Source organism: Caloenas nicobarica, chromosome 2 (genome assembly GCF_036013445.1).
Source record: "Caloenas nicobarica isolate bCalNic1 chromosome 2, bCalNic1.hap1, whole genome shotgun sequence".
NCBI lineage: Eukaryota > Metazoa > Chordata > Aves > Columbiformes > Columbidae > Caloenas > Caloenas nicobarica.
In genome coordinates this window covers 104,959,748-105,103,926 of record NC_088246.1, presented here as the reverse complement: position 1 = coordinate 105,103,926, position 144,179 = coordinate 104,959,748, and the positions used below count along the sequence as shown (strand labels likewise).

At 37.2% G+C, this 144,179-nt stretch overlaps 1 protein-coding gene across 1 annotated transcript; it reads right to left on the bottom strand.

Moving 5' to 3' along the window:
• Positions 1-114,096: 114,096 nt before the first annotated feature.
• CBLN2 (cerebellin 2 precursor) lies at positions 114,097-117,160 on the bottom strand. The gene is made up of 3 exons (XM_065629743.1): positions 116,798-117,160; positions 114,569-114,688; positions 114,097-114,294 (listed from the first exon to the last, which is right to left on the bottom strand). Exons 1-3 carry the CDS (start codon positions 117,158-117,160, stop codon positions 114,097-114,099), a joined length of 681 nt encoding a protein of 226 aa, XP_065485815.1.
• Between the last annotated feature and the right edge of the window lie 27,019 nt (positions 117,161-144,179).

The following is a 144,179-nucleotide window of genomic DNA, read 5'->3' as shown; positions in this document are numbered from 1 at the left end:
CACTTCCCATCTTGTATTTCCACAGGAAATAAAGTTTTTAGGTATGAACTACAATAGGTACTGGAAACAAAATCTTTTCCTTTCTTAGATAACTCTTTTCTTCTTAACAACTGCATAATGCCATGCTAATCTGTCTCGTGTCTGTTTCCATGAGGATGCTCTTTACTAGATTTTTATGACAGAAGTGCATAAAACCACCGGCATCTGGGTAGCATAATGCATATTTCATATGCATTCAGCTCTTTAAGAAATTAATATTTATAAAGATCATTGGATGAAATGTTCTATATGAAAACTGAAATGCTAAAATGTTGCTGATTTTGAACTTTCATCAAATGAATAAATGTGAGCAGAATTTAAAATTTTAAAAAGAAGTTATTTGATTGATAAAACTTTCATCCCAATACTGTTTTACAGGTTAAACACATTCAAAAAATACACACCAGCAAGCTTCCCTCAAAGGCAAAAAGGGGGGAGAAGATAAATACAGTTTGATAACCAAAGTGTGATTACTTTGGATTTCCTGAAGTATTTTTACTTCAAGGAAGAGCATTTAAAAGCAATTGATACAGATTAAAAAATAATATTAATAATTTTTAAAAATAAGAGTCATTGAAGACAAATTTGACACAGAAAACATGAAAATAACAGTTTCTGGACAAGCATAATGGTGCTTCCAAGTCAAAATCTTCTCTGATGTTCTTGTGTCTAACTGCACTATTAGAGATTCTATTACTACTCCTCCAAGTTTCTCAGTCTTTTTTGTTGTAAATAGCAACCAACTAAATCAAATAATTGACAAACTACAAAATACCTGGACATTTATTCTTTTGCTTTTTTCAAGCTAAGCAGAGGAGAAAAATCTCATAATCTTGAAAATTTCCCTTTTCCTGGGGGCATAGTAGTTAATTACTGTCTGGGGTTTTTTTGTTTGTTTTTAGGTTTTTTTATTGGTGGTTTTTGGCTAGTTGGTTCATTTGTTTTGTTTTGTTTCTTTATTTGTCAGAAATCCTTCTGTTTTCTTCTCTCAGGTATATATCTTTCCATATTGAGTCTGATGACAGCCCTTTATTATTGCTATGCAAATACCCTGAGTCATGTTTTTCCTCCACAGAAGAAATCTTGTGTCAGTCCCTACTACAGAATCTCAGAAAATCTGAGGATTATATCCCTGATATATACAATTATTCAGATCCATCCTAATGTTCCATGGAAAACTCATAATTCTCTACTTATTGCCAGAAACTATTACCGAAATTTTGCAGAAAGTCAGTTACATTTACAGAATAAATCTATCTATGACTCACACTGGGGTCCATGATTTGCAGCAATGGAATATTATTCATAAATGCTACCTATATATGAGAAATGTTGTTATCTACATTGCCATAATATAACAAAAGGAGCTAGACACCCTCTTCAACCTCTCTAAAACGTATAGTGACCCTCTCTATGTATATCATAGGTTTCTCTACCTGAATGGCAGAACTTCAATACTTAAGGACTCCCAGTCTGCAGAGATTTCATAAGACTAGGGCACCAGAGGGAAACATGAGCTGGGGCGGGTAGGATGCTTTGCAGAGAACTGCACAACAGTAAAACTATTCCCTCTGCTTTCCTACTTGTATGAAGTATTTAGATGCAAAGAATCAATATATAATAGTAAAGGTGCCATAAAGCTATAAATGTTTATGGCAACCAAAAAAAAAAAATCAACAAAGAGAGTTATAATTAAATTATCTCGCAGCTTAGAGGTTTACACAATGAAATTTGTAAAGTGGAATTTTTCTTCTTATAAGCCAAATAACTTCAGAGTTTCAAAGTACTGCTGTACTCAGTTCAGCTATTTCATAATTTACTACACTGAAAATGCAACAATAAAACCAGAGAAGTCTTGACAAATCTAATTAAGATAAATGTATAATCCATGTCACTCAGGGAGAGATAAGGATCCATTTCTTTCTTACTACAGCTACCATATGTTTTCAGTACCACTATATGTACATATGAGGGAAAAGGTCTTTAAACAATCAAGAGTTCATCTGACCATCTGAACATTTTGCAATCTTGCTTTCTAAAAATAGATGGAGTAACTGTTTGTATACAAACAAGCAAACAAAACTCCACCCTACACTGTTTACCTATTTTAATCCAGGTGCAAGAACTAAACTGGCTGATCAGAAATCAGGGTAACATGAGGCTGGTCGTGGGTTACAGCCCAAATGCCTGATGTAGATGTTTCACTCTTAAATAGCTGCTTTCAGACACACACAGTATGTGACAATTTCAGTCATCTGATCTCCAGGATCTAATTAAAAAAGGGAATTCTGGATGCCAAAAAATGAAGGAATAGGTGTTTTCCCACACAAAACTTCTTAGCTGTACTGACAAGAAAACACATATTGTATTTTTGATGTGGCACCTCCTTTAGAAAATTTCAGGCCACAAAAAAAAAAAAAAGAATGCCAGTGAGATATTTACTCAGGTAATTGTCTAAACCATGAGAGCAGTACTTAGTATAAACCAGATTAAAGCCATCTGTCTGGAAATTCTTCTCTTAATCCTGACTTTCATTCTAAGAGTACTCAGAATAACCTTAGCAAATAGAATTAGCTGTCAGATGTTATTACAGACGTAATCTTACCCATTAAACTTCTATTTTTGAATTTTTTGTGTGATATTTTTCAGAAAACTAAATCCATTATTTAAAAAAAAATAGGCCTATCTTAAAGGAGATATAATTTTCAAGAGCTACAGAACTATTTGCCATAGTATAAATCTTGAAGGAGAGAAAGGGCAGAGGTTATATCATGTGTCTTTCATTAAAGACTTCAGAATTATGCTGTAACAAACTATTTTAAATTGTGATTTCTTGTAACATAGGTTGCCGTGAGAGATATTCATTCAGTGGCAAAGACCCAAGCCAGATATGGCACCTGTAGACAAAAAAGCATCAATTGTACACTAAGCAAAATAAATGAATGCTACCTATTGTCATTTCAAGACAATGTCTTGAGATCTAGAAGACAGTTAAGAGAATCATTTTAAATATACAGTCTTTGTACTCTTCTATGTCTTTCTGAACTAACATTTCCCAATAACTTTTTTATCTCTAGATAAAAATTCTAACAAACACTCGATTTGCACTGAAATCTAACAGAAGGATTTTAATCAGAAATAAACAATAAAGCCTAGAAAACTAAAGGACAGCAAAGCTTACTGTGGTAGCTATGATATTGTCTGTTTCTAGTGCTCTTACTTTGCAGAAATAAGGAACACGTTAAGTCAATGAAAAGAAAAAAAAATATACTGCCTAATAGCTGTATTTAGAAAATATCAAAGCACAAAGTTGGGGACCTTTGGTTGAAGTTGTGTAAAGCTGCCTCTGTGGTGGATTTGTAGGTATAAAGTATAAAAGTCAAACACTCTTCCAGTTCAACACTTCCATGTTTCTTGGAGGCAGCAGACAAATTCCAGGAAGAAGGAAAGCAGCAAAACTGGACCAAGGTGGGAGATTTTGTGTACGTTGTAATTATGAAGCTCAAGAAGTAACACTCAAAGCTATGCTAAATGTGTTCTGGAAGCTGTTCACCACTCCTAAACTCTGATTTGCCAACAATATTCCCAGTTAGCCTATTATGCAGCAAATAAGCAATAAAACTAAGACTATGAACTCTTATAATGAAGTAGAAATTTTTCCCCACGGAAATGAAAGAAGAAATTATACAGAAGCAGTACATTAAAATATTCTTATGGATCATCTCTCTTTAGTACTCCTAATAAAAGTTTTTAGCCAGTGGAAGATTTCTATCATCACAGAAAATCAAAGTGACACTTAGGAAATTATTTCCACATCATCTGGAAAACTCTTAGTCTGATCACTTTGATCTGTCTTTTACTTTGGTCACCATTCCCAATCTTCATGCTTTCAGGGACCGTTATCTTACATTAAGCCTCACATATTGAAGACTGATTTTGGCAACATTTGTATTAAACTAATTCTTTGTCCATGTTTACCATTTGTAAAAAACCTAGGTGTTTGCAAATGTAAGAGATTGTGAGAGAGGCTTCAAGCCTTCTCACAGTAGCTGGATGAGAAACTACACACTCATAGTTAAATGTTCAAACCTGAACAGTTCGCATACTGCCAAACTGACCCATTTCCTGTAACATCTGGCTCTGTGTGGAGAGAGGTGAGGAATGTGCTCTGATGTATACCTTCCCACTCAGGTACTTCACCTTTGAATATTTTGTTTTATTTTATAGTAGGCTAAGAGAGGCAAGGAATCTGTGAGCTCATCTGCAATTCCACTGAGTGGTTGTGCTCACAACAGAAAACTCTGGCTTATATATTATAGTGTTCAGAGCAATAAAATAGGTATTTATTTTAGCTGCAAATCTTGCATGGGAAAACTGTGCTTGTGTTTAAAACTAGAACATGTTCTGTCTGTAGTTGAATAGAGAAATTCTAAAATGATGGTATGGTGTACATGTTTAACTCATCAATACACCAAGCATTTTGCCTAATATGTTGTTGTTCCAAGTGGGAGTTCTGAACATGGAAAAGAAAAAAAATTAGTTGGGCTATCATTATTACTACTTTGAAAACATATGTCAGCAGGACATACTTCCATTATTTTAAATTAAGAGATGCCTATTGCAAAATAACTACAGATGATTCACAGTGTTTAGAGAAAAAGCTACAAAACTTGAAAGCTTCCCTATATGTAACATGATCCTAAATATTTTCCAATGTTTTCACTTGGAAGATGTTTTTGTTAAAATCTTAGGTTTACTTCAGCATTAAGGTGTACTTTTTTCTCAGCGTTAACGTGTCATCTCAAGAGCACTACTGTATTAAAAATGCCATGTAACACAAATAGAGATAGAAAGCATTTTTATATTAAACATATTTATCCACATAATTACTTAACACCTCTACACTAGTAAGTCACTGCACCAACAAATAATTTAAACAAAAATGAATAAAAAAGCAGATACTGAGGTGACTTTAGTGTAACTGAAAATTTCACAGATAACTATCCTAGCACTAAAATTAACTTTGGAACAGGTTAAAAAGATAATATTATTACAACCTGAAGGAGAATTTTACATTTTCTTCTACTTTGAAAAAAGCTAACAGCTTATCTTTATCTATTTTGCAAACACAGTGAAATATGAGGGGGGTTTGTTGGTGTTTTTTGAGTTAATGTTGTTGTTTTTCTTCCTAAAATATGAAACTGGAAAAAAATAAGAGAATGAGAAAAGAGTGTGGGAATCTTGTACATTTTTTGTATATACAGTAAGATTCATAGAGCTATATTCTGGCTGGAATTGGGAGGGAAGGTGTTGGGTTTTTGTTTTTGTTTTTTACCTATTGCAGCAAACACAGACTTGTTAAGGGGAATCTTAAAGATTTTAACAGCTGTTGGGAATCATATCTTTTTTCAAACAAGGCAATAAACATATCGTATGTAGCTAATACTACACACAATAATTACTGCACTAGAATCCAATCCAAAAATTATTTCCTTCTCAAAAGGAGTTTAGCTTTTATTCTTTTCTTTTTTTCTTTTTTTTTTCCAAAGTTACCAGGAACTTATTCCATCTTGGAAATTACTTTACAAACCTTATGGTCAGAACTTCTACGATAACTGGCATACACATGGATGGACATTCATTCTCAATTATGTATATATGTGCTTCACATAAAAGTGTTAAAGAAAATATTTTGCCTTCTTTTCAAGCAGACTTTTATAGGACTCTATTTGCTTCATTTAGGCTCCTAAAAGCTGAGTGAAGGCCATGACTCCACCATTTCATACACAGACCATTGAGAAGGGAGGGATATGCAAAGACGTAGAATATCGTTTGTTCCTTGCATTTCCTAGCCATAGGTCTGTCCTGGCTAACCAGCTCTGCAGAGCTTGGGAACAGCAAACCCCATACAACAAAGGTCCCTGAGAGCTAGCGCCAGGAGGAAGGCCATCAAAAACCATGTTATGAAATGCTTAAAATGCTTCTAGTCAACATGATAGCCTTCTTTTCAGTGACCTTTCAAAGGTTTTGTCCTCATTTGTTTACTATATTTTAAATTAACATATGAAAATATAATCCTCTAAGTATATTTTTTCCCTAGCATTATTTCCTTGCCTCACTGTTGACCAAATATTGAACATAGAACAAATAGTTAAATATATAAACTCAGAGCTCAGAGAAGTGTATTTGTTTAACTGCTTCATTCTTTATTGTGTTTATTTCAACAGCTTTCATGAATTATTCAGTATGTTTTAGGGTAGCCTAGAAAAAATATTTTCTTTTAAGAGGCTTATTTCTCAGACGTCCTTTTAAGTGAGTTAGATGGCAACAAAGTTTTAGAAACTGTATCTGTAATACAGACTTTTTTTTAAAAAAAATAACTTTTTCAGAGGTAAGTAGTACTGTATTAATATGAAAAGACAATCAGAACTCTTGACCTAAACTCTTTCTTTTTTTAATTGTCTCAGCAGCATTCACTTCATTCAAAGATTATTTTCCTGTCTAAAACCAATTTCTGCTGAGAGACTGAGGGAACTCTGATGGTGAGTATAATACAGCACAATTGCTTCAATTTATGCCAAGTATTATATTGGCCAAAGAAAACCTATAGCAGTAAACAACCCATCTAAAAATGTATTAAAATTTACCTTGGAATGCAGCTGATATTTTTGTCACTTTTGTCCAGAAAATAAAGAGATATCCAAGAACTTCAAGTGTTGTATAACAACAATAGCACTTATCTCCAAACAGTAATTGAGTGTGTTGTACAAACAAAAGTAAAAACACACTTCTTAAGCATTTGCAATTTTTCTCCCATAAATCATAATAATATCAAAATTTTACATTGTTGCATAACAAATATACACTTTATCACTTATAATATTTTGCTTATTAATATTATGTATCTCAAATGATGTCATTCTAAAGTGTTAGAAGCAAGAATTAGAAGCAATTACCTCTACTGACAAAAGTAATTTTCATTTTAGAGCTTGTTTCCTGAAAGACAATTTTGGCATTGATTTGAGAAAAGACACAATACCATAAAAAGGTCGTCTTCATGCAAACACTAGTGAAGTTTTAGGTTATAATTGATTCCATTTTGATCTAGTCTATTTAAAACCCAGAAAAGTCTTGAGTTTGTTTCAGGTTTGGATTATCAAGCTTTCTTTGCTTATCTGTTACTTTATCTGAAAACTTAGGAGTCTCTCTGACAAATTACCAAACAGGGCTTTGAAACAGTGATTGAACTTCTCCTTGAAATATATAAAAGTACGGTGGAAAACACAAAAATGTGAGGATACCTTCCCTCTCCCTTTGCCTTTATTAATTTATTTATTAAGAATAGTACAGGTTGAATAGGCATTACTACCTCCTAGGGCTGCTTTCCACAAGCTGTCAGTGCAGATTCATTTTCTTATGTCAAAGGACAGGAAACTCACATTCAGAGGAAACCAAATGGGTAGGCATTCACTGTTGGCCCAGATCCAGGGTCTGAAGATCTTCCAGTCCACCCTTGGCTAAAATCAGAAAGAGCCAGGGCTCAGTGCGACATTGGGCAGCAAAGAGAATCTTTTCCAAGGATGAAGTAAATCCTTTGGCAAAGACAAGGACAAAATCCCGAACTCATGACTTGATTCTTACAAATGCAAAGGTGTGTGCATGATATTGATCTATGTTTATGAACTACTTTGAGAGAGCTCTTTTATTCAGATTTTTTTTTTTTTTTGCTTGATTGGTTAAGATGGTGCATGGGAAGTTTGTTACAACTGATGCTTATCTCAGTTCTTTACTTTTGGTAGTATCTCATAAATCCTCCCAAAGTAGCCTGTTTTCTAGATATTGTGGCATAGCTAGTCTCACCTCAAATGGAATATGACATGTTGTGCAGGAATATGTAAAACTGTATCACATCAACATACCAACAACAGAAAAAATTTATGCCTGATTCAAGTTTCAATTAAGCACATAGTTCTTCATAAACCTTACGGAAATAAGTTAACATTATTATCATATCCTTAGGCCTAATTTTTAAATAGCTGAACATAGGAATTTGTATCTTATGGATTAGCAATTGTTACCAGGTAATCATGAGAAATGTTAACAAAATCAGTACTGATTACAATGTTTACTTATTCCTAAGCCTAAGCCTACATTCAGTAGACATCTCTGCCTTAAAACTGTCAGGTTGACCATGAGTCAACAACATGCCCTTGTGGCCAAGAAGGCCAATGGTATCCTGGGGTGCACTAGGAAGAGTGTGGCCAGCAGGTCGAGGGAAATTATCCTTTCCCTCTACTCTGCCCTGGTGAAGCCACATCTGGAGAACTGTGTCCAGTTCTGGGCTCTCCAGTTTAAGAAGGACAAGAAATTACTGGAGGGAGTCCAGTGGCAGGCTATGAAGATGACTAGGGGGCTAGAGCACATTTCTTATGATGAGAGACTGAGAGAGCTGGGCCTGTTCAGCCTGGAGAAGAGAAGGCTGAGAGGGTATCTTATCAATGTTTATAAATAGCTCAAAGGTGAATGGCAAGAGGATGGTACCAGACTCCTCTCAGTGACGGCCAACGATAAAATGAAAGGCAATGGGCAGAGACTGAAGCACAGGAGGTTCCATCTGAATATGAGGAAAAATTCTTTACTTCAAGGGTGCCAGAGCACTGGAACAGGCTGCCCAGAGAGGCTGTGGAGTCTCCTCTGGAGACATTCAAAACCCACCTGGATGCATTCTTGTGCGATCTGCTCTAGGAGAACCTGCTTTAGCAGGTTGGTTGGACCAGATGGTCCCTTCCAACTCTAACCATTCTATGATTCTGTGATATGAAATTTTATTGCATACAAACCCTGGACAAATTATTTAACTGTACTGAAACTTCAGCAATAAAACACCCTCCCCTGCTCTAAGATTTTCAGAACCAAATGCAATAGGCTAGCATCTGTGGTAATCTTATTTAAGATTTGCAAGTTGCAAATATCTAGTTATGAATTCATGAGCTGAAAATGTGCAGTCATAAAATTTACCAGTCCCACAGCTCAACATTTACAACATGTGAATCTGAGAAAATTTTTGAATTTGTGTGGTAGTCTTGGGCAAATGATATCAACTGCCAACTTCATGTTATGTTGGACTTTTTATTTTAAAGCCACAGGTGTTGAGTTGAGTTACTTCAAGAAGGTGTATAATTTGGGGAAGGACATCAGAAAAGAAGGATGCAGAAGGGTGTTCAAAGGATTAAGGATGCAAAGGTAAGCTTAGGTGGTTGTATTTTTTTATTATCATGCCAAAACCTGATCAAATACTTTGAAGCCAAGTTCTATTTGTCTCTAATAGGTAGCGTCAAAAAATCCTACTCCTGGTAAGGTTGTTGACTTTAATAACCAGCAGATCTAATGGTTCAGGTAGATTACTAGTTGACTAAGTGCTAAGAGTGAAAGGGACATTGCTTCTTTCAGCGTAATACTCCCTTAAGTGAGTCAGTCCATCAGATTTTAACACACTACATGTACTGATTGATAAAAGTGCACTTTAAATTTTACCTTCTCTCCAGTGCTACTAAAATCACTAAATCCCTGTTGTCAAATACTTAATTCATCCTTTTTAATACTGAACCCCTGACATCACAGTAACATTCAATTTAATGCCTTAAGAGGAAAGTTTCCAAGACCAGACAAGATATAGTTCTTCAGAAAACCATGAACTATAGACTTCCTTCTTGGAAAAGCTGAAAAGGACAATATGCAGCAGTAAAGCCAATTTTGGCTTTGTTTTGTTTTCAGAGTAGCTGGCCATGCAATTGTAGAACCAGTTTTACAGCTTAGGACCTCACTGTTGTCTCTAGTTTTGTGTCTAAATTTTTATATTTTTATTTTAGAAATATCTTCTAGGTATTTTAACAATGAAACATAGAAAGTTAAAACATTATATATATTTTGATATCCAACCCTTAAAGCATTTAAATTTCTAAACTTATGCTCATAATGGTAATGTGATGCAGGAGGGGTATTTGAAACAACGTTTAAGTCAATTTTTTCCAGTTTCGTATATTTCTATCAGTAAATACAGATTTTGTGTACAAAACAGTATTTTGTATGAAGGTATAAAGTGCATATATGTCAGTGTTTTTCTAGAACTCAAGTCAGAGAGGTAACATGATAACAGAGAAATGTTTTTACAGACACTAGGCAATAAAAGTTTTAATGTTTGATAGATTCCTATTTTATATCCATGAGTGAAAATAGTTTTGAAGTTATAATACATGAAATACCTATCAAAGTAAAATATTTATATCTTCCCTTCAAATAGACATCAGTTCTTGTCAGTCTTTCAAGAATACTTACTGCTACCACTACAGTGCTCCTCATTACTAGTCAAACTCCTTGTCAATTGTGGTTTTTCATACTGTTTGTTCTTAGAGTAGCTAAATAAACCACATCCTTTTTTAGTGCTTCGTGATTGCTAATAACATTGGACAAAATACTTCCATTTCACAGTGTCTCCCACAGACACTCTCTCTAGTTTTGATTTAATGAATTTGCCTCAGTCTGCAGGTTTGTTCTGTTATTTGAACCTCAGGACTTAAAGCAACAATCATTTGAATGAAACAAATTTTCTCCTTTTTTCTACCCAAAGTATGCAAATTGATGAACAGATCTTTTTTTATTTCTCACCAGGGAACAACTGCTATGTTTACTTTCTCCTTCCCTTCTTCCACTCACTTAACTATTTCCCTTTTTATTAGCACCAGTTTATATAGTAAAATGATTTAATATGGGCACAGTTTTCAGTAAGAGGTCACGTATATTATGTAAAATTAATAAGGATCATGAAAAATACCTGTAAATAAATTAACATCAAGTGCAGAGATTTCAAGAGTTTTCAGGTTTTTTAAATGGGAGATTTGACAAGCAAGACCTGATATGGTAAACCAGGCAGAAGGCAGTTCTCAGGGCACCCAGAATATAGTGTGTCCTTGACACACAGCTCTTCAAGCCACTCTGAAGTCAGTAGTTTAGCTTTCCGCAATATCATTGTTCAAAAGAGATGTGAACTATATTAACCACAACTCTCATCTTTGTAAACTCTTAAATCTGTTCTTGTTGAAGAATTGAATTGTCAGAGCCAAGGTTCAGAAAAAAGCAGTTGTTCCCCAGTCTTCCTTCTTTCATTTTCACCATAAATCCCAGCTGAAAACAAGCATATTACAGAATGTAGATATTTCTAACTTGATATCATACCTTATGTAGAGAAGGCATAAATGCATCATTCAACTAAAACCTGATAAGATAAACAGGATACCATTTCTTAGACATCAAAAATACAAAAGTACAAACAAAATTGTGAGACAATGAGCTGAGAAGGATACTCAAACAGAGTGGATTTATTTTTTAAATCACAAAAGAATCTGGGAAGTATATGATTATGTATTCAGGAAAAAAGAATCTAAATCCTTTGGACAGCAGCCTAAGCCATATTCCACATAATATTTTTTAAATAAATATTTGGATAGAAATAAATGTTTGCTTGTTTTTAATAAAAAATAAAGTTATGTCTTCAAAAACATGTCTTGTTCTTCTGGATTTCAAATGCTTTTTCTCCTCTTTTGACCCAGCTTCCAAATAAGTACACTTCTACACTCATCCAGTACAACTAAATCTTGAATTGTGACTTTTCATCAGCTCCCCTCTAAAACTTTTTTTTTTAAGTAAATATCCTGTTACTTTATCTTTCTCTGAATAGGATCCCATTGGTCAGTGGCAGAAATTAAAAAAGGAAAAAAAATCCTTGATTTCTTTGTGACTTCTCCCTCCTTTGTCATCCCACATTTTCCCCCTCTCTTGTTTCACAGACACAATCTATTGATCTACTCTTATTTTACAAACCATCGACCCCTGCATCCCTTGAATTCCTTTGTACCATCTCTCACCTGTTTCAGTATTAGTCTCCTTTTCTTTTCACTCTCAAAGTGCAAATATGTCTTTGCCCCTTTTACCATTCCCTCCTCAAATCTTTAACTCTTCTTAGTCCTCCAAACTTTCCTTTTGTTTAAAGTTTTGCCAGGCACAGTCTTCCTAGACAGCACCCAAAACCTTCCTCCTGAGCTAGCCAAGATCTTCTTCCATTCAGTTTTCAATCTCTGCATTTACCACAGGGTAATATTCTTAGCTGACACCTGGCACAGGGAAAAACTGTTTGATGCACATGGTTTAAAACAAATCAGGATCGATTTATTGATTTTTTATTTATATATAATTAACCAGCAATCAGTGAGCTATACACACAGGACCAGTATTAGTGATATAACAGACAGACCTCAATAAGAAGAAACAAAATGTCTTAACATGTTTAAACTTCACAGATGTTAATCAGCACCCTTTCACGACTAATCCTGAAAAGGTCTTGCCATGCACACAGGCACATGTTGCTCACAGGGTTCTGTGCATGCCTCCCACCCACTGTGCCATGTGGGTTACAGACTTGTACCCCCCTTGCCTGCAGACCCTTCTGTGGTACATGTGGGTGCTGCAGCTCTACCTGATGGCTGTCTTCCCCAGTGATATCACTCTGGGGACAAAGACTGTCAGATACAGAGTGCCCCTGCTTCCTACTCACCACTCATTTTCTATGTCATGTCCTTTTTTCTTTTTTAAATCAGCCTGTGACATTACCCTTACTGATAACTTATTCCAAATCCCTGTATTCTTTGTCATAATGTCCCTGTGGTTTAAGCGAAACTGAGTGACTCACCATCATTTTTTGTATCTCGTCGTAGTGGACCGCTTTTCTATGACAGCCGAGAAAAAGCTAACATAGCTTTTGATGTGCTGAGATCACTCATGCTGATCAATACATTCCCACTATCTCCTTTCACTCCTCTTGTTGATATCCTGTCTGCTGCCTTTTATGTTATATTTGTAAGCTTTATGGGAGAAAAATGTTTTGCTGTGTTCATATCATGTAAAAACAGTATTATTTTGGTCTATGTTTTGAGGTTCAAGCCATACAGCAATATAAATTGCAATATTTCATTAAAAAAATTCCATTGAATGACTGTTTGTTCAGGGAGTGCTCCACTATATAAGGGAATTGTGTGCTCCCACAAAGCATCCTTCAAAAAAAATATTACCATTCTGAAAGTCACACAAAGTATCTGAACATGAATAGAATACTAAGCAATTATCACAGAACTGGTGTCCTTACTCATAGAAATATGAATCTCAGGTACAAATAGCATAAATCTCTCAGTTCTTTCAATCAACATTATGGGGAATAGTAACAGATGTTCTATAATTAAAAAAAAAATCTAAAAATATTATGTATCTCTGATATAGCAGAAAAGCATTAAAGGCTCAAGTTTTCTGTGATGTTTTGTCTATTTTAAATTTAGTTTTGCTTCATTAATCATTCTTCAGTATTTGAATCCAGGAATATCCCTGTTTTTCTTTTAAGAAAGAGCATTTTGTTTCTGTGAGGGAATGCTGTTACCTTGGTGCCTGAAAGACTAACCAGTGAACCACATAATAAAACCCTGCCAAACAGAATGACAGACACTTTGTTTACATAGCCACCACTCAGTTTGAAGAAGAGTCCTTACATGATGCTGTGTGTGCAATCGTCAGAGACCTGACATTTCATAATGCCAGCACACTTTACTGTCTTTCATCCCTTGGGTCTCCCCTTGCCTCAGTAGCTACAAACCCTTCTTACTTCTCCAGATACAAGGCATGTACCACTTGAGGCTGTTAGGGATATATCCAAGTGCACAGTAGTCTTTTTTTCCATGAAATTGGAGCCAGAGACATATTATGAGAGCTATAATCCCCTTAGTCCATTCAAATAGCTCTTTGCTTTGTCTCACAAATACTGTTTAAAGCTCTAAAATGAACCTCTGTATGTTTTTGTCTGGCTTATGGTGAAGATTCAGAGATACTTTCAGACAAAGAAATAGCAAAACAAGAATTGTTCACAGATTTTCCACTCCACTTTTAGTTGAAAACATGAGTTCATGTTTACAGTACCTTTTATAAAATTTTTTAAAAGCCCACATTTTGCTGAAATTTCAGTTTTTTGTCCTCTTAAGAAATATACACAGTCTAATGATGTGAAAACACTGAAATGCTGGGTGGAGGCAGTTTACTGATCTTCCTCTGATAACTGCTGGATTATTTGGGACAGTCACCTGCATAGGGGGATACCTCAAAAAATACAGTGAAGTCTAGGTCAAGGACTCCTCAGTATACTATTATAAACAGGCCTTAGGAGTGAGCTTGTGTCATGGAAAATCAACACAGAAGCTCTTTTGTTGTTGCAGTAAACATAGAGATGCAATGAGAAAGACTCACTTTACCTAAGAAGAGGCAGAGTTGTGGATTTAATTGTTTTGCTTACAAGCCTCAGCTACTGCCAACACGCTGCTTTGTGTATCTGGAGGTGGCTTCCAGAGGTCAACTTCACTACTTCATGCTCCAAACAAGCAATATCACACTTGAGTATAATTGTTAATCTATGGAATACCCTCATATCAAGCCATAGTTTTCTACAGACAAATGTAATACATGAAAAACTGTCAGTTTGTTTCTCTTTTTACAAAGAGATCCTGCTGTGCACCATACTGAAGTGTCAGTCAGCCATTAAAAGACACAACCAGCATTCAGAACAATAAAGTTTCAACAGAAAGGAAAACTTATCTTTGTTTCACTATGCTGAATAATATTACCTATTTGATATACACAATATAGTTGCACATAGGCACTAGATAGCATAGAAGATTAGGGACCTCGTTCTATCATGGTTACTCAAAACTTATTACATCTTATACATTGTAGACACCTTCTCTGGTGCCACTATATGCAAGTTCACTTCCCTGAACCAAAAACTTTAAAAGAACAATATGCAAGAACCACTTTTGTTTCACTTCGTTTTGTGTAAAAACTAACCTACTGCCACTCTTGGTGCATCAACCTGTGAGCAATCAGAATTGCACTCTGATTTTCTAAGCAGACTTGAAACTAGAAAAAACTTTTAACATATGGGTTTCTGTTATCCATTCACGTTACTCACTCCTGCACATGAAACACCAAAATTCCAAAATCCTCCATAACCCTTCCAGACACTGAGACTTGTGTGTACTTCACAGCACTACCATATAGAATAGATCATCTTAGGGCCAACACTCTTCAATGTCTTTAGAAATTACTTAGACTCAGGACTTGAGGGATTGCTTAGTAAGTTTGCTGATGACACAAAATTTGGGAATGCTGTCAACACTCTCAAGGGCAGAGAGGCCCTGCAGAGGCATCTGGACAAACTGGAGAACTGGGCAATCACCAACCACATGAAGTTCAACAAGAACAAGTGCAGGATTTTGCACCTGGGACACAGCAACCCTGGCTGTACATACGGACTGGGGGACGAAATGCTGGAAAGCAGCTCCATGGAGAAGGATCTGGGGCTTCTGGTTGACAGCAAGTTGAACATGAGCCAACAGTGTGCCCTGGTAGCTAAGAGGACCAACCGTGTCCTGGGGTTCATCACGCACAGCATTGCCAGCCGGGCAAGGGAGGTGATTGTCCCGCTCTGCTCTGCACTGGTGCAGCCTCACCTGGAGCACTGTGTGCAGTTCTGGGTGCCACAGTATAAAAAAGATATTAAACTACTAAGTTGCTAAGAGAGTGTCCAGAAGAGGGCTATGAAGTTGGTGAAGGGTTTAGAGAGGAAGCCGTATGAGGAGCAGTTAAAGCCACCTGGTTCGTTCATCCTGGAGGAGACCTCATTGTGATCTACAGCTTCCTCACAAGGGGAGAAGGAAGGGTAGATGCCAAAATCTTCTCTTTAGTGACAAATGACAGAACCTGAGAGAATGGCAGGAAGATGTGCCAAGGGAGGTTTAGGTTGGACATGAGGAAAAGGTTCTTCACCCAGAGGATGGTGAAGCACTGGAACAGGCTCCCCAGGGAGGTGTCACGGCCCCAAGCCTGACAGTATTCAAAAGGAAACTGGACAACACCCTCAGACACATGGTGTAAACTGTGGGGTTGTCATATGCAGGGACAGGAGTTGGACTCGATGATCCTTCTGGGTTCCTTATAACTCAGGACATTCTATGACATTCAAATTCAGCCTCTAGATTTTTGCCTTTAGCGTAGACCATCAAAAAAAAATTCTATCAGCAACAATCACTTTGCCAGCATAGATTTAAAAAACTATTTTTAGATATATGGAATTTGTATTCACAGTTGGGGAGAACTGCTTTCTAATTATAATGTCCTATTTAATTCACCCATTAAAAAAAAAAGTATATATCCTAACTGATTAGGTGAGACTGGGTTTCTTGTGTTCAGGCCTAAAAGGCACAGGTTTTTACCATCATTAACTAAGAGTTAAGTAACCTTGAGATTTTCAAAAGCTCTATGCAATGCAGAGTGACAATGTAATTAAAATGTTGTGATGTGTGATTTGTACAGACTGCACTGAGAGCTGTAACCAGATTAACTGCATGACTTGCACATACTGCCTACAATGAGTTATACTACTCTAAATAATTACAAAAATTAAGCTCTAACACAGACTGTCTACAAAATATATTGGCTCTGACCAGATTAAGTACTAGAATTAAGAGATTTACTTCAACTATACCCACAAAGGGAAAGTCCCTTGCAATATAAAATACAAGAAAAGCGAACACACTGTGCAAAGCACAATGCAGTCACAGCTTAGTCTCAGTGGGATGATCTGGCACACTCTACCTAGTGTAATATGGCATAATCTCATTTCTTTAAACAATGGCTGTGTCATACTTCTTAATTGTGATTTAGTACAAGCTAGTCTAATTGTACAAGATATGCCAAACAAATTCCTCATTTTCTTCTGGTCCCTCAATGTAGGGAACTCAGAAGACCAAGGGTCAATTGCTGTGTAGCATGGTTAAAGTCAATCTGCTCTGGACAGGTTTAGCCTTTACCAGAGTGGTTACTGCCTTTCCTCTCCCTTGTCTCGGGATCCAGGTGTGGTAGAGATGTAAAGCAAGGGTGAGGTTGTGGGGCATTCCTAAGAGCACCATAAGGACTAGGCAATTTCAACCCCAGCTGAAATGATTTTTAGATTTCAAACCAAGTGTCACAGAGGCATCACAAATATAAGTTTAGGTGGACTAGCACTCCGATAACATAAGATAAAGGCTCGGATATTAGGTTAGGAAATTATTTGGGGTGCAGCGAAATAAGAATGAGGATCCACAGCGTGCATATACGTACTCACAAGAAAAACAAACCAGAGCCCTCTCTGCCCCGTTTTGCCCATAATAAATAAAGAGTAGCCTACTGCAGCCAGGACTTACACTTGTCTGCCCCAGACGAGGAATTTACACTTGCCTACCAGGCAAGGACTTATTAAAGCATATATCCAGTAATTTATCACTCACCCACATGTGGAGGTGAGGCGCTCCCCATCCCGGGAGGTTACCTCAGATGGCTTCTCCGTCTAAGGGGAGGGACTCCAGCAGCATCGCAGACCCACAGCTCCAAGGAGACCACACAAAGGGAGTCGCCGGCGGGAACCCCATTTATAGTCTGATCAGATGTGGCTGTGGGCATTCCAGAAGCTTCTCGGCTTCTCTACACCCCGCCCCCTCAAGTGTGGGCCTTCAAGAAGCTTCTCAGCTTCTCTGGGCTGTGGGCGCTCTTGGCCCCTCCTCTGCTAACGACCCTGCCCACCGACTCTGGGTCTCCACAAAGCTCCATTAGCTGCCCCATTGAAGGCCCCAGTTCCGACAGGGGGATGTGCAACTGCCACACCAGCTCTCAGGGCATGTGGGGGAGGAAAGTGCAACTGCCAACACACCAAGGTACAAGAGTGGGCTAAAGCACCAACAGTTTTGCTTTTGCCTCAGGGATGCATGCTGAGTATGTACTTAATTTCATCCCTGTGCTAATTCCACACAAAAATAAGTTATTCAAAATCAGATATACATCCAGCAACAGCTCTGCCTGCCAATCTAAGTAAAGGAAATGTTAGAAAATGAAAGGTGGATGGAAAAGTGAAGAATAAATAAGAGCTTTTTGTGAAAATTAAAGCTGATTTTAGACATATTAAAATGAAGGGACATGACATGCATTAGTGAAAATCCCAGAGTATCACAGTGGTTTCATTAGAAAAGCAGGGAACCTGGTTACAAAATCTTCTACAAACCAGAAAGCAGATCAGGTTTCCTCACACATCTGTAGCAAGCGCTGCTGCAAGGTTAGGACTCAAATAGCCCTGCATCCACCTACCACCATAGGAATTCTCCTTCAACGTGGTAGTCTATTCAAACATAGCATGTAGAGACTTTCTAGTCTCACATAATTTTTAAATTATTATTATTTGTTTTAAAAGACAATCTGACATAAGTATTTTTTTCCTGTGAGGAAATTACACATGCATATACAAAATGGAAAATAGAATAAGTTAACTGAATATGGTAAAATGAGCATTCGGTTTTCTTTTCTTCTAATGTTAAGAGTGTGACGAAAAGTGGAAGAGACTAATAGGTTGGGAGAGAAGGAAATATAGTGCTGATGCTGGAGATGTTTATTCTGTTATCTACAAAAAGAAATAAAGGAGTCTAGGCCTTGGCAACAACAACAAAACAAAACAAAACAAAAAAAAAAAAAAGAGGAAAATAGAATAGACTTCTAGATATGGAAGCTGTATGAAACTCATTTAGCCTGCCTCTGTCACCAACCCCACACCATGGTGTAATAAAAAGCCTAAAACACAGGTATAAATCACAGAAAGGAAAACTGTCAACTGTGATATTGCTAAGATAAACATAAGCCAAGGTAAAACTGAATTATACCTAGACACTTAGACTAGAGCTTTTCCATATGTCAAAGAACAGCCTACATTAGGAAAAGGATGCTTTCAAAATGAGGAGGGAAAAAAAGTCAAATTAGGTTCAGGAAGAGTTCTGAGCTGCATAAAAACTAAGGCTACATACAAAGTATTTTCTTTGGTTTACAATTTTATATCTCTGTCATACTTGAGGACCCTACCATTTACATGCATACTTATCCCATGGAGTATCACATTTCTTCCTAAAGGCAGAAAATTTGAGATTGGTCTACTTCTTCAGCAATTCTTAGTTGCTAGTGTTTTGTTTCTTTATTTATGTGTTACTCTCTACTTTCCTTCTGTTTCTCTTTTCTTTTTCTGGTATACTCATTCCATTAGCCATGCAGTTAGTTTTTTGTTGTTGCCACAAGAAACAAAGGATTAGTTATAGGAGCAGAACTATAAAGAGGCTATGTTATGGGAGTCGCTTTTCCATAGTAAGAGTTCATTTGACCCACTCTGACTGTGTTTCAGGCAAAACTGATAAGTGGGAAGACTGAAGAATAAGGGTGGACTCAAAGCAAGCTTTACTGCATCATCAATATTTAGAAGCAGCAAAGACTGTAGGCCCCAATTACTCCAACTAATCTAATTTCCAAAGAGGAATGAACTTCTGGTGACAGAGTCTTGTTGTATCTTATGTGGTATCAGTTCTTTTCCTAATATCTTCACAAACCTCTAAGCTGGTTTATGTGTCTCAATTTCTTATCTGTTAAGTGAAGATAGTAACATTTGTGGTGCTTCATAGAGGTTTTAAAAGGCTAAATTCAAGAAAGTGTGAGCTTTTCAACTAATGTGATGACAAATAAATATAATAATCAGTTTTTATAGTAGGAATTCCACTACCTGCAAGAAGAAGCTTCAAAACTACTTGTACTAACAAGAAGAAATGTGAAAAGAAACCTACTAAGTTCATAACTCTATATAATGAACAATGCTCTTTAGTGGAACTTCAAATTCTAGTTATGTTTTTACTTTTTCTAATGGATATTTGCTGCTTCTGTTTCACTCAACTCAGGCAAGTCAGTCAATTTCTTTTTTGGAATCAAACAGTCGAAGGAAGAAGGAACAGAACATAATAACCTATCTTATAATTGAAGTAGGAGCAACCCTCAGATTTAGTAGGATTCAGCCTGAAACCCAGAATTAAGTCAATGTGCACAGAGAAAGCAAGGGAATGAAATGAAAGGATAGGTCAGAATTCAGGCCAGATTCTAGATGGTACACCTACTTTAAGGTGGCCAGACAAGAGCTCTACCTCAGTGCAGATCCATGCTAGCAAATCTATACAAGGTAAATCTAGTCAAGTTATCGAACTAGACTGGAAGAGCTTTAATGAGCTGAAAAGGGGCAAGAATCAGAAAAAAAGTGAGATGAAGAGCTATGTCAGCAGGCTGGAGCTTTAACGAAGTTTTTACATATACATATACATTTGTTTGGTGGCTGCTGAACAGCCCTGAGACGAGCTCTGAGAGCAGGTTCCCTGTGTGCACATTGTCCTTCACTACCCTAGCTATGGTGGGCAGCATGGATATAAAAATCTGTGGAAACTGAGAGAAGAAAAATTCTGAGACAAGAAGATCATACTGTAGTAAAAACTTTGTCTTAGAGCATATATAATATCCATACAAAAAACAGTTTTTCATCACCAATCAAGAGAAAATCAGGAGGCGTAATGAGGGTTTCACAAACAATATCTCTTCTCACGCATTGCGCACAAGTGATCCAATCTACAGCAAATGGATTTAGTGTCTTACTGTTTGTGGGTGTGTGAGTACGAGAGGATAAAATCAACTTTCCTAGAGATTTTGCATAATAAAATCCCCTTCCTCTTCCATAAGAGCTCATACTGACTTTTCTTAGATTGATTTCCTGCACACAAACCCTCATTTCTGGAAATGAAGTTTAAATTTAGATATACAAGTATTATTTTGCTGATTCTAAGAACAATGTTCCATTCCTAGAGAGCAGAAGTGCACAGTGATTCATGCCCTCTCAATAGATGACTGTCAAGGCAGTGACTGCTTAATAGTGATTTGATTTAAAACAATTGAAAGGTTAGAAATCCTTTGGAGAAATATTTGGGAAAGGATTTTGACATGTGATTTTGAATATGCAAATTTAATATAAAACATGGATGGATAATCCAGGTGTCGTAAAATAAAAAACACAAGTCATTGTGAATTACTGAAAAATATTGATAGTGATTTACTACAGCGACAGATATTTCCGATGATCTTGTCTGGCTCACTGTTTTCCTAATGGTGTTCTATCTTCTTAAGTAGAAAAGATTCCACAACAAAAGGGTTCAAGCTAAATGAATGGGACAAAAATAACATGTAAAGTGCTCAGGAAAGCTGCAGCGGTGCCCCAAAAGTGAGAGCGAGCCATATGCTTCCCATCCTATAGCAAACAAAACCCAGCCCATCTCAGTAGATGCTCTACCAGATGAACGTCACGGGTTTTCAGTGTCTTTGCATTCACTTGGCAGTTAATATAAATAAATAGACTATTTACCTACTACTACTACTACTGAGAGATTGTCTTCAGTTACAATGATTTCCACAGATTTCCCCCCACCTTCTTGATGACTGAGGGAAAGATATCTGAAACCTCCTGTGGTGGAGCAAGACTACATATTTGCATTGCAAAACATTATATTAGAGGGGGCTGCAAGAACTATTCATTAGCATTGAAATAAAAGTAACGTAAACCAATAAAATAGAAACTGTGTACTAATTAGCCATAGTAATTAAAGAAAAGAAAAAGAACAAAGACTTAAGTTAAATTAAGCAGGGAAAAACAGACTAGTATGAGTGGTGCCACAAAACACACTATAAAATTAAGATAAATAAATAACTACTATATCTAACGTAGAATCTTTTTCTTTTTGAAAAGTTTTAAAAACATGCAAAGGTCTTTGGTTATAAATGATCAAATCATCTGAATGATTGACAACACTAAACCTATTCAGTGCCAAGAAATATACACATTAGTTAGTGCCAGCAGTATATTAAAATACAATGTAATAAGTGTACAAGATAAAAATAAGTAAACTAAGTTTATGGGTAAATATTATGACACCACTGAACTTCAAAAAACTTCATCCTAATTTAAGTTTGTGTAAGAGCAGTTTCTGATTCAAATATAGTAATATAGTTATTTTTGAGATGTGAGAGCACTTTACAGGACCCACAGAAGTAAGCAGTCAGTGCTTAGAGGTTTTCATTTGATATGTCCTCTGAATGGCACCTGGTTCAAATATCACAAAAGAAAGAAAATAATTTAGTAATAAATTTAATCTGTAGGGGAGGAAGATCAGTGTATTCAAATACCAGGCCAAAACAGGTTGTTCTCTCTTGGTTCCCGAATGTTTTTATTCTGTTCTACTCCCCTTAACTTTCTCCCCTCTTTAAGAGACTAGAAGGATATGAATCCTAAAAACACCTTTAGAAATAAAATACTTCATAGTCTTAAATAATACACTGAAAAAAGTTGCAACACATAGTTTTAAATAGACATTTTCCAGGTTAAAAAGTAAATTGACATCCTCCCTCCTCTACCCTGCAAATATACACACTCAAATACACACTCTATACCTGAGAAAAGGGGAACCTCAATGTACTCTCCACTTCCAAGCTAGCAAAGATATTATCTGCTACTTGAAAGGAGAAATATTTTTGGTTTTCTGCACTGTGGGAGATGGTCCATGACGTTTTATATGACAACCTTAAATAACCAGTGAAGGCATGTTCTATCAACCAAGATTTGGAATGCAATCTGAAAGCCATGACAACAAAGTATGAAATGTAGGTTCAACTTCAATGGTTCCTTCAGAATCTTCATCAGTATTTAATATTTATATGGTAGATGCCTTGATAAGTATCTAGACAGTACTGTTCCATACTGTACACATATAATAACCCAGGGTTCTAAGTTTTCACAAACAGCTTTTTTCTTAAGGTGTATAGGGAGATAATTAGCCTGAAACAGTGTTATTTTCCACAACCCACCTTAAAGTCTTGTGTAGCAGGTATTCGAACCTGCCAGAATACCTGTAAAACAGATGGTCAAAAGCCACGGTCATTAATTTTTGCATTAGAGACATCCAGGTGGTAAAATTGCAGATAATTTGCTGAATTATTTTCCAAAGATCATTTATTCAGTGAAGGCAGAAATTTATCTCTATTTTAAATTTTTTAACCTGGTATAAGAGATTAATGACATATCATGTTGCATTACACTGCCTTCCACGTAATATACTGTTACTGTGTTAAGATAGCCAACAACTTCCATAGTGTACCAGGAAACAATGTAAACACCGCGCCAAAATGAATGCAAGAGTTAGTGTCCACATCCTTCCCTCTTATTCCACGGGACAGAGAGTTACCTTCCAACCTGGGGAGGTGTGCAAAAGGAATTAGGAGCAGCTATTATCATTCTGCCCACATTCAGGTGTACCTGCAGCCTGTCACACGTTTCTCATCTGGAGACATGACGATTCATTGGTGGCTGTTTATTTCGGCAATGATTGCTCTGATTTTCTAGTTCAATGGGGTTACAGACTCTGATTTGTAAAGCCACCCATCTCTCAGAAGAACTGAATGCAGTAAATTTCCTGGAGTCTTTCCCTTTGTTTCAGCAAGTATGAGTTTGCATTGTGTAGTATCTTTTTGAGTTTCTGTCTTCAATAAATCTAAAACTTAAATAGTGACATGGGAGAAACGGCCTCCACTAATGATGCACAGTAGAGTCTGGCTTATATCTGGTGTAAAAAGCTCAATTCCTTAAGTGCTCAATGATTTTATATTTCTTATATTGTACATGGTTGTGGGTCAAACTACAAATCTATGAGAGTGGAATATTAATCAAGCTGACCTCAATTTTAAATATCACAGAATCACAGAATCACAGAATGTTAGGGATTGGAAGGGACCTCGAAAGATCATCTAGTCCAATCCTCCTGCCAGGGCAGGAACACCTAGGTGAGGTTACACAGGAAGGCATCCAGGCGGGTTTTGAATGTCTCCAGAGAAGGAGACTCCACAACCTCCCTGGGCAGCCTGTTCCAGTGTTCCGTCACCCTCACTGAGAAGAAGTTTCTTCTCAAATTTAAGTGGAACCTCTTGTGTTCCAGCTTGAACCCATTACCCCTTGTCTTACTGTTGGTTGTCATCGAGAAGAGCCTGGCTCCATCCTTGTGACACCCACCCTTTATATATTTATAAACATTGATGAGGTCACCCCTCAGTCTCCTTTTCTCCAAGCTAAAGAGACCCAGCTCCCTCAGCCTTTCCTCATAAGGGAGATGCTCCACTCCCTTAATCATCTTTGTGGCCCTGCGCTGGACTCTCTCCAGCAGTTCCCTGTCCTTCTTGAACTGAGGGGCCCAGAACTGGACACAATATTCCAGATGAGGTCTCACCAGGGCAGAGTAGAGGGGAAGGAGAACCTCTCTCGACCTACTAACCACCCCCCTTCTAATACACTCCAGGATGCCATTGGCCTTCTTGGCCACAAGGGCACAGTGCTGGCTCATGGTCATCCTGCTGTCCACCAGGACCCCAGGTCCCTTTCCCCTACACTGCTCTCTAATAGGTCATTCCCCAACCTATACTGGAACCTGGGGTTGCTCCTACCCACATGCAAGACTCTACATTTTCCCTTGTTATATGTCACCAGTTATGACTGGTTTTGAAACTGCTTAGGAATATCTTTACATAAAAAATATGACCAGCTAAAGGTAGAGGTATAGACCAGCTTCCTCAACAGAAACTAATGAAATTGCATTTTTTCTTCTATGTAACACTCTTTTTCTTGTGTGTGAGAAATGGATGACAGCTGTCTGTACATACCATGAGACTGCTCTGCACAAGCAAAGGAATCATTTTAGTATTGAGCCTAATGAAATAATAATCACTGGGACAACAGGTATAATTACTGCCAGCTATTACTATGCTACCCCACTGGAGTGTATGATTCTATTTTGATTGTTCTTTTTCCTGTTTGGCAGATGGCAAATTGTCTTAATTATCCATGCACACTCTGAAAACTTTTTAACCTCAACGAGTTGCCTTCTTGAAGACCATCAAGCAGAAAACATGATCATCCAGCTAAGAATGATTATAAACTGCGCATTTATAATCACACAGTGGTTTACTACTGAAGAGGATATTTATCCTTTTACTATAGTAACAGTAATAGCTGCCTGTATTAATATAGGCAATCTGCTGAGAAGCCATTTTGTAATACATACCATGCCAACAACAAAAGAAAAATAAAACTTGCAGGTCTACATGACTTCCCCCCATCCAACACACTGTAAAATATTTTTTCCTTTTCTGAACAAATACAAGCTTTCCTCTTTTCTTTTTTTTTTTCCTCCTCCACCAACAGCAATAACTACAAACACATTCCCTTGTCCTTATTATATAAGGAGCATTGGAAATCACTGTTAAGAGTTACCATTTCTTCCTCAGACACTGCATTAACTTTGCAGTTCCTGAAATGGAAAATGTTTCACTACCCAGAGATTAATGAGGTCAATGTTTTCTGTGAAAACATTTCCTAATGCAGAGGATGTTTTCATAAACCACGACCCAAACTCTCCGTTTTCCTTCAACATTTTATTTCAGGTGCAATAGTGAACAATGGCCAATTTAGTTGACACCTAAAAATACTTTAATATCCTGTAAGACCCACAAGCCTACTACAGCACACATGAAAATTGAATTAAGAAAAAAAATTTGTTGATTGACACTGGTCAAAAAGTCTACATTTTCACAAGCATGGGAACTTTCTGACAGGAGAGGGGACAGCAAAACTTGTACATGAAACAGCAACACCACACAAAAAACCCGACATCTACAGCCCCTACTTAGAATTGAGACATTGATGGTTCAAGACACTGCAGGTGACTCTCTTTGACACAAACATAATTTGAACTTTAAGGCTATTATTGATCAGAAAATGTCCAGTGAAAATTTATTTAATAGGTGTTTGAAAGCTTCTTTGAGACACAGCACTGTTTTCTTCAATGAAGGCTTCTTCAAGTTCAGAAGACTGATCACTTCTAGTATGGGGTAAAAACAAATTCTGAAATCTCACAGATGCTGTAAAGTAGCATCATTACCTTTTAGACAGTTATATTTTAAATACTCTCTTTTTTATCTTCACTGTATCTAAGAAAACTCACGGCAATGCTATATGGAACTTCTGAACACATAACAGATAATAATTACATATGAATTATAGAAACTCTCTCAAGTGTAAAAAATACTTGAATATTAAAAGATTAAAAAAATTCAAAAAAGAAAATTTCACACCTCAGAAATGTAGCAATCACTTTTCAACAAGACCAAAATCAGTCATTACACAGGAGAAATGGAAGAGCAGTTTTAAAGTTATTTAAATGTTCAAATAGAACATCAGTGTTCAAAGACTTTCTCTAGTTATCTGACTAGAAATACTACGTATTTAATCTCCTGCCAATATATTTTTCCAGTCTTCATTTTCAGGACAGGGGTTTTTTGCTATACTGAACCTAGATTATCGTGAGGGGAAAAAGAAAAAATACTTCGCCTGTTCCTTGAAAATTTTTACAATTTCAGGAATGTCTACATTTCACATGGAAATATATGAAAATGTTTCAAATAAATTTTTACATAAAAATATGTGACTTCCTTTATTAAAACCAGTGACTTTGGGATTACAGCACTTATTCCAAATGAGTGAAGCAATCTTAAGTCTACAGCCATCCAGCTCACACCAGGGTCTTATCACCAGACCCTGACATCTGTCACCTGGGTGCCATTGCATGACATGATCAGTCTCTGGGTGAAAATAAGTGGAGAAGCCTGAGGTCTTTTTTTCTCAGTTTCAGAGAACAGAGATCTGTTTCAAGTGCATCAGACCACTTGCCAGCTGCTCATCTTAGTTACCCTCATCTGTTACCAAAACCCCACCTTGATTAATTCGAAAATTTTAATAAAGTATGTCACTTTTTTTTTTTTGTCAAACTCTCTTTGAAAAATTTTCTCCATGGAAGAGAACATTTTTGAAGAATTATTCTCAGTCCTGCTCTGAATATTTCCATGGTGAATTAAATGTAGTGAAAGATTAGCTATATTATCTACTGCTACTAAACAGGAAAAAAAAAAAAAATAGAAAAGGACACCATCAACCCCCATACGTGTACACTTATTCACATGGGAATAAGAAAAACTTCTATGTCTTGTCTCCTGAGAGACATATCCAGCTACAGCTCAGATATCTCCACTGAGAAATCTCGCACTCAGTTTTCCCTTTCTAAAATTTGGTATTAAAGTCAATGTTTCTTCTTGTTTCTTCTTGCTACAGAAAACATGATTATAAGTAATTAACAAGATGCTACATCAAACTCTCAAAAATAGCAAAGGAGAAGCAACTAAGTTTTCTTGGTTGCAAAAAAACCCCAAACCTGAACCCAAAACCAAAAAAAAACCCCCACCACCACAAGAAAAAAAAAAAAAAACACAACAACAAAAAAACCTAAACCAAACCAAAACCCCCAAAACAAAAACAAAAAAAACCCCACTGCAAACAAACGTGTGCTGAGACAAGAAACTTTTGTTACGATCTGTCGAACTTTCTCTACCACCAGCATTATGGCAGGTTTCTTTGTGGTGCTGTTCATTTTTGTTTGACACTGATGAATAAAGTCTATGACGTTCTCCACATGACTCCTCCTATTCTTTCCTCAAAACTGTGCTCCCAGGCCAATATACTCCAGAATAAAGAAATTGCCTTTCCACCACCTCTTTCAGTGATGCATTAATAAGAGATAGGGAGAAAAAGAGAGAAATAAAAGATTTAAGACAAAACACAAAAATAAAATACAATGACCCAACCATAAGTCGTAGTCATTTCTTAGTTGAAACAAGGAAGTTTAAAGCAGCTATGAACAGAGAAATCTGACATTTTTAAACCTGTTTTAGATCACCCACCATTTTCAAAATACCCCCAAAAGTGACAAAATACATCTATTTTAACTGACTAATTAATTTAACTGGAAATGAGTTGAAATATTTAATTTCCAACATAAAAAAGAAATTTTACATTTTCCTTCTCCAGAGTATGCTTTCATATTTCATTACTCAGACATATTACCATGTAAACCTTTCCAACAGAATCAAGAGCTGCTTCTCCTAACACAGCATGCACACAATATAGTCTGTTTTTCCAGACAATCTCAATTGATTATCAATGAGTTTGCATGTGATACAGTTCATGTTTTCCCCATCTCTTCTTGGCTACGTTATCGTATGTTCTCCTTCTTATTCTTCCTCTCTGTCACTTCTCCTCAGCCTGACACGTCAAATAGCATCCAGTAAAGAGTATGAAAGCTGGTTTAGGGCCTCCAGCACAAAAGTGACCTCTAGGCTCTTACTATCCACTCAAAAATCCTAACGATCTGTAACAGGAAGAGAAGTAGAAAGAAAAATTCAAGCATGATAACTGAAATAATTTTTCAGTGGAGGTCACAGATCTTGATGCAGTCCGGGATTAAAAAAAAAAACACAAACAAAAATCCTGTCATGATATCCATATTCCACTTTTTTCTTTGATAGTGAAAAAAACAGCAAAGTAAATGTTTTATAGACGTATCTAGGTTACTTCTACTCACAGTCCCTGGCTTCAGGGCACCTTTTTCTGTCTGTGTTTCATAAGAGATCTGGAAACTGAGAGCAGTCTCACAGCCTGCATGTGTTGCATCCTATGAGAAAAAACTACGTATAGCTCATTCACAAACACAAACACTGCCTTTGCCTCCAGCCCCTTCACAGTGTCAGTGCCCCCATTTCACCTTGTATCTGCGCACGGTGGGAGTTACCCCCTGCTCTACTACAGTCTGGGCAAGAGGAATGTACCTTTGCAGGAAGAAATCTTCTAAAGCACTAAGCAGTGCCTTCTAACTCTCTTGTATGCAATTTAACTCAAAAGCCATCACATTAACTGTCAGTGGTTTGGAAGGTGTTTTGGTTTTATTGTGTCTAACGTATTTCTAGGTTTCCCAATACACACACAATATATATAAATATTTGACATGCTAGTTGGAACTCTGCCCAAACACTTGCAAACGTGATTACACCACTTAACATCAATGTAAGGACTAGCATAGTAACATTGTAGCATACCCTAGCCTCTCTTTCTATTACTCTGAAATCTGAGCTGCTTCTCAAGGTAAGTGACCATAGCTCCCATTTGGATTCAGATTCAAGAATCTGCAATCCAAAATTAGAGGATAAAATCAGAGCAGGAAGACGACGTGGCTCCAGTGTCACACGAGTGAGTATAATGCATTTCACCCAGAGGTCTCCAGCACAACATAACACAGCCATGTGCAACCAAGAGCTGTCGCTGCCACAGCTGCTCTTTGATGGTGGGTGGGATGATGTTCTCAGACTAGTTCCTAGTGGACAGATACGTGTATCACTTGAAAAATAACAAAGACCTCACAACTGCTGCTAATTAGCTGCCATCTCAGCAGTTTCAGCAGCGAGACTGCAACTGCTGAGATTAAAATTTTTTCTAATCCCTAGAAATGCTCAATCCAGAGCAGGGAATAAAGTAAAAGGTTCATTGAAAGGGAACTTGCACTGGTGCTGTCTGTGCTGTCCATCTTCTGGGGATAATTAAGGCCTTAATTTTCTAAGGCTGTCACTCTTACATCTTCCATGAGCACTAACATTCACGTGATCTTTGTATTTTGTTTTGTTGAGAGAAGGAGCAGGAAGAAAAAAGAGAAAAAGAAACCTTTCAGAGTGAAATAAATAGAGTCATCCTATTTACATCTGAAAACTGAATGAATCCCAAATTGTCAGTGACTTGAGAAAAAAAAAAAGTAAGTTCCACTGCTTTTTCGTTTCCTGAGTACATGAAGAGGGAATAAATAGCACAGTAAACTTTACTTTCACCTTTATATACTTGTTCTCTGAGTCATTTTTCCAAAGCCAGTTTGGATACAGTTTCAAATGAGTTATATGAGACACAGAATAGTCATGGCTATTTCTTTTATTACCTGAAATTATGTAATTAAAGCAGAAAAGACTATTCTCTGAATGAAGTAATTCCTTTCGCAGTAGTGATATTTCTTCATGTTACTGAGATGGTAAAAGAGAGGTATAATTAATCCACTGTCCCTTTATCAAGACCAATAAACAGAGAGCAATAAAATATAATCTGATTGCACCATTATCTCAAATGAATTTTTTATCATCTGTTAGCAACTAAATCATACATTATTTTTCAACAGCTTTTTAATGAGATGAAAGATAATCAGGGCCTGCAATGAAGTGCTATAATACCCAATTTGAATAATCAGGCTGTTTTCTGTGAAGAAATGAGACCTTTGTGTGCCACTTTGCAAATGCACAAAATTTTTGTGACCTCCAAGACTTAAAAATAAGGTAACCTGCTCAGGAATGCACTCAAAGGTACTCAAATGTTGCACCCCAAATTTCACCTACATATTCACAATGTCAGGAGGAGTCATTCCACCAATTGCAGGTTGGACCTATATTAACATTAATCTGCAATCAGATATTCATCTCAGTGGTCAGTATTTGTAATGAGCTTCACACAGCAGTGAAGGTTAATCACAAACTTAGTGGTTATAAATTTGCATTAATGTGGAGTTCTAGTCAAGCACAAATGCTGCCAGACCTTCTTAGGGTTAGAAAAGCAGATTATATTCACTTGGTATCTCATTGTTTGTTCATTTTCTCCACTACACATTGAGCCCGAAGGCACATATTTTTATTACAGTATCTGGAACACTAAGCATATTGAATTAATAGCAAAATAATAATACCACTATTAAAACCATCAATATCAACACAGGATACTACAAAACTAATGCATTTCATTTTCCCATCTTTCCAGGATTTTTCAATTAGTTTTCTATTTTTAGAAGTCAAAAGACTTTAAAAAGTGACTCCTAATCTCATCTTTCTTGAAAGAAATCAACAGCTATTTAATCACCCTATAATGGTACTATGAAATTCAGTGACAAAGAGAAATGTAACATTTTCCACTTGTAAAGCAGTGTGTGTTCAAAGTGTTATAAAATCTAATCCTCATCTGGAATAAACCAGCATAATTTTGTTCACTTCCTCTAAACCAGTTCATTTCTGACATTACCAGGTAAATGCTGTTTATCTAGCTGACCAAACTCACATCAGATATTCAGCCTGCTTTTTCCATTCACATGACTGACTGATTAATGACACATATCTGAGCATTTTTGAATGCTAAACCAGTGCACACCCCCTTCAATAAGACTCTTGCTTACTAGTGCTAAACTTCTATAATAAATTAATATTGTAAGGAACAATAGCAAGTTAGGCATAAATGGCTTTTTCAAACTATTAAGCTCCAAAATAAAAAAAATATTTTATAATTGTAAAATAGGGTTTTTTACAGCTATACTTTCAAACACTGAAAGCATTACTCTTACGAACAGATAAGATTATTAAGTTTTAGCACTTGCACAGTGCTTGTTATGTTTGAAGCACTCTGCAAGGACTAAATAATCAGTCCTTATCACTGCTCAAACAGGTTGTGAAGTATCAGAACCACAGCTCAGTGACCACAGATATTTCAGCCTGCCCTGAAACTAAGAGCAGATAGTATTAACTAAATGCAACATCTCATTCCAAATAAATGCAAGAGGAGAAATTAAAACAAAATAAAAATATTTATGTCACAAACAAATGAAAGAGGCTCTTACACCTCTCATACCTCTTTGTGACATCTAGTTTTAGTCCTTTCTGAGTGGTAGAGTTTTAGGGAATCACTTCCAACCAAATTTGAGTGATTTTTTTACACATTATTCATACTACTGCACAGACGATGAGAACACAAAGGGAGAGCACTTCAAAAAAAGCTTTTTCTACTTGGAAAACTATTGACTTACTATTCTCTATTTTACTGTCAGAGATAAAGGCAGAGACAAATAATTTCAACTAATACAAACATGGTGGCTAGTACCAATAAACACCTAACACTTCAAAAATTTACTAAGTATCACTTTTTCTTCAGGACCACTTAGCATCCTATTCTGCTGTTGTCACTGCTGAGCACCTTACTAAGTGTTTTGCTTAATAGTACTGATACATTAGGTTTAATAAATAGTTATCAATCACGCATATTTTCTAAAATAGCCCTTCAGTTTTAAAATGGGTTTATACTTGATTTTCTGTTTGCCTTGAAATAACATGTAAATTCCAATGCTCTAAAGATACCATAAAATATTTTCCTGTGTCAGCTGCAATGCATCATTTTAGGTGATCCATGGTATCATGACATGAAAATGAGATCAACCACAAGAATGCTTACAATTTGCTTGAACTGTACATTTTGTTCATCTTCTGCAGAGCAGAAAATCACCTAGGAGTTATTTAAAATATTCTGGGTTTATTTTCTGTCTGTGTGTTTATAAAAAATTCTAGTTTTCAACCTCTTGAATATTGAAACGTTGAGAAATTACTCAATGTGATACTCATTGCATCAAATGGTTCAGTCTAATCTAACGTTTTGTGACATTTCTTGACATTATACAACAGTGTAGAACTTCATTATTTTTCATATAATCAAAGGTGACAGGTTTCTGTCCACAACAAAGTGTGATCTCAAATGAGACAAATATTTCATGAGCAAGTATTTAGTTGCCATTGGAAACAAGGAGTCTTTAGGAGAGATAGAACCACTTTCTTTGACTGTGTTCATGTACCTATATTTACCTCTTTCATTAAACTTCTGTAATACACATTCAAAAGGAAACAAATATCTACTTAGCAAAAAATGAAACAAGACCACTACATATTAAAAGATTGTCTAGCTTCCATCTTGTTACACTCATTATATAGGTGATCATATCTATAATGTTACAAGAACCCATGCAGGGATATTTGGTAAATGACTATGCTGTCACAGGTTTTTTCTACTTGTCATAACTTGGTTGCTGCCTTTTAACAAACTTAAATAAAACATAAAATGCATACAATATAGATGATAAACTACTAATTGGTTCATCTTACACTTCACACTGTGAAACTTTTGACAGGTCATTTGGAGACTGTAGTAATAAACTTGCTGTAGAATCAATTCAGAACAGGAAGAAACAAGCTGCCAAATATACAGTATACATCATTTACATTTAATCCACAGCCACAATCTCACTTTCATTTATTTCCTGACACATCAGGGTACCAGCATGGGGTAAAACTATGAGATGTTAAGAGAAATTCATTACTATGTGGCATTTGGGCCTGAAATAATTCACTTTTTCTATTAAGAACTTCATATGTTCAGGAACTCTACAAGGTTATATAAAGGCAGATTCCAAACACTGATAAATCATGTGTGTTTCTCATAACAAGTTGCTTGAGGACAGAGCAAGAAAATCCCTATACAGAATATAAATGCTTTGTGAATCAGCATCACTGAGAATATTTTAAAGAAATATCAGTGACATGCTTGGTTGTTCTGTTATAAAATCTTGTACCAAGGTGAAGATATACATATCTTTTCAAAATTCTCCACAACGAGTCTTTTCTGTCCCTTCTCTAGGTGCCCCTATAAATAATAGATTTCAACTACATCTTGAAAATACATCTTTGAAAATGCATGGGTAAGAAGATAACAGCTGTGTGGTTTCACCACAGCTAATTACTGACCTGCTGATTTTCTGCTGAATATATGCAGGTTATTTGACTACAAACGCACTTGGTTTGTAGTCAAACTAGAGGATTGTGACAAGTGAGTCAGTTGTAGAACATTAACATTGTGATAACAATGAGCTTCTAACATGTCTGAATCATTGTTTCAGCAAGTCTGCCTTCTGCAGAATTAAATGAGTGAGCGATGCTAAGGTGAGGATAAAAAGAGGGCCTGAGGATATAAAATTTAACTTAAAGACACTAACAGATTGTACCCTGCACAAATAGCATCAGTTTACCTGATTAAATGCTGACTTTAACTGATTCAACACAAATAGGGCTTGCACTCTGTTGGTTCAGGAGATATTTTCTCAGACATGGATCATTGAACCAGCAGACAATAATGTCTTCTTTAAAAGCCTGTTATAATCTATTTATGTAACTTTAGAGCAATTACAGACAAGTTCTGCCAACATGTCTACTCTCTATTCGCATTATATTCTAATGCCAAAAAACCAACGCAGTTCCCTAGGAGGAAATAAACACCGCATGTTTAGAGTATCATGTTTCCACAACTAAATCTTGTTTTCTTGTTTTTTAATAATGTTCTTAGAATGTGCATTCGAAGAACTGAATGCAAACAGAAGGGGACAAGGAAAAGAAGTAACACATTCCTGAAAATATTCAAGGCTAGGTTGGATGAGGTTCTGAGCAACCTGATCTAGTTGAAGATGTCCCTACTTATTGCAGGGGGGTTGGACTAGATGGCCTTTAAAGGTCCCTTCCAATCCAAACTATTCTATGATTCTATGACCTCTGGTAAATTATGATCCTAGTTTAACATCCCCCCCCCACTTCTTTGAGAATTAGAAGCCCCTCAGAAACAGAAGTTCAGAACTGGAATTTGCAAACCATTTTTCAAACAGCTCTTACTAACCAGAGTACATAATCTAATTAGCATAATTTTCATTATTATCTTGATATAAAAGCTAAAATAACTGTCATTTATTTGCTTTCATTTCTAAATTTGACCAGCGTTCTAGGATCACACCCGGTAACAGATTGATACCACACAGAATTTGCTTATTTGTTCCCCCAGTAAGGGCACACGAAGCACACCACAGCCAGAAGCTGCTAAGAAAATGTAAAAACCTGAATAATGAATGGGAAGCCAGGATTAATAAACAAGTTTTCTCCTCTTAATCATAGCAGTAGATATACTTTTCTGGAGCACCCTTTACAAATACCATTAAATGTCTGTTCCAAGTTTTTATCTCAAAACCTCCCCACTGCATATTCAGTATCTCCATACATAGAAAATATTTCCCAGGAAATGTTGAAAACCAGGTTATTTTTCTTTCTCTAGTTGAAGGCCGCCATTTATTAGGAGAAAACCCGTGACAAAGTTTTATCTTGAAAGATTTTATTGTTAGTTTGTTTTCTATTGCTATAGAGTCTTAAAAATTAGTTAGAGGGACAAAATATAGGCCACCCCAGAAAATACTCGAGTTATGACAAAGATTGACCCTGAAAATACTAGAATTTGAAAATTCTAGGAAGCAAGTATTTATATATGAACAAAATATGTATCAAGAAGTATGTCATGTTGACTTTTTTGCTGACTTCTTTTCTCATTTTTGTCCAAGGCCTGTCTTAAAAAATCCATTAATATTCATTTATGTTGCAGGGGTTTTTTAGGAGACTGTGGCTGTTTTAACGAAGTATTTGAAGCAATTAGTAGAAAGGGTGTCATGGCGGAGGTAGTTTTCTCTCAATGTGCTAGGAATCTGAGCAGTTTTCAGTTTGACCACAAGAATCAAACAAGATACCATCTTTGAAATCAAGTTCAATGTCTTTAATAGATTACATAAAACATTTAAATACATGTTTAACAGCTAATTTGTGTCCACATGCACCATAACATTCTGTTAGCCTCCTTGGAAGTATTTAACACTCACTGGGACCACTATGGGGTTCATGAAAATACAGGGCTCATTCACAAGCTGAAGAGCACAGCTATTGGTCATAGTTCATGGATCTCTACATAGCCTATAAGTGCAATTCTGTCCTCATTTTCACTACAACATTACATCCTTTTTTCAGAAGATTTGGCTCCTTTCCCAGATTTCTATTCTCAGATCTGCTGACGTGGAAAATATGGATTGGAGGCTAGATAATCTCTCCTTTCCAAAGCTATAAATCCCATTAGTGAAACTTCTTTGAAGAAATGAACTATTCACTCATTTGAGCTTAAGCTGAGAAGAGTAATTGATAGAACAGACACTACTACCCTTTGCAGTAAACCAGCAGTACTTGCAGGTGATTCACAAATACCACAAGCTGAGCTGCATTTTTCGATCTGCCAAGTAAGTCTGTTGACCTCAGACTAGTAACAAAGACATGGTACATTTTCTCATACAATTATTTTTTCAAAGAATCCTTGCAATAAATTAAACACCCTAGCACAGTTCACACTTTGAACCATCACTGAAGTAAGGGAATCTGGACTAGTTCCAGAACACCAGCAATGTTTTGCTCACTTGAGTTTAGTTTTAATGTAATTTAGAACATTGCATTTCTCAGTTCATTAGAAGTTGAATCAGCAGAAAAAATTCTGCCCTGATTTGTGACAAATTCGCCTACAAGTTCCAAACTTTTGGTTTTAAAAATAAGTTGGTTTTCTTTAACATGTAATTCCAACATAGCACCTCAAATTAAATTATTGTGCAGTTTAGGGGGTTGTGGGAGGGTTTTTGTTTTATTTTTTTTTCCCCTTCCTGGGACTTAGTGACCCAAGATGTTTTAAAATTCAGGGGAAACAAGTAAACAAACAACCCCATCTCAAGTAGAATAAAGGCTTAAGGTGTGGTAGACAAAAACAAGGAAAAGTTTGGAAGTGGAAGAGATTGCTGCTCCAGTTTATCTTCTGAAATATTCATATTTTCAGTTCTATGCATAAAAAATCCATAAAACTTTAGCAGTACCTGAAGTCATAATTGAAATAGGTTTTAAAGGATTACTTTAAGTGGAAATTTGCAAAGACAAATCACCCAAGATACAATGAATGAAAGTCAAACACAGGTTTACTTGCCATCATATAAACAGCGCTTGCAGGAGAACTAAATATAGTAGCACTTGGATAAAAGGTATATCTTATTTTTTTAATGGGTCCTTTTCTCTTAATAGATGACAAAGCCAAACAACATCACACAGTTTTGTCCCTACTGGCGTACTTACACTGCCTGCTCCAAATGATGACAATTTTTAAGAGTTTATAGTGACACTTCCAGAAATCACTGTTTTTCTGATTTTTTTCTTTTTTTTTGGCCTTACCATCCTAGATTACTGCCTTTTCCTTCCTAACGTAGTGCCATTGGACAACAAGAATTACTGATAATTGACATATCAGAGAGTGTCTATTGTGACATATCACTTCCTTCAGGCACACATCTTTCTCCACTATACTTATTCAGAAGAGAGCTACTGGAATTAGAATATGTTCAACATGGCTTCCTCATTCAGAACGTAAAATGTAAAGTATAAGTTATTTCAGCCACCTTCAGAAGAAAGTGAGCATATCTATTCAACACCTTCAAAACTTCACCAATATTTTTGAGTTTCTGATCCATACCTCTATCTGTATGTATGCCTTCCATTTTACCTTGTTTCTTAACACTTATTTCCATCAACAGAACACGTTTTACTGTGCAATGAAGAATTACTAAACCATCACATTCAGATGTTGGTCCATGTCTTATTCTTTCTGTCACTGCACCCAGAAAGTAAGTGTAAACAAATAGTTGTTGGGTAATGTCTAGAGATAGGGTGGTTAAAAGAAATATCATGATAAATCTATTCTAGAGGGGTGTATTGTTCTGTAGTAAAACCTATCCGTATTCTTATACTCATTTTAGTGGAAGGTTAGAAGAATCAATCAATTATTTCATTCAGCTTACACCTGATGTCTCAAGGTTGGTGGTACAAGTAGTTCCTTCACATCTTGGAAAAAGAAGAAAAATAAAAATTTCTTATAACATTCTAGGTTTTCACAACCCATAGCATTCATAACTTAGCATATATAGTTTCTTCTTTCAGGTTGGGGATACTCTTCCATATGTGCTCTTGCTCTATGGCTCTTGCTTCCTGTCTTATCGATGTTTAACATCAGAAGAACACTTAAATTCTTAAAAAACAGCACTGATTTTATTAGCAACTCATTAGTAGCTCATATCAATAGCCAATAAAATTGAGTTCAACTGGATCAAATTTAGTCAAAATATGCCTTTCTCAGAACTAAAATAGTTTGCATTCATGCATCAGCTTTAACAGTATTTTCACTAGGAAAATGGAGACATAGCAAACAGAAGGAAACTTTAAAACAGGGTGAGATTCTTTCTTAACATTACATCTAAAATGTTTTACTGTGGCTATGACATGGAATTAGATCTAATAGCCTAAACTTACCACCTAGGTAATTGCCTTGCCTGGCTAGACTGTAACTTCCATTCACAATCTATTGAAGATGTGTTATTTTATGGTGGGAATGCAGTTCCTTAAAGGTTAGTAATACTCCAGTGTTCTCCCAGAATTTTTTCTTGTGGAAAGAAAAAGTTCTTCGAAATTTGTATAAATGCTGGGAATAGACTCCTGGAGCACTTTAATGCAATGAACCTTTGGAAATGCTTTCAGGAAACACATTTCAGAAGCAAAGACACTAAAATAGAGTAAGAAATGATAAAAGCAAAATTAAAAAAATTAGTCACTGATGATAATGATACTAAATGGATTACTGTGCTGTATTGTGGTCACAAGATCACTGGTCTGATGTATGAAACCAACACTGAGAATCATGTTTTGCCCAGCTTACTCAAATGACATTCAAAACTGTTCCTGATGTAACAAAGACTTCTGCCAGATCTCCCAGGTCAGACAGACGACTAGCTATGTTTTTCCCAAACTGAAGACTGCAGTTTTCAAAAGACAGAAATTACCATACAATTCCATTTACCATTCCAAGTGCAGAAAAAAAATAATCAAAAGCTGCTGTTCAATGAAATTCTCTCTCTCAATTGATACATGGCACCTCCATAGCATATCTATTGAAGCATATCTATTAAAGAACAGTTAAAGCTCCCTCAGTAACAAACATTATATTGAAGGCACTGACCCGTGATTATCAGTGCTGAGGAAAAGGAGGGAAATCAGAGATGTCCAGATATGTCTAATAGTCAGTGAAATATTACTCATTTTTATAAGGTGATCCATATTTTTCTCATCTGCAGTACAGGCTTATTATAAAATATATACAAGAGATACACACAAAGAGAACTCAGCCTTAGCTCCCACACAGAGTTCCAAATAGAAGGTACTAGCCACATAGCCTTAGGTGAAAAAAACTTTAGTATGTCAAAATCTTAGCAATAGTGAGATAAGAGCAAAGGCATCCCAGTGTTCCCATGAACTCTGGAAACTTCTCCTTATAGCCAGAGTTAACAGGTTTTCCAGCAGAGTGCAAGATGTATTTTCACAAAAGCCTTCTGATTACTACAACCACTCTTTTAAAATTAATATTTATTTACTCCATAACAGGGAAATGAGAGTGAATATGAATCTCTATATAAATAAATATAAAATAGAAAAGGGTACTTAAGCTAATATGAAGAGCAGTTAATTTTGATTATTGCAAGTAATATCTTAATGATATAATTTATTTAGTTAACTGTCACGTATGTTATTTTTTGAACTGAAGATTTTTCAGATAAGAATCAGCATTTCCAGCATTTGTTTTCTAGCATTGTGTGAGTTTCACACTACTTTTCTGCAACAGTTTCATTGCTAAATAATTAAAAATGTAAAACAAAAAACAAAACCCAAAAACCAAACAAAACCAAAGTCAACACACAACATCGTTATGATTCTTAAATAAATTTGAAGATTTTTAGAACTTGGTGATGATGGGGAAATTTAAAATATATTCAGTTAATAAAAAGAATAGGTGAAGTTTAATTTTTAAGGTTGGTTACAGAAACCCTATAACAAGAAAAGATCAGCATGTCGTTCAGCAATGTAGACACTCATATCTTCGTCACCTTTTGAATCTTAAAAAACAAACAAACAATGAAAACAATAACAAAAATGAACACAAAACAAATCAGAAACTAACAAACAAAAAACAAAACAAAACAAAAACCATCACAGAGTACAAATAAAAATTTCATCTGTCAGGTTTTATATGAGGGGTCATATATGCCTAGATAAGACTTTGTCCATGCATATTCATTTTCTCTAGATAAAACTGTTCTTCCACTCTCTCTCCATTGATTTTCAGGCAGGCTTTGTTAATTTTATCTTCAGAAATAACAAAGTCCTCTCTTCACAAAGTACTCACATAATAATGGTGCCAACAACTTGCACTTTCCAGTATTTTTCCATTGAAAGTGAAGAGGTTTCTACAATGAATGAAAGGAGTTTTGGTCACCTTGCTTGTTCAATTCACTTCTATGAAAACCCAGTCAACATGCTCACTAATTGGAGATTTTGTCAGTGTAAGTTTGCTCAGCATTGAATTTTTTGCTATAATTCACATTAGAATTGTGTGAAAACAGAAAAAAAATGTCAACAAGCTATTGTACTAGTCCAGAGGCTGCTTAGCTGAAACAGTACACCTTGCATTATAAGCCATCCCTTCCACTGAGCTAACTAGACTTCTAGGCTGTTGACTACTCTACATGTTCATTTGTTGATATAAACCATATACTTGAGGTCTTCTCAAACATGACCTAGATTTCATCGTATTCCAAAAAGCAGATCACCCAAATAAACAATTTTGCAAGTGTATAATGCTTGATTTATTTTTTTCCCCAAATCCGATGGAGTTCTTCTTGAAGGAGATAATTTAAAGGCAGACAATTTCAGATTTCTTCAAACCATATGAACTATCAAAAATTACTTAGTAAGTTCCCTCACATAGATCAAGATGGCTAAAAGATATTCTCTTAAATTCTAATTGCATTAAAATTTCTGTTCAGGAGCATGAATCAAAGTACTTCACCTGTCAGTATTCATTATCTCCAGCCTTCTCCAGCACAAAATGAAACCTGTCAGATCTTGTTCATAAATACAAAGAAGATAAAGAGATATTAACAATTTTTTATTTCTTGATCTTTGTCAAACACTTCTGACTTCAGAAATCCTGTATACTTAACTCTGTTCAAATCTATGGAGGGCATTATAAAATGTTTAGACAACTCACTATGAGATCTGTTTTATCATCTTCTTTAGTCATAAGGAGAGAGATATTCCTCAGAAGTATAAAACACAGTTTCTTAACCTTAGAAGGTGCCATATTTAGATTGGAGACTGTCAGACATACAGTCTGGAAGGAATAAAAACCCTATGTATATAGTGTATGTATACCAGCTGATGAATATCTACTTGACACATTTCTTTCCTTCCTTCCTCAATCTTTTAGGCACTATGGCATTTACAGTCAAAGTATAATATCATGAGGAGAAAGCAGAAAAAGGTAAATTCTTATAAACCTGAAAAAAGAAAGCTATTTTGGTTCTACCCTTTCACCCCCCCACAGTAGTTACTATGCAGACCAGATTCCTGACAGTAAAATAAACCTGAAAGAATATCATGAAAACCCAACTGAGTTGTCAGACTCCTAGAAAAAAGTTGTATATATATTGTTGAATTATTATGAAACCTCCGCATTTCTGATAATACTATATATTTACAGAATACACCACAAACCATTATAAGACATTTTTGTTCTATAGACTACAAAATGTTATTTGCTCAGGATGAGGCGAGGTCTGCATGAAACTAAAAATCAAATAAATAAATAAATTGATAAATAATGTATCAACTACAGTTGCTTGCAGAAAAAAATTTAACCAAGGCTGCCTTCTGTGGAAACCAATCCACATGAAACACTAATTCCAGCAAAATGGAAATGATACTTTTTGTTTCAGAACAAAGTATTCTTCTTGGAAATTCAATACAACATTTAATCTTTGGCCCTTCAAGAAGGAAAATAATTTGTCTCAGTCTTCATAAACTGAGAAAAAGAAACTTTTTTCTTAGAAATATTTAGATTTCAACTGGTGTTATCAACATAGAGCAAGGTGGGAGAGCAGAATAGTTACATGGAATGGAATTCCATGAATATGCTTTGCTTTTGCTTTTTAATTTTTATTACAAAGCAAAGTAAATTAAGTAGTGAAACACATTCTAAACCTTGAGTTGAGGGTATCTTCATAACTTTTTTATATATTAACATAGAACTGTGTGTTTATACGTGCAATGCATATCTGTGAAGTTGGGGTCCCAGGAAATTTCATGTAAAATAAGATACTTTTTATGTTTCCACAGTTCTGGAGAACTTGCAAGACAGTATTCAGAAGAGTTATGAGTGACAACGAAACATCTAACCACAATTCCATTGGCTCACTTGCTTTTCCCACCAGACTTCTTAAAAATGCTGTAGATAATAGCCTTATCTGCAATGCAAGTCCTCCAATAGTTAGCATTCCATGCACAGAATGTAAAATCAATTTTTTACATTACAACCATCCATGCTCACCTAGCAAATATCCACAAGCCAAACAACTAATCAGCCAACTACTCACCAACCCTGTGCAGTACAGAGTCCCAGAGCCTGAGCAACTCATCCACCTCTTCCTTCTTTTCTTCCTCCTGAAGCAGAAGTCATGTCTCAGATGCATCATGATAATCTGCAAACAGGCACCAGACATCACCTGATCTCACATTTGAGTTCTTCTATAATAAAACACAGTGTGGCAGTTGTGCATCCCCCTTGAGGTCCAAGCCTTCAATAGGGCAGTTGATGGCTCTTTAGCACCTTTTGTGTCCTTCTGTGCCTGTGCCCACGTACTGTGCTGACAGTCGTGTCCTCCCCACTGGTGGCAGGGTGACTTCACCTTCGCCTAGTTGCGGGGCAGAAGGGGTGGAACCCTCAGTCGATTGACTTGGTCCTCAACAAAGGAGGTGCTCAGAGAAGCTGAGAAGCTTCTGAACCACGTTGTAATGCCCACAGCCAGATCTGACCAGGCTACAAAATGGGGTCCCCGCTGAAGACCCCATTTGAGTGGTCTTTTCAGAGCAGCGGGTCTGTGAACTGGAGCCCTCCCCTTAGACTGGGACACCATCCAAGGGGATTTCCTGGGATTGAGAGAGCCTCACCTCCTCCTCTGGCAAGTGGTTATTTACTGGATATATCCTTGAATGAGTCCTTGCCCAACCCAGGCAAGTGTGAGTCCTCGCCTAACCCAGGTGAGTGATTATTTCTTGTGGTTACCCTGGAGTGAGAGGCCTCTGGTTCTGTTTCTTGTGAGTGTATGCATGCACGTTGTGGATCCTCATTATTCTATGTTGTTGTACCCCAAAAATCTCCTCAACTGATATCTGAACCTGTATTGTATGTTGTCATAGTGCTAAATAATTGTATAAATCCTGTTTCTTGTTGGTTTATTGGCTACACTGTTCCAGCTAGAATAAAGTCTGTTTTGGAACTTGTCGTCTGCCTAAGATTGACTTTTGGGGTGCCTCCATGACACACAGGTAGACTGAGAACATCAGTTTCCAATTTGAGGGATATTTTCATATGCAACATGCATGTGTGCTTATATTAATCCTCAAACATAGATGTTTTATGCGGCATTTTGCAGCCCATGAATTTTCAGCTCATCAGAAGTTCTGGAATATTTGTTATAGCTCTGTGATTGACTAAGAATAGTGTCATAGTTGTTGCTGTGCTCTCACACTTAAAAATATGAGATAAATAAAACCAGATAAACTTACATAACATTTACAGATTGATATTAAAAAAACAGTTGTCAGAAGAGCAATAACTACTGAAAATAGATCAAGCTGTTTAAAGGACCGATATCAGAAGGAATCAGCAAAAGTTTGCTTTTTTGTTGCCTGTGCTCAAAGCAAAGAGTATTTGTTTTCCAGCTTAAAAATCTTGCTTAAATTATACAAAATAATTCAAATGCTAGAAAAGCTATTTACTTTAAGAAAAAAAAGAAAAAACCCGCAGAACTACTCAAGTTCAGTTGAACTGTGAAATATGAGACTATTAAAGTCTGAAGACATTTGTCTTTAAAACTGTATTTCTCTTCCGGATAACATGTAGCCTAACCTGCCAAAATTAAAGGTTTTTCAGATGTTAGTTCACTTGCTGTAATACAAGAAAAGGTCAGAAAGCAAACTGAAAAAAGAGTCTAGACAGATTTAACCTCAAGGCTTTACTTTATTCCAAGAGACAGCGTTATCAGTCATATTATTTCCTATAAAAATAAAAAGAACTAATAAACAGAAAAAATCATAAGAGTTAACATTCAAGGATGTGACAAGAGGCTACTATTCTGATTTCGTAAGGAGTTTTAAATCATCTGAAGCAAAATATCCTTCACCTTACTTGAACATTCAGATAGTATTTTCAGCTTATAAAATAGCCCGAGATCATTGAACTCATAATGAATGTCTGAGTTATTTAAACACACAGAGATAAGATGGGGCAAAACAATAAACAAAACCTCCAAAATTGTTCTTACAAAAAACCCCAAACAGACAAAAATCCTGAAAGCCCACTTGAAGTAATTTATTTGTTATAATTTATCCATATGTGATTTGTTGGATTAAGTTAATCATTGCTTTATTCCATAAAGTTAAACAGATATTTTCCACAATAATGATGAACGAATAACAGCTATGTTTGAAATTCTTCAAGTCTTCTTCGTAAAAGAATGAGTAGATTATATTGTTGGTAACATGATTATTACTAGCAGTGAAAATTTGGAAGAACATTAGGTTAATAAAAATAAGAAATTTTAAAAAATGTTTATTGCAGAATAAGATTGGAAGATCATTCAGTGTTATAGAACATTGTAATAACTAATTCTTGTCCAGTTTCATGTCCGGTTAAACTAGATCATTTCAAGCATCCTTAAAAAATAAGGAAAATTCTGCCATGGAGGTACCTACACACAGCATGTACTTGCCAACTGTTGAGATGAAAGTTGAGTCAGGACTGCCATAACATACCTCAGGATTCAGCTAAACAGGAAGGGTTGAGAAAAAAAAAAAATGGGCACACAGTCATACTAAATTACTGAGTAGAAGCCTTTCCCCAACACTCACCCTTCTTTTTGCTCACCAAAAATTCACTTGTAAAAAAATTGAAACTTTGATAATTTTCATAAGTAAGAATATTTTGATTCTAAAATTGACTATGAAATAGTTTTACCTTTGACATAAGAAACCTGAAAGTCCTAGAAAGACACAGCTTAATGCTTTCCAGTAATTTTATTTTTAGGAAGAAAACTGTTTTATTCTTATACTTCATAAACTTATTATGAGCAATAATGAAGGGCCCCAATAACCCTGAATCAATGACTTTTCTGTGTATTCAAGGGTCCCATACTAACTCGTACTTTTCAAAATCTAATACTGAAGGAAATAGTCCCCCAGATTGTGTGCTACTACATGTAAAATAAACCAATCAACCAACCAAAACCCCATCTAATTTCTCAATTTTCACCATTTATATTGAGATTAAAATATATATATATATGTATTGAACTGTTTAAATTGTATCCCACTCTTTTCTTAAAAATGTGTCATTTTGTTTGTTTTGGTTTTGGGGTTGGTTGGTTTGTTTGTTTGTCTGGTTGGTTGGTTTGGGGTTTGTTTGTTTGGGTTTTTTTGTTTTGTTGTGGTTTTTAAGTGTTAGATATACAGACAAACTTGTATTCTTCTCTGGAAAGCTGTTCCAGAACATTTTAATTGAATTCTGCACATTACCATCCTATCTCCCTAATGTGATTTAACTACTTACCCTCACATCACTTGTCTGTGACAAAGAAGAAAAATGGGCCAAGGAGGAAATATACAACTTGCTCATGATACCACAAAAGATGTTAAGCATATTGAATCAAGGTTTTCTCATACCAGCTCCAATCTCTTAAACATGCTATTTTGCTGAATAATTGAAATTCACTGTTTTGCATCATGCAAATACTTTTGAACTGAAGTAACCACTCATATTCCATGCCACATTACAATGAAGAATGATTTTTTTTAAAGGAAACAAATAATTTACTTTAAAAACTTCTATGCAATTTATGCTTCTTGGTATATTTTGAACTGCCAGTTGTGAAAATAGCCAGAGCAAACACTTCAGGAATTGACAAAACATCCATTTACACAACTTCACCTCTTAGTAATTCCCCTCTTCTGATAAATACCACCTGTTTCCAGCTCTCTTTTATACAACCAAATATGTGAGGCTCTACACTTGGCAACAGAAGATCTCCTTGCATGCCACCTGACACTAGCTTTCAGCTAATTAAATAATTTTTCTATGAATGCTCCATAAAAATCAATTATTTAATGTGAAAAAAAATGCTGAGAGCTAAATGAATCTTTTGAGACAGAGTACGGCCTACAGGGAGGGAAGCTGCTGCAGTGCAAATCTTAAAAGCAACAGAGGATGAGCCAGCTGTAAATCCTCCTGCAGGTCTACAGAAGCACGTTCTGCAGCAGAAGGCTGCCGTTGGGTAGATTAATGCAACGTATATTCTGCCCTGCAGCTGCCAGTTGCTCCTCAGCTCAGGCTGTTTCCCTGAGGGAAGTCAGTACTATTTTGAATGTCATCTCCAGTCCCCACCTGCATCGTAGGTCAGACAAGGGACTCTGAAAATGGAGAAAAAAAAAAATCACAGCAAACTCACAAATGGACCACAGCCCACTACAAAATGTCTCCTGGAACCATGAACAGGAACACCCACACAAACCTTACATATAGAAGAATATTTTGAATTTTATTTTTCAGTACTCAGTCTTTTACAGAATTAATAAAATGTAAGGGCTTCATTTGATATGGAATGGAGAAACAAGACAAGAGAACACAGAAAATATTAAGGTCAATTTGTCTAGCTATAACCAGAGATTAACCTATTGATTTCCTACTGGCCAGAATCTGCAAAAGTATTTTGCATTGTGCATTACAACTTAAGAGTTTATCATAACTTATTACAGTAATTATAGGAATGCGGTCATACCAATTAAAGACAATGCATGAGAAAGTCCAAGAGATCAACATAATCTCAGGCTCCATATCTATAAATACACGCTAAAGTCTGTGTTTCTACTGAATGACCTTCGAGAAAGGCTTATTTTTCTTCCTCTCTAAAAAGAAAAAAAGTGAAGGGGAAAAAAAAAGGCTGCCTTTCCTGTATTTAATATGGCTTACTGTTGCTTTGCATATGTTCTTTCTGTTGTTTCAGGATACTGTTGGCAGAGCAGCATACCTCAACACTGTTTTTATCACAGTGTGAAAAACACCAGATGTACAAAATTAAAGTTCAAGTTAATCAAAATATTGCTTGACAAAGCAAATAATTGAATTGCACTTTCAATGCACTGTGGTAGACAATAATTAACACGCAGCATCTTCAACATTTGGATACAACTTCCAATTTCCGTTTTAACATCATAGAATGCTGTCTACACATTTTTTAATGGTACCCCTGATAATAATATATTCTGTTTTTAATCATATTCCACGTTGCAGGAAATGAAGCTTGCAATTTTCCCAGGTGCTTACCAAATTACTACTGCAAGCTAATTCTCATCCCCCAAGTTAAGAGTTTCAACGCTGTGCACATTAACAGCCTGCTTATGTTCTTCCTGTACAACAGAAGGTAAGTTAATATGTGCTTCAATCATATCCAGTTTGTGCATTTATAGCACCCTGCGGGCAGCACTGAGAAGGCTGTAAATGTACTTATTCTGCTTCTTTAATGCTCTACTGTATTACGGGGGGGAGAGAGAGAATTGTATCATTTTTATCAAGAGAATCAATAAGGATCTTAACTTCATTGTATTGATTCAAGAGGGCTGATAAGGTACAGTGCTCTCTTTACTTGCTACAAAAAAGCTTGCCTGAGCTTGACTTTTACATATATATTTTCTTTTTCACATATGCGCATGAGCACACATATTATTAAGCCTGTATTTGTCATTTTTAATAAAATGCACATGAAGTGCCTTTTCATGTATTGCAGACACTTTATTTTAAATTAAAATGGAAGATATATTGCACAATTGCCTTTTCTAACTGCATCTATTGACCTAACTGAACAGTGTCTTAAAAGAAGACACTCTATTTTTTACTAGCTTGTTTATTTTATTGCAGGCCAGCCTGAGGTTTTGTGAAATAAGTGCATATATGCACTCCTACAATTTGTTTTTTTTTTTTCCTAATTATTTTCGATGTATCTTTCACCTACCACTAGATGATAAGAGAGTGCATACTCATAGTTTGTTTTATAGAAAGTATTTTTAATTGTAACCGCTTTCCTTCTTGTTCTTTATGGAAATTTTCCAGAAGCTTTGAGGAAAAAACAAAAAGTATGGAAAAAATATTTTTAAAATTGCCATAGCATTTTGCAAAAGAATATAATGGTCTTCTGCATTAGGGGACATGACAGCTGTATTTTCTGTAGCTAGGAAAAAAAAAAATCCTTGAGCTTATATGCAAATTTTTTAACTGACAAATTTTGAAAAATATTTCCTGTCAATTTTCATTCAAAAAGATTCTACTATGTAAAATTTCAAAATGAAAACCTTGAAAACAAGAATGAAATCAAGAGTATTTTCATGACTTGGAGAGTGTGTGAAGTTTGTGCGTGGCATTGAATTAGACAAAAAGGACATGGAATTGCTTTTGTGTGCTCATCCTTCATCTTGGAGCCTAAAGGTCTACAAAAATCAAATATGCATTTTTACTGCACCACCACATAAATTCATTATGATTATTTTTAAACAAGTTTTCTTTTTAACCTTCTTAAGTTTTTCTTCTTTTCTTCTCCATGACTACAGACATTCTGAAGCACTATTTAAGCAAACATATCTTGGACTTTATGATACAGCAACCTGATTATGTGCACCTTCAAGTCAACCAGAAACGAAACAACAGTTTGTCCCTCCACCAGGCTAGGGCAAGGGTAGAGAAGGAAAATTTCAAGACTTTCCTCTGCCATAGACCCAAGAAGCTCCTTTTCATAAGCTTCTGCTCTACCTTGTTGATAATTTCCAGGTCATCTTTACAGGAGATACTATAAATTACTGTACAATAGTGTATGGAAGAGTAGAGAAAAAGAGAAAGAAAAAGAGAAAGAAAAAGAGAAAGAAAAAAGAAAAAGAAAAAAGAAAAAAGAAGAAGAAAGAAAAAGAAAAAGAAAAAGAAAAAGAAAAAGAAAAAGAAAAAGAAAAAGAAAAAGAAAAAGAAAAAAAAAGAGGAAAAAAGGCATTGTGGTTACTCTGCTGCCGCATTCTTTCGGGAAGATTTATTAGTATCAACCATCAGTCTGGAAGATGCAGCTTAGTCAGTAGATCACAACGGAAAAGCTGGCAGCCTTTGTCAACTACATCTGCCTCCATACCCTTTTTTGGCATTTGCAATACCAATTGTCCCAGGAGACTCCAATCTGTGGGGAACAAAAACACCAGGTACAGGTCCTAGTAAATCCCATTAGTTCAGGAGCATCTGCAGTTATGCTTACCAGATGGCAGAGTTCTTACATTCACCATGCTCTGAATTCAGAAATATGGAAATTATTTTTTTTAAAAAGGAGAATGAAAAAGAAAAAAACCCCACACCCTTGGTTTTTAATGAATTAGTGAAATGTATTCAATTTTGCTGGCAACTTCTCACTAACATCTGGAGAAAGTAAGAGTCAGTTCCTAAACAGTTCAATAAAAGAGAAGGAGAAAGAAAATAAAATGATATGTAAAAGATTGCTTTACTACCTCCTGTAAGAGGTTGTATTTCAATGTTCAATAATAGGATTGAGTAATTCTCATCATTAATCTGCTGTGATGCTCTGCAGTTGCTCTTCGAGCAGGTCAGCTGTTAACAGCAGCAGCAACACAGCACTTAGAAAGAATATGGAAAACACATTATATTATACAATCTGTACAGGATATCTAGGAATGCTTATAGGACTTAAACATGCAGGATATTGGTCCTATGGTCATTTAGAATATGTTAGCTTAAAAATAAACAAACAAAAAGTCTATTTATTAAAGGTCATCCTCTAAAATAGCTCTTATATATACACTGTTCTGAATTCTCTTGGCATGTTTTCTTGTATGAAGACTGAAAAATTAAACTATAATTACATGCAATTTCTGCTTTGCTCTGATATAGTGGTGATAGGCACTAGAGCTGTTATCTAGGTTATAATAAAAGGATAGGTACCAGTGGGATGCATGTGTACAACTACCATAATAAAACTAATTGCATATGCGTGTATAAATACATACATATATATATACACAGAAGTATTTATACATATAGATAGACTAAGATACCATATATAGATATAACAGTATCTCAGTACATCTACCTACATAATATGTTTTCAATTTAAGAACTTCATTCATTCCCATCTCCAAAACCACTTTTTTTTTCTTATTTGTTTTTCACTACTTAAGGAAAAAAGGCCAGGCAAACAATAGGCTAACACTTTTAGATGGTTATCTTATGCTTGTGTTTATTATAAAAAGGAATACATGCCCCCCGTGCCCTTTCACTTTATCATTACTACATCGTTGGCATTGTGGGTCCCTGAGCCTGCCAAACCCTAGTGCTTCATTCTACATTTCTTTTCTCATAAAAAAGAACCCCAAAAGGCTAAGTGAACTAGATTTTTTTTTTTTTAAATTAGGAGAAAACTCAGAATGGGACTTTTCTTCTGGCAGTCTGGTGTCTTTCCTTCAGATCTGCAAAACCACAGTCACCTCTAAGCATCTAGAAAAATAGGTTTTGCAGTCTGTCTCCTTGAAGGCCGGGATACATGACTCTTCCTGCTTAGTCTCTGTTGCACTGCAGGCTTTCAGCTCACTCATGATTCCTCAGTGCCCTGTTCCACCACATGCTGTGGAGACTTGTCCTTCTGAGCTTCCCAGGAGCTCTCAGGAAACAAACACCTTCCCTTTCCCTCCTTGGAGCTCCACCAAACCAAGAGGACAGCAGCCTGGCTGGACCAAGCCAACAGGCCCCTTTTCTGCTGCTCTCTCCTGTACCCAAAGGACCATAATGCAATGACATACAACACAGGATGATAGAGTAGCATCCATCTCAGAGAGCAGTTTCTCAAAAACAGCTAAGTGATATATTTATCAATAGCTGGTTCTAACTTAGCAAGTGAAGGTACTGAACAGAAAATTCTAATATTCCCTTTCAAAAGCAACATTTGGCACAAAGTAATCAATTTACCACTGCAAGGTACCTAGGTGTTCATACACAAAAAAAAAAAACCAAACCCTCTTATGGAATATCTGGTCTTTAACGAATCTTCACTTCTTTATTATATCGCTGCTTAGAGTTTGACCTCACTGTTCTTGTTCAATCACTGTTTTCATTAACATGGGGATGATTTTCCTTTTTTCCCTAATTTTTCTTCAATTTTTAAAACAGACTTAATAAAAGAGACTGGTCAAAATTCAACATTTTAGCCATGTTTTAAGACATCCTAGTAGATCTTTTTAGTAGGGCCTGTTGCAATAGGACAAGGGGTAATGGTTTTAAACTAAAAGAGGGGAGATTCAGGCTAGATATGAGGAATTTTTTTACTGTGAGGGTGGTAAAACACTGGCACAGGTTTCCCAGAGAGGTGGCAGATGCCCCATCCCTGGAAACATTCAAGGCCAGGCTGGACGGGGCTCTGAGCAACCTGATCTAGTTGCAGATGTCCCTGCTCATTGCAGGGGGGTTGGACTAGGTGAGGTTTGAAGGTCCTTTCAACTCAAACTATTCTTTGATTCTTTCTCAACAGACTTCTGTGAAAAGTGAAGTCAGTGACACCGTGTCTTAAGAGAGTGAGAGACAGACACCAGCCACATCCTCTGTGGTGGAGGAAGGACTGAATACTGCATGTGGGAGCACACAACATCTTTTATCACCCGAGGAAGAGGTGGTTAGCAAATTTATCATAGCCAAGAGCAGCAGTGTCTCACTTCTCTGAAAAAGGTTAGCCAAAATTCTTTTTAACTGATTGTCTCTTGATTTCACATCTTTTGAAAGATCAAGGAGATCTTTTGAATCTCTTTAACTGCTACCACTGTCTCTGGTATTACAAGATTTCCAGCTTGGATGCATAATTATCCTTTACTAAATACTGCCCTTTTTTCTTCCATATCCTGAGTAAATATGAGGAGAGGAGGAGGGAGAGGAGAGGATGGGAGGGGACTGACTTCAAAATTGTGTTTTCTGTTTTCTCTGTAACAGTTATGCCAAATGATGACATGAAGAATGCAGAAGATCTTTGACAGCCACATGGCTATAATTTTGATGAATAACTGGAAGACTTACTTTACCAGCATGTCAGTTAAACTTTTAAGGACTGCTAGAATAATCTTCCCTTCTCTGCCTTTTCCTCTGTACTACAGATATTCAGGATAAGGAACAATGATGCATTTTAATGCTTTATGAATTACTTTGAAAGAAACAGAAAAAGTGGAGTAAAAGATAATTTTAAAATGGTCTGTTAAATTTATACTTCTAGGATATTTTTTTAATGATGATCATTAGCACTTTGTTAAGTTCATCATTTTTCCTTGTAACATTAAGGTTGTTAAGTATAACATAATTTTTCGCTGGAATATATGGTACAATGCCAAATCATAAGCCAAGCCAAATGGAACACACAGACAGAGAGAAGGGGAGACATACTAACAGAGGTATTTCTTTAATAATGGAAACCTAGCAAAAGAGGCATCAAATTTGTCAGCAGAACTGCAGATATGACTCTATCAATAATCCATGGCACTTTTGTATTTCCCAGCTGAGGCTATTATACAGCTTTGGATGACAGCCTGCTTCAACTTCATCATACAATCCGTGGGGACAGAAACTCATAACTGGCTTTCAACACAGATCTTTCATATAAAGGGTAATAACTGCAGCCAGTCAGTGTAGTAAGATTATCAGAGTGCAGCAATGAGCTGCAAAATGTGAGAAAGGCAGCCTGACAGAAACCTGACAAAATTACCTCAGCAGGATAACTCCTTCAAACATCAAGTGGAGAAGAAAGATCTCCCACAGAATCTTCCTCAACACTGTGCAGCTGATGCTTTTTAATTAAACTTATCTTGACCTATCTTCAAACATTAGAGAAAATGAATAATTAATCAGAAACTTGAGCTACTTCAAGGAAAGCAATAAAGACACTAGAAAAGGTTTTATCTATACTGATGAACATTACTGATATTCTTGCAAGTCCCTTCATTTCCAATAGAAGGTTTCAAATAAGACTTTCACTGTGACATAACATTATTATCTAATAATGTATTATCTAATAATGTTATTATCTAATAATGTGTCTAGGTAATGTACATAAAAGAAACTTAATTATTGAATTAAGTCTATTAAATCATCAAGGGACAAAAGTTTCAAAATGTTTTACATGGTTTATTTAGGATCCATCATCCTGTTTTCAGAAATTCAGCACAGACATTAGTCAGAGCCAGATAACTTCATCTCCAGTTCCTGAACTCCTTCAACGTTTACACATAACTTCATCTTGCATTTGTTTTGATATAGGCTGGATTTCAAATCCAAGTAGAGACTAAAAGGCCTGAGCTTGTACAAACTGTCCTACATGTTCAGAGCTATTTAAGAGCAAAGTTTGATTGTAGATATAGAGGTCTGAAAGAAACACTGCGAAACAATTTTACATTAAGCTTGGTAGAAAAATACATATGTGTGTGTGTGTGTTTCCTTTTAAAGAGATACCTCTGCAGTCTACTGTACTGGTTTTGGGTGGCACAGGGTTAATTTTCTTCATAGTATCTTGTATAGTGCTGTGGTTTGGATTTGCAATGATAACAGTGTTGATAATATAGGGATGTTTTTGTTATGGCTGGGCAGTGTTTACACAGAGTCAAGGCCTTTCCTGTTTCTCATGCTGCCCTGAGAGCAGATAGGCTGGGGGTGCATAAGAAGTTGGGAAGGGAACAAGCTGGGACAGCTGACCCCAAGTGACCAAAAGGCTGTTCCATACCATATGACACCATGCTCAGCAATGAAAGCTGCAGAGAAAGATGATGAGGGAGACCTTCAGAGTTATGGTGTTTGCCTTCCCAAGTAACTGTTATGTATGATGGAGACCCACTCTCCTGGAGATGGCTGCTGATGGGAAGTAGTGAATGAATCCCTTGTTTTGTTTTACCTGCATGTGTGGCTTTTGCTTTACCTATTATACTGTCTTTATCTCAACCCATGAGTTTTTTCACTTTTGCCCTTCCAATTCTCACTCCTATCCTGCGGCAGCGAGAATGAGTGAGTGGCTGCCTGGAGCTGAGCTTCCTACCCCGGTTAAAGCACAATGCCTACTAAAAGTCCCAACCCCATAACAGCTAGCAGTGATAGAAAAAGTTAAAGTAGGAATAGAGCCAAATACAGCTACAACTTGTTAAAAAATGCGAAAGTGTTACAAAAATGAGATCCTAATATCCACCTCCAAGTGTCAAGGAAGAACTTTAAATATCTATTGAAACCACATAGATACCAAAGATACTCATTAGACTTAGTTATGGAATATTTCGTCCTAAACCATATATATTTTTTGGTCTGTTTAAAAGTACAATTGATTCCTTTTTTTGCATAGGAAAAAAGAAAAGATCCAAAACGTATTTAATTTTTTGTCTGATCTGATTGACATGGGAAAGAAACCAACAACCATAATGAAGGTGTCCTTCAGATTCTTGCTTATAATTGTTACTATTGCTAGAATTTCAGATTATATGAAATAATAATTCACAAGTATATAATTAAATTGTAATTATTTACTTTTATTAATTTTATTCTTCCCCATAAAATATTATTATTTTACTTTTTAAAAAAATGTACATGCTTTCAAAAAATCACAATTCTATATTCAATATTTTATTTTCACTACAAAAATACTTTTAAGAGCTCAGAAAATAACTGACATTCCCCTTGATACCTTTTCAGTACCTCCCCATCAAGTTCTATGAAGCTAACCACATTTTAAAGGTGCTTGAGGGGAAAATATAACGTAAATATGTTGGGATTGGGAGTGTTCTTTTTTTTCTTCTTTTTTTTCTTCTTTTTTTTTTCTTTTTTATGCTTAGTTGCTAAAAATGTTGGATAACTGAATAACTATCATGGTTTTGTTACATTCAGAAACACTTTTTTTTTTTTTTTGTGGTGTATTGCATTTCTTAAAAAGTTACAGGCAAATGTGGTAATTTAACTATGGCAAACAAACCCCAGCATGGTAATAGTTACATATTAATAATGTAGGTTCTAAGAGGAAGGAGTCAGAAAAATTTAATCATGAGGCTTCATGATTAAATGCCATTATGCTGTTATGGAATATACCCAAGAGATACTGCTATTCCCTGTTCAATCTTCATGATATTTTGCAAGGAACAAGAGACAACTCAATGCTCTTGTATCACCAGGTAACTAGTATAGATCCTCAGTCTACTCGCTCAACATTTTTTGTGGCTTTCTGAGGGAAAAAAAAAATAGTTTTGAGAACACGTGTAAAAATATTACTTTTGCCGTGAGTCTGCATTGAGAAAAATCAAACAAGATATTTTATTTAGAGTAATTTTGACACATATCTGAGAATTTGCTGTTGTTAAATGGAGCAAGGTATTTTTATTTTATATAGGGTTTGGTTTTTTTTTTTTTCCGCTATCTTATGGGTCCTGATGTTTTCCTATCAGCTATTTCCTTATACCTTATACCTTATTTCTCCATTCTATGACCCGATGCACCATGTAAGTTGTAGTTTCATATGAAAGTCTTTGTGGACAGTGGGACATGAGGTTTCTATGTCTTCAGTTCTCCTAAATGAAGACACTAGAATGGCCAAAATGCAGGTGACCATTAAGCAAATTTGAACTCAAACAACTCTGTTCATAGCAAACAGAATATTCCACAGTTCATTAAATTGGTACATATCAAAAATTTTTTGTTTTGATCAAAATTTTGAAATTAAGGATGGGATTTATCTCAACAACTTTAGTTAGCTATAATGGATGCTACTCCAGAGAAAATCAGCCCAGACTTTATAGACAACACATAGGAGCAGACATTTCTAAACAACACATTAAATTTGGATATTTGGTTTAGGATTGCACCCTAAAAGTGCCTATTTCTTTCTCTTGACCATAAAAAGAGTCAGTAGTGATGACAGAAATCTTGAGGATCAGTTTAATTCTGCTGTGACATTTTCACATTTTGAAGCATTACTATATTTCCAACAGGATATTCACAGTTTCTACAGTTTGCCCCATCCTGCTAGAAAGAATGGAAATGTCAAAACATTCTGCAACACGAAATATCTTTATTTCACTTGTCACTACTTATTAATAAGAGAGGAACCTCAGACATCTCTATGTAGTGTCTGAGGTGTAAGGCACTATCACTTGAGTTTCAAGACCATAATGAGGCTTCTGGATAGAAAATCACTCGAAGTACATGACAGCTACTAAAGGAGTACCTATGTTCTGTGTTAAATTGCCAGGCATTCCCACTGAAGCCTCCTGCAATATAGTAATCCTTCATGCTTCAAGCAACAGACAATGGGCACAAGGCAGGCATAATTCACATCAAACCTTCAGCTACAGAAAATTATGTAAGATAACTTTTCAGCCCACTACAGCAGTGAATAAATAGTACCATTTTGTCTAATAAACCCTCCTGTGCCTCTTTCCTTACTGATATGACCTTTTCTTATCTGTTCACTTCATGCTTTACTTAGAACTAGATGCCACAGTCACATTTGAGAACGTTGTTTTGTTTCTGAATCAATCCTCCATGTACTAACAACTTGCGGAGTTATTTTGATGCAGTTCTTTGCCAGATCACAAAAATCTTTTTACATATTTATAGAGAAGATACAAAAATAAAATGATTTATTGGATTCAAATGTAGAAAATCAACAGTCTTAGCATATTCAAGTGTAGTATAATGAGCATTCTTCAAAAATTAGAGTAACTCACCTCTGTGCAATACCTGAAATCACGTAATTACTTACAGAGAGAATGAGAGAAAAAGCTATACACTTGTAGATTACTGCAGAGACTTCTGTTAAATGTTGCATATCTGTATTACTCCTCAGTCTCCACTGAAAGATAAATTCTATTCCATGGACATCTTAAAATTTGTTTCAGATCTGAGCCAGAGTGAAAAACAGGTTTATTAAAATTCTCCATTAGAGGAAAACCCTGGAATTCTTTCACTGAGGCAGGCCCATGGTTTTGGTGAATCCAAAATCTCCCAAACCCCCAAAATCCCAGGGTTTCTACTCCTGGCAACAACCTTCTCTCTAACTACTCCAAGGTTATGAATACTTGGATGTATGATATCAAGCAGCTTGATTTAGGACAGGAAGAACTCAGTACTCTTCCAAACAGATAAGGTAGAAGTAAACCAAATTTTCCCTGTTTCTAGAGGAATTTTAGTAGAATATATGGCATCATATTTTCTTTGTTGTTGGTTTTGGTTTTGGTTTTGTTTGTTTGACAAATCAAGCAAATTAAGTTAACATTACCCAGACTTCTTACACCAGCTCTTTCTCAAAAGCACCTCCCTATCTTGACTTCTGTCATGTAACTGGTATGTTTCATAATCTTTTAAGTTCAGCTTTACATGGTTTACGGAAAAAGTATATACAGAGACTTGTAAAATAGCACAAATTCATTCATAAGGCAATTAATCACAAAATCATAGAAATGTCCACTGCAAGAGACCTCTGGATGTAATTTTGTCCAATTAATAGGACAATGATCCACACTAAATCAATACTAAAAAGATCACTCTTCATTTAAATCCTTCCTCAGCATTACAGATGTGAAGCGTATAACTCATAAAATCTTAATAATGCAATTATCATGGACTTCCAGCTTTCCTTGTATCATACATATGTGGCATTCTCAAATCACTGTTTTTCTGGCAATATCTTCTCAGGAACAACATACAAGGGCCACCATCCATAGCAAACATTAATTCATTTATAAAAATGCAAACATTACAGAACTTAGCAATAAAAAATATATTAAAGACCATTTAATGTATGTTTATATCCAGTATAAATTCTTACTTATTAAAATAATACAAGATACATTAAAGATTTTGTTGTGCTGTATTTATGTTTATTGTAAAGGTATTCTGTATATCAGAAGGTGCAGTGGTTGCCATGGAAAGTAATTTTTAGTCTATTGCAGAGTAAATAATTCTATAAATCTCACATCATATCAAGTCAACAGGTATGATTTCCCTTTATTATTGGGGTGGGAGAGGAGAAGGGGATCATTTTTTTCCTCTCTAAGTTTTTTTTCTATGTAGCTTTTTTTTCTATGTAGTTTTCTTTTCTGTGTAGCTTTTCAGTTTGTCTAGCAGTGCCTCCTAGGGAAACAAGTAATTAAGAAGAGGGGAATCCAGATCTTGCAGGAGTCCTTGTCTGAATTACTGAATGCTTTGTGAACTTTACAGAAAATCATTTATTTCACAGAACCTCACTTCTTTCATTGGTAGAATACAAATGAAGGACTTGCTAAATGTATTTCTCAACAGGTTGAGAAGCTGAGCTAATTGTTTTTGTAAAATGATTTAAAATCCTGCAACTAAAGGCGCAGTATAGGCTCAAAGTACTACTGTTGTTCTAGGTATTATTACCATTTATTACTGTGCTGGGATCAGTGGAGTTCATTTCTATAGAAAATAAGGTTATCAAGTGAATTTAACACTGTCCGGAATCAGTGTATCACATATCACACATCAGTATTTCAATGTATTAATAGAAAGAAACATAGCTTTCATCCAGTATGCAATTTTGTACTTGCTAAAAATGCATAGGATGTTTACTTAGCACCCCAAGGTACTAGCTTTAGCAATATAATTGCCGGAATTGCAGTAAGAACTCCATCTTTATTGTGTCACATCTTTTTATGTTATTGTGCTATTATCTGTGCATCACTCTATGTATTATCTATGTTAAATAGAAATATCTAATTGGAAAACTGTGTTTCTTTTTTGCTTATTTTTCTTCAGAACCTAGACTTTCATATAATTACCCTTTGCAGTATATCTTCAGCAACATTCATGCAGAGCTGGGAAGTAGAAATCCCTATTCTACCAGTAGGACTGAAACACAGTGGACCTAACAGACTCATCTAAAACTGTGAAGGAAACCTGGGCCAAGGCCAGAAGAGGAATCAGAACTCCAGAGTCTACCTCTGCTGTTGAACTGGTTTTCATAGCAAGGTCTAACCACCATATGAACAGAGAGAGAAGCTGTCAGCTCTGCATGTTGAACACAGCCACATCCAGCAGTATTATTGTAGAGTTCACCATGGAGCCCATTCGAGACTTCTTGCAGTAAAGGCACATTTGAACTGTACTCAGAGGAAATGAGTTGCTATTGCTATAAGGAAGTGAGGAGTATAAGTGAAGCAGATCCTGATACCTGAAAGGGAAGGAGGAAAGAGGCCAGATGGTGAAGTCCCTGTAGAGCTGGTCCCACTGCATCTGCCCAGAATATGAAGGATACAGAGCAGAAAACACTGAGTGGTGCTGCTGGGAATGGATCCTTCACCAGCCTCAGTAGTATCTGTCTGTCTGCATCAAATCTGCTGTCTTTTCCTAGTGTTTTGACATAACAGAAGCAGGCAGCAGAGTCAAGGCCATTTTGCTGTCCCCAGGGTGCTGCTGCCTTGGAGAGCTATCTACCTTGACCATGATGAGAGTGAGATCAAGTTTAAAAACAGCAAAACTGCAACCAGGGCAAACTTTTGCAGTTATATCAGCATTTTTGTATGCAACATCTTCTCTATAAATTTGATGCTAAGAGGAACTATCAAGCAGCTGTGAATATCAGGAATGCCTCCATAAGAAATCATATAGAGGCGTCACCTACAACACAAACAAAAATAGCTAGTGGATATAAATCTGTATTTTTCCAAAAACACTGCCCTGTCTTAGCTCAAATGAGCATAGGAATGCCTCTAAATTCATCCTATTAGTGACACAGAAAAGTATTTTTAAGTTTGGATTGCATGGAGACTTATTCATTTCGACTGCTGTTGCAGAATTAGATCTCTTTCTTCTGTCCATTTTCATTTTTTTCCTACTCAGGCAAAATTTCTTTTAATGTCAGTGGGAGGTGCAAGTGCTCAGACTTTATGCAGATCGTCCATGTACTTAACTATCATAAGTAGTTTAACTACCTCACTTTTGGCATCAATGTTTCAAACAGCAGCAAAGCTAAAATGGCAGTTTTGCCATATCTCCAGTGGCTGCATTGAATCACATTGCTCAGTTCAGTGTTTCCAAAAATTATCATCTTCATTATACAGGATTTATGGACTTATTCAGAAATAATGAGGGAAAGGAAGATTACCATCATCGTTGTTCCTGCTCCAGCAGAGGGATTGGACTAGACGATCTTTCAAGGTCCCTTCCAATCCCTAACATTCTGTGATTCTGTGTGTTTCTGTGATTCTTTCTGATTTGCTATGTATTTATCCATATGCTAATTATGTAGAAAGCACATTTCATTTTCTGATGCCAGAAAAGTATTCCTTGTGTACTTAATCCAGGAACTTGGGCATTCTGGGAAAGTCGTATTTGTTTAGCCCTGAGGTTCTGAATGCTTTCGGTAAATAGCAAAGGAGCCCAAACACAGAGTTTGGTTTCAAGGAAATAAAAGAAAGAAAACGTTCACACAAGGAGCTGTTATATCTAAGCAGTTTCTATTCTTGCAAGTCTTCAGACTGACATCGATATTTCAGAGCTTGCCAAATGCATGGACCCCTCGAGCAAACCAACTATCACACAACAGCAAGGCTGCTACAGCTGACCTCCATCAATAATCTTCTTAAGGTGCCTCCAGTTTCTGGCTGTTTCTTGTCCTACTACATCCTCTGCACTTTTCAAGAATTGAAGTGTTTAGTATTAACCATGTTGTAAAGAATACACATTTGTGAAGAAAGCATTGACCTGAACCATTTGGCTTACCGAGGTTTATGTAACTTCATATAGTGTAACTTAAACTAAATCACTCAAAAGAATATGAATAAATCAAAGGGTATGTTAAGACTCCCTAGCTCCCTTCTTAAATTACATGTCACACCTAAAAGCATCCAATCATGAGATTCAAGGAAAGGTTTTTTTCATACCCACCCTAAGACCACAGAGGCCAGTAAAAATACTGTTTCATTTGACAGGTCATCTCAGACATAACTTCAGTTACTCAAAAATTCATGCAAAAAAGTCAAAATAAGTGAATTTCTTGATACATATTACAAAGTAATATAAAATGCAAAGCAGAATCATAACCATATTAGAAAATAGTTTTATATCTATCTCTGTAAACCAGTGAAATTTGACTGTGGCATGCACTCAGACATCCAGTATCCTGAAATCTTCTGCATCGTGCATACCAATTTTCGTGAAATTGTTCTACAGAGATGAAGGAAGAGATGAACGCTCTTTTACCTATCTTTTCCGCTATTTAACATACACAATTGTATTCAGTTTGCTGAACTAAAAGGTCCAGTATCATTTAATACAATATCTGCACTGATTTTTTTTTAACTCAACACTTTATATTGCAAATCGATATTAATTAATTGCAGTAAAATTCTCCACTCAACTTTCATACAGTTTCTTTATGAACAGCTGAAAAATTGTTCATGAAGGCATTAAATAATAAGAATCAGGTTCATATTAACAACAGAAAACACAGTGGAACTTGATATCTAATCTTTACTGTAGGCAACAGTTTTGTGGGAAAATAAACAAGGGGCAAGAAGGCCACAGCTGAAAGGAAGGAAGCATTTACTGAGATAGGCAGTATTTAGAGCATTTAAAGAGACTTTTTTTTTTTTTTCATTGCACTGGAAATGACATGCTTTGTATATGGTTTTTGTGGACTTCCCCGAAAAGTCCATAAAACAATATAGTTTAAATTATGGGTCATTATTGTTTGTTTTTGCACATAGATAACCTAAATATATAAAGCATGTTTGCACTAGTTTTTGCTCCAGAAAATCTGATCAATTACATTGATTTTGAGGACACAATATGTCAGTGTTAAACTACGATCTCCTTCTTAATGTACACTTACAATGCATGTTAAATAAACCCAGAACACAATACCCTGCATAGTTTCATTGCCTCAATTAATCAAACAGCCTAATATCTCTAATTAACATTGGTGTACTATCTGTTCTTAGAGTAGGGTAATACTCATTTTGAGCTGGCTCATAGGCTGCAGATAGGAGCTCAGGCTTAATGCTGATCCCACTAATAACTCCTACTTCTCTCCAAGAGAACAGTAATGCCAGTCAGCCACAGGTTTGAAAGCTCTACTTCAACTACAATTTCAAGTGTATATATACACACGTTATAAAGGAAAAAAAAAAAAAAAAAGGGAAAAAAGGTCATAGACAGACCATCCATCAAACACAATAACCATTATGTCCACATGTTAATGTGTACAACTAAGATGTATGAGACTGGGGTCTTCTTTGTAGTTACAAAGATCTGTAAAGCAAGAAAGATCTAATACAAAGTTATTTTGTTCCAGCAGTGGATCAAACACAGAGTCAATGACTTTGTGTCCAGCCAAAAATGTCCCAAATGTTCAGGGCTCTGTAACATATTGCTGTGAAATCCACTATTGAAATTACTCCCCATTCTTCAAGAAATCATTAATAGCCCCCATAAAAACCACGTTTTCCTTCTGCATGACCTCCTCTTATTCTTTCTTGTTCAGACATGTGAAGCCAGAGCACTCCTCCATATCTATCAAGTCCCATGAAGTCTTAAAACTTTGTTCATCATCTTGTATAGACACCACCTTCCATGGACATTTAGGGAATAGTTTTGTCTTCTTCAAGTGTTTCACTATTCCTACATTTTAATGTGCCACCAGAAAAAAACACACGGTTTTCACTGCATAGTTTAGATTGGACAATGAGGGTCTTTTCTTTTCTTTTCTTTTCTTTTCTTTTCTTTTCTTTTCTTTTCTTTTCTTTTCTTTTCTTTTCTTTTCTTTTCTTTACTTTTCTTTGCTTTGCTTTGCTTTGCTTTGCTTTGCTTTGCTTTTTCTTTTCTTTTCTTTTCTTTTCTATTTGTAATTGTGTATTGTCCTTGCTTAGCTCAAAAGGCGATTCCTACTCCTGTCCAGATTTAGACTCATGACATTCCCTCCCAGGGCCCTGTTCACAGTCCCGCACTTTCTAGTCTCATACCTTACTTTCATACTGTGAGCTGACTGTTGCTAGTTTGGCAGTAACGACTGCCATTTTCAATGTATTTTGGCTGATGAACAAAAAAAAAAAAAAATTCCTGAGACAGCAGCAGTAATACAATAGTTTGTTTGGAATTCAGAATGAATTTTCCTTAAACACCAGAAACACAAGATCTCACAAAATGTTCTTGTCTGTATGAAGCAAAAGGGCACAACAGAGAGAAGATTTTGTAAATCTCTTATATAATGTCATGGTACTTAAACTCTAAGACTAAACTATTAATGTTATTATAAAGAGAAATAAGGTGTTTAGCATTATTAAAAACTGATGGTGCAATTTTTTTACTGCTCATAACCACTTTTCTTTCTTTTGAGGTCTCAGTAACAAAGCAGGATATCTTGTTTTGTTAAGAGTTTGCTTTTATCTTTTTACTAAAAGATTTGTTTTCCAATCAAAATTATAAATGCATTAGCAAAGAGTCTGGTCAATATTCTTTGTATTGTGAATCAATCTCCTTCCGAAACACGAGCTGAGGTTTTTTTAAAACCCTTGGCAAGAGGAAGATCTAGAAGCAAGCCTTACGGAAAATACTATTTTTGTTTGCACTCTGTCTACAATTCATTCTTGAGACACAGCCAAGAGATGGGAAGAGAAACATCATCTCAGAGTAAGATGTAATATGCAAAACTACAAAGACTTCTCTAGGGATGTAATTCCTCTGGTCTGCTGGTTTATAGACTTGTGTACAGGACTGTCACTCTCCTAACTGAATTGATAGATTTTCCTTTTATGCCAGAACACTGAACAGGGATAAAAAGTCAAGGCAATACATATCTTTATTCCTTCAAATATGCTGTTCTCTCTTAACAAACATATTTGAAGAGAGTTCACCAAACACCCAGACATAATTGTGCTAAAGCAGACTCACCTGGGAATCCATCTATTTATCATGCACTACTTTTGTCACATTTGTTTAAAGCAACAAAATTACACACAATATGGTACCACTGTGATTTGCATCATTTTTTTTAAATCCACTACTAGTGCGCTTTTCCGAAAGCTGGCACAAGGGAGTCAACTTACTTCTAAATTTTGATGTTATTCCTCAATAGATGTGATAGTAGTAATTCCCCATTCTACAAAACTTCCTGTTCATGAATAGCTTGTTGTGTACTCCTTCCTTTTTCCTTCCCACTGCCCCATATTTACTAGAGCTTCAGTTGTTCTAGTTACTGATTTAGCCACCCAAGGCACAAAGCCTTAGTGCACAGATGAAAATGTGATAACTGAATTCTTCTTTCCACAAAAGCTACATAAACAACATATGAGAAAATAACCCAGATTTGCCCCTAATGCAGCTTTATCTGTCTATTTATCTGCTTCCAGGACTCCAACTGTGATGCTTCTATATAAATATTGTTAAAAGGCTTCAATCAAATGACTATCTGAATCACCAGGTATTTTTCATGACCTGTCTTCTATTTGCTTTGTATTTCCTTCTCATATGTACGCCACTTATTAGTTCTCCAAAACACATGGTCAAGTTTAGTTAGTTTATGGTATAAAACACATTCCACCCTGGAAAAACTCTGACAGATTCTTGAGAGAATTTCTACGTATTTATATTCTCACTTACCTCAGTACTACGGTTCAATCACTTTTAGCTGTGTTAGTTGCTGTCATACAAGCTCATTTCATCATCTCAGTAGTTACAATATTCATAGGAGACAGTACTGAACTGAACTGCAAATGCATCAAGACTTAAAAGTGCTTGTCGAGCTTTTCCTGGATTCTTACTAGTCTGACTGGCAATTGTTAGGTGAATGACTAGGCCAATGTCTTCCATGTTTTATGTTTCCTCCAGCTGAAGATTCTACATTCTTGTTCAATTGTCTTATCTTAGAACTGCATGACTGCTCTACCTAAACGTCAGTTTTCTATGTTTGTGACTTCTTTTGCAACAGAAAATTAAATTATACTGTTGGGTTTCATTAACATGAGACAAAGGAGTCCTGAGCTCAGTAGAAAGAATGCATTCCTTAAAGTCCTACTAATACATGATTGCTTTCTAATGTCCCTGGACAAGCTACACCACTTGTAGCTAAATAAAATTATAGTACAGTACATTTTGACTTGACAATAGGTCTGAACTTGAAAGCAACTGTAAAAGTGATATTCTGAGCCTTATTTCACTGTAATGACACTATACTTTCATTCTGGGAGACAATATAATTCATCACCAGCTTCTTGGCGCATCTGATGGTGTAATATATATGGATAACCATGTCCATAACATATCTTTGCCTAACAGCTTCCTCAGGAATGCAGAGACACCCTGAGATTATTAGAAACTTTGGAAGACATTTACCAAACAATTCAGTTTCCAACAACCTAGTTAATACTGACAAACATTGATATTAACCATTTTTTGCCTTGGGAATCAATTGATAACCTTTAGACTACACAGTGTAAGACATACTAGTAAGTACACCAAATGGATACATATCAGACTTCTATAAATGAGACCAACAAGGATCTGAGACTGTGGCTGTGATCTGCCACAGCCTCCACCATGTCAGGTCCACACCTGTGGTCATCAGCAAAGATGCTGTTTCTGTAATGACCTGGTAACATATTTTGAAGCTTGTAATGGCAGTTTCGGTTTCAGGTTGAATCCCAACTGACATTCTGCATTCCCTCTATATAGGGCTGATGTCCAGAAAATTGCAACGTGCTTCTTTTGTTGAGGTAGTCAAAACTGCAAAACCCTTCCCCAACATCTTATATTGGTAACATTTGTACCTTTACCACGTAATATCAGAAGAGACTTTAAACTCTATTTTGTGCTTCAAATACCATATCAAAGGAGAGTGCCTGGCTTTTCAGTGGTTACCACACTCTTTATTCACTGTAAGGAATAACTCACAGTCACACAGGAAGGACAACTTCTAATCCACTGACCTAGAAGTAATTACCATATTCCTCAAAACTTCTACTGATCCACCTCACCCAACTTCATGGAAGACTCAATGTCTCAACCTAAGTTCCAGAAATCTGCTACTTTGTAGCAACTGCAGGGTTTTTTTGTTCTGTTTTGTTTTTTTAAGTCAGAAATGTTGAAGTATTTGCCTATATTAACACCAATTTATAGATATTTTAAAAGCTCTTCATACTTCTAGCTAGACACTTCAATGGTAGGTAGAAAACATTACCCAAAAGAACTCACTTCATGGGTTCACTTTCATTGGTTTTGTTTCTATACACATTTCCTCTCTTGTGATCTAAAGAATGGTCATCTACCTGGAATCAAAGAATAATTTAGGTTGTAAAAGACAACTGGACTTCACCTAGTTGAACCACCTAGTAATCTAGTTAAAGCAGGGCTAATTTCACATCTAGATCTGCTTACTCAAAGTCTTCTCTAGTCAGTCTTTGAAAAGATACAAGGACAGAGAACTCACGCCCTCTCCCAAAAATCAGAGAGCTCACCACCCAAATTAGAAATTCAGTCTAAGAAATAAATTTGGCAAGAACATTGAGTAGTTATGCTCTGTTTAATTTTCTCAGTCAAAACCCTGTGATGATCCTGGATATATTTCCATGAAGAAAAAAATAAAATTTTGCAATAAACTAACAAAAGGTAGATTTCAGATGAGGAAGAAATGTTCATGCATCACTGAAAAGGAGCTCAATTCAATTACGTTAAAAGTTATTACGTAAACCACAACGTATCCTCTGCCATAGCAGATAATCCAAACCTACATGGGTGAAATGAAAACTGGGAAATATATTACCAAAATAAGGTATCATTTACCTCTGCCTGTAAAGCAAAGTCACACTATAAGGTACAACTGCTTTTAGTCATTCTTAGAAAAGATGTGAAAGCATGAGACTGGAAAGAGAAAAGGACCATGAAACATACAGTGAAGCAGTCAAAAGCTACAGTAAATTTATGGATAACTGCATAATTATTTAGCGTCGTTTTAAAGACCTTTTTTGTAATCATTTTAGGTTAAGATAAGAATATTACAGTCAACCTACTTTCTTCCACATCTTGTGTTGGTACTGAATCTGTCAACAAGACCACACAACTCCTCACTCTCCAACCCTCATCCAGAAATCTTCATTAGGCCAGTAACTATTAAAGCGATACTCACAGCTTTAGAGTCAAAAGGATATTCCTTTATCTGCAAAAATGAGTGACAGATAGAACCATCCAACTTATACTTATCAACCTCATCTGAAGTGTAGGGAGGGAAAGAAGATGACGTTTGTTCACTCTTTATACTATTTTATACTTTTTGCATCAGAACCACTCACTGGTGAACTCTGATACAGTGATCCTCATTGTATTGTAATTCCAATAAAAGCATCATTTGATTCAGTAGCTGACAGCATACAATTACATTTCTACCTATAAGCAACTTCTGCTTACAATAAAGTTTTAAAAGAAACACCACAGAAAAAAATAATCTAATTTTCTCTTCTAATTTCCTGACAGTATTAGAGGAAAGTATTTATAATGCAGCAATATAGTTCTGCAGAATTAGAAGGAAAAAAGAGCTGTTGCAGCTGAACTTTAAGATCATAAATTCAGCAAAAGCCTCTCCTTGAAAATAGCAAGAGGCATGAATGAAATAACAGATAAGAGTAGAATGAGTTGCAAATTGTTTTTGTAAATCTCTAAACATAACTTGAATAGGCATGCCATTTCATTCGTCAGAGTAAGTTATCTAATACCTTGTTTTCTAAATGGCCTGTAAAACAGATGTTTGACCACAACATCTAAAAATAATAGAAAGCAGTCGGTGACTGGCACAAAATAGTACTGATTTGAACAGTATTGTTTATTAGTTTGTCTTAAGCCATCTGCAAAGGAAACTCATCTTTATGATATATTTGTCTTGTAACATGGCTTCTTTTTGCAACAGGCATCTCTCTCCACTCTGGAGACCTAACAGGCTTGTTGTGTTTATGACATGCTGCCGTGAGGGCAAAACAAGAGATATGTGACATTTTTTACCTATGACTACAGTATCTGAGAAAATAGTTAACAGGGAAAGGTAAATAATACCTATAAAGCCTTGCTGGAAATCTTAATGATTAGTTTTGTTGCGTAACCTTTCACAGAGACCTTGCGCAATATACTAAGCTGGGCATTTTAATGTTTTTCATTTTCTCTATCCTACTTGATTTCTGAATTTTGTTAATCTCAGCCTCTTGGAAAAGCCACTGACCATTTTTAGTTTATAAAAACATCTACAAAGGATACCAGAAAAGGTGTAGATGCATTTTAATGTCCTTAGATGAAGGAGAATACTTCAAAATTATTTTACAGGTTAAGAATCAATAAAGCTATCTCACATTCAAAGGACAATGCAATTATCTGCATTACTTATTGGCTGAGCTAGACATCTTGCTGTATGTTTATTTTATTAAAATTTAAAAGCACAGAAAATAAATATTCCAAATGAATTAACTTTAAAGAACCTGAGATCAGAGTGAGAAAGAAAAATGAAATATATTTGAATTAAGGAAGAAAAATGTGGTTGATTTATTACAACAGAAAATAGCATGCTTAAACCTAGGCAATTAAAGAGTTATGTACTCGTGATGTACATATATGCTTATGATGTACACATAAGCAATACTCCTATTGTGTAGATCAAGGTTTTATTAGAATTTAGAACAGGCTGATGCTATTTGGATTGACTCTTACAACCATGTAAGAGTGGAATCAGTTTCATGGCGTTTGTAAGATTTAAATTATTTTATTTTATTGTTCTCTTTAAAGGGAGAAAAGCCTTTTAGAAAGGAAAAAGTATATATTATTTATAACACTGGAGTAGATTGAGGCGGAAACTGCATTTGAAAGAGCTATGTAACTGTTTAAAGATAATATTGACGAATGAAATAAAAATTTATTTTTGGCCCCTAATGATATTAATAAAGGTTGTGAAGCTACAAAAAAACTTGCTTGGATACCTATGTGGAATAAAAGGTACAGTATTTACTACCTGAACCAAACAGTGTTATATCTATCAATGAGGTATAAGCTATATAAAGAAGGAACTGCAAACAGCCTTACAGTAAACACAATACATTTGATTTATCAAGCATTTCATTTTCTCCATCAATCATAGAGAGTGACAAATAAAAAAATCTTTTTCAGGTATTGTTTTCTCTTTCCTGTACCCTTAGTGGTTTTAGATTATCTGGCAATTCGCCACACCCTATTTCTGAATATCATAAGCAGAAGGAAATATCTTCTGCCTCAAATGGTCAGGCTGGACATCAGGCATCACTCAATTTTCTGGGACCTCTGCCTCCCTAGCAAGGCTCTGATTACTAAGTAATGCTGGGCAGAGTTTACCTGGCACAACAGGTCATCTGCTAGAGAAGATGTGTTTAAAGGAGTTCTAAGAGAATGCGAAGAGGTTTCAGGAAGCCTGCTTCTTGCTGGCATGTCAGTCGGGCTCAAGAGCCTTCAAGGCAGGAGGCTTCTCCAGCCCAGGAAAAAGGGCTTCAGACCTACGCAGAGCTACTGCAGATCCTAACATCCAAAGCTCCCACCTCCCCTCGACAGTGGATTGTCCACATAACTGTGACAGTCACGTCTTCCCACTCTCCAAAGGGAGAGGAAACAGAATATCAAAAATTGATAAATTCAGTGATGGATTTAAAGTTAATGCTGACATCATCCAGTGGGTTATTCAAATTTTCATTGCTTATTCTAGAAGATTCCAGTAAGTGCTAACTATATGCTAACGTGTGTCTGAAAGACAGTCAAATTAAAAGACCTACCAGTTGATTCTGAGAGCCCTTTACAGAACTCCAAAATATTACTGCAATATTTCTTTGGCAAGAATTATTCAAAAACCAAGAGTTTGAGAGAACTTTAATATGTTAACAGTGAACAAAGGAAGGAGCTCTGAGAAGAGGAGTAAATGGTGATCACTTCTTTTTCAGTTAGATTAAATGCATTCCTTAATCCTGAGGAGTCAAAGATCAAAATAATGAAGCTTATGATGACCCTAACAAAAAGGAAACTTTAAAGACACCAAAGTCATGATGTAAACATCCCATACTTCTATTTGTAAATGATCCACAGCACAGTATAATCAATTTGCTTTGGAAATCTACACATAATGAATGTTTCTTGGTGCTGTGTTTATCACCTTTTCCCTCATCAACATGCCAGGAATTTATGCAGGGAACATTTAATAATGATAAAAGTGATTCTTTGTGTAATATTCCCATGCTACAAAGAGAGACCTCTTATACGACCCTTCTCTTCTCTCCCTTCTCTCATATTTCGTATTCTCTTTTATCTCCCTTCTATTTCTCCCTGTGATCAGCACTTTGTCTGTCAGATCCCAGTTAGAGGCTGCAGAAAAAGGGTTTTTTTTCTGAGTAGCAGACTGAAAATGACCAAGACCTTCCCTCAACAAAGCACACATTTAGATGCTGGAATCTAGTGAGTGTTATCCTTGTCAGATTTGTTTGTCAGATATTATCCTTGTCAAATGCATGCTCTCTCACAGATTTAATCCTCTGTAACCCATAAAATAATTTAGTCCATAAAATTTGAACTGATTTCTCCCTTATTTAAAGGAAGAAGGGAAACATGGGAGAGACTCTCTACTTCTAGATAATGTATTTTAGTAACGATTTCTTTCCCTGATATTCTTTCCCCGATATTTCTGTCTCCATCAGTTTTGAAAAAAAAAAACACAAAACAAAACAAGAAGATTCCTACATTGCTGGTTTTGTCCACTGATAGAGAGAAGCATGTATGGGCATGTACTGGGCTTGTCTGGGGTAGCGTTGACTTTCTTCATAGCAGATTGAATGGTGCTGGTTTAGATTTCTATGATAGATTTCTATGATGGAATGCAAATCAATAAAAAATGAGCATCTTAGTTGCTTAAATTTTGTTTAGTTTATGTTCTGAAAATGAGACTATAAAGTGACAGTTACATGTGAATTTATGTTATATCCTGAAGTCATTTTCATAACCAACAAGTATTTAAAAAGAACACAACTCAAAATGGCAAATGTGTTTATTATTTTATTAGTTTAATAAAGTGAATTAGCAGATGATATGCAGTCTTCCTGAGCAGTGTTCTATGAATATGTCAGTATGATTCTTGCTGTTCCAAATATCCTACTTTATGCACACAAAATTCACTTCTGTAAGCAATCACCACCACACACTTGACTTTGGCTTTTCTGATGAGCTCCCCTACTAGCATCTTCATCTCATGCATTAATAATGGAGATGGGAGTTTCCACAAAAACTCCTCTCTCCTGTATACCATGGACAATCAAACAAAAACTCTTCTAGGAACTGCATTCAGTGGATTCTTCGCAGCTGGAATTCTCTATGAAGATTTTTTTTAAACAGTTATTACTCAGTTTCAACACTATTTATATTGGAAACTCTACAAGAAGATGGAAATAGTAGATAAGTTGGATTGTATCTCTTTCAACAATGCTCAGTTTCTGGTATACAGCAGCTAACCACATAATTATTTTTCTCTTTTCAAGAAGATATTAAAGTACATTTATTTTGAAGTGATCATTAGTAACAATCATTTTTTTCTCCTCACATTCCTGTTCCAGTGCATTAATGATTATACAGATGTTAATTTGAATATATCAATAATATAGATATATCAATGTTGATTATATATATATATTAATACAGATATTAATTTCTCTACAGAAAGCTAAGCTACAACACAGTACAAATGCAGTTGTCTTCAAGAAACAAAAGAACAGAAAAATAAAAAAGTTGAGGAAAAAATTTATTCCTTGACATTGTGATCAGTACTTCCAGGTTTAATATTCATTTATAACAGACAGTTTTTCAAGAGTTTCAGTAAAAAAAAAAAAAAAAAAAAAAAAAAAAGGAGGAGGAAAAAAAAAGGCAATCCAAAAAACCATCTTGCTCACTCTTAAGGAGCAGCTTGTAGGTCTCCTGAGACAGTGATGATATGGTCATTGCATGCGATAAAAGCACTACATATGTATTTGATACAGTATAAATAAAAGATCACCTAACAGAGATGCTTTTGAATATAATCAACTATTTCTATACCCCACCATTCCCTACATATCAGAAATATGCCTGATAACATGATATCTGACAGCCTGGTGGGAAAATATTTGTAACCTGAGCAAATAAACATCAGAAAAAACAGTAATACTCTTACTACTATTCATTGTTTTCTTAATTTACCTCAGTTGCACAGTCAAAAATCAAGATGACTGAAGACTGCTGCATCTCACACAATTTTATGAGAAAAAACTTTTGCAGTATTTGCAGGACATTCTTTAAGTACTGCTGTAGGACACTCAGACAATAACACCCAGATATTTTCTGACAGTTTAGTTTTCCTTGTAATCCGCACTTCTCTGTGTAACCAAAAAACTAGTACCAGGTTTTCTTCCAGTGAGAGGAATAAGATTTGTCTAAATAAATTAAATACTAATGACTAGTCATTTTTCTTTTACATGTACTCACTTGACTGTTTCTCATCTTGATTGTGTTTCCATACTGAGGATGAGTCTTTTACATCTTGTTTAGGAGACCCAGAAAAACATTCACAACCCAGAGAACTGCTGTAGGCACCTTCACTACTCTTCCAGCCCTTGGCTTCCCACAGCTTCTCAAACACACTGCTCTTGTGCCTGTTTTGACTTAGTTGCTCAGTACCTCAGTACCTCTCTCACCACAATGCACCTTGGTTCACACTAAATTCCTGCACACTCACTCATCCACATGGACTATGTCTAGTTTGGCAGGTAGTCCAGTGTATTGAGAAGTGGGTCTGCAGAGGAAAACAGATGGCACTGAGGAATTAAAGTCTAGAACATGTACATTTCAGAGTATACGTGATTAGCTCTGGTCTGAGCCAATAGACCAAGTGCCCTTTAGCAGCTGGAGGGCATTACGTGAGCTTCTGAAATTCCTCTGAGAGATGATTTCATACAGAAGAATAGTTTCCAGGAAATGTAGACCATTCCCTAAAGCAAACCAAAGCATGGATGTTGTGAAGTTAGCTTCAAAATTTCAGTCCTCATATAAATACTAATGAAACCGTACCCACAGGATAAGCATTAATTTACACTTCAGCTCCACTTCAGGGTGAACCGTATAGACCTCTGGCTGAAGGTGAACCTTGAAATGGATCATAAGAGGAAGGTTTCCAGGACTCCGTCATTCTAATTATACCATGAAAACAAACTCTTTGTCAGGGAAGGGGAAAAACAAACAAAAGAACAAACCAAATCAAACAAAAACCCAATACAAAAAACCTGCACATAAACAAAAACACAAAACAAAATTGCCAAGCAAACCTCCTCACTTTTAACTGTGGCTCCTCTATGCTTTTCTAGCCTTGATATAAGAGACTGGAGCAAAGGACAAAAAGCTGCACTGCATATCTATGCGATGGATAATAATGAGCTATTTAAAATATTCAGATAGAAAGGAAGAGTTTGATTATGCCTTGTGTTCTCCATGTCTCTACATGTTAGTAATTCATTCATTTTCCATTGTCTTACTGTTTGGAAGGGTGGAAGAGGAGAAAGGAGCAATGATATGCTGCTATTACATTTGCTAAAGCATTAATTCACCCATTGTCACCATTTACACTCCTGTTTCTGAGATAAGTAAAGGCTCACAGGACCTCATTGCTAATAATGACTGAAGGAGGCACAGAATATCAGTTTTAACATGCTAGGAACAAGGCAGAGGGTACAATCTCTTGATTTTAAAACAAAAAAAACCCAGAGACAACAAAGAACTATTTTAAATCATAAACATTGTTAATATATATTTATGATATATATCAGCATATTATAAGTAAAGGTGGTTAATTTATCAGTAAACACTGTTAATATATAACACTGAATATTAGCTCATTCACATGAATAATTTCATAAACTCAGAAGAGTTACTTACCAAAATCAAGTTTTGCATATAAGAAGGCATTTGAAGAGTCTGGATTCCACAGAAGACCTAGGCTTATTATTCCCTTTCCCCTCAACTCTTATTTTCCTTTCCCTCTCTTCAAATTCTATTTCATTCCTTCAAATGTGTCAGGACTCTTCTGTTTAAAGGACCTAATTCTCACATTGTTTTATATACAGATTCAGACAGAGGACCAACATTATATATGCTGGAAGTGATCTAGGTCTGAAGAGGAATCATCTCCAAAAGAAACTTTTATACTTACACTATACAAAGAAAATTCAGTTAATGAAGGTATCAGTAGACAAAATTTTTCATTAAAACAGGTCAGAAATCCAATCGTCAGGTCTCATACAGGTCTGAAACTCCAAAATTTTAATGAAGCACATTGCCTTCGATAGCTCTAACAAAAAGGTACAATTGTTGCGGTTATACACAGCCTTCCATTTGTGTTTCATTGCATTTTTATTAATATATGGACAATTTATTCTGAGTAGTTCTTCTTATCCATTCTGTTCTATATGATAGATATCTCATTACAAAATTAGCTGGAGTCCCCTTTCAGTGAGGTGTCTCAGTTGATCTTTTTGAATATCCTTTGTCATGAGGTTTCTATCAGAGGAAATACCTGCCCTTTGTTTCCAAGAGATTGTTCACTAAGAGGAAAGAACTGATATATATTACTTCTCCTTGCTCATCTGAACACTACAGGGATATCAGTATGCAAATAGGATTAGCCTCCTAAATAATGGAATTTGAAGACCTAGTCTGATCACAATTCGCACAGTTCATTTTTATTTCTGACCTCAGAGGGAAAGAAACTTACTTTTATTTGGGGGGAAAAAAAAAGAAAAAAAGAAGTATGAAGGAGCTTTGTCACTTTAGTTTTATTTTTAAGAAACCTAAATGACCACAAGTAACAGAGTGGTGTTATAATGGCTTTGCCCAACTGCTACTGGCTAGGAAAGAAACAGTGATCCAACATACTGTTAAAACCAGAAATATAGCATTTAAGATTTAAGAGTGAAAGAATTATTGAGTTTGTCTTATTTATATTTCACAGAAGTGCTTACCAAAACATTATTTGAATGTATTACTTCCAATCAAGTTTTGCCTTCTAATATCAAACACCTTGCTGAGCAGACAATTTCAGATGTTAGGCAGAACTTGATGGTGTGTCATGCATTTACAGAATAATGAGTTAGTCACTTACCAATGACCAGCCTCATTCATGTTCATTTAATATTGAGATAGAAACAAATTTTCCAGATAAGTGGAAACTGCAACTGTCAGAGCTGAAAATCCTGAAACCAATACACATAAAGTGTTACCACAGCACTCCCTGACAAAAACATCCTTAAGCAGTGCAATATTTGTGCTCTTTCACGTCTATTAGAAGCTAAAGACCAAGCACAGCTAATTCTTATTGTTAAGAGAATGTTACCTCATCAATTGCTTCTAGGAGACTTTCATTTCAGTTACATTTTGTGTCCATCAAGACTCTTAAATTAAAAGTATCCAAATAATCTGTGGACACAGCCAAATTGAGACTAGCTACTCGTGAATATATTACTTAATAGTCATCCCCCTCCAACAACTACTTTCCTTTTGTTATTCAGCTTATGTATCTGTACTATAATCTATTGGACAGCAACATGCATTCAGGAATACACTAGTGGATCATTAGAGAATATTAAACACAAGAGTAACCAACCTCAGTAAATGAACTGGCCCAGATTTTTCTTGCATAGCTCAATTTGGATAAGCACTAAAAGTAGTTCAAGGAGAAAGAAACTGTAGTTTCCACAAAACTTCAGTAGATTAAATTGCTTCAGATGATTGAATATACATGAAAATTTTCAAGAAGGAGAAAATTAGGTGCTGTATGAGACACACTTTTTAATTTCTAAGTACAGCAAAACTTGATAACCTTGAGAAGTTGTCCCAAAGGGCATTAAGGTCACAGGTTAGAATATGCAAGTAAGCAATCAGAAAAGAGCTTCACAGATTGTAACTCATTGTAAGAAGTGTAGCATCAAAATTTACATAGTCTTGCTCAAACGAGCAGGATTTTTTTCCTGATTGCTGGAAGAAATGGTCCAATGAGATGTCATGAGGTCCCACAGAGGAAAATGTAAAGTCCTACATGTGGAATAGAGTAACCTCAGACAACCGTGTGAGCTCTGAGATAGGCAGAAAAGGATCTGGTTATCCCGGTCATCATCACAACCTTGAACAAAGGTCAACTGCAGCCTGGGTTGTAACAACAAAAGCATAACTTGCAGGTCCAGGAAAGAGATTTGTCTCCTCTGCCGTGCACCTGTGAGACCATACCCAAGTGCTGTGTTCAAATTTGGGCTCCTCACTACACAAAATGACAGTGGTGTGAGCCCAGTGGAGGAACACAATGAAGGCCAGAGGGCTGAAGCACACAGTGTATGAGGACAGGCTGAGGGAACTGAAAGTGTTCAGCCTTCAGAAGAGAAGGCTGAGGGGTGAGCTAAAGACCACTTTGACTATTTAAAGGGGAACTGTAGAGAAGGCAGAGGCACAGTCTTCTCAGGAAGCACAACAAAAAGATAAAACCTAGAACAGGAGGACTTTCTGACAAGTAAGAGACACAATGAATCAATGGCCCAGACTTCAAATAAAACACCACGCAGATGAACAGAATGGAAGGTGACAACTAATGCTCTCACAGCACATAGTGGGATTGGGGTGCTGCTGAGGTGAGGCTACTGAAACTCCTCAGAAAATATAGCCTTGGAGGAGAAATTATACAGACTGAAAACAAATAGCAGTGGGAGTGGGAACTGTGAGCACAGGTGTGGGCATATACGGAAAACACAAACCCTCCATCTTCAGAGGATTGCTGCTTGTAGCACACTGATTGAGTAGGGTTAGTTGCATGCGAGTAGCTTTTCAATAAGGCTTTCACAGGAGACTTCTGCTAAGCAGCTCTCAGGTATCCTATGCTTCCCTGTATTTCCTTTTCACAGCACTTGTGACAGTAAGATGAGGAGCTAGTGGTATGCTCTTCCAGAAGGGGGATTGTGTCTTCCTCCTGGAGGTTTTCATCCTGCACTTGGCTCTGTGATATGGCATCAGTTCAGTCTCAGGACAGCAAAGAATCACAGTTGTAATTGCTAAGATGGAAGAGAAGAATTCTTCCCTCTAGAGAGCTCAGAGTAGATTGCTTTTATAGAATTGCATTCAGGTTTTGTTTGTTTTTTAAATGGCTGTAATGATTCTCGTCAGTCATCATATAATGCAACATCAGGGGACAAAGGAAATTAATTTTCAGTGTCAGAAAAAGTGAATGAATTACAGACAGCTGTGAGATTTGTAAGGAGAAAGAGGCTGGCTCACGAATTATTTATGGAAGCTAGCATGCACTGATCCAACAGCCAGACTGCAGTTATGTAGGTGATGGGGAAAAAACCAAACTGAACTGTGGGGAAAACTGGCCAGATAAGATGCATGGAGTGATGCAACTATGTCATATTCAGCAGCCTCAGACAGCAGAGCCAGCCTCAGAATTGAAGAATCTGTTTGCAGCCCATCAGTAGGTAACAACCCACTGGGGCAAAGGAGAACAGGGGAAGAGGATCCTTCCATTTCAAAATCCTCAGTCTTCTATGGTGAGAGCTGTATAACTAGTATGTGCTTGAGAAAGCTGGTGTGGATATGGATACAATTACAAAAGTTGTTTCCTTCTTTTCGGTCCTCTTATTTCTGTGTTTGTGTTATTCTTTTGCTTGCACCTGTCTGTGTATGGTGAGTGTAGCACCAACAGATGTCTGAGCAGCTTCATGAAATGCTCTGTCTAAAGCACATAGGTAGTCACAGGTCTATTGCAGAGACCAATATGTGTTTGAGATGTTCTGTCACCTCACTGGCTCGTTGAATTTTCCTCTTCTGGTGTAAAAGTAGAGTGTATAGTTGAGTAAGAGATTGTCCCCTTCCAGATTTTGTAAACTCTGTGGAAGACGATGTGTCAAAAGGTCTTAAGCTCTCATTTCGACCTGTATATGCACTTTTGACACAAAATATCATTTTAAAACAAAGATTAAAAAAAAATCTATGGAATTAGCGGCACACATTTTGGAGGTAGAATCTTTTTGTCATTCTTGTATAACCACCACCACTTTGAACGATACGTCCAGAAACCAACAGTATGTCTAGTAAAACAGCTTTCAGTTCCTCAGAGGTTTTCATATGACCTAGTTCAGTGCACATGGTACAAGCAATTACATAAGGAAAACAATCTCCCATTGGAGCTAAGAGAAAAGAGGTCTCAGAAGATTATATTCTTGAGCTAAAGAATTCTCTCAAGAAGCCCGTCTCTCACTGTGACTAGACTTCCTATGTAAACCTCACAGGTCAGTTACCAATGAGAAGTCTCTGTGTCAACTGAAAACCAAGCAATAGATCATTTGTGGGAAAAGAAACATTTTTGCTTTGAAAAACATAGCTCTCTGAAGTTAAACATTTGTTCACTGTCCTCATATCTCTATCTAAATTTAGTTTAGCTTTTCAAGCAGAGTCTAGAATGTCACACACTAACGTGTGCAACCAATATTTTGCATTTATAGAAGCATGTAACACACATTCACTAAACTTGCCAGAAATCTGTAAAAAAAACCCACTCCTTCTTAGAAGGTTTACATATATGAGTAGATTGCTCATTAAGATTGCAAAATCAGATCATTGTGTTTACAGATACTCATGTTTCCAGATTGTGAACCAAAGTTTAGATCCAAATTGATTAAAATAAGTGGAGTTTCTACCAGTTTATTCCCACAAGTGAACAGAGCATCTGACTTAACTCAGCTTTTCTCACAGGCTTTGTTCATCTCTAACAAAAATATTTCCATGTCATCAATGACAAAATATTTGACTTCTCCAGGCAGAACTACATATTGGAAACACAAAAATGCCCATAATTTAAATTGATTCCAACGATGTAGATAGGATACTGTAGAAAAAATAATGTACCACCTTCTGAGAATTTTCTTAATGACATATAATTGCATATGGCTAGTCTTTTAAGGAAGGTATTATTAATTTGTTAGGTAATTTGGTTAGCTAATCAGTAGTAATAAAGTCTTGCAATAATCTCATGGATATACATATTATATAATTATGTTAAGCTCATCAGAACAATAGTTTTAAAGATCATTTTATGAGCAGTAGTGTGAAAACTGTTATTAAGGACAGCAATAAGACTAGTTCAATAGCAACAGATCTGTACTAAGGGAAAACGTCTACAGGACAGAGCACTAGGACTGCCAATAAGCTTGTGCTATTTGCTTCTGGGGACTTCTCTTCAGTGTACCTCACTAATGTCTCAGCCAACAGAACTGTCACCTCTTTGGGAGATTGGGATTGCAAGATTTAACAACACATTTTGTATGAGTGAACCCTCAGCCTCATAGGTCCTTCTCTGAACTGCACCAAATTTGGGCATAGGGGAAGTAAGAAGTTTCAGACAGCAATGTTGCCCCAAGGTGTTAAGGGATATAGATTTGCACCTAAAAAAAGCTGTGCAGTTCCAGCTTTTTGAAACAAAAATCAGCTGAAAACATAATGCTACTTTGTGTACAAATATTCCAGATAAAGCAAGAACTGTAAGGTTCACAAAGTGAAGTCCTTATCTAAAAGAGAAAACCATCCAAAAAATACTTTTGTGTCAATTTAGCTACAGATGATAATTTAGTTACTTAGAGTCTAGTTCACCATAAGCAAGGAGTAGACCAAAACAACGGCAAGGGTATGGTCAAACTGATAACAGAGGAGATGTAAGAAACTATTAAGATGAAGGAAGAGATGCAGTCAGTCACTGCCAATTTTCACTCAGGCACCAGCAACATCCTAAACTGCTCTGACCCATCTATGTGAGAGCTGTGTTGAATTATCTAGATGACAATGGAAATGAGTTAAAATGATAAGTTTTTGGTATGAGGACAAGTCCTAAAAAAAACATATTAGGTGCATAGAAAGAAGAAAATTACGCACTAGAAATATATCAGGTCCTTTCTTATTTCAGAAGCTACTCAGCCTCCTTTTTAAGCTATAACTCCCAGGTAACCCACCTCCCCCATCTCTTGCAACTAACTCAAAAAATAAACAAATAATTTAAAAAAAGTTGACACAGTTCTGTCAAGAGCATCCAAAAACCTGTCTACCACCTGAGATGTGCAGCCACAATCCAGTCTTTCTACTGATTTTACTGGCTGCTGGATCACTTACTTGATGTTTGTTTTGTGGGTTTGTTGGTTTGTTTGTTTTTCTTTTTTTTTTCCTTAAGAAATAAGGAAGATTTTAAAAGTAGTTCTTTTCAAATGTATTGGGAAATATTCACTTCCAAGTTCTTGTAATTATATTTGAATCCTACTTTCGATATCTAATGTGAAAGCAATACAGGAAAACATGCCAAAACAGCACGAAAAAGAAGGAAAATCTCAGTAGGATTAGAGAAATAATTAGTTTGTTAATATACATATAAACCCACAGTAGTTTCCTAGTCAAGTTGGAATTTAAAGCAATATTAATTCTTTTTGTCCTTTTCAGTCAATTATATTTTTATATTTCTCTAGAGATTGAGTTTTCATTTCCTTGTCCCATTCAGCATGAAGTCTGAAGAATCCAATTGTATCAAATATATGTATAAAGACTGCTTCTTCCATAAATCTGAATTCTAAATCTAGCAGTGCCTGATTAGAGAAAGACTCTAGTTTTCAGCATGGGGTGGTTTGGGTTGCCTTTTTTTTTAATATTAAAAGCCAAAATACAGTTTGCTAATATTTCGTGAACCTTCCAGTCTTGAAGAAACATGTGTTGTGCAATATCAGCATCATGGGAGATTGAAGAGAATATTGTATTAGACTGGAGGAAAAAGAAAAAGGAATACAAAACATTTCTTAAAATTTATAAAAATGCCAGACCCTGAAAGCCGTTTAGGGTTATAAACTGCAAGGTCCTTATAACTAGATTATTTTATGTTATAGAATGCCTAAATATGGGCTTTTTTAAACTGTTTTGCAGATACGGTAGTTAGACTGCCATGCATTAATAGAGAAATAATTAATTTTCTGATGTACATAATTTTATTCTTTATGTAATTTCATGGACTCCTGGTTTCAGTACATAAGTAAGTTCTATAGAAGAAAACTTTTTTTGTTTAATGCCTAATAAAATCTCATCCATGATGTGAATTTTATACAAATTTTACACACAAACACTTCATTTCTGTCACACGAGAATGTGAAGCCCAGAGTCAACACATATTGATTTGCCCCTGTAAGACAGAATTGCTGGTGGGAAAAAAAAATAAAAATAAAAAAGAGTGGATGCTTTTAAGAAATTTTACTGGAATATTCACCAAGACACAGAAGATGAAATTTTACATGTCATCTTTACCCCATGATTGTTGTAACTTAGCTGTGAAGCAGAATTGAAATGGGGCACTACTATGAAATGCTCTAAGCATCACCCGAAGGAAATGTGCACATGGTATTTAAATTACCATCGGTCATTTCCCTCCCCCTTCTTTTACACAAAAAGCATTTCAGGAACAGATACACTCTAGAAAATCATTATGGTAAAGTACATGTAATTAGACAGAACTTTTCAAAAAAGACAGATAGTTTGCCTTTATCTTCCTCAGAATAACATTTTATACTTCTATCTCTTCAGATTTTTTTTGCTTGTTTGTTTACTTGGGGTTCCTTTAATTAACTTCCAGGAATCTTCCACTAACATAAAACTTGCAACATGTTTTTCATGCAGTTTCAGTAAGGGTTATTTTTGTTTGGGTTTATTGCATTTTGTTTTGCTGGGGTAGGTTTTTTGGTTTGTGTTGGTTTTGAGTTTTTTAAGGGAGAGGGAATTGTGGGGTGTTGTCTCATGTTGTGGTTCGCTTTTTTGCTTGCTTCTTTGTTTTAAATGCAAAATTGTCCTCTGAAGCTTCAGGCCCAAACAGAAACTTACGAAGATCACTGACCTTTTGCATCAGTTTCTCAAGCACCAATAGTGTTAAGACACCAACCTGCTGTGAGCTTCATACCAGTCAAGAAATAGCAGTAACCTCAGGCTCTGATTTAGCAGTTTACTTACGTAAAAGCGTTTTACCTCTACGTTATCAAAGCTCTGGTCTTTCAGTAACATTTTGCACAACAGGATGGGCTTATTTAGTTTCTATTTATTCTTTGTTGCTTGTCTGTTCTTTATGCAAATATACTCACACAACTGGAGTGCTGCAATGGGTGGCTATCAACTCTTCAGAAGGGATAGGCAAGGAGAGAGAGGAGGTGTGGTAGGTAGCCCTGTATGTTAAGGAGTGTTTTGATTGTCTAGAGTTAATTACCATGATCATAGGGTTGAGCGTCCATGGGTAAGAATCAGGAGGAAGGCCAACAAGGCAGATATCATGGTGGGAGTCTGTTATAGACCACTCAACCACCATGAAGAGGTGGATGAAATATTCTATAAGCAGCTGGGAGAAGTTCGACATTGCCAGTCCTTATTCTCATGGGGGCTTTCAACTTACCAGATGTCTGCTGAAAAAACAATAGAGCAGAGAGGAAACAGTCTAGGAGATTCCTGGAGTGTATGGAAGACAATTTCCTGACACAGCTGGTCAGTGAGCCAACTATAGAAAGTACCCCACTGGACCTGTTGTTCACCAACAGGGGACGACTTGTGGGTGATGTGATGGTTGGAGGCCATCTTGGGCATAGACATCATGAAACAATAGAGTCTTTGATCCTTGGAGAAGTAAGGAGGTAGGTCAACAGAACTGCTACCTTGGACTTCCAGAGGGCAGACTTCGGCCTGTTTAGGAAGCTGGTTGGCCGAGTCCTTTGGGAAGCAGCTCTGAAGGGCAAATGAGTCCAGGAAGGCTGGACATTCTTCAAGAAGGAAATCTTAAAGGTGCAGAAGCAGGCCATCCCCATGTGCCTGAAGACAAACTGATGGGGAAGAAGACTGGCCTGGTTGGACAGAGAGCTTTGGCTGGAACTCAGGGAAAAAAAGGAAAGTTTACGAACTTTGGAAGAAGGGGCAGGCAACTCAGGAGGACTACAAGGATATCGTGAGATTATGTAGGGAGAAAATTAAAAGGGCCAAATCCCAACTAGAACTTAATCTGGCTACTGCTGTAAAAGACAATAGAAAATGTTTCTATAAACACATTAACAACAAAAAGAGGGCTAAGAAGAAACTGCATCCTGTATTGGATGCAGGGGGAAACCTAGTGACAGAGGAAGAGGTAAATGCTAAGGTACTAAATGCCTTCTTTGCCTCAGTCTCTAATAGTAAGACCAGTTGTTCTTTGTGTACCCGGTCCCCTGAGCTGGAGGACAAGGATGAGGAGCAGAATGAAGTCTCCATAATTCAAGGGGAAATGGTAAGTGACCTGCTACACCACTTAGTCACGCACGAGTATATGGGTCTGTCTGGGATCCACCCGAGGGTTCTGAGGGAGTGGGCAGAGGTGCTCACCAAGCCACTTTCAATTATTTATCAGCAGTCCTGGCTAACTATAGAGGTCCCAGTTGACTGGAGGTCAGAAAATGTGATGTCTATCTACAAAAAGGGCCAGAAGGATGATCCAAGGAATTACAGGCCTGCCAATTTGACCTTGGTGCCAGAGAATGTTATAGGGACAATCATCTGGAATGCCATGATGGAGTATATATAGGACAATCAGGTGATCAGGCCCAGTCAACAGGGGGTTATGAAAGGCATGTCCTGCTTGATCAACCTGATCTCCTTCTATGACAAGATGACCTGCTTCGTGAATGAGGGAAGGGCTGTAGATGTTGTCTACCTGGACTTTAGTAAAGCCTTTGACATAGTTTCCCACAACTTTTTCCTGGAGAAACTGGCCGCTTTCTTCCCACTCCCACCTGCCATCACGTATTAAGACACACGTAATCCCCTCCATCTCTTTTCAAGGCTGAAGAATCGCAGCTCTCAGCCTCTCATGCTATGTCTCATGCTCCAGGCACAATATTTGTGGTCCTTTATTGAATCCATTCCAGTATGTCCATGTCTCTCAGACCACAGAGTGTGGGACTGGACACAGCACTCCCGATATGGTCTCATGGGTCTAAGCAGAATGGAAGAATCAGCTCCCACAACCTACTGAAAATGTTTTTCCAAATATGGCTCAGGATGCAGTCAGCCTCTTTTGCTGCAAAGGCACATTGTTGTCTCACTGTCAATCCATTGTCCACCATGACCCCCAGGTCTTTTTCTGCATAACTGCTTTCCAGGCACTTGGCCACTAGCCTGTTCTAGTGCATTGGGTGTTCCTACTCTGGTCCAGGACTTTGCATTTCCCTTGGATTAACTTCATGAGATTCTCATTCACCCATGACTCCAGCCTGTTGAAATCCCTCTGAATAGGGGCACAACCACCTGGTCTATCAATCACTCCTCCCAGTGTCATATTGTCTACCTGATACTCATATAGGGCAAAGTGCAAGACATGGGCAATGAGGAAAAAAAGTCAGTGTAACATCTGAGAATCTACTTTTTTGAATGTTTTTAAGTAGTGCAACTTTCACTGGATAGAAACTTGTAATTGGAAATGCCAGCCTTACCTGCCTTCTTTACCTTGTAACAGAAGGCCTTTCAAAATGTTTGCAGTATAGTGCAACAAAAATTAACAACCTTATTCAGGGAAGAAAGCACTGTACGTATATACATATTGAGAAGAGCGGAATGGGTTCTACTTGCCTTCAATCCACAGCAACCACATGACTAAACAGCAGTGCCCACACACTTAAATTTCAGTAAAATTGCTAGTCACAAAATATAAGTCTAAAGCCTGTATCTGTGAAAAACCCACCTAATGGAATGATTTTCCTACTTTAGCACTGAAATAGATGCAAACACAGAAGGTAGTTGAACCGTGATACTGTCTCTGAGTTTCTGACCATTAATTTCCTCCCCAACCAAAAAAAATGCAGTTTCCTGCCTTTCCATCAAATCAGAAATTCACTTGTGGAGCTAAATTAATGGTAATCAGTTTACTAGCATAATCATCAGAGAGAATTCTCATTTAACAATGTCCCACACATGGATAAGGTCTGATTGTACAAACTCTACTAAAAGTAATTATTCTGTTTCACTGAAAAACAATAGCAAAAATTGCTGCTAACAATTCCATTGTCTGAAACATCATTTGGAAACAATCAAGGAAAAAGAAAAAGCAAAAGCAGAAAAATTGTGGAAGGAACAGTGACATTTATTAAGCATATACCAGCCATGGTGGGAGCAGAATACCGAGCAGAATTGCAACCCTGGACTTCAGCAGGGCCGACTTTGGCCTTTTCAAACAGTTGCTGGAGGGAATCCCGTGGGCAAGGCTGCTTGAAGGTAAAGGCGCCCAAGATAGTTGGTTAACATTCAGGGACTGCTTCTACCAAGCTCAAGATCAGTGCATCCCGACGCGCAGGAAGTCAAGGAAGGGAGCCAGGAGACCTGCGTGGTTAAACAGGGAACTGCTGGGCAAACTCAAGTGGAAGAGGAGGGTTTACAAATCATGGAAGGAGGGGCTGGCCACTTGGGAAGAATATAAGGCTGTTGTCAGAGGATGTAGGGAGGCAACTAGAAAAGCTAAGGCCTCCTTAGAGTTAAACCTGGCGAGAGGGGTCAAGGACAACAGGAAGAGGTTCTTCAAATACATGGCAGATAAAACTAACACCAGAGGCAATGTAGGCCCACTGACGAATGGGGTGGGTGCCCTGGTAACAGAGGATACAGAGAAGGCAGAATTACTGAATGCCTTCTTTGTCTCTGTCTACTCTGCCGGAGGCTGTCCTGAGGAGCCCTGTACCCCTGAGGCCCCAGAGGAAGGCAGGGCAATGGAGGAGTCTGCCTCAGTTGATGAGGACTGGGTTAGGGAGCAATTAAGCAATCTGGACATCCATAAATCCATGGGTCCAGATGGGATGCACCTGCGGGTGCTGAGGGAGCTGGCTGAAGTCATTGCTGGACCGCTCTCCATCATCTTTGCCAAGTCTTGGGAAACGGGAGAGGTGCCTGAGGACTGGAGAAAAGCAAATGTCACTCCGGTCTTCAAAAAGGGCAAGAAGGAGGACCCGGGCAACTATAGATCGGTCAGCCTCACCTCCATCCCTGGGAAAGTGATGGAACACCTTATCCTTGGTGCCATCTTAAGACATATCAAGGATAAGAGGGTCATCAGGGACAGTCAACATGGCTTCACCAAGGGGAAGTCGTGTTTGACCAACCTCATAGCCTTTTATGAAGACGTAACAAGGTGGATTGACGATGGCAGAGCAGTGGATGTGGTCTACCTTGACTTCAGCAAAGCATTTGACACCGTCTCCCACAGCATCCTCACGGCAAAACTGAGGAAGTGTGGACTGGATGATCGGGTAGTGAGGTGGACTGCAAACTGGCTGAAGGAGAGAAGCCAGAGAGTTGTGATCAATGGGGCGGAGTCTGGTTGGAGGCCTGTATCTAGTGGAGTGCCTCAAGGGTCAGTTCTGGGACCAATACTGTTCAATGTATTCATCAATGACTTGGATGAGGGAATTGAGTGTACTATCAGCAAGTTTGCTGATGACACCAAGCTGGGAGGAGTGGCTGACACGCCAGAAGGCTGTGCTGCCATCCAGCGAGATCTGGACAGGCTGGAGAGTTGGGCGGGGAAAAATTTAATGAAATATAACAAGGGGAAATGTAGAGTCTTGCATCTGGGCAGGAACAACCCCAGGTTCCAGTACAGGTTGGGGAATGACCTATTAGAGAGCAGTGTAGGGGAAAGAGACCTGGGGGTCCTGGTGGACAGCAGGATGACCATGAGCCAGCACTGTGCCCTTGTGGCCAAGAAGGCCAATGGCATCCTGGGGTGTATTAGAAGGGGGTGGTTAGTAGGTCCAGAGAGGTTCTCCTTCCCCTCTACTCTGCCCTGGTGAGACCTCATCTGGAATATTGTGTCCAGTTCTGGGCCCCTCAGTTCAAGAAGGACAGGGAACTGCTGGAGAGAGTCCAGCGCAGGGCCACAAAGATGATGAAGGGAGTGGAGCATCTCCCTTATGAGGAAAGGCTGAGGGAGCTGGGTCTCTTTAGCTTGGAGAAGAGGAGACTGAGGGGTGACCTCATTAATGTTTATAAATATATAAAGGGTGGGTGTCACGAGGATGGAGCTAGGCTCTTCTCGGTGACAACCAACAGTAAGACAAGGGGTAATGGGTTCAAGCTGGAACACAAGAGGTTCCACTTAAATGTGAGAAGAAACTTCTTCTCAGTGAGGGTGACAGAACACTGGAACAGGCTGCCCGGGGGGGTTGTGGATTCTCCTTCTCTGGAGACATTCAAAACCCGCCTGGACGCCTTCCTGTGTAACCTCACCTAAGTTTTCCTGCTCTGGCAGGGGGATTGGACTAGATGATCTTTTGAGGTCCCTTCCAATCCCTAACATTCTGTGATTCTGTGATTCTGTGATCAAGAAGCAGCTCTTTTTCTGATAGTATAAATGTTTTATTCCATGTAATCTCACAAGACTATTATAGAACAACTACACCTGAGTAGTCTGAGAAGATGCCATGCTTCAGAAATATGCTTATTTTAAGGAGAAAAAAAAAAAAAAGAGAAACATAAGTAGGAATGGTGCCACTTTATTTACCAGCAGAAATGGAAATAGCATTTCTGTGTTACCTGTTTAGTTCTCCGTGGAAAAAAAAAAAAATGGGGAAAAAATGCCAAAAGCCTATTTTTATTTAAGTCCAACCAATCTACAGAATTCTTTTTCCATTCTGGAAAAAAAAAAGTTTTCTGTTATAAAACAAGACAGATTTAGTTCTTTGTTTGTTGGGGTTTTTTTGTTTGGTTTGTTTTGTTGTCTTTTTGGTTTTGTGTTGTTTTGTTGCTGTTTTCATATGGAATGGCCCATTTCACCTGAAATACTTTAATATGTAATGAAGTAAAATTAAACATTTACCATACAGGGCAGCGGGGGGTGGGGAAGGAATCTTATTAAATGTTAAAGGAAAAGGAAGAACTACATTTACATATGGACTCAGTAGTGAAGATCACTCAAATGTGGCAAACAAGATTGAAGCAAACTTAACCAAAAGAGCTGGAGGTCCCAACTTGGTACCTGGTGATTGTTTTCCATGTTCATCATACTTCTGAAGAATTTCACCTTGGCTACTCATTTTATCAGTAACATATAAGCTAGTCTCCATCTTCATTACACATCCTAATCAGGATAGGAAAAACTCACTTTAAGCATTTTATATTAACAGCAGCATCCCAAATGGGAGAAAATGGAAAGACTTGTATGAAAGTAAGCAAATTCTTATAAAGGATACAAAATAACCTAGTTAAAAGCCTGGAATCAGAAGAGTTTATTTAATTCCAATGGGAAGCTTTAATAATAATCCTGATGATACCTTCAACTTTTTTAATTAAATGAATGCCTTGCGTGAACAATTCTGCTTTCAGCCTGTCCTCTTAAATATGCAAGTGTATGCTTTATGACTAATCCTCAGCTACGTACTTTTCTTTCTGATTTCTCAGAAAAAAATCCTCATTATGTGGTCCATAGCCTTTTTGTAAATTGAGCACAGTGACCAATATGTCAAAGTTTATTACATATTGCAGGCAATAACTGCAAACTTCAGCAACTAATAGCTGCTAGACAGTATGTTAAAGAAGAGGGAGCTCATAACAGACTTCAGCAAACATTGTTTATCTCAGGGGAATGGAAGTATAAATGTATTTGCCGAGACATAAACCCATAGATATATTTACTCTTTCTGCATGTCTGAATATTATAAACGTTCATAAAAACATTACAAACACTCTTCAAAATAACCAGAAGATATTTCAGGGAGACTTCTCTTTCTTATGTCTAACAGGATATCTGAACAGTTTCAAACCATTAGGTTAAATTAAAGATGGGTACCATCAGAAACCCCACACTATTTACAATTAATTTACTTATAAGTGTATGTCTTGTTTAGAATTTAAAAAAATCCCACCGCCTTTACTAGGATCTTAATAAATGTGACAACCAGTCTCAAACTTGTCATGAATTTTGTGGTAGGAAAACAGAATATGATCTGATCTTTTGAATGTAGCTCAATACTAATGATGTGCTAGGGTCAGATACACCTTAATATTCTTCATTTTTTAAGATACTTCCGTAATGATATTAGCTCATGCTACCCTAAATGTGTATGTCTTAGAAAGTATTCCATCTTCATATTGAACTGCTTGGAATATCCAAGATTCAATTCTGCATTTTATTTTATTCTGCTAAAACACCAACTCATAAAAGTGCATGTTTGTGCGTGCATATGTGCATGCAGAAACCCCATGTCTTACCAGCTATTGTATCAGGCAGATTCTTTTAGTCTGCCTTTCTCTATACTTTTGCTCTTTTTCTCCCTTTCCCAGTCAGCTTCTTTGATAACTTTGAAGACCATTTGTTTAATTCCAGGGCATAATGATGTGAGTAAGACATCATCATCATTGATTGAAGTCTATTAACATCCAGTATTTTCAACCCCACCAGTCCTTATCTGACAGTAATATTCTAAGTCTTTACTGAGATATTTAGAACACAACTGAGAGAAATCTTTGGATAGTAGCCTTACTATACATTGTTGTTTTGATAGATGTACTGTGTATCTTACTTCACAACTGATTAGAAAGCCTAGATTTGTTCCCCTGTGTTCTACATAATGATAATAATATAACTTACAGTTTAAATAGTAACTTTTGACATTTTAGGACACCCATAGGGTCAACTATTATATTAATATCATTTTAAGTTCACTATTTATGTTCCTATTCTAGGCTTTCTCCTGAAATATAACATAAACTTTTTAAAGTAGTTTGGATTTAGCCTCAGTTCACTGCACAATGACAGTACTAATGCCAACCTCTCATGACCATTCAAAGATTATAAAGTTCATATGCAACACAAGAAGACCTCCTAATGAATGTCGTTATAAAAATTTAAAGTACTATTCAGATATTCACTCAAATCATCACTGAAGAATAATTTTCTTAAAGAGTCTTTATTGTTCACCAGGTAATAATCTTGATTACACCAAGGTTCAGTCATGGCAACACAATAATATTACCCTGTAATTAGCTGAGCTTCTTTTTTTCTGATTTCTGTCTCAAAGAAAGATTCCCACAACATGATCAGGAGCATAAATAGAGGACGAGAGAGGGAAGTGGAAAAAAAAAAACCAAAAAACACACACACACACACACACACACAAAAAAAAAAAAAGGTTTGGGAGAACAAAATCTTCAAGCCTTTTTTCTTCCAAAGAGTTACAGCAAGTCTAGGAGTTACTTTTTATATTTTCATATATTTCATTTATGCTTAAAATAAAAACACACCTCAATTAGAAGTGCCCAGCTAAGATAAAGGCCAGCATACATGTCATTTTCTACTAGCAAAGTTCATTAGAAGTACCTTCCACATGCAAGAGGTCAGAGACAGCAAAAAGAAAGACATGCTTTCTCACAAGTAGAAACAATTTAGTAGAATCACAAGTTACTCTTTTGAGATTGTCTAATATGAAAGGCCATTCTCTCAAATACTGAAGTTTTAATTTGGATTTTTGAAGTAACGTATTATTTGTTTCTCCTATTTGCAATAGCCTTAAGTCCAAGTCTGGCACCTCCTTTTATTTTGGGCTGAATAATCTGGTTTGGCAGTCACAGCTTTTTGACAGTGCAAAGATGAAGCCTTTCATCTTCGAAGCTGTTTCACTGTTGCAAAGCTATACAGAGAGAGTAGGAAAGAAAAGGAACAAAAGAAAATTAAATTTTTAAAAAAAGGACAACATGGAAAATAGCAAGGAAAGATAGAAAAAGGAACAAAAAGCGGTAAACTGATGGGCTGGCATAATAACAGACTGAGGGGAGAAAGTTCTATACATTAGAGTTGTTAAGAAGACAGAAAAACATTCCTCTGATCATTGTGGGAACCCATCAGTCAGAGATCAGAAATGTTCCTTATACTGGCAGTCAAAGATTATGACTGCAAAATAGCAAGTGTTCAAGCAGGACCCTCAGCACAACAAAATCAAGGGAGATGCTCTGTTCAAAACAAACCGTAATGTTTAAAGGATTGACAAAGTCTGCAAACATGAACAGCTAGATTTGCGAATAAAGTATATGAAATTTTGTTTCAAGTAATATATTGCAATGAAAATATATTGCTGATTAATTCTGGAAGTACATTTTGAAAATTAATATCTTGTTCCTTAGATCTCCAAGGTTTTATTAAATGTCCCATGGAGCTCACAATAGTTTTTTGCTCTACTTTTAATTTAAGAGTTGAGATAATAAACCACATTAGTTTTAAAAAGTGAAATGTAGAGATAGCATTAAATGTTTTGCCTTTTTCTTTTTCCAAGACTTTATAGATTTTATAGACTGAAATTCAATTTGGTCAGCCACTGTATCCAGAAAAAAAACAGTTTCCTTCTATGTCTGAAAGAAAGTTTTCCAAGACTGGTATTTCGATAATTTTGGTTACTTCCACAGCTGCAATCTGAGCAAGGTAATACTGGATGTGAGATTAACTCATGCTAACTGATTCAGCATCTTCTAACTAACACAGGGTAAACAAGATTGAAGGGACTAAACCCTTTGAACATGAAATTCTTCACACCTCTACCAACCATGCTTTACAAAAGAAAAAATAATCAACTCAATAAAGGAAGAGGGCTATAAAAATCTAAATAATCAAAGGTGAGCAAAGTGAATTACACCAAGCTTTTGACAGGGACACCAAATGGAAAAGAAGATATCATGTCTCAAATAGAAACAACAGTTCAGCTGGGATATGTTTTACTTCTTTTGGAAACATTTTCAGATATCAGTACACCTAAACCATCTCTGTAATGAATAGCTGATAGCATATAAATGGAGACAGATTGGACAGATCAGTAAAAATAAGCATGAACTAGAACTACTATAGCATTTTGTCCATTTTTGAGAAGATGATAGTGAAATTGTTTTAGATTAAACTGTAAATGTAAACTCCCCTAGAGCTTCCTGGATAAGGCAAAAGAAACTCTTCATGATCTAATCCATCACCCTGTGTTCATAAATATCTATTGCAAAATTAGAATGTTAACTGTTAAAAAACATTAATCAGCAATAGGTTAATACCTTCTTTTCATCAGTATTTCTCAATTTAATTGTAAACTAAAAGTCTTATTAAGTATACCCAGCAGTAAACTGATAATACCAGCTAAATGCTCAACAGATGTCTCTAACTGGAAACATAAAATTTTAATAGTCACTTTCTTCAGTATTTAAAGACTATATTGTTATCAACATATTTTTTCATAAAAGAAGTCATGCACTCCTGTCAGTTATATTTATTACACTAAGGAACATTTTAATACAATAATGCAGATGTCTTCATTCCATAAACCCCAATGGTACTTAAAGCTAGGATTTTATTGCTTGTGCCTGGGGCCAAACAAAGCTATAAACCTGCTACGTTCTAATTCAGATCTTGCTGGTAGGGTTTGCATTTTTGTGCCATAAATTACAATACAATGTAATCAAATACATGTAGAAATGGTAGTCATGGAAACAGTGTTTTCAGTTCACAAAATTTTAAGATAAATTAAAGAAACACCTGATTTATGAACAATTATTTTTACTCTGGACTAATATATTTCCCCACTAAAGGTATATATGTTAATATTACTCCAGCAGTATAGGATATTAAATACCCTTGGATATGAAGTGTCACTCAGAGCTACTCACACTATTTTCCATTATGGTATCTGTTCTCTTTTAACAATGTGGCCCATCAGTTGCATCAGCTCTGTGCTTCAGACTAATACTGACCAAGCATTTCATGCAGTAGTGATATATCAAGACATTAAATTCATCACAACTGATGTCTCTCATGATATTGCTTTGTTTAAAATAAGGGCATATACGGCACAGTGGAAAGCCTTGCTTTTATCAGAAGACCAGGAAGCTCTGCAGTGCATTATGATACTTGAAGCTATAAAACTTTTTAAAACCTTAAGCAACAGAATTCCCAGAGGATTACATTAAAGCACACAAAGTTTTTACATCTCACAAGACTCTATTTTTCTTGAGAGTTCGGCTAAAGATGCATAGTATTTGGTAACACTCATGAGGGAAAAAGATACAGCTTGCTTTACTAACACTGTATTTCTAGAACTATTTTAGCAGGGATTTTTAAGTCATTTGAACACATTTTTTAAAAACCTTATTATTTAATATTTATCCTGTTAAAGCACCAAGGGGTCACAACTATGCTGGGCTTTCCTGCATTTGGTTCCACACAGTCACATAAAAAGTGACAGTCTGAGACAGTAGTTATTTTACATACACACATAATACTTGACTGGAATTATGTAATATTACCCTGACTTTTTCATGCTTGTAATAGACATATCAGTTCTTCTTCATGTAAACTATCAAGATGCCCAGACTTCCTTATAAACCCTCCTACTCATGTTTGCAGTTCCCAAAAGAAAATAAGCAGAGGGGTGGCAGTGTTGCGGGGAGGACCCCTCTGACCACTCTTCTGTTACCTACCTTCTGTGATTGGGAATGGACAAAAGGAAGAATGCAGAGGACAATTCCTATTTGAAGGCCATTCTGAAACTGAGTTTTCATGTAGAAAAAGGCAGCCAGGTGTCAAGAGGGGGCATAAATCAATGTTCATTCCTGAAGGCAAAAGCAGGTACCTTTGAGAAAAGGATCAGACTTGCAAGTGATCCCAGAGCGGAAACAACTGCTATTATTGAGAAACAGCTTAATTCAAGATAATCCATTTCCAAACACTAAACAATTTATTCATCAGTCAAAAGGGAATTTTAGTTAGATGCAGTATAGCAAGAGCAAAAATCATATTGTATGTGCCACCCGTCAGCTAGAAGTTCTGCCAACTCTTTAAAGAAAATGTGCAGCAATTCTATGCACACACACACACACAAGCCTGAAAATTACAGAACTAAAGAATACAAATCCCAAGAAATAAATGAATGAGTATGTGCAAAACTTCCTTTCTCCAGCTCTCCTAAATAGGTTAAACGAAGTTCATACAGCATAGCAGGATCAGAATAAGCAAAACCATGGTTTTCTTTAAAGCATATAAGAAGGCATAGCATCTTATGTTCAGAATAGATGTTCTTGCTTAAGGAATTTGGTGCAGAGGAGCCACAACACATAACCATTCCTGTGAAGAAAACACTCTCCCCTCATCACAAAATTGCACTATACCTTCAGTGCTCCTCTGGAAGCGCACTAGTAGGTCATGGTAAGAAGACAACACTGAAGTAATGCATGATGAATTTCTGCAGTGGCCTACACTAATCAATGTAATAGAAAAGGAGACAAGACATCCTTAATACATGGTCATAGATGAGCCAAATAACGTGTTGCAAGTAATTTGATACTACATGTAGAAAAGTGCAAACCTGTTTTTCAGTTCTCCTGTACCAACACTTAGATGCAAAAATAATGTGCAGCTAGAAAAAAAACCCAAACACTCTAGTACAATTAAAAAAAAAAAAAAATGGAGCAGGGATGGGGGGAGAAATTGAATTAATACTTTCATGCAGTTATAGATGTGACATTTCCTATGCCACCTTCAGATGCACAAATATTTCTTCATGGTTTCCATTTCACAGAAGAGTCACACATTCCCTTCTGTCTTCCTTCTCTGAATGGTATAGGTGCTATAATACTCAGCATAAGCTCCCCCTCATAGAACACTGAGATCGTGCCTAAGCATAAGAGAAAAAGTTTTCCACAGTGTACTTTGAGTCCTGGTCTTTCCTGTCAGCCAGATCAAATAATTGTCTGGATCATGTCACCTCTAGCTCATATACCCAGGTTTCTTTTTCAGAGCAGCCAGAGCACAAGGATTCAAGGAGATCTATGCCTAGTTTTCACTTCTGCATGTAGTTGAAATTCAGCTAATACTACTTATGCCAGAGCTAAGGACTTCAGTCATCAATCCCACAGTTCAGCTAATAAGTAAATAAAAAGCTGAATTTAACCTTCATCTCTAAATACTCCTTCAGACCTATGAGAGATGATGAGTGAAGAACGTTACACAGCAGCATGTTAGGAATGTTCTAACAATATTTTATAAGATAGAAAAGTAAAGACTTGTCTTTCTGTGATCTACTCTTCTCTTGGCAAGACCCAGCAGCTACCAAGTTTTCCTGGATTATGATGGCTTCTCAATTAAGTAATGGCCAGTAGACCATTTTGATTAGTCTGCCACTACTGTTCTTCACTTACAATTAATCTCTTTTACATCTACCTGTCTCTCACCACCATCAGTACTGTACATGAGGACACCAGGGATTACTTTCAGAACTGGAGGTAATTAGGCTGTGGTTTAAATTCCCATTTTATTTTCCTTAGCTAGAAGTGTGCCCAGCTCCGTACATTTTTCCAGTATATGCATGATTTTGTCACGTTACCATACCAAGATATTTCTTAGAGAAGGATTAAAATTGTGTTTATATTATATGCCCTCATATGAAATAGATTTTTTTTAATGTAGATTTAAACATAGTTTAGGCAGCTCAAGTCATAATTCAGGTAGATAAGCCTATGTCCTAAAGGAGAAAAAAATAGCTTAAAGAATTAGCATTAGCTTACTAGCATATGAAAACAGTTCTAAATAAGATGCCACTCCCAGCATTTTGAAAACATCATAAAAGTGTTGATTTTTTTTTTTTTTAAGATGAATCCATCGTGACAAGTATCATAATTCTTGCCTTCACCTGCTCCTAACTGCAGTATAGAAAACAGTTTGGTAGAAAAAGCCACACAATATCATCATTCTCATAACAGTTTTCTAAGACAACTTCTATTCAAGTTGGGTTTTTTTGTTTGTTTGTTGTTTTGGGTGTTTTTTTAGCTCGCTCTTTTCTTCTACTGACTATCAGGGAGTCATTTATTCAGACTTATAACCTTTTATCTGACTTTTTCTTTGGGCCTTTATCCCAGCTTCATTATTTAACTATTCACAGCTGCAGTCTAGCTAGCTGAGTACATCATTAGTGGCCAGTGGCTCAGAGCAGGCTCCTGTCTGTTGTCACAAATTATCATACGCATACTATCATCTTTGCTAGTGTGTGGTTATATTTAATAAATGCTGGTATTTTAGTAACAAACCCAGGTATTTTTGTATTCCTATGACTTTACTGCGTATGCCTTTCAGATATGAGAACTGTGCTACCTACAGTTTATCGATCAAGTGAAAAAAATGCAGCTGCTGACAACATCTTTTTGCTATATGACCTTTTTGATTTGACAGTAGTACATTCTGATGATTGACTGAACTGCAGCCAACAAGCAGGAAAATACTACTACAACCAAACTCAAGGATGTAGTCAAATGTAACAAAGACAGAAATTGGTGCAGATTCCCATATATTTTTACTGTGAATGTGTTTTCATGACTTCAGACTACAATATCATTATTGTTAACTAATGCATAGTATATAAGAGCAGTCATAATAAAATCATATTTATATGGCTTTTGACAATAGGTGTTAGGGAACTTAAGTCCTTACCATTTGTTGCACTAGTACATGCACTGTCCCTGTTTGTGCTATCTTCTAGCTACCCCTAGATTTTACTGCTAAAGAAAGGACTATATATTTCACAGCTTACACACGTTTACGCTAGCATCCTGGCATGGAATAAAGGGAGGACTGATTTCATAACAGAAATTGAAACTGCCATATTAACTGTTACCTCTTCCTATATTAAATAGTGTGCCCTGTTGTTTTCATATTCAGTTCAAATATTGTGTAATTCATGCAGGCTTCACAGAGACATGATGCACAGTTGAATTAGTGTTCGGATTTGGGTGTTTAAGAGACAAAGGGAGCAGTATGTGTGTCTTAATTCTGCTTTTCAGTTTTTCCCAAAGGCGTGTAAAACTGAAGAGAGTCTCTAACAGCCTAAATAAAGAGCAAAACTTTCTGAGAACTGTTACTGTTAGTGTTGAAGAACATTATCTTTCTAAACTATTTTATGCAGTATATCTCAACTTTATGATACGGAACACATGAGTTTAACTGAAGTCAAGCAATCAGTAAGCACAATGTCCTCTTTCACTATGTTAACTATCAGTTTTGGAACTTCCAAGGGCCCTACCTTTTTTTCTTGCAAGATTTTCTTTCCAGGATCTACCTACTGCACTGCATGGTCCAAACTTTGGCTGCCATAGCCTAGGAAGGAGTGAATCACATTTCTCTTCTGACCAAAACGTGGTCCACAGACATTTTTATTCACATCTGTCTATCCCAAAATGCCTTGCAAGACACAACAACAGAAACAATTTCTCTCCTGAAATTTACCTCTAGAAAGTCTCTGTAAAACTCATTTGATCCACACCAGCTGACCGCCACAAATGAGTGAGGGTGATTGACCCCCAGCTTCCTGCTATTCAAGGTACAATCCTTCCTGCTACAGTCTAGTTCATAAAATTATCAGAGTGGGCTACCGCTACCAGAAACAAAACAGCACAAATATTTAACTTAATAAAATCTAAGGCAGCCTATTACGTGTTAAACTTCAGGTCTTTTGATTTTACTGAATTATGTCAATAAAATTCACAAGTTTGCTCCTGTTGTCAAACGTTATCACACATAAAAGAGTGAACCAATCTCTGTATTTTCTTTTCTTTCTCATAGTAAAGTGGCTGCATTCTTATTCACTGTTAACTATTAGTGTAAAATTTCACCAGAAGGTAAATATCTCTCTTAACAATATTCTACATATTATCCTAAACATAAGAGTTAACTACAGAAATCACTTCCACCATCTACCACCAATCACCATATCAGGCACGAGATTTAGACTTGATGAGATAGACTAAAGTTCCATGAAGGCATATTCAATTTTTTCTTGTTTTGTGTTTTTCCTAAAATATGGTTTAGCAACAAGAAATAAAAATAATAAATAAACTCAAACCCTCCATGACTGTTGCAGATGTTACTTTAAAATAGACCATTCCACACAGGTGTAATTCATTCGCTGAAGATGTTCCAGCAGTGAAAACACGGAGATTAAGCATCCCATTTCCCCATCCTTGAGTTGTACTGTACTGGCTAGATAACAGGTTTCAGCAGCCTGCAGAGCTACTAGCTCCACATTGCCTGTATGAATTTACTTCAGAGAACAGAAGAGGCCAAAATAGTTTCAGCTGAGACTTCAGTTCCCACTCTCCACTCACTCCTGGCCAGCTCAGCAAGCAATATCATTCTATGATACAGTTATGGTTTTAAAATAAGGCAGCTGCTTTAGGCAAGGGATGTACCATAGATTTTGGTTAAAGTGGTTTTGGCATTTGATTTATAAAACCACCCTGACTAGCTGTCACCGTTTAATTGCAGGGTGACAATAAACCATGGCAGATGCTTTGTTACTCCCCTCCCTTTGTCTCCTCCCCTCAGCCCCACTCCTCGCCACTAAGGAAAGGCAATAGCAGGGCAAAGAGGGGCAAAGAGAGAGAGAGAGGACTGGCAAGTTGGAAAAAGTTAAAAATGTTTTACTAATGCTACTAATAAAATGGAGAAAATAATACAAAATATACAAAACCAATCTTGAAATTCCCAGCTCAGCACCGGTTCCCCACTGCAGGGCAGGCACCCAGAAGTCCTGGGTTGGACGCTGCAGTAGACTGGAACTGGATTCAAGGATGCGGGATCTGTCATTAGGCCTCAGATCACAGGGATGGCAGACAGGGTCCTCCCCAGATGCCGGCCATAGTAGAAGAGAATGAGACCCTCGTGATCTACCACCTTTATACGATGTATGACATGGATGGGATGGAATACTTAGTTGGTCAGTTTTAGTCATCTGTTCAGTTCAGTCCTCCTTGCAAATACACGACGTGCATTCTTATCAGTGACCTTGCATTCCATTGCTATGTCTACCAAAACATGTATCCAACTTCAGAAAAGTGCAGTTACTTAGAACTTAGCTGAAAGGAAAATTCACTAAAAGAGAAACTGGTCTTGTATTTAACAAAACCAGGACACTAGCTTGAGAGTGGTTGAGAGTAAATCCTCCTAAGCGAATAAAATGTTGCCCTTTCGAATATATAAAACAAAACACTGGGAAGGAAAGATCTTCGACTTTTCATTATTGTTCTTTAAGAATGCAGCTCAGATCAAAACGGATGCAGGTACCTGGGGGGGTTGTTAATTCAATGAACTACATAATTCTTTTGGTACATTTCATTAATAGGAAGATAGAAAAAAAAGTTTTTTAAAAAATTAATCTCAAAAAGGCAAGGCCATAAGAAAGAGGAAAAAATATCTTTCGAGATCATTTTTATTTCCTTCAAGGCCATGCTTAATTTAAAGATTTTTCTTTTGGTACCCTTTTGCTGATGGTCTAGTGAGGAAAAAGTAAAGAATGGGAACAAAACTGTGTTTGAAGATTTTCTGCACAGCCTACACACTTCTGTACCTATTTAGAAGAGACGTTTTGTCAGCAGCTAAATTATTCTTATGTCCTTCTCAGTACAGTTCAAGAGCGTATTTCTACATTTGTGTCTTTGTTTTCTCAACACAGCATTGCAGAAGTTCATTTACTTCAAGAATGGGTTAGAAGTCCTTTGAAATGGAGGTAGGAAAACCAAAGATACTATATTTTAGGAAAGCACTACTGCCTCTTAAACTTACATTGTGATGTCTTCCCAAAAGCCATGTTCCCAGGTTGCAAAATCTTCCATGGAATTTTGTGGCCAAGAGATGAGTAGGGTTGGTAAAACTAAAAGATTTTGAAGGCAGAACAAAAAATAATGCCAAAACTATCTGCTTGACAAATATGTTTTGACAAAGTATCCTTTGTTTGACTTGTCATCTTTTCTTTTTTTTTTTTTTAGTTCAGAAGTTCTTTGTGTTTTGACCTTGTTTTCATACATGTCTATAAGACACCTGCAACACACAGTGATACATAAATAACATATATTGAATCGCAATTGATAACCACCATCTCCCTCTGCTGCTAAATTGACGTTGACAAAATCAACATTAATGTGTATCAACTCATTCTCTCTGGCTTCAGGAGGCCCTTGAGAATAGAGTTAGGTAGGATCACTCTGGCCGATGGCTTCTGAGGAAATGGAGTTGCCATTAGGACAAGATGTTTAAGGGGGGCTGCAGAGAAGCTGTAACTGTACAATGATATCTACGCCTCAAAACATTTCAGGTCATCCATGAGCTAAGAGGGACATACTCTTGCCAGAAGGCAAATCTTACCCCCTCACTGCATGACGCAGAAAAAATTCAAGAGCTTAAAAAGCATCAGGTTTTGCTTCTCACTGAGTGTTAGTCTGCTGAAGCAGTAGGCAGCTGACCTATGTACAAGCAGATCTGAAATCACTGCTTATATTGAAGAGAACAAGAATTTGTTCCAGCCAATGGAAACTATTTTAGCAACTTTTTTTCATTTCACAAATAGGATTTAGAAGGTTATTTTTTCCTTTCGAGAGAATTCTAATATCTCTTAGGTTCAAAGTGACATCTCTTGTCTTAGAAAAAGTTAGCATATTCTTTGCAAGAGTTTTGTCTTCCATTGCTTTGTGGTTTGTACAGTTCTTTGCAGAATATGAGTATGAAGTGGATAGTAAATTACCTTGTTCTCATTATTTTAGTATATTTTCCATAATGCTGAAATCAAGCTCTTTACACTGATTTCAGTATGAGATTACGTAGTTCAGGAACTGTTTTCAGAGAGATGAATACTGAACCTTGCATGTAGTGAACGTAGTCAAGAAATGCAGTCAAAGGTAATGGTAAAATTTTCTTCTTCTCTTACTAACTCTACTATACTGGAAAAGTTATTTTTCCATGTCTCCATTTACTGATTATAAACAGTAAGTAGCCACACTCACGGTTCTGTGAAGTTTAGTTTCTGACAGTAAAGTCTCAGCTAAAACAATGTAGATTCTGAGCTAGTGTAAGCCAGTGCAAGTACTCTGCACAGACTGAAACACCCTGACAGTTTCATAAAAATAGCTACTGAGTCCTTGCTGTGGAGTTTGATTAATCTATGGATTTTCAGAATTAGCAGACTCCACAGTTCTATAGATCTGTCATAAACTGGATTCTGAGAACTGAACTCTTGAGACCCTGGGAGCAATAAAGGAATCTCTGTAGTACACCTGCAATTCTGGAGCATCTTGGAGGGTCCAAGGTCTTCTAGACCCTCTGAAACAGAACAGGAGTTTGGAGTGCCTTTGCCAATTTCGTTTCAACGTTTTCAGAACAAAGATTTCATTTACTCCCAAATATTCTTTTTCTAAACCACATTGTGTTTGAACATATTTCTCTTTCCTTTGGAAATGCTTTAACACCAACTAGAATATTTTTTTCAGATTTTGTCATTTTCTAATAAGCAGAATTTCTGGAAAACAAGCCACTATAAATGTCAAGGCTATTTTATTTTTAATCATAAAATATTTTCAATTTTCTGCCAAAAGAATTCACAAGTTATCTGACCTTTACTCATCTAAAAGAAGTGAATTCCACTTTCTTAATGCTGAAAAACATTAGCAATTTCTTTTTCATTTGGTTTGGTTTTTATTTTTTGATATATAATATTTTGCCCCATTGAATAGGATCAATACCAAATTCCCCTTTGCTGGGGTTGTGTTTAAAGAGAACGCACTGTCTCCATAGCCTCTCTGAGATACAGTGTCAGTACAGATGTCATCAGCCTCAAGATAACTGAGAGCTCCTAGCTGTTCATAGATTTAGTATTATTACCTTAAGTGTGTGATCTGGAATACATTACTCAGTGTTGCCTTTCGTGTAGCTGTGAGATTTCTCTCTAGCCTGCTTTCCCAATAGATAAACAATGATATACTGCCACCATACATTTTAATTGCCACAATAAACTACCCTTTCTGTCCACACAGGTACAGGACAACTTGAACCCAAGAGAAGGTTTCATTGTCTGTCAAAGCCCTAATGGTATGGCAAATTGCTACTGTTTATTCTGTACTCCTGAGCAGTTTTCCATGTGAACTAGCTAATGTGTGCCATTATGATCAATGATCTTTAAAGAGATTCCTGTCAAGGTGCCTTTTGAGAAATGATCCTGCTTATAAACAACTTCCAATTGAGACACAAATCTGTATTTTAGACCTTATCGGGAATCAGAAATTCCTAACCTGCATGTTAGATGATGGTAGAAAAATGTTCTTTGTCTTAATTTAAGGAATAGATTATGAAGTCACAATAACCCAGTAATGGAGTCCTTTATGATGCCCTATATAGGAAGTCCTCCATAATGTAAGGACACCACCGTGATTCTGATAAAGTTTAATGAATGTAAAATTCAAACACTTTCATACAGAAGCTGTGTATTCAAACCCTATAGCATCTCAGCTAGCAACACCATTTTACAGGAAGCAATTGAAAAGGATTATGTCATATCCAGTAGAGGAACTATTACTATTGGAGCTTTATGGTTACATGTTTCCTACAGCTTTAGTTTGTTCATGCATATCTCTGGAGCAAACTGACTGCACTTGTGGTATTTGAACTATTTTTCTACACTTTCTGAGCCTTTAGAAATAAATCTCCCCACAGTTTCAGCATTCCAAGAAAACTAGAGCCCAAATTTAAAGATGAGAATGCCCTGAAAGTCTTTTTACACTTAAATCCCAACAGGCAGGAATTTGCATATTAGTCAAACAACAGTTTTAATCCCAGCACTGCCATCTACTGAAGAGATCATTATAATATGTTTTTCTGGAAGATGCACTTTAATATACAGACAAATTATTATCTCAGTAACTGGATTACTGGATAAATGGAGTTCCTAACCTGTTAAAATTGTAAGCTATGCTATACAGCTGGCAAAATGATCAAATGACCTTAAAATATATTTAAATCCAATTATAGGAATGGTGACATTTCAGCAAGACTGAATGGACAAATACCAACTCACTGTGCCTAGGCTTGCCTTACTCCAATTGAAGTCAAATAAATCCCAGTTGAACTAAATGAGAATACAATCAGTTACTGTTTCAAGTTAGTAAGACCCTATACTAATCAATTAATTGCTTAAAAGACACCTGAAATTAATAAATTAATGTTCCAAACTCTGGAGGGATCGATGTAAATTGTAGAGGAGAAATATTCCACTGAAAAACAAGCAAACAAAACACTTTTCCCTAAATAAGAACATCTAATTAATAACTTAAGAATGAAAAATCTTGATCACCAAGGGACAACCTTGTCCCTGGGGTATCTGCCAGTTCCTGCATGGACAAATGCATTTTAACAACTAGATAACTTGCTATATACACCTTGTTTCCTTGCTGAATCAACTCTTGCATGAAGCAGCTCTTTACGCTTTTACTGAACAGATTAGGCCACAACCTATTGATTCCATTTATCTATGGAGTTTACTGCACCAGATGGTTTAACGATACTAAACATTTCCGAAGTTTCTTCTTGAGGACGCGAGCTGCCATTTTTGGTGAAAAATCATGGTAGGCCAAGTGCTGGCGACAGAGGTGGGAAAGTGGCTTCCTGATTATTTAGTGAGGATTGAAACAACCATTATACAAACAACAGATGAGATATTGGGCATTTTTCCTTAGCCTAACAGTGCATGTGTCAGGGCACCGAGGGGCCTGGTGGCTCCCAGGCACCAGAAAACTCCAAGCCTGAGGGTTCCCCACAGAGTATCAGGGCAGGACCTGTCCTATAGCCCCAGCCAGGAGCAGGTAGCTGGGGCCAATGGGATCAGCCCCAGCCCTGGGCAGCAGGCACCTCCCTGGGGATGGGAATGGACCAAAGCCTGGCCAAGACATGGGCTTGCAGGTAGAAAAAAAAAATAGAGGAATTAGAAGCTGCAGGGTAACAGAAACATGGTGGGACAGCTCACATGACTGGAACACTGCAGTGGGTGGATACAGGTTCTTTAAGAAGCACAGGTTGCAAGTGGGAAGAAGAGAGATTATGCTCTATGCAGAAGAGCATCTTGAATGCTTGGAGCTTTGCCATGAAATGGTCCACAAACCAGCTGACAGTTTACAGGTCAGGATCAAAGTGGGGAAAATGAGGAAGCTATTGTGATGGGTTTCTGCTACAGAACTCCCAATCAAGAGGCAAAATAAAATGCAGCCTTCTTTAAATGGCTGAAAGAAGCCTTGCAATAAGGAAGAAGATTAAAAATATTGATTGGTCATGGAATTAGGAAACTAAAACTCTGCTGCACTTGAAATTGGCAAGGAATGTGAATGGCAAAAATAAAGACCTCTGTAAGAATATCGACAGGAAGACAAGGGGATCTTGCGATGAGGATGTGGAAGGGATTGCAGCATTCAAAGATTTGTTTGCCAAGGTTTTTACTGATAAGGTATGCCCTTTGGCTTTCCAGGCCTCTGTAGCTAGTGGCAGAAGAGTCTGGGAGACTGAGGTACTGCTTATGGTATGAACACATTAGGTGAAGGTCAATTGAGGAAATAAATTGGTTATAGAGCAGTTCATGAGATCACATGGGGTACATCTGATGTTGATGAAGGAGCTTGGCCAAAGTCACCTTTCAAAAATTGGGGGACCGTGAGAGGTCTCTAGTGACTAGAGAACGAAAAGTGTCACATCAGTCTTCAAGAACAGTGAAAAAGAGGATCTGGAACATCAGAGGCTGGTCAGCATCACTTTAGTCTCCTGTAAGATTATGAAGAAAATCTGGATATGGAAGTCATTCATAGGCACATGAATGGCAAGAAGATGAATGGGAACAACCACAACGGATCTACAAAGAGAAAATTATGCCTGATCAGCCTGATTGCTCTCTCTGATGACTGGCTTGATGGACCAAGGATGCTGTTTACCTTGACTTTATCATGACTTTTGACATGGTCTCCCGTTTGTATCTTTGTAGACAAGCTGAAGAGATATGGACTAAATGCATAGACTATAAGATGGATGCAAAACTGGTTGGATCAGGAGACTCAAAGGGTAATGAGTAGCAGATTGAAATCCATTTGTTGGATGGTTACTAGAGGCTTTCCTCACGGGTGAGTACTAGGTCTGCTACCATTTAATATCTTCATTAGCTACCTGGATGACAGGGCAAAATGCACTCTCGACAAGTCTGCGGATGAAACTAAATTTAGAGGAAGAAATTGGTATGCTAAACAACAGGGCTGCTGTTCAGTGGGATTTTGACAGACTGGGCTGGCAGAAACTCATGAAGTTCAACAAAGGCAAGTAGAAAGTCCCAAACCTGGGATTAAATATCCACATGCAGCAGTATTGTCTGGGGCTGATGAAGTAGAAGTTTTGCAGAAAAAATAATTGAGATCCTGGAGTAGTGAGTTGAACATCAGTCAGAAGTACAGCCTTGTAGCAATAAGGGTTTGTTGTATAGTTGGATGTATTAGAGAGAGTGTAGCCAGCTCATCAAGATCCTCTCTATTTGGCACTTGTGACCACATCTGGAATATCTTTCCCAGTTTTTGTTTCCCAGTACAGGAAAGGCAGTGACACTGGGGAGTAAGTCCAGTAGAAGCACATCAAGATAGTAAGTTGCCCAAGAGCCTATGGAGGTTTTTTAATAGACCATGAAATTTATATTATTGCACAGTTATATATAGCTGGGAACTTCCATTCCAGTCCAGATTTATTCATCAGGTATCCTGTTTACAAGAAAGCATACACTGATTTGCAGTCTTTGGTCCAGCACCAGAATATTCTTGAGATACCGAGTCTGTACTTTACCATGCCAATTAAATGTTGACTGAAGTTGTCTTTCACTGCACCTGGCTGCCTTGGGCATGGATAGAGTACAGCAGTACAGCCTATAGCCAAAAGATATCCTGAGCCTGGCTCTTTCTAAGAATGTTGTAGACACTTTAAGCATTATTTACAGTAAATCTGACAATCAGTGGTGTGGTAAGAAAGCCTGCTGCTTATGGGTTTAACATGCTAATGTACACTAGCAAATCAACTTTAAATCATTTAGTTCAGACATAACCTATGAAGCTTTGAAAAACATTAGTGCACAGTTAAAAGCATGTGACAGGCTGACGCCCTTGAGAGGATCTGGACATGGAGCCAAATAAGCAAGGTTCTTTTTACTCCAAGTAAATTTAGATCATGCATTATAGCACACACGGGTTCCATTTTTGTTTTCAGGAGGTAAGTACTTCTTGACTTAGGGAAAGGGCAAAATACCTAAACGTTTATGCCACTTTTTATAATATGTTCAGTGTTCTGAAATGTATTAGCTGCACTTTGATCTCTGAGTCTCATACCTCTGTAAAGATTATTTTGTTTGCTCAGGAATAGCTTAGCTATTTGTTATATAGTACATCTTTCTATGCTTGAGTGGAATATACTGTGTAATACATCTGTATTGAGCCACTGCCCTTATGAACAGTTCAGTATGGTCACTAATCGCATGTGCATGTTTAATCTCACCTAAACTGCATACACATTTCCATGTGATTTTGTTAATTCCATCAAAGCTAGAACTCAGGGAAAGTGTTTTACATACAAACCTTTGTCACTTATAGCCATGCTTCACACACGTATATGCATATGTGTACCTGTATGCTTTTGAGGTTGGTATGTGTGCAAAGAATAGTAACCTTTCTGTTTGTTAGGAGGGTTTCTTCCCCTCTGATTCCTGCAGACTGTTCTCTCTTTCTCACAAGGTGTTCATGTTATAAGATCACTCAGATACTTGAAAATCTGGTTACTTGCTTTTGTCCAATGCTCTAACACCTATAAGAGAGGGTCTGTATTTTCTAAACAAGTTGTAAAAGAAAAAGGGGCGATTCTTAGTACCTCTGTTCATAAGGATATTCTAAACGGATTTAAGAAAATAGAGAGTTGCCAAGTCACTTGGTTATGCAAATCATGCTCTCTGACAAAACAGACTGAATGAGATCAAAACATGTACCAGAAATAACTGATTTTTATACAGACCAGTTCCCTATTTTTTATTTTAAAAAATATTTCATTTCATTTTTTTCTTAACTATTGTATCTCCTGTCTGAGAGATCTGCAGAAGTGAAGGGTGAGATAATTTGTGTGCAGTCAACTAAAGCTGTCGTTATTTTGCACAAACAAGGTTTCACACAGTTATGAATGAGAAGCTGAATGCAAAAAAAATATTTTAAAAATACTCTCTAAAAATTCAACATCAGGAGGCTTTCAAATATGAATGAAAGGGTAAGAATGGGCAAGAGAAGAGAAATGAAACTGTCTTAGAGAGGTAAGTGCAGCGGGAATCTCCTTTCCTCTGCTTGATATTTTTAGCACATTCCATATAGTATAAGAAAACAATAGAGACCATTGCAAAGAAGAAGAAAAATGGATGCTTTCCCTACTCAGGTACAGTAATTAAGGAAGACTAGTTTTACTAGACAGTCAGGATTAAGGGACTGTTGCATCTAGAGAGATTGTAAAGTCTAATGAGAATGCATAGCTCTCCAGAAAAGCTAGGACAGGGAAGAAGCCAGCTGTTAGAGAGTCTAGTTATGTCCATTTAAACTCCATCATAAAATACTCTCAGCCATACTATTATGAACAGGGCTGAAAAAAAATCTGCTGTTGGTAACAATAAATAATTTAAAAGAACTTGAAAGATTCTCCTAAAATAATTTATGTATTTTCTCTGGCACAAAAGCCTGTAGAAGCAACATAGGTTATTTGTCCTAGTGAACAAATACTAAGTTGGAAAACCCTTTATTCACTGAAGTCACCGTATCTTTGTTCTGATACATGTCAATATAATGCACCTCTACAAAGAAAACAGTTACACGACCAAAATTAAGTCAGCACATAAGGATTATTGTTGCTAGACAACTAAACAGAGGGACATATTTTCTCTTTCAGTTACAATATGTATCGCAGGTTTCCCAGCCAGTATCAAGAGGACAAACTGAACCTCCAGCCTGTGATGTCTCCCTGTCCGATGTTTTGAAGAAATTCCCGCACAGCACCATAGGTTCACTCACCACAAAAGATTTCAACAGAACCTGAGGCAGTGACAGGCTTTTATTAATAACTCTATGCTTCACTTTACCCTAATATTTCCTAAACTGTGGCAGCTCTCAGCACTGAAATGTATATTGCCATTTGCTATTACCCTGTGGACTTTTGGATCTAAATAAAGATAAACAATTCTAGCATGATAATAAATAAAATAATAATTAATTTGTTGGGATATGCTTTGGAGAAAAGAAGGCCAAAATATAAATGGAAAAGTCAGCTCTCTGCCCATCCATTCCTAGCTAAAGAGGTATGGTTTATGTGCATGTCTACATATTTATACATGTATGCACTCGTGTGTATATTCACATACAAAGAAAGAAAAACATTTCAGAGAAGTAGTTTCAATTAATTGAAATATAACAGGTGTAATGAGAAAATTACATAATAACTACTGTGCTGGTTTTGACTGCGGTAGAGAGTTAATTTTCTTTCAAGTAGCTAGTATGGGTCTGTGTTTCAGATCTGCGCTGGAAACAGTGTTGATAATACAGGGATGTTTTTGTTACTACTGAGCACTGCTCACACAGAGTCAAGGCCTTTTCTGCTTCTCAGACCACCCCACCAGCGAGTAGACTGTGGGTGCACAAAGAAGTTCGAAGGGGACACAGCTGGGATAGCTGACCCAAACTGACCAAAGGATATTCCATACCTTATGACATCATGCTCAGCATAAAAGCTGGGGGAAGATGAAGGAAGGAGGGGAGGTTTAGAGTGATGGCATTTGTTTTCTCGAGTAAACATTGCACATGATCGAGTCCTGTGTTCCTGAAGATGGCTGAACACCTGCCTGCCGATAGGAAGTAGTGAATGAATTCCTTATTTTGCTTTGTTTGTGTGTGTGGCTTTTGCTTTACCTATTATAGTCTCTTTATATCAACCCATGAGTTTTCTCACTTTTACTCTTCTGATTCTCTCCCCCATCCCACTGACAGGGAGTGAATGGCTATGTGGTGCTTAGTTGCTGGCTGAGGTTAAACCATGACAGCTACTAATTACTAATTGATTGACTTATGTTTCTGTTGAGCCATTATATCAATACCCTGAACAATAGTCTTTTAATACAGCTGATCTCACAAAATAATTTAAATACTGTTTTAGTTTCCCACATTATTACAATGAAAGTAGTATCAGTCAGTAACATTAAATTAAAAACTCAACTTTAATATTTCCTAAGTTCTGGAGCATTTGTCAATACGACCTGAATTTCTGTAGAGCAGATATATTTTTTTAATGCAGAATTCATAATAGTACTCACTATTTGCTTCTCTATGTTTTTCTAGGCCATTATTTGTATTATCTGCAGTATGTGATCTGCAGACACCCAGCAAGTTAGGCACCTTTATTTTGGTGATGAATAGCAGAGGGAATTCACAAAATACCTTAATGTATATTACCTAGGAAGAAATGGGGTATGTTAGATATAATGGATATGTGAAGTCTGTTTCCCTAATTACACTCAAATAGTATAAAATACAATTAGTGGGTTTTGGATTTTATTGATAATGTCTAATAAGAAAAAAGATCATGATTATGTTGGATAAGACCATAAATATTACTATTTGAGAATGGATTTAAAACGTGTTCAAATTATGGTTGTATGATTTTGATCATATTATCAGAATTATTGAAATACATTTAAACTGAAGAATTATTATCTTGTTAACTAAGGGTTTGCACTGATTATCATGACTGATTTTTAAAGTAAACATAATAGTAGATCGTGACCAAAATCCAAAACATACATTTCAGGCCAAATACTATTGATGTTTTTCATAAGCTCCTCTACAGAAGAATTAACTTCACTGAAGTAAGTAAAACAGGCAGGATTAATCTCTTCATTGAAATGACAACACATTTGTTTTACTGTGGAACACTTTAATTTTGCTGATACTTGATTATATAAGCAGCTGATCAAAAGGTGTGCGTATCATCTGCCCAGCCACATAGTCTATGTCTAACTACAGTCATGATGGATATCAATAATTCTCAGTAGTTTATACTCTGTTAATGTGATTTAGTTAAGAGGTGGCCAGGAATCATAAAGTTTTGTTTCGAGAGTTCTGACAGAAGAAGACAAGTCAAATAAAAGAATCTGTTCCATTAAGAAAATGGGTATTTTACAATTAATCATTAATATTTATCACTATGATTAAAAATGTGCATGACTTATCTCATCAAACATGATTCTGGAACAATTGTTCAAGACAGTGCGTGGTTCCGAAACATAACTTGGCCTTTGAACAATAAATAAAAACAGGTGAATCAACTGTTTTTCTTTAGTTACATGTAACTGTTTAATGGAATTTACCTGACAAGTCATTACCCATGAAAATTATGAGGCATATTAGTGACACTAATTTTTGAGTGCTTGTTAGCACTAAAAAGTTTTCCTGTATTGAAGCAGACTAATAATTATAACAGCTATTTTTAAAGAATGCTACCTGTGACCCTGCCTATTCCAGAAATGAATGGCACATTACAAGGACATGAAACCACTTTCAGCTGTTTCTGAATAACTCCACCAGTAAACAAGCCCTTTTAGCCTATCTTCTACTTCAACAGATTACCCAAGATACAAATTTGGTCAGGAAAAACAAAATGTTCTTTTTAAAAAAAGTTTAAAAAGTCACAGACTTCTAAACAACTCCCTAGTTTCATGTCTATCTCTCTCCTCCTCCCACCCAAAATAAACAGATCCAGCAAGCAAGATGCTGACAAGTAATGAGAGACACTGCACATCCATCACACCCACTGCTTCATGGGAGAGGTAAGAGCACATAGGTTTTTGCAAGACCTTATTCAAACTCAAATCCAAGAGGAAGGCAGCGAAGTAGGTGATGAATATTTATCTTTCCTAATACAGGTTCCAGTTTCTACCCTGCCAGAAATAAGCTGATGAAACACTAAAACAGTGGTTCCCAAAATGACCCATGTGAAGACTGTTCCCTGGAAGGGAAACAGTCACACAGATAGAGTTTTCTCAGGAATATCATATGATCATGTTACATAGCAGCTTATGAGAAACTTTGAAGTTGTTGAAAAGAAATTTGTGTTATTACATCCACAGGAACCAGAGCCGTTATTGTGCCATTTGCCTTTTTTACTACCGTATGTGTTTTACACTTACCAACCCTCATGGTGCCCCTCAACATTAACTTTACACCAACTCCAAATATTACCCAATCAATGTACAAATTACTTTAGATAAGCCTACTCTTAATGTGCTGGGAAGCTCCTTTAAGTGGTCTCACATAATGTTTCTTGTTGCATTCTGCAATGCTGTTGTTGTATATTTTCCCCCCGAACATAAAATATGTCATGATACCCACATCTTATACACATATCTAAATGTCTACTGTTTCCAATAACAAGTAGATTGCACCTTCTCAAACTTGGATACAAAATTAAGTAAAAGAGGAAAGGGAAAAAATATTGCAAAGAACATTAAAAAATGACCATCCTTGTAATTAGTGTACAATGAGAATTTACGGCCCATTTTCCATTTAATTTAGCTATTTATATAACAGTCCTGACTCTATAGCTTAGCGTTAAGGACATATGAGTACAAGAGGGAGAGAAGCAATATATTAGAGACCTTCTTTAAATTCAGAAGAAGATGAGTTATAATATATATATATTTAACTTTATAAAATTAGCATGGTCAAAATTACTGAACTTGAATACATGAAGTGGGATACTCAGATTCTGCAGCTTCAGTGGCTTAAGAAACTTCTGAGAATATGTTCTAGGAAAACCTTGTCATTGGCCTCATTTGGCTTAGGAGAGAGCCAGAACTAAGATGTCATTTCCTTATTCAAGCCAGATGAACTGAGATAAATGGGACAACTCTAAGTGATTACGGTAGGCAGAATTTCAAAATGAGACTGAGGAAACATAATAGAAACTGAAAACTTGGGACCTTGAACCCACCTTGACGTCTGTTTGACAAATATGATCAAGATTTAAACACAAAAACTTAGATTTAAAATTAGTTTTACTATACCTACCATTAAGACAACTGTTTTCATAACTATTTTTATATTTCAATAGAAAAATTTTGCTGCTGACTCAGCTTTCATTTCGCGTATTTAAACATAGCCCTGTGATATTTTGCAACTAGAAACATTGCAGTCATGCCAATGCACAAGGGGTCTAGAAAATGCAACCCATTAAAAAGCAAAGCTGAAACCCATTCTTTCAGTAATTGGTAAAGAGAAACGCCAAAGCAAAATGCCAAAGCAAACAAGCAGCATCAATGTTGAAAAAACATTAAGTATTAAATAGGCTTGTGTTTCAGTCATCTGAGGTATCATAAGCAACACAGATTTTTTTTTAAGAATATATGATTTTAATTGACTTTGTCCCTTTAATGATAAACTTACAATGAAAATGACATGTCCACCGTAATTTTGAAATACAACATAGCTACCACCAATTTGCTGCAAATACCTTTGCATTATATTTGTCTGTGGCAGAGGAGTAAATTTGACAAAAATAAAGTCTTATACACATCCACCCTTGTGGAATTTAATAGCAAGATAAAATAATTCAAATTATAGAAATTAAGATAAAAATCATATAAAATAATATCAACTTTCCTCCTGGATCTCCTCAAGCAAGATTTTCCTCAGGACACTTCATAACCTTCATAAAAAAAACCTGAAGAAACAAGATCTGCTTATTAAGAATGAGGCAAAATATGAAATTCATGTTGGCCTGATATTTTACCTCTTGTAGATTGGGGTAATAACTTTTCCTAACCTCCAATATTGATGTTAGTCCACCCCCAGAACTCTGAGGCCATTTGTATTGGGAGAGCACACATGGCTAATAAATGCACGGCACCCACGCAACTTCTGGTGCATTTGCTGACCGTCTGAGGCCCCTCTCCCAAAGGCTGTGAAAGATGCTAGTGGCAACTCCTCTGATACTTGCCACGGCCAGGTCAAGTCAGGATGATTTTATTTAATTTGGAAGAGTTTTCTCTGCCATCTCTCCGTGCTCCCACAATGTGTACTCAAGCATTAGTGGACAAATATATGAAGTAAATATCAGATAAAAGCACCCAAAACACACTCGATAATGCAAAGAAAGGATATATTTTAGGGTATGGTCAGAGAAGATATTCAAAGCCTCCATTGTTGCTTCTAGAAATGTCAGGACAATTCAGAAATGTCAGTTCCTTTATCGGTTTCCAGATTGTAACTGAAGGATCATGTAGCTCTCTCGCTCTTTCTCTCTCTTTCTCTCTCTCTAAATAGGTCTATAAAGATCAGCTGGAAAGTGCAGATAGAATTGTTCACTGGTTAGCTTTACTTAGAGCTACAGGGTATATATGTGCTTTGTTTTGTCTTATTGATCAATCTAGCTTACATTTTTAGCACACACAAACAAAAATCAGGAAAAAGAAAAAGCCGATGAAAAACACGAACAACACAAAACAAATAAGGTTCCAATCGTGCAAATTTTGCTTCACTGGATAAAGCACTTCTTGACACAGTAATGTCCAGAATCCCCCTCCCCAGAAAAATACAGGACTTAGACTGAAGCCATTCTTTTTTTTTTTCTTTTTTTTTTCTTTTTTTTTTTTTCTTTTTTCCTTAAGGCTATACAACACAAAGAAATAAAGCATGGAAAGAACACCTCATTGGGCTGAACACTTCATTCTTCTGGCTCTGGAGCGAGCCTTTGACAAAGCGATTGTGTGGTCCAACTTATTTGTCTTATTGGGACAACAACAAGAGAAAGAAAAAGAGGAAAAAAATGAAAGAGAGGAAAAAATAAAAAATAAGCAGAAAGTCAATGATCCCAACAATAAAATCCGAAATTGACTTTACAATCACAGGTACAAATTGCTCAGGTCGATAATTTCATTTCTCCTAAAGATCACTGTCGTCTAAAACTAATTAGAGGCGCAGGTTCCCAAGGAATTGTCAATACTCAAAGCAAATATTGGAGTTTAGAAGGTTATCATTCTTCTACCGTGACAGTCTGACGGAGTGACTGGAAATATTGTCATGTGCTGCCAAGTTCAGGATGTTGTTAACGACTGAATCCGTGCTCCGGCTCATGGATCTGTCTCCTATTTGGCCTTCTTTTATAGTGGAAATACTAAGAAGCCGGAAAAGGTTGAATATTTCCACCCTCCCATGAGGTTGCCCCTTTCCAGTTTCAGATGAACTTTGTCTTCTCTTTCCATGTGGAGCAAGACCCCATTGCTGGCTGCTTCTCTGGTGACGTCCTGATCCCCTGCAAAAGCTGAAATCACTGGGTAGCCGTTTTGCATTAAACTTACCTAAAAAGTGCAAAGAGAGAGAATTTGAGTTTTCTCAATACTCTCAATGACTTTTTTGCCCTGTACACATCACTAAAGTTTTGCACAGGTTAGAAACAGGGTTGAATTAAGCTAAGGCAATCTGTGATTTCTGTCATGCACAGAGATCCCTTTAATTAAAATAACCTACAGTCTCATTCTTCATTTGCTGCTCTTGTAAATGCACCTTAGGGTCTAGAAATGAGCATTTGGGAAAAAAAAGGAAAGACAATGTCTTCTTTAGATCACAACCCACCTGGATGGTTTGTCTGTTATAGACCTTGACCACGTGGAAACTGAAACTATATATCCCTTTTCTTGGTGCTACAAATATACTGGATGCAAGATCAAAATGGTTGCCAATATTAACTAATACCTGGAAAGTAAACAAACGAAGAAAACATTTTAAAAAAAAAAAGGAGAGAGAGAAAAAGAGAAATCAGACCCCACCTTAGAAAACCGTCAGTGAAAATCTGACATGAGCTCCCTGACCAATATAAAGCCTAGCCAAAATGGCATTTGCAGCACAATTAAAAGTGCACTGCAGGGGAAAGCAGCCAAGTTACAGAGGCATTTAGAAAGCATCACAGTTCATAAAACGATTTAGTTACGCAAAAATTATCTCCAAAGCCTGTTAGATGAAGTGCAAATGTTCACACTGGATTGTCAATAAAGCAAAGGTGGCAGAAGCGGATGGGGGGGAAGTAGAAGGAAGGAAAGGAGGGAGGGGAAAGAAGTGAGGAAAAAACCACTGAAACTCATCCACTCATAATGAAAATATGTGGTTTTTAGCTAGCACTACTGAACTTAGACCTGCTCTTGAGTTTAATAGGATATGAAACTAAAATCATGCTGCAAAGAGGGGCAAAGGAAAAGACAGGATGCTCAGCAACAGCAACATCTGCCAGCTTGTGCTTCTCTGTCCCTCTGGAGAGCTGTGCTGCCTGGCCCACACCCTCCTCAGGTGCCTGGGGTGGCCCTGCTCTTCCTCCTTGACAACAATCTGAATTTGTCATTTATTTCAATGACTTTTGAAAGAAAGAAAAAAGAGAAAGAGTGGTGTCCTCTGGCAGATGTGCAAAGCCTGACTTGGAAGCAGCAGCCACATTCTATCCCCGCAGTCGCTGGCGGTGCAGAGCCCACTGATGTGACGGGGATCCAGCTCAAGCTCATCCACTCGTTTCCTTTCCAGGCTCCAGCGATGGGCAGCCTGATTTGGCTCAAAAGGCACGGGTAATGAGGGGTGAAAACCCATGGCCCCATGAGGATCCTGTGTGGCAAGTGGGTGAGCCCAAGCCGGCTGCTCCGCTTTGCCCATCACACTCAGCTTTGCAGGCTAAAATCTCTGTTTTGATGAAGAAAAATACAAAGCACGAGGGAAAAAAGATCATAAACAAACCCCCCCCAAATCCTGAGTCTTTCCTCACAAATAGCCGAACTCTATTGTTTCCAAGAAAGAAAAAAAAAAAATAATCGTTATTGTGGGAGCACTAAGGAAGGAATGCCTTCAAACTCCTGAGTACTAAGCATTGCGGGGTAAAGCCTCTAAAATACGTTATAAATGAAGCAAGCTCTTTTTTTTTTTCCTCTACTGATCTGACTTTATGTGATCTTGTACTTGAGGAAGAGCTGTGCAAATTCAACAGGAGGGACTGGTAGACAGAAGAATGACAGGCAGACAGACAGATGAAAACAAACCAGAGAAAACAGTTTGTGTGTGCTAATTTTGGCGGACTCTGCAATCCTTCTCCAGGAGTCAGAGAAAGTAGAAAAAAAAAAAAAAGTAAATGTAATCGCAAAAATCAAACGGAAGGACGGGGACTGTGCTCCGGGAAGCAAGCAGTGCGGCGGGGATGGGGCAGGATGAGCAGGGTGGGCTGTGGCTGTCCGCTGCTCTGCCCAGTGTATGCCGTGCAGGGTAACACCTTTCTGTTATAACCCACCGGGGACATTGTTCGCCTCGTTTGATAACGCGGGAAACACTCTCTTCTTCCTCAGCCCTCCCTCCCTCCCGCTAAGAGATGCTGTAACATCGTCAAATGCGCTCGGAACCGGCAGATCCGGCGACTCCCCATCGGTAAATTTCCGACGGAGCACCGAAGCGGGCATATGCACCCTTCCCCTCGGGTCGCCCCTGACTGCCCAGGGCAATCCTCGGCTGCAAGGCGTTCCCGCAAGCGTCCGAGGCACAGGTTCACAGGTTAAAGCCCACTCCGTACTGGCGATGGGACCCGCTTCCCACCCCCGTCACCACTCCAGGAAAGCCCTGTAGCCACCTGAAAGAACTTCCCCAACTCTTTCTTGGGATTTCAGATGTAAAATTGCTCTTGAGCGGGTGTGTCAGGATTAAAACGTGGAAGGGGACCAAGAACGAAAACAAGCGTGTAGTCACGGGGGACTAGGGGCGGGGATGCCGCGCAAGGAGGCGAGGGGCCGGCCGGCGCGGGGGTGGGGGGCAGCAAAGGCAAAGCGGGCGGCGGCTGACCTGGTCGAAGTAGATGGTCATGGTGCGGTTGCTCATCTCGGAGGGCTCGTGGTTGGTGCTGCGGGTGGCCGAGAAGGCCACCTTGGCGCTGCCCGAGCGCACCGAGATCCCCAGGGAGGAGGTGATGGCGCCGTCGGCCGAGGGGCTGGAGTCGCACACCACCAGGCACTTCCCCTCCAGGACGATGGGCTCCGTGTCGTTCTGCGCCCGCACCGGGCACCCGGCGGGCAGTAGCAGCAGCAGCAGCGGCAGCGCCGCCGCCAGGCAGCAGCAGCAGCCGCCCGCCGGCTCCGGCAGCGCCCCCCGCCGCCGCAGCCCCATGCCCAGCGCCGGACCGCCGCCGCTCCGGCTCGCCGCCGCCATGCGGGCGCCCCGCGCCGCCGCCGCCGCGGGCGGACGCGCGCGGGGAGGCGGAGGGGGCTGCGCGCCTGCTGCCGCCGCGGCGCCCTGCGGCCAGAGCTCTGCGGGACGCCGGCTGGGCAGCGGCGGCTGGGGCCGCGCCTTCCTCCCCTTCTCCTCCTCCGCCTCCTCCGCCTCGTCCGCGCAGGGCGAAGGAGCCTCCTCAGAGGGCGGGCGGCGCGCAGCAGCCTGGCAAGGGCAAAGGCGGCGGTGAAGCAGAGCGAGCGGGCAGGGAGGAACCGGGCACCACGCCGCCCGGCAGCACCCCGCTGGCACGGGGTCCCCTCTGCCCGCCCCGGGCGCCTCAGCCAGCACAACAGGTCTGGGAGAGACGTCGGTGCTCGGCGTCTCCTCGCGTCTGCTCCCTCCCGTCCCTCAGCAGCGGGGGGTCCTGCAGCCGCAGCCGTACTTGATAACTCGGGAAACACCCTCTTCAAGTACAGCCGTACTGAGGCGGGAGGAGGGGGCAGCGCGGCAGATTTCCTCCCTGAACCCACGGTCGAGTACCTTGTGGGCGCCTCGGTCAGTCCCTTTCCACCCCCATAGCCGACGGACTCTCTAAAACCCGACTATCTTCCACAGCCTCACTTTTTACGCCATCTGCGAGCCGGGTTTATGTCGGTCTCCTAACACCCCAGCCACTACTATAGGCGATTTTATGATGATGGCTGTCGTTAATGCCCCCTCCTCCCTTCTTTGGAGCTGCCCCGCTATCCCTAGGGTTCACGAGGGGCCGGGACACCCCGGAACTCGGGTCCCCGCCGCGGCGATGGCCCGGCGGCGCTCTGGGAGCGGCCGCCGCCGCCCTCCTCCCAGCCCAGGGCGGGCTGCTGCGCCCGGGCACCGCCTGGTACTTTCTAACCCTTTGTCCCTCAGGGCAGGCTACCGTCGCTGCCGCAGATCCCGGCAGCTGCCTAAACTCTCGGGAAAGAAGCGGCTGGCTCAGACATCCCCCGGCTCCCGCCCCGGCATGCACACACATCGCAGGAGACAAAATCTCACCCGGCCTCTCCCTGGGAAGTTGCATCTCAGTTTTCCCCGCTCACTAGAACATCCTGAGATCTCGCTACTGGGAATTCCCTCCTACGCTTGCCCCGAGGCATCTCTCCCGCTGCCTTAACCTCTCATCTTGTTATTGCTATAATTTAAAATCGTATGTTGCAAAAAGGAACAGCCGGCGGGGAGGGGAACGGCCTTTTTACCTGGGAGGTCCATGACGGGAGAGGAGGGCTGGCTGGGTAGCTCGTCCGTGAACTTGTATTGCTTAGCGAAAATGAGCCGAGATTGCGCTGGCAGAAAGAAAAGGAAACAGGAGTCGTCTCTTTCTCTCCCGCCCATTGCCAATAATCCCCCCCCCCGCCCGCCAGCCGCTACAACCACCACCCCGCTTCCTCCCTCCTCCCTTTTTCACGCACACACACACTCTCACACGCTCGCAGCCGGCAGGGATTCAGACGTCGGGAGGGGAGCTGAGCGTGGCGCCGGCACCAACCCCACCCCAGCACCCCAGCCCCTGCCCTGGCCGGGCACCCCGCGCCCTGGATCCGCGTCCCGGCCCCGCACTCCGGCACACCGCGGGCAGCCGCGGAGAGGCACGGGGCTCCGGGGGACGGTGTCTCCGGGGCGCTCCGCTGCAGCATGTCACTGGCAGCTGGGAAAAGCTGAATCCTCTCGTCCCCTCGTATTCCTGCTTGCGCCCGTCCGGCTGAAACACCCCGGTACAAGCATGCCACCGACGCGCTAGTGCTTACGGGCAAGCGCTGCAGCCGAAACGTCCAGCATCATGAACTGGAAGCTATTTGGAATTCAGAGACTTTAATAATGATGATAATAAAAACAACGATAATCTAAAAGGACACGTTGTTAGGGGCACTTCAGGCCGTAAGGTTGCGCAGCGCACCTCGGAAAGCCCCGTTCCCGTGCCCGCACATCCGCACCGCGGCGCGCTGCGCTCGGCGGCGGCTCCCCTTCAGTAAAACGTTTCTTTCCCGGCCCAGGACCCGCTCCCCGGCCCGGGACCCGCTGCCTGACCCGCTACCCGGCCCGGGACCCGCTGCCCGACCCGCGCCCGGCTCCGCCCGCGGCTCCGCACCAAGAGCGGGCGCATGGCGCCACCTGGCGGCGGCACGGGGCGGCGCGCCCTCAGCAGAGCCGGCCGGGCTGGACCGCGGGGCCGCCGGGGACTGGAGGGGAGGGAGGGCGGCTGGCACCCCGGCAAGGGCGGGAGGGAAAATCCCAAAGGGCAGAGCCGAGGGACTGTATGGCCGCCCCCTCTCGCTGCTTGCAGGGCCCGGGCGCGCGGCGCTCGCGGGTCCTTCCTTCCTTACGGAGCGGTAATGATGATGTATGTCACAGTCAAGGTTATCATCAGGTAACTGGCTCCAAATGTGTCGTTTATCTCGGTTCGTGTGGTTGCTGCTGAGAGGCTAGCAGCAATGCGAAGGAGGGTAAGGCAAAGCTCTGCCAATGAAGTTTTGTGAAAAAGCATTGTTTTTCAATGCATTTTTCTCCATTGCAAATTGACTTTCTCGTTGCATATGGCAGTTTCCTAGGGATCCTGATACTCAGACTTCAGCATCTGAAAGGAACATGCCAGAAAACTGCATATAAATCTGAACGGTAGCTCTTGATATGGAGAAAATATTACAGGTGTATCTCAATAGTAAAATTACGATCTCATCTATGAATGAGCACTTCTCTCTTTCAATCTTCTGCTACAAGCACAAGTAACAAACCCCTGCGGGTGTCTGCCTGGTGATTTGTACCGAGAAATTAATCATGCCCTGAAATCACAGCTAAGCAGTGTGCAGGGAATTCCTAACCTATAGCTCCTTATTTCAAATGAGAATTTTAAACTAAGCCTGAAATACTTGTGTTTAATGGTCTTTTTCCTGAATTCAAGCACAGAAGGATGAGAGTAGAAAGCTGATAAGTGTAGTGCATTAAAAGTATCAGAAATCAGAGCAGCAACCAGTCTGTGGTTGTAAGGCATGGCCTATTCTGCAAGACAGTGAAAAGGAGCACAGAAATTCCTCCAGAAGACATCAACACTCAATCTTGCATGGATCTGGTACACTGGGGAGCTGCTGTTATTTCTCTTTAGATCAAACTACTCATTGATTATGACTGTGTTGTATAAACAAGGAATGAAAGCAGAACCAAAAGATTTGTTTCCTGTTTTATGTGACTTGCAACATTGTGCTTGGTGGTGAGGGAATGATGGCACATCATCACTTCTTGCTTCCTTCAAGAAAGATGAGCATAAGAACTAAAGGGAACTGAAAAGCTCTTAAATCCAACGTGCATCCACAGAAAAACAGATAAAATCTTTTCTTGCTTTCAATGCAAGGGATGAATCCCATATATACCTAAACCCCTCGTCCTTGGATAGCTCACTAGCAAAAGAACTATCAGTAAAAATCAGTATAGAATGAATGGAAAGGGTCAATTAAAAATAAGAATATTTATTTATAATAAAATATCTAATTATATGACCTTTACAGTGTTTATTAGAAAACAGTTCCATGTGTTACTTCTAATAAAATACTGTCCTTAATGAGATAAACCTGCAGCCTTCATTAACTTATGTAGCTGGTGGAAGTATTTAAGTATCTTTCATTTCTTTTGTGAGTGGCAATCTAAAAATACAGATTTTGAAATTATTAATGTAGGGAAATTGATGCTGTTGAAGTTCTACAAAAAATGAAACCACTTATTTCTTTGGAGCCTTCCCTAAGCTAGTACTCACCTTGAACTCATTTAATCCAACATCTTCAAGGAGAAAAGCTTTTTGTCTTATCTACTAAATCAAGTTATCAACAGAAAAGTATTTTGATCAGCAGCTCCCAAGCTTTTCCCATACATTATTTACATTAATGCCTAACAAAATGGGATACTTCTTTCCAAAAGACAATACTTACATATCTGCTTCTGATATTATTTCACAGATATTTCATGTGTTATTTGGATGTTACATATACAAATACAGAGAAAGAAAAAATGCTGATTTGATGTGAAACATAGTTTTGTCTGCCCCTGATTTTAGGATGAGTTTGTGACAAGGACACAAAAACACTTCCATGATCAGTCAGGGCACAAGACTGAGTCCTCATTTATTAAATAGGATACCATTTGAATTGTTAAACAAAGTCTTCATGGATTATGTGGCCTTTAAAAAACAATTTTACTGTAAGTCATAAACAAATGGGACTTACATTTGAAATATAATCTGGTAGTAGAGAAAGTGCAGTCTCTGTACCTACCCAGTGATGACCTCCATACTAACCACAAGTCATGGATAAATCAACTGAGGTATATCCACCCCCTGTGAGAGCAACCTCTGTGTTAAATATGACCATCAGTGTGACTAAAAAAATGCTTTGTAAATTCAAATCAGCAGTTCATTCTCTACCCTATCAGGGCACCAGGGCAGATTTCCTTATAACTATCAGCTACAGCCAAGAATACATAACTGTCTGTTGATAACATGCACAACATTCTCAAGTATACACAACAAGGAAAAAAATACCTAATAAATTAGAGTTAATTCACAGAGATACTTAGTTTTCTTTTCTAGCCCCTGACTCTTAGCGTCTCACACATCAACAAAGGCAGTTATATTTTCTCCTGCATAGGAAGATTCACCATAAGTGTTTCCAAGGTGTCAGCTCTCAATTGCAAAGGGCCTCCCGTCATAGAAATTTCAGAACTATAGACCGAAGATTTTGCATGACCCATCTTCATGTGGAATATCAGTCTGATATATTTCAGAAATATTTGCATAATATTTTACACATTGAAAGAAACAGATGTAATTCTTCAAGAATATTTTATTTGTTCATGTAAAAATATCAGAACAACCCAAGAGCACAATCTGTTTTGGAACATAAAACTTTATTTTCTTCCATAAAATATCTTTAATTTCTAATGATTTTTTAAAATAAATAGTGAAAGCATGATATAACAAAAAAGAATAAGACATTAGAATATTTTTATTGCAATGTAATTTATCATAGAGCTCTGATTTAGTACTGTTTAATATCAGATTGGATCTCTGAATGTCATATCTTACCATTCACAGATAGTTTGATAATGCTACTTTTTCCGCAGATGTGCAAACTTGTTGAACCGTTGTCAAAGCTTGTCTTCAATAACATTTTTGTGTGAAAATTATTTTATTAAAATATTGTGAAATACAGCCTTGTACACCCCATAGAGATGGAACATACATGAATACTGCATAACTGTGGTGGTACCAGAACTCTTACATATGGTTGTATAGTGGTATTTAAACACACTCTTCTAAGACAAGGTTGTAATGCCACTACCTTACAAACTCTACCAGAAACATTTGACAAATAGCCTCTGCAGTGAAGTGACTAGCACTTAACAACATGCCACCATACTCTGTTTAACCCCTCTCATTTCATGGAATTTCAGCTCCAGGAGGAGAGGGGATTAATCATTTTTGAGATGACAGTTATTTTTGCAGTGCCTTTTTTCTAATAGGCTGTCGTCAGCCTCTGTGACCAACACATTTTCAGGCCATTCAGGTTTGCTTGGGAGAATTTAAGAGATGAAGGTGTCATATCATTACAATAAATTGGTGCAGAGAGCTTGTTTTTTCTAAACCTATATCAATCGGAAATGTTCAGTCGTCTATGTGGTCTGCGTGTTCAATGTTTACGTCCAGCTTCCAAGGCCTGGTGCATCCTCAGAACAAACTGTTCTATAATGATGTTGAGCACCTCTGCACCTCTGAATTCCATCTTCATAGAATAACAACTTTTAACTAGATAAACGATGACAACAACCCAGCATGCCTTCCGAAGACTGAACATTTTTTGTGTAAAAAGAAAAAGGCATTTGGGAGAGTGTTCAACATAAGGCCAGCCAAGCATGGGGCTTGGACAGTACGAATACTTCTTTCTTTTATACATAACACTCAGCATTGCCTGTGTGCCTAAGTTTTGGGTATGCACTTCCCACTCATACAAACTTGATCTTTTAAATAAGGAAAACCTATTTTTAAAATGTAACTCCTATCTAATAGAATTAAAGACTTCATTTATTCTCTCGCACCTGAAAAAAAGTATGCATCCACATAATAACCTCTCTCTGAGCTTCCCAGCTGAATTCAGAAACTGAAGACTTTAAATTAAATTTCTAATCAATAAGTTGTTACAAGCATAGCACATTTGCAAGTTTCCTTTCAGAAGATCCCTTCAGAATCATTGCCAATATATATAAAGTTCTCAGAAGTTCATAGATGTTAGACACTATAGATATTAAATATATGTATTACAGATCTTATATAGGGAGATATTACATAAATATTAGATACTATAGGTATATATTAGGTACATATAGATACTATGTGTTAGTTCTATATGAGAGCTGGGAAAAACTAGTGTTTTTAAACAATATTGTTTGCACTGACTTGCTTGCCACAGGTGAGATGTTGCTATAAAATGTCACACAAATGTGAGATTTAAAACTGAGAATGGACTGTTCATTTTCAGAAGAGAGAATCTTAAAATGGGACTTTGAAATACAACAAAGAGATGCCACAACCTTCAATTGCATTACCTAGCTCCTGTAGTTTGTTCAACCACATTTCAAAGCAGGCCTTCCAGTTCTAAGCAGAAAGCAAAATTATTCTGAATTGCGTGTTTTTACCGATGCATGATAATTTGTGTTAGTAGAGAAGGCTCTGACATTTCTGAAAACAATCCACAGAAATAAAAATATATGGCATGGATAGAAGATCACATTATTAATGCTTTCATTTACTTAGTTCTGAAATTAGCATTTCAGAATACAAAATCAGATTTGAAAAGAAATGCTATAGAAGACTGTCTTTGTAATGACATACACAGAAGGAAATCTATAAGCCTTTTTCATACATTTCTCTGTCTCAGTTTTTTGCTGCTTCATTTTTTGATTCTGCTTGAAAGAGTCATAATTTTTTTTTTTTTTTGAGAAAACAGCTGCACTGTAAGCAGGCCTTTGTACGTTGTCTCAAGTTGCACGCTCACAAAATAGGAATATAAAAACCACTACTTGCTTTGGAAATCTTAGCCATTATACAGAGCCATAACCATTCTGGTAGGGAGCAAAACCAGCTAGGTTCAGTCTTTTTAAAATTATTTTTTTCTTCTGCAATAATAAATCTGTGATGTAACCAAGAGACTATTCATAGTTTTAGAGAATTAAAACTATTTGGTCACCTGTACATGCTCATTCTGCCACAGCACACGGCTGCTGAGAACTCTGCTGACATTTAAGAGACCCAAAAGATTTGAATCTTGGTTTCTTTCATTGGTCCTGAAAAAAAATCTCTAGTTGTTGATGGCTTGGTCATGTGTATTTATTTCAGCTTTTGTGTCATGTTTTTTCACTTTTCCTCCGCCATAGTTCACGATTTTCACTGATAATTAGACTAATGTATCTGAATAAAGGCCCATGTGTTATGTGTCTGTACATTTAACAGTTTACTAGAATGGATGTATGAACAGTGACATCCCAACATACCAAAATATCATTTTTTCAGTGAAATTTGCTGTCAGACATTTTAAAGAAAACGCTGCCTGTATAACTTCATTTTTTTGAAATGAGGGAGACTAGAATTCCTCATCCAAATAACACTTCCAATTTGATCTCAGCCTATGAAAACAGTATTTCATCTAGGATGGGTGTAAAAGAAAATCTAAAGTAGCCACTGTCTATTGAAATGTTGTCTAAGATGCTGGAAAAATTACATCCATCCAAGGAGTCTACATCCTTGGTGTGAATTACAGGTACCTCACTGAAGTCACAGCTCTGTGCTGCTCTGTTTCAGGTCCACCACTTATGACAAAATTTCATACCCCTTTAGATTTCTCAGGTCTGTGAATACTTCTGTTCTTGCCTCATTAGAAATAGTTCTGAATAGCAATCTTTGTCTCCTTTGAAATCACCAGGAAACACAGCCAGTCCAGATCCAGTCATTGTGCATCAGTACAACATTACATTGTTCACTTCCAGAATCGAAAGCTTTTATCAAAAAAAAGTTTTAGCTGTTATGACTGTAGAGATAACCTCACAAACCATGGCAACAGATGCAATGGCAGCTCTCTGCTACTTTTAAACAATTGCATTATGAAGTATGACCTATCCCTGTCATCTTAGCGTCTACTAAATTGAATGTCCCTGAAAACACTTGTGACATGTCAGTTCTTCTTTCAGTCCTCATCAAAGCAGACAGGAAAGGAGATGGAACTTTACCTGTTGAACATTTGTACAATCCACTGTGAATGAAAGCTCATTTGGGCTGGATAAGGGCATCTGGGAACACCGGTATTTGTCTCTCCTTACAATCATGGACTCAAAGCCAGAGTTCAGTAAAGGTCTGAGATTCTCAAGGGAATAGGGAGCAGAAGCCAATGAGGAGAAGCTAACATACTCAGTGTTAAAGGAGTGGAGAGCCACGCACAAGGACCTCAGTAGTATATGTCACCATGTCAGGAATTGTTATCAGCATTACTTTCAGGAGCTTGATTGGAAGAAGAATTGCAAATTAATTTTCTGTCCTGAACTGAAAGTTTGGCATAGATATTACTGTGTAATCATTCCTTGTTCTCCTGTATTACTACAGGTGAAAGAGACATTTTTGTAGAGTAACTTGATCTGTTTTGAGGGATCTGTATATGTGTTTTTACCACACCTCTGGGAAACCACATACACCTCCGAACACCACCTTTGATTTAGGCCAAACTCCCACAGTAGTAGACCCAGGTAATCTTTCACTGTAAAGGGGCTCACGTGGCTTGATGTGCGCCTGTCCCAAACACCCAACACTCAACATATTCTATTGCATGTGACTGCATAGAAAAATGATATCATCTGAAGGCACAGCCGAAAATAAGTATTACAGAAGCAGTCATTCCCATCACCTTGTACTTTTCCTTCCAGGGAATTGTCAAAACACTCAGTACAAGAAAATAACTGTAAAATTTCAGACATTCACATCAGAAACTTTGAGGCAAACCTAGCATTTCCAATCCTAATATTGAGGCCTTCACAACAGATTTCACTTCTGAAGGCTTTTTGATACATTGGACTAAATGACACTGTAGTCAGTGACTTGAAGTTAAGGAAGACCAATGAACCAGGGCTCTGATACACTTTTGCCAAATACAACAACAATATGTGTTTTTAAAATAAAACAAGTTTCACCTTGCAAATGATTCCTTTAAGTAGCAATTGCTATACATATTATATACATTATATAATATATATTTATTAGGGAAATTAATGTACAGATAACCTGAACTGAAAGTTTCAAGCCTACAAAGATTTAGCCTGTGTTTTACTTGAGGGACATGAACAGTCCCACTGTGCTTTGCTCTTTATGTGTATAAACCTTCGTAGGCCTGGAGCCACAGCACAGGGGAAAACAATATCAAAAGTGTTTGTTACTGTTTCTTGTCATGACTTTGTGCTTGAGATGCTCTTGAATCAGTATGATTATTACTTTATTATGCTTTGTCATTGTGGAGACAAAAAGGATTTCAGTACAGTTCTGTAAAGACTGTTGTGCCATGGACGTGTCTTTCAGACGTCAATTCTGTTCTGTAAAAAGGGAGAAACCGATTCTGGAGATAGGATTTGCAATGACTGCAAATTAGTTGGCATCTCTGTAACTGTCACTTTTCAAGACCAAGCAAAATTCTTTGATACCTTTTACAGCTCTGCTTAAAAGTTGCATGTGCCAATGACAGATGTGCTTAAGCTACTTACTTACATACATTTATCTGTGTAAAACATTCCATCAAAGTAAGGAAAAAGAAAATGTCTATTTCTGTTTGGAGGAAGGGAAGGGAGGCAAACACACTTGGCGTTATCACCTTTCAAAGAGAAGACAGAGACCCAGGTTGTGTACTGAGATATCAGCCCTGAGAAAAGCACTGAGCACATGTACCCCCTTTTCAGTGTCCCATGGCATGGGAGATATGACAAGCCCTCACTTTTCCAAAATCACAACATTCAGCTTCCTCACAGCTACTGCCAAACAAGGATTACATAAAAAACATTTCCAAGTATGATGATAGTGTGTAGGGTTTTTCATGGAGGAGCACCAATAATAATATATCTAAGGCAGTGTCTTTCTATGCATTATGTATAGATACAGTATAGAATTTTTTTCCTCTCAGTGGTTTTCTCTTTTTCTATTTCCTAAGGACTTGATGGCATTTTGTAGTTTACAATATGTGGGACTTAAAGAACACAGAACTTAAGGCTACATCAACACTGTAATGTTTTGTAGTTTACAATATGTGGGACTTAATGAACACAGAATTTAAGGCTATATCAACACTGTACTTTCAAGCAAGTCTAAGCCCATGCTTGTGTCAAAATATGCTTCCCATCCACTCTGTTCAGTTGCTCGTATTTAAGGACTTGGCTGCACCCTAGTGTTTAGGCTAGAAACACACTAGTCAGAGCAAAGCCAGCTGGCTATATTTGGCACTGGAAGACAGTGCTGCCAAACTGGTTGGACACAGCTGGGAGACAGGGATTTCAAGTTTTAAGGTCAATATTGCGAAAACAAGAATTCAACAAACTACATACCCCAAAAAGCGAGATGCTTGTAATTGATCCTATAATCTAAAACTGTCCAAAAGCAGACTGCAAAATCAGAATAACCAAAAGTAATGCAACTCTCTCAGTCTTTTTAAGGAAATAATTCTTGATCTATTAAAAACTATTAACTCACCACAAATAATCACAGTCCAGTTGATGAATGTCTGCTTACATGATATGGTTGTTCATCACTGGCTTTTAAGTATAGTATGGCTTACTTAAGAAAAAGCAGTAAACGCAACAAATAACATGTAAGCATTACTTCACAGCAATACTTGGGCTGAATAATGATCCCCTATTACTTACCCACTGATTACTTTCCCAAATATGGGCTAGAAATTCTATGAAATTTCACCAAAACCAGTACTGATTTTCAAAAGTGGAAATGTTTTGTCTATTTTTCTCCATTTTAAAGTCTTTACACCTGAAACACAATTGCTGCCAGTCATATCTCCTCTCCAGCTGCTTCATTCTGACAGTTCACATCATCCTCCTTTTATAGATTTTCCCAAGCTATAATCAGGTGAACTACCTCAGAAAGTCTTGAGTATTCTTGACTAGGATTCCATGGTTTCTCACAGAGAAAAAAGAAAAAACAAGGTAAATTATGTTGTTGCGTTGCCATTTTATAAAAGTAAGCAGAAAAACGCACGATTGAATTCCAATTTATCTTGAAGCTTAAACAAAGTCTTTTTGACTCATGATGACATTTCGACCCTTTAATCAATATTTTCTCGACAGTCAACATAAAATGCAAACTGGATAGCTGCAGTCTCTGTATGGAGGAAGGAGGAGAGTACAGCTGCCTGAAGAAGAACAAGAGACTGGTATCAAAAGGCATGCCAAGATGTAAATAAAACGGCCTACATTCAAATTCAGTTAATCAGTTCATCACATGCTGAACATTAACCAAGAAAGTCTCACAGGACTGAAAAAAAGCTAAAAAGTAAACTGAATGGAGCTGGGCTGCTCAGGCTCAACTCCTCCAAACATTCTCTTCTATGCTTTGGAGCTCCTTGGGCTCCTTGGGCTATAGCTTACATCCATCCATCCATCCATCCATCCTATAGCTGGCACACCTACAACCCTTAAATGATGACGACTGAATCATCATACTCTGCAATTGATTCCGTATGAATTACACCTCCCTTTCTGTGGGCAGGTGTGCACGCATGCGCGCACACACACACATTGTACACACACATTGCTCTTAAGTAAAAGTAACATCTTCTCCAATCTCTTTTCACTGCATCATCCTATAGATCAATGTATATCGCTTGATTTGCAAAGTTACCCTTGGGTTTTGCAGTTGCAGAAACATTTTGAGCACAGTTTGCATATCGCTATTGTAGTTTGTGAAGAATTTCTGAGAGTGCACCAGGTTTCAACATTTACACATTTTTAATAGTAAAAAGGACATCTAGTACAGTGGAAATAAAGAATACTTTAAGAGTCACTGAAAGATTTCTTGGGGGTTTTTTGGTTTTGGTTTTTTTTGGGGGGGGGGGTGTTTGTTTGGTTTTCTTGTTTGTTTGTTTGTTGGTTTGGTTTGGTTTTAATTCATTAATCTGTTTTACTCTTTAGTTTTTACTATTTCTCATTCCATTTTTAACACACTATGTATATAAGCAAAGTGGAGAGTTGATACGTCTGTCTTACAAGCAGCCTGCAACACAGCACAAAACTCATCTTCACGGCTCTCTGAATCTGCATACAGCTAATGGTCCACACAGCTAATAGATTAGACCCTCTTTTGGGAACTCCATGCTCCAATGCAGAAAAAAATAAGTCATTAGGTAGATAATTACAACCGCTTTGCAACTCCTGGAAACTTCATCACAAACCCCAGTGGTGTGTTTCAGAGGCTTAACTATCTTATCAGTAGGATAAAATCCCATAGAATCATACTGATATTTATGTTCTAGTTGCAAGATAACGAAGGTCAAGTTCTAGGCAGAAAAACAAAGCACTAGACTTCTAATGCAAATTCTTGTATGTGGTAAAATTTACCTTCAGATCCTCCAGAAGGCAAAATTTATTTCATTTTTTTTCAATATGTTTCAATTGGACAAGTCATTAAAAGCTGTTTCTTTCAGATTTTCAAGTAGTTTAGATTCCAGAATAGATTAATGTAGAAGGGCAGAAGCTCTGCTGAAAATAAAACAACAAACAGAAAACAAAAACAAATTAGGTTTGGGACATGTGGAAGTCTAGAAATAGAGAAAGAGTCTTCTGAAAGCTGCTTATACACTGAATCATCACTCATTCACTATTTCACATTTTCTGTGTTGTCAGAAAGATCACTGACTCATGAGAGTAGAGGCAATAAAGATGTAACTATTTATACAAGTGTTAAACACAGCTTTCATACAGTCACATGACACTTTCACATGGAATCAAACTCTGAGTTTCAGAATTTTTTAGGGGATTTTATGCCATGATAATAGGGTTTCCAAAGAGGGCACGTGAATAATCTTCTTCTAAGCCAAAACCTATTAAACTTACCTTTCTCTTTCAGAAAACTGGTTGAATTCACTGCAGGCAGAAGCAGACTTGGCTCCTTATGAGTCAGTTTAACCCTGGATCACAAAGAAATCTCTCTCTATTCCTCCTTTGGATCTGGCCAGCTTCGTATACATGATGAAATAAGCACTGGAGCATATAGAAAAGTTAATTTGATAATTCATACCTAAATTCAAACTCTGCTCAGAGTATTAAAGGCATTCCTCACTGTAATAGTAACATTTCAAAATATGAAACACTCCAGGGGTTTGGAGATGAAGCATCTTTTCTTTCTAATCCTTAGAAATTTCCCCCAATCAAGACACCATGTTACATATATAACAATTAATTTTAACTTTAAGAGTCAAGATGGTTGTCTAAAAATTAAAACTAATCAGACTGCACACACTGATTTGTAATATATAAAGCTCACACTTGTCTGCTTTGGTTCTCTTTAGGATTTCTTTTACAAGTGACAAGTTACAAGTGACACAGACTTTTTCTTGCTTCAGAGCGCATATCCTTAGTATTGCCATTGTCCCAAGATATAATGGATATTTCAGACAAATGGATAAGTGGACCTATCAAAAGATTGTTCATGAAGTTTCAACCAATTCTGAGGATTATTGTTATCTTCAAATCCATAGCTGTCTAGTGTAGAAAGACATAATTCTCACTTCTTGGTCTCCACTTGGATTGCCTTAGGTAGCATTCAGGCTGGAGTCAGTCATCTTAAAATATCCTTCTCCCTCATTTATGTAAAGTAGATACCTTTTCCCTTTGCAGAAGTTATTTTCCCAAAAACAAAGGTCAGATGAAGCAGAAAAGTACAATCCCTTCTTCAAATGGCAATTTACAATAGTGGATTATTACAAAGCATTTACTACTCAAATGCATTTCTGTAGATAAAATGAGCCAAAGATAGAATAAAATTGTCCCTTAAAATTTGATACTTTACATGAATAACCACATTGCAGAGCACTGCATTTTTTCATTCAGTTATAAAATTTCATGTGTGCATGCATGTTGTAGACAGTAAGTGGCTAGAATACCTGGGGTTTTCAACAACCCAAAGTGAAAACAGAGGAAGAAAAATGAACAATTATGGTGACTACTAGTTGTAATTTAAGTCTGAATTGATGATGAGGAAACTAAATAGACTCAGATAACAAACTATTTAGTTACAGGTGCATGCAGAGCTTTACAGTGCTTAATACTGCAGATTGTCTCTCTATATATTTTTGGTTATTCTAGTCTCCTTGAATAGGTGTGGAAGGATGAAAGTCCTTCTCAGATATTTATAAAACATGGAATATCATACTTGAGTTTAAGTTATCCCAATTACTTTTGCAGACCAGTAAAATCTGCAGCTCACAGAAGTCCTTTATTTCCTGGGGCTTCAAACGTGACAGCACAGTGCAGTTTGAGGATCAAGCCTTCCAGTAGTCTTCCTCAGCATGTAAAATGACTGTCAAGTCAGGTGAACTAATTTGACTTTAAAATGTATTTCCTGCACAGCATATGGTGTTAATGATTCCCTCAGTTTTTGTAAGGAGTGTGGAATGGTAATGGAATGTTAATGGAATTGTAAATAAGGTAAGGAAAAGATATTTTTTTTCAAATTCTAGATAATTTATGTTTTCTTGTGTCATGTTTACTCCTTTTCTTTTATAAAAGATACATTCTATCCTCAATCTATGCTGGCATTGGTATCAAGAGGTGTTCCCTTGTAAAACAAAAGGGCAGTTGGTAACTCTAAATTAATAAGTGAATTAAATGTTTGTGAAAGCACCAGCTGACAGCCTTAGGGCTGAAAATATTATTTCTCTCTCTACAATTCTACCAGCAGCATTTCTCACAAACGTCTTGCACTGGAGTCATTAGTCCATCTTGAAGAGGTCACAGCTCTAGGGATCAAACCAGGTTACTAAGATCTGAATTTGAGCACACTGGTCTCAAATAGATAAGGAACTAGGCCACTGCAATAAATCAGGTTAGGCAATCGAAATGAAAAGAAAGTAAGGTACTTAGATGTGCCCTAACTATTTTAACCTTGCCATGTGAAAGATCAATGTAATTGTAGTGAAGTGAATTAATCTATGGTGTTTCTCATCAGCTGAGGAACTTGTCAATGAATAAATAACAGCTAGATTTACAAGGACTTTTTTTTAATTTGGAGAATAAATAGCAAAATAATAAAATTAAAATGTGGATTAGTTATGTATTCACTTATTGATCAACTTCTTATCTGGAATCAATAATAGCATTATCAGTTGTGCTACAAGAACATAACAAAGATTTCTTATTAAAAAACACTGTTCCGCTAAGGTTATGTGCTGAAGCTTCTCAAAACACGGGGCAAGGTATTAGTGAATATGACCATTACAAATTTTTAGTTTTCAGACTTCTGTTTTCCTTGGTTGGATTTAGGATCTTCTGGTCTCCCAGTGAATATTTATTAATTTTAACAATTTGTAATTATTTGGGTCTGAAGTAATATTTCTTTCCAAAATACATAATTAATGTTTCAATACTCCCTTTCCCATAACTGCTGATTACCTAAAAAACGCTTTGATAGTCAAACAAATAATTTGACTACTGAGTTTGAGGCAAGACTCTTGGAAGACTATGAGTCTGAAGCTAATTTGACTTTTTTTCTCATTCGTAGCATCAGGTGTTCTACAAACTAATACAACCATCCATGGAAACAAGCCACGGTTTTAGTCTCATGTTTGGAGCTTTGGTGACTTACATTTACTTCAGCACTCATAAATAGCAAACCCATCTTGGACTTTGGGGAATAAAGTGTCTCAAGTAGTATGCTGAAGTTCAGTTTGGGTCCTGTCTGTTGTTTCATTGTGTTGTGGTGGGTTTTGTTTTGGTCTGGTTTGGGTGGTTTTTGGGTTTTGTGTGTGTGTGTGTATGCGTGTGTGTGTGTTGTGTGTTTTGTTGAATTGTTTTGTTTTGTTGGTTATGTTGTTTGTTTGGTTGGTTGTTGTTTTTCCCTTCATGGCATAGTTACAAAAATCAAATCCTAGAATTCTCGCTTAGGCACAAATACACTTGGGATCTATTTAAATTTTTAATAAAATATGTAGGGGCCTTTCTTTTCCTTTCTCAGCCCCTGAGGACCATAACAAGTTGACATTTACTGATATCTAGTGAACAGAGTTTTTTGAAAGAACTCATGAAGACCTTATAAAAAATATTAATATATTTATGAGGAGTGTCTTCACCAGCTACAAAACCAACACATGCACATACTGAGTCAATGAAAGGATGATTGCAAGTATGTTCAGTTGAACTCTAAACACTGTTGTCATGCAGATTCAGTGAGACTCTGAAGAGTGCAGAGTCTTTGGAGGGTTAACGTTGTTATCTTTTGGCTGACTGCTTTGCTCTGGTTTTGACAACATGCAGTCTATGATGCTCCTCAAGAGTGAATCTTGTGGATTAGCTCATGTTGAGACCTACACAAGAGACTGAGGATGTTGAGTATGTGTGTGAGAAAAGATTACAAAAACATTTATTGCAGTGGAAATTACCCATTCTCATGTAGACAGCAACATATTCTTCTTTCAGTTTCTGTAGCCCTTACGTCTCAGATAGTTAATTTCATTTTTGCACCCTTTTTTTTTTTTTTTCTCCTCAGGAAAGTAGATAACACCATGTGGCTTCAAGGCCGTTATGTCACTATTTTGCAAAGACAGTACAAAGGAAATGTCATGAAAATCTTTTTGTCATTCTATAAATGGAATGCTCAAATCCTGTTGTTATTCAAAAGGTGGCAACTCTTCATCTTACACTGGTTTCATGTTTGAACTTCAGATTCTAGAGAGGTGACACTTCCTCGTGAATAGAGAGAAATGGTCGCATTTGTCTGAATCTGAGATTTCTAATTTCCACTAACTTAACTAGCTTAACGCAACACCTTCAGGAGATTCTCTTAAGAATCTTCTTTGATTTTGAAATGCATTGAGTTATTGAAATAATGTATAAGAAGTTAGTGTGAAGTCCTACAAAATGATGTATACTTAACTTACAATGAACATTCTTGACATTGAGGACATATTCAAGAAGATCTGACTTCTGATTCTGGAAATAATACACTTTGTCTTTGAAGCTGTGGATGGACACCCTCTGCACAATTATTTCAAAGATGATACCACTGTCCAAACTCTCTAAAAGAAGGATATATAAAAGACATTCTGACTGAGATGACCATTATATTTTGCTGGCGACTTTAGCTCTTATTTTTCCCTCAGATTTTATTTTCTTTCATTTGTAAATCAATGATCACAGTTCATAACTGTAATTATTATGTTTGATTTTTAATTTGGATGTTATTGTAGCAAGGCAAAGACATGCAATATTAGAAATCTCAAGAGGTGTTAATACAGACAATGATAAGAATTGGCCTACTATTAATTGTGCTCTAGATTTGTACAAGTTAGCAATTTCTGGAATAAATTTACTTGGTATTCACTAACTTAAAACACCCTTTCCTTTTGTGGGACTGAATCTTTTGAAGCTAAATGAAGTGTAGTTTGTACACTAAGGAAGTTATTTTGGAGGAGAAAATTTCATTAAATTCCAGATCAGTAAAAATTCAGGGATGGCAGCTCTGGTTTAACAAACATATTTGACTTTTCCAAGGATAATAGAGAAAAGCGGCAAAGGGAGATAGTTGACATAATTTTGTTTAGACTTCTAAAGCACATTTTACATGGCATGACAGATAAAAGCCATATTGAAAATAAAGACTCTTGGGGTTATAGGAGGAATAACAAAGTGAATTGGAATGTGGCTAGGGGAAAGAAGTGAAGATCTATGATTCATGTGGTAAACCTGGGCTAAAAGGCAGTCATCTGTGCAGTCTGTAAGACCATATTTGTTAATATTTTTTGTGCAGCTTCTGATTCTTTTTCCAGCAATAAACTATAGAGTTTGTAAATAATACCGATTTGTTTTTAATCCCTGCAAACAGTACATAATAATACATCAGTAACCTAATTCTAGACCCTGGTGAACCTGGGTAATCAAATTTGGCATAAGCTAATTAGATGTTGAGTGTCGGTTTATTTGATCTCCTTTACAAATACTTATTTTAATGCACTTCTACAATATTGATGGAGAAAAAAAATCATAATATTGTACCTTTTCACTTCTCATATTTGTCTGCTTATGCTAAAAAAAAATAATTTAAACTTGTGTTAACTGTTGTGTAATAAAAGTTGTTAATTCCTTGCCTGCTGCTAGTCCCTGGTTAAATTTAAAGTGTTGCGTTGAACTGTACTGCCAAGTCTGCTTGTCTTTATATTAGTGTTTACATTGTGTTTTACAATTCTAGACAAAGTGTACCTTTCTGTAAATGAGAGGGAACTTGAGACAGAAGCTGCATAGAAGTCCCTTTTCTTTAATAAAATCATATTTCAGCAGAGCTCTTACATTGATTTTTAACTACATGCATGGTCTAGTTAAAAATATTCCTAATTTTGCTGTTTTGACAAATTGGTTCTAAGCTGTCTTCCTTTCAAGGAAGACTGTGACTGACTCTTTAATAGATGAAATTAATTTAGAGCGCAAAGCATTTCAGCCCCAAAACAATACACTATGAGAACAGAGGGTGGAAGAATGAAAAGAAGATTATAAAGTTCATTCTTTCTGCTAGTCATGCATGTCCAGCAATGTAAATAGCAACACTTACAAAGGGAAATAGACTCAAAGATTCAAGCCAGCAGCTTTCTTCCTCGTACCTAGAATCATAGAATGTCTTGAATTGGAAGGGACTCATAAGGATCATCGAGTCCATCTCGTGTTTATCACATCCTGTAGTAAGTGTGGAATTTCAAATATCTTTTGCAGCTGTGGTTAGAAAATATGGGGAATTATCTGGAAAAAAATGCTATTAAAAAAAAAAGTTTGTATGTTAAATGACTGTGGAAGTTAGACTTACATTATTTACTGAGAACCAAGTGCTTAGGATGGATAGTCCAAGGACACCTTGAGTAAATATCATGAAGCACTTTAACTCAACATCATTTTTTTGGCTCTTTCATTACTAAGTCTGAATGCCTTGGCACAATATAGTTCTACAACAGGAACTTCAGATTTTGGATCTATTAACAGCAAATAAATTATTTATTAACTTATGGTATATCAGGAGTAATTTGGCAGTTGGCAGGCATCAGTGAGGCACAGATTAACACAACACCACTGTTTGTGTCCAATACCTTCTGACCAATTAATTTTTTAACAAACACTTTTATTTTGTTTTTTACTAAGGACACGAAAGACACTTGAGCTGCTTTGCTCAGTTGGTGTTGCTCTGTCTATAGGCATAACACTATGTTTTGTATTGACTGAGACTGAATATGTTGCCAGTTGTTTTTGAAAGCAACATCACATATGGCTACTTAGCAGAGGAAGAGACTTCCACTGTATGTGAAAATCAGCAAGAAAACCTGGAGGCATTCTAGAAAAATTTCGTGATCTTGTTACAATGTGGGGAAAAGTGGCAACGACGGCAAGATACAGTTTTAGATAGCAACAGTCCATTTGTTCAGAACGATCTCATCAGGAAGACCAGTCTCATTGAGAGTGGCTTATTTCCCAAAGGGCTTGTGCCAGGAAAAATTTAGCTGGTAAACAATTGTCATTGTGCTAAAAAAAAAAAAGATTTTCCAGTGTTCAACTCTGCATTTTTACTCCATATCGTGCAACTGTGAACTCAATAGCATGTTGTTACCTTCTCTGGTTGCTGCTGCTTTTCCTCTGTAGAGTAACTGAAGGCACTGATAGCCTTTGAGGTTTCTTCTGCTTTCTGATGTACCTTGAACTTTCTAAGCTACCTGACATTTCGGTATCATCAATACTTTTACTTCCTGATATCTTGTCATGCTAGATCAAGAGCTTAGAAAAAAACAACAAACCTCAGGCATTTTCCTTTTCAGATGCATTCCAATGGAAAAGAAAGGCTTCACCAGAAGGGGATTTACCTCAAAATAGAAGCTTTTGAAAATTCCCCTGTAAATTTCAAAATAGGCCCTATCTTGACTTAGAATCTAAAGTTAAATCAAACGAAAGGAACAGATTAAGATATCCACAAGGAGGTAGTTTTCTTTAGCTCAACTAAAAGTTTTAGTATATTGGGTTAGAAACACTCAGGAATGTGTTTTTGTTTGCTTAAAATACTTGTATACCTACATTTTTTCCAGGAGAACATTAAAAGGATTATTCCCTTATGAATACCAAGTTCTGAGTGTGAAGTTAATCTCTTGAACTACCATTAAATTTAGAAGGGAATGTTACATGTCACTGAAATTGTTCATATAGTTTTCCCAATTAAAAATACAGTTGTACTTAAACCATATTTTTTCACAGGAAAATATCAGTTATAGTCAAATATCATTTGGAAATGTCAAAATCATTTTCATTCAAATTAAAATTTTGAAACCAAACACAATAATTTTATTTTTATATAAAATTTAATATTGAAAAGTTTAAAAATGTCCCAAACCCATCAACCACCAAAATTGAAGTGGTACAGCATACTAAAGTTCTGATTAAAATTCACCAAAAAATTCACAAGCAATTATGTTTTTCTAATAGAACTTTTTAATTGTCTGAGCAATCATTGACTTTTTTTTTAAATTTTTACTGAAAAAGTTGAATATGTATCACAACAAAATTTTAGTTTGCAATGAAAAAACATTTTCCATAGGACCGGACATGAGAATGCAGTCAGTCCTGTTCAGACCAACACATCTTTGTAACTTATTACTTCATGAAGCTGCCAAAATACCAAAAGAAACATTAATCTGAAACTTCTTCTGAGTTGTATGAATGAATAAAACTCACATCTATTTTCTATTGATTCAGGCTGTTATAGAAAGATCAATATAAAAGAAACAAGACCATGCAATATTTCTTAAAAAATAAATGGAACCTATAATCTGTGATTAATTTTTCACTATGACACCATTATGTCAGTGTTGGCTGATGTGTACTCTATTACTCCAACATGTTCTAATTGGCCTTATGTCATGGAAGCATACCTGATTTCTCTGCTCACCTGTAGTTTAGAATAAGTTTATTTCTTCTGAACTAAAATAACTAGTGTTGGAAGTAACCATTGAAATGGTAATAAAGCCAGCTCACCAAGTGCTTTTTGTGCATGTGTGCATATGTTACAAAGGCATTTAACTTTTTAAACAAATAATGAACAATTACTATAATAGTTATGAAACATTACTTTTCTTATTAGTGATACTTTAAAAGGTAAGACAAACAAACAAATCCCCAAACCATAAAAAAAGGGAAAAGCTGCTCTGCCAATATCTGTATATAGTCAATGAGGGATACTCAAATGCTGTAGGGTAAAGATAGCTTGTCAGAATAGAAGATAGGTTAGGTTAATTAACCACAGAGTGATGGCCAGCCATAGGAGATAGTGGACACCAATTATATACTGTGATTGAGCACATAATATAAATGTTGTTCTTCATCTATGAAGAGAGATGGCAGGTAGCTAGTCATCAGAGACAAGCAGAACCAATTCCAGAAGCCCTTATTAACATGCAATGCTCATTAATTAATCTAGTGATTTTCATAGCATTTATGTCATTTGATACCACTTCCATTTGTGCACTGACCACACACGGTTTCCATCACCCATCCCAACATGCGAAAATCTTTATATTTTGGGGATAAACCTAGTAAACATTTCAAGTCAAATAAATCTTTTGATCATTTTCAGAGCAGGACAATTACACCAAAAAAACTACGGGTTAAATGGTGAGAAACAGTGAATATGAGTTCACTGACACTCTAAGACCAGCTACAGGACTAGGTTAATATGCTGGAGAAATAAAAAGAAACTAATTTAATAAAAGACAGAAAGGTAATTTGTATGTAGAAACTTAGTCATTTTTAGAGTTCTCTCTCCTCCTTTCTAAAAATGCAATTAATATATAAAAATAAATAATATTTGTGGTCATGGACAACTCACTTTCTCGTATTCCAACTTTCATGTCTTTCATGGTTTATAGACTGGATAGTTTTAAGACACATAATGTGTACTGTTATAGAGACTACACAGACATACCACCACTCCAGGGTATGAAACAGTTCATAAATATTTGAAAAGGGATTCCTGCCTCATCAGTTTTCAGAATGTATCGCTGCCCCACAAGCAAAAAGACCATCCTCTTCTTATGCCCCTAGAGTACATGAATGCTAAGAGGCTAGATACCCAATGCAAATGTGCAAATTGAGTTTGGCAAATTTGTATTTCTAGCTCTACTTGCATAAAAAAAGCTGTGTTGCTTTGGGGGCTTTTGGGTTTTTTTGTTCTTTTGTTTTGTTTTGTTTGGGCTTTTTAAAAATATTTTTTTTCGCCTCAAAGTATGCCCATCCTCCAGGTATACTATGGATTGACATTTCTCCATTTCCCTTGGAGACCCAGAAAGCAGGCAGATGGGAAGCTGGTACATAAATGAAAGAATAAAGGTACTTTTGCATTTTTTTGTTGAAGTAAATGATGGTATTTAAGAGCCCACTGTCAGTTTTTAAGTCATGTTTTTAGTCAGGTTTTTGCCTTCTTTTTTTTTTTTTTCTATAACCTACTGCTGTTATAAACAGTGCCTCAGATTACGGTAATACAAAGAGTTGAGAAGGGAAAAAGACATCTTTCCATTGAAAAAAGTACATGTACTTAGGTAGGCATCTATGGAGTTATTTTTAACACTTTACACTCATCTTGCCTGATTTATTTGCCTTCCACATACAAAAGAAGATGCAAAAGCTAGAATAATACATGTAAAACAGACCTGTTGATAAAGGAAGACAGAATGAGCATCTCAGTGCCCGATGTCCCTTAAATTCATGTCTGTGTATATATATACGCATCCTTATCCAAACCCACACATTAGATTTAAGTTATCACTGTCTGGAGATATGTTTTGGGATTCGAACTACTGCACATACTTTTTGAAGGAAGATTCTTTACAGCATTCCTGGAAATAAGAGAACAAAAGATCAACAGATTTTTTTTTTAATTAAAAAAATGCCGCAACAAAGTGATATCTGAGGGATGAAGGGAGAATGAAAGTTTTTCATTCTTGAAAATGTTTCCAGTAGAGGACACAAGGGTTATGTCTACACCAGTAAGTAGCTCAGTGAATCTATGAAGTGAAATGGATGGTGCTAAGGATCCAGTGTTCACACTGCTTGTTTTTCATGGGGCTTACTTTAGACTTGTTTTAGTTTGGCCCAGCAGCCTGTTTTCCCAATGGCTGTTGGATGGCGTTAGATGTGGTCCTAGAGAGCATCTTCAAGAATAGCTTCATCCAAAAGAAATCCAGCTCATGCACTCCCGAAGCTGCTCCACTCTGAGAACCAAAGTAGGCTGAAAAGCTCAACTTTCAAAACGATCTGAGCACAGCTAGCTATTCAAGCTGAAATGTTAATGCAGTTAATGCACCCAGCAGAAGTGAGAAACTCAAACTGGCACTGCACTATCGCTCTGAGGAAAAACATGATTTTACTTTCTAGTACATGCTTAGACTCTTATTATCTTTCTATGGCTGAGAATGAAGAGAACTCTGCTTACTCTGAGAGACCCAGAAGGGATAAGGATAATAATATTAAAAAAAAATTTCTCTTATCATCTTCATTCATGGACTCCAAGTAGGGCATTTAGCTTGAGCCAGATTGAGGGATGTATTGATTTGACAACCACTATTTATGATAACAAACATTGTCTTCTCTTTCAGGGAGCTGACATCTGCTTTTCTCTGATAGAAATGAAATTACAGAGAAGAGAGAAAAAGGAAGTCATTCATGACTCATTGCATTTTCATGACAACAAATGTTTTTAAAGACTTCAGAAGGCAGATGCTCACCACACACATTTTAATACATTTAAATTATCATGTCCCACTCCTAAAATCTGTGTGTTTATTGTGTTATCCCCAGGGGCCACATCTATAAATAGCTGCCTGGTTTTGTATACAAAGTGTATGTCATAGAGCAAAACATGTGAACCTTAAACCAAAACTCTGGAAATCAATATTTGCTCCCTATAAACCAAAATAATTAAACCTTCTTTGCAGTTTAATTTACTTTTTTACTGTAAGCAGTTCAACAATTATCAGGATGTATGTATGACATTAGCATCAAGATAAAATCTATAGTTTATCTCATGAACTGCTCTTGAAACTGTGCGTATTTAAGGTATGTTTAATATATTTAACGGTCAAGCCACCATATAGCCAGCATAATAGTCTAGGAGGCTATGGTTGTTCTTGTCACTTTGTTTTATATTTTTCTTACAGAATTTTTGAAATAAACTTAAATAAACTTTTCTTAAAATGTCTGTATTGTTTGAACTTTACTTTTTGTTAATGTCTTCCTGGAATTCAGTTTGTGGTCCAGCAACTTTGTATGAAAGGGTCACAAGGATTAGATTTTATTCAGTTTTGTTCGTTCAAGAATGAAAGTAGTTTGAGGGACATGAAGTTGTGAGACAACAAGAAGTTGTACTATAGAAATTCATTCATGTGTACACAAATTTACATGCATATTGTACCATTCCTATCTCTATACATCCTATAAAGCAGAAGCTGTCTAGAAAAGAGCAATTCCTGTTGTTTTGATAGGCCTAACCATAGCTTTTAAATCCAGAGTAGCCCAAAATAATGTTCTCCAAGAGCAGACTGCTTCTAAACATAAAGCAACTAGTACATTTAAGAATACGTTATTTCTTCAGGGATACACACAAATGGCTTCATGGTAATTAAGAAATTGGATTTAGCACAGTGCCTCAAATTTATTTTACTAAAACACTTGCATGGTTCTACAACATCATAAATTCTCTGTATATACATATACATACAGACATTTACATTTACACATTCACACATATTTATTTATATATGTGCAAGATGCAACAGATGCATAAAATGCAAGAGCTTTATAGTACATATGAAAACAAATAAATAATTGCTGACACTTTTTCTTGCATCTCATTTTTTGGACTTTATGAATGATATGACAGGAAACACATCAGTGTTTAATTACGTCCAGATGTTCAACAACAATTCTTTATACTTTTTAAAACAAAATCTATTGTATATGTAACACTCTTTGTTTTGAGTTTAATACCTTACGAGAGCTTAATACTTTTCAAAATGTTACTGCTTATGGTTTTTAGTTCAATAATTAAGGTTATACCAAGAAGTACCATTCTGTATTTATTTCAGTATTTCTGAACATATTCCCATTTCTGCTTTTCATAAATATCAACAAGTAGTATAAATGGAAAGATATTATATGAAACAAGGAAATATGTTTCAAGAAACATGAAAATTATCCTATGGCCACCTGTGCCCTATTTTCCTGCTCTGTTAGACTAAAACAAGCACAACACCGATAACATGCCTGAAAGCAGTGTTTTTTCACCATGAAAGTGCAAGGTATTTAGATCAGGTTTTTTCTTTAACGTTTTGAAATGAAGTATCATTTGCATAACTAAAATATTTCTGCTTAAATAGTGTTCTGAAAAACATTTTGTAGTGACGTTGAGAAAATTCTTCAGTATTTTACCTCTGGGGATGAAATTCTGACTCCAACAAAGTCAAATCTTATACTCACATTATCAAGGTTGAATATGAACTATTATTTGAAAAAGTTTATATCAGAAGAGAAATACTCATTTCTTACATAGATACTAAGGATTTATCTGTAGCACATTCCTGCGATAGTTAAAAATACTAGACTATGTTCTGGACTAAATGTGAATCTTATTGTAACTGAATGACTACTCTTGGTATTACAGAAGAAAAAAACAACTGAGTATATAGAGCCAACTATAGCTTGCCTACAGAAACATATCTCCCTAAAAACATTCAGAATCTATGTATAATGTTCAGAGACAATGTAAAAAACCAACAACGTAATAGCAATGGTGTATTTCTTCAAAACTTTCACTACGAATGTGTAGTGGATAACCAGAAAAATCTTTCTTCAACGCCTAATTTCTGTTCTGCCATAACCTTATGGTGTAGCTGCCACTCTGTATGCCAATCAGTATGTCAAGTTTGATGCAATTATTCTTCCTGTAAAGGAAAAAAAACACCTGAGAACTTTTCACCCACGCTTCATTTTTACGTCAGAATGCTCTCCTTTTTGAGTGAGAAGAGGGATTATTAAACAAGTAGAGAGATGAAAAGTCAAGGTAGGCTTTTTACTGGTAATAGTTCTAACTGGAGGAGCCATGTGGTGCTGAAGTACAAGACTGGACAACTAGACATGTATGCACATGTCAGAAAAGGGGTTGACATGCAATAATTATTCCAGTCTTTACAGTCACATACGTGGATTCCTACACAATACGATTATTGCAGCATATGTATCAGGCATTCAAATACAACCAAAGAGTGATGAATCACATAAAAAGGGAAATGCATAGTTATGCACCAGTGATTTTGAAAAGTGCTCAATAAATTACGTCAGTAAAAATATACTATACTGTAAATAATTATCTTATTTGGAATGTGGAGCTATATGGCAGTAAGCCTGAGAAGAGCTGGCCTTTTTGACAAGGAACTGTTTAGCTAAAATTGTTTCAGTTCACCTATTTGTTTTTTATTTTTTAATTATACATAACTATGCCAGTAAAAAGTAAGAAAACTGTCAGATTATTCTAACTTTATTTTATGGTAGTTTTACAAATATTCTGTCAACAGAGTATATTAAAATAAGAAACAAACACCTTACTATTTCTTTGGTGGCTTTCAGTGCCACTGAATTCTGAAAGCCTGTGGCAATTCCTGAGTATCCTAAAAAAACCCACAAA

Coding starts and splice junctions, on each gene's coding strand:
- CBLN2 (XM_065629743.1), bottom strand. CDS start 117,160: ATGGCGGCGGCGAGCCGGAGCGGCGGCGGTCCGGCGCTGGGCATGGGG. Junction 114,689..116,797: donor TGACCATCTACTTCGACCAG/GTCAGCCGCCGC, acceptor TTTACTTTCCAG/GTATTAGTTAATATTGGCAA. Junction 114,295..114,568: donor ATAACAGACAAACCATCCAG/GTGGGTTGTGAT, acceptor TGCACTTTTTAG/GTAAGTTTAATGCAAAACGG.